The following is a 144,179-nucleotide window of genomic DNA, read 5'->3' on the forward strand; positions in this document are numbered from 1 at the left end:
GTGGTTAGCACAATTGCTTCACAGCTCCAGGGTCCCAGGTTTGATTCCTGGCTTGGGTCACTGTCTGCGTGGAGTCTGCACGTTCTCCCCCTGTGTGCGTGGGTTTCCTCCGGGTGCTCCGGTTTCCTCCCACAGTCCAAAGACATGCACGTTAGGTGAATTGGCCACGCTAAATTGCCCCTTAGTGTCGAAAATTGCCCTTAGTGTTGGTGGGGTTACTGGGATATGGAATAGGATGGAGGTGAGTGGTTGGGTAGGTTGCTCCTTCCAACAGCCGGTGCAGACTCGAGGGGCCGAATGGCCTCCTTCTGCTCTGTAAATTCAATGAAATCCATATTCAAGACAGAGGTCAGTAGATATTTGGATGCTATGGGAATTAATTGATACGGGGATATTGTGCCAAGGTGTAACTGAGCTGGACAATCCGCCACGGTATTATTGAATGGCAGAACAGACTCAAGGGGACCACACATGTTTCAGTTTCCTATGTACTTATATTTCTGCTTGGGCCCCAACATCAGTTATCTGACACTCAAACATAGTCTAGGAATAGAACAAGCAGATCCAGGAACAAGACTGGACACCCACGAGGCGCTGGGGGCCATCAGCAGCAGCAGAATTGTACCCAACCACAATCTGCAACCTCATGGCCCAGCATATCCCCAACTCTACCATTACCACACAGACACTGACCCAAGGGGGAATTGAACCCGGGTCCCTGGCGCTGTGAAGCAACAGTGCTAACCACTACGCTACCGTGGGTTAGATACAGAGTAAAGCGCCCTCTACACTGTCCCCATCAAACACTCCCAGGACAGGTACAGCATGGGGTTAGATACAGAGTAAAGCTCCTTCTACACTGTCCCCATCAAACACTCCCAGGACAGGTACAGCACGGGGTTAGATACAGAGTAAAGCGCCCTCTACACTGTCCCATCAAACACTCCCAGGACAGGTACAGCACGGGGTTAGATACAGAGTAAAGCTCCCTCTACGCTGACCCCATCAAACACTCCCAGGACAGGTACAGCACGGGGTTAGATACAGAGTAAAGCTCCCTCTGCACTGTCCCCATCAAACACTCCCAGGACAGGTACAGCACAGGGTTAGATACAGAGTAAAGCTCCCCTTACACTGTCCCCATCAAACACTCCCAGGACAGGTACAGCACGGGGTTAGATACAGAGTAAAGCTCCCTTTGCACTGTACCCATCAAACAGTTCACAGATACAAGGGAAGGAATGTATTTTGCACAAAGCAATTCTCTGAGCCAGGAGTTCTATGTGAGTCTGTACATGATGTTGTCACAACTGATGATCTTTCTCTGAAAATCATTCTGAATGTCGACCGGAAATATTTAGCAATGACAACATAAACTATCAGCAGAGCCTTGAGGTTACAGAGATATACCATATTTAATCACTTTATTACAGTCTTAATCTTTCATACCAGAGTATGTCCAAAAAACAGTTCACACATCAGTAATGTATAATTACATCGCAATAATGGCTTTGATATCCATGCTTGGGGGTTTGAAAGGGTAATCAAGGAATCTTTGTTAATTAGCCAATGACCTTCCCTGTCACTCCCACCCTGCCTCTGTGCTGTACATCTCAATGACCTTCCCCTCCACTCCCAGAGCTTGGAACACTAACCAACATAGGAACACAGGAGCAGGAGTAGGCCATTTAACCCCTCGAGCACTGCTCCACCATCAATACCATCATGGTTGATCGAACACTTCAACGGCTTTGACCCACACTATCCCCCATAACTCTTCACATTGTTGCTAATCGGAAAGCTATTTACTTCCACCTTAAACATGCTCACTGATTGAGCTTCCACAGCCCCCTGGGGTTGAGAATGCCAAAGATTCGCAACCCTCTCTTGGCCCTAAATGGCTTCCAATTTATGTTGAAATTGTTCTCCCTGACTTTAGACTCCTATCCAAGGGAAACAACATATTACCGTCATCTATTCCTTTGTGTATTTTGATCACCTTCCTTCCATCAAAAAGTTAGTAGTGGGATGTTCATTCATGACTCCTCAGACACTGAAGCAGTCCATGTCCAAATGCAAGAAGATGTGGACAATATCCAGGCTTGGGCTGAGAAGTGGCAAGTTACATTAATGCAGCAATACTCCCAGGTGATGGAATGAACATCCCCAATAATCATGTCGCCCTGACATTCAATGGCATTACCCATGACCGCTACCATCTCGGAGGGCAAGGGCAGCGGACTCATGGGAACACCACCACCTCCAAATACCTCTCCAAGCCACAACAGAATACTGACTTGGAAATATATCACCGTTCCTTCACTGTCGTTGGGTCAAAATACTGGAACTCCCTCCCTAACAGCACTGTGGGTGTACCTACACCACGTGGACAGTAGCAGATCAAGAAGGCCACCACCTCCTGAAGGGCAATTAGGGATGGGCAACAAATGCTGGCCTAGCCAGCGATGCCCACATCCTGTGGGCGAATAAGGATAAAAGTATCTTCTCACCCACTCCCGGAGTGCGCTGCTACCCCACCGCAGCATTACCGTCATTCAACACATCACCATCCTACCATGTAACACTTTTCCAGTTCCATATCTCTGATCTCCCACCCCTATTATATCACCGCCCTGTTGGACTATCCCTCTGTGGCACTGCCATCTCACCAGGATATCAGCAGCACACTGTTGCCCCGCAGTCTGCATTCTTCCCATGAAAACATTTGCAACTGTTGTAATTCTAGATAATTGCAGCCCCTCACACCAGTGAATCTGTATGGCACACACTCCCAAACTCTGAGACCCCTCCTACATCGGGGAATGCGGGGCCGCAGGCGTCAATCTGACTTGAGGTTTCCTTAAGGTTGATACCAACGCCATTACTCTGAGCTTTTATATTTATATCGCTTGAGATTAAACCTAAGGGTTCCGCAACGTCATTTCAAACCTCAACAACACGGGCTTTGCCTTTAAAGTTCTGTCACCCTGCCCCACCCCAGCCCGTTTCCCTCTGCCCTCTAACAGCTCTCACTGCCATTCATAAGGTCTGGACTATCATCATCCTCTTAGATTGAAATCCATCGGCCATTTTTGAAGACCCAATCCCCAATCTTATTGATATTCCTTTGGTCCTCTGAAGGAGCCCTGTGTGAGGACGTGTCTGTCGCCATCACAATGCGGACGGAAAGTGATTAAAACTGGTTCTGCAGTTCTTCGGGAATGGTTACATCATCTTCATGAAGCAGCAGCGTCGTTGAGGGTGTCAGAGAGATTCATCAGCATGAAATAGCCAGAGTTCAGCACTGGTGGCACGCATTAAACATCATGGCATGTGACAGATAATTATCATGTACAAAATAAACAGAAACTGTCTCACAAGATTAAATGAGTGCACATGGGGATGTGGGAGGGGATTAAATGGGCGGGTAGAGTCGGTGATAGGGGAGAGTGTACATGGGGATGTGGGAGGGGATTAAATGGGTGGGTAGAGTCAGTGATAGGGGAGAGTGTACATGGGGGTGTGGGAGGGGAGTGAATGGGTGGGTAGAGTCAGTGATAGGGGAGAGTGTGCATGGGGATGTGGGAGGGGAGTGAATGGGTGGGGAGAGTCAGTGCTGGGGGAGAGTGTGCATGGGGATGTGGGAGGGGATTAAATGGGTGGGTAGAGTCGGTGATAGGGGAGAGTGTGCATGGGGGTGTGGGAGGGGATTAAATGGGTGGGTAGAGTCGGTGATGGGGGAGAGTGTACATGGGGATGTGGGAGGGCAGTGAATGGGTGGGTAGAGTCAGTGATAGGAGAGAGTGTACATGGGGGTGTGGGAGGGGAGTGAATGGGTGGGGAGAGTCAGTGATAGGGGAGAGTGTACATGGGGATGTGGGAGGGGAGTGAATGGGTGGGTAGTGTCAGTGATAGGGGAGAGTGTACATGGGGGGTGTGGGAGGGGAGTGAATGGGTGGGGAGAGTCAGTGCTGGGGGAGAGTGTACATGGGGATGTGGGAGGGATATTAAATGGGTGGGGAGAGTCAGTGCTGGGGGAGAGTGTACATGGGGATGTGGGAGGGGAGTGAATGGGTGGGTAGAGTCAGTGATAGGGGAGAGTGTACATGGGGATGTGGGAGGGGATTAAATGGGTGGGTAGAGTCAGTGATAGGGGAGAGTATACATGGGGATGTGGGAGGGGATTAAATGGGTGGGGAGAGTCAGTGCTGGGGGAGAGTGTACATGGGGATGTGGGAGGGGAGTGAATGGGTGGGGAGAGTCAGTGCTGGGGGAGAGTGTACATGGGGATGTGGGAGGGGATTAAATGGGTGGGTAGAGTCAGTGCTGGGGGAGAGTGTACATGGGGATGTGGGAGGGGAGTGAATGGGTGGGTAGAGTCAGTGATAGGGGAGAGTGTACATGGGGCTGTGGTAGGGGATTAAATGGATGGGTCGAGTTGCTGATGGGTCGAGTTGGTAATGGGGAGAGTGTACATGGGGAGAGTCAGTGACAGGGGAGAGTGTACATGGGGATGTGAGAGGGGAGTGAATGGGTGGGTAGAGTCAGTGATAGGGGAGAGTGTACATGGGGGTGGTGGGAGGGGAGTGAATGGGTGGGTAGAGTCAGTGATAGGGGAGAGTGTACATGGGGCTGGGGATGGGAGTGAATGGGTGGGTAGAGTCAGTGATAGGGGAGAGTGTACATGGGGATGTGGGAGGGGATTAAATAGGTGGGTCGAGTTGGTGATGGGTCGAGTTGGTAATGGGGAGAGTGTACATGGGGAGAGTCTGTGACAGGGGAGAGTGTACATGGGGATGTGAGAGGGGAGTGAATGGGTGGGTAGAGTCAGTGATAGGGGAGAGTGTACATGGGGATGGGGAGAGGATTAAATGGGTGGGTAGAGTCAGTGATAGGGGAGAGTGTACATGGGGGTGTGGGAGGGGAGTGAATGGGTGTGTAGGGTCAGTGCTGGGGAAGAATGCACATGGGGATGTGAGAGGGGAGTGAATGGGTGGGTCGAGTTGGTGATGGGGAGGGTGTACATGGGGATGTGGTAGGGGAGTGAATGGGTGGGTAGAGTCAGTGCTGGGGGAGAGTGTACATGGGGGTGTGGGAGGGGAGTGAATGGGTGGGTAGAGTCAGTGATAGGGGAGAGTGTGCATGGGGATGTGGGAGGGGAGTGAATGGGTGGGGAGAGTCAGTGCTGGGGGAGAGTGTGCATGGGGATGTGGGAGGGGATTAAATGGGTGGGTAGAGTCGGTGATAGGGGAGAGTGTGCATGGGGGTGTGGGAGGGGATTAAATGGGCGGGTAGAGTCGGTGATGGGGGAGAGTGTACATGGGGATGTGGGAGGGCAGTGAATGGGTGGGTAGAGTCAGTGATAGGAGAGAGTGTACATGGGGGTGTGGGAGGGGAGTGAATGGGTGGGGAGAGTCAGTGATAGGGGAGAGTGTACATGGGGATGTGGGAGGGGAGTGAATGGGTGGGTAGTGTCAGTGATAGGGGAGAGTGTGCATGGGGGTGTGGGAGGGGAGTGAATGGGTGGGGAGAGTCAGTGCTGGGGGAGAGTGTACATGGGGATGTGGGAGGGATATTAAATGGGTGGGGAGAGTCAGTGCTGGGGGAGAGTGTACATGGGGATGTGGGAGGGGAGTGAATGGGTGGGTAGAGTCAGCGATAGGGGAGAGTGTACATGGGGATGTGGGAGGGGATTAAATGGGTGGGTAGAGTCAGTGATAGGGGAGAGTATACATGGGGATGTGGGAGGGGATTAAATGGGTGGGGAGAGTCAGTGCTGGGGGAGAGTGTACATGGGGATGTGGGAGGGGAGTGAATGGGTGGGGAGAGTCAGTGCTGGGGGAGAGTGTACATGGGGATGTGGGAGGGGATTAAATGGGTGGGTAGAGTCAGTGCTGGGGGAGAGTGTACATGGGGATGTGGGAGGGGAGTGAATGGGTGGGTAGAGTCAGTGATAGGGGAGAGTGTACATGGGGCTGTGGTAGGGGATTAAATGGATGGGTCGAGTTGCTGATGGGTCGAGTTGGTAATGGGGAGAGTGTACATGGGGAGAGTCAGTGACAGGGGAGAGTGTACATGGGGATGTGAGAGGGGAGTGAATGGGTGGGTAGAGTCAGTGATAGGGGAGAGTGTACATGGGGGTGTGGGAGGGGAGTGAATGGGTGGGTAGAGTCAGTGATAGGGGAGAGTGTACATGGGGCTGGGGATGGGAGTGAATGGGTGGGTAGAGTCAGTGATAGGGGAGAGTGTACATGGGGATGTGGGAGGGGATTAAATAGGTGGGTCGAGTTGGTGATGGGTCGAGTTGGTAATGGGGAGAGTGTACATGGGGAGAGTCTGTGACAGGGGAGAGTGTACATGGGGATGTGAGAGGGGAGTGAATGGGTGGGTAGAGTCAGTGATAGGGGAGAGTGTACATGGGGATGGGGAGAGGATTAAATGGGTGGGTAGAGTCAGTGATAGGGGAGAGTGTACATGGGGGTGTGGGAGGGGAGTGAATGGGTGTGTAGGGTCAGTGCTGGGGAAGAATGCACATGGGGATGTGAGAGGGGAGTGAATGGGTGGGTCGAGTTGGTGATGGGGAGGGTGTACATGGGGATGTGGTAGGGGAGTGAATGGGTGGGTAGAGTCAGTGCTGGGGGAGAGTGTACATGGGGGTGTGGGAGGGGAGTGAATGGGTGGGCAGAGTCAGTGACAGGGGAGAGTGTACATGGGGCTGTGGGAGGGGATTAAATGGATGGGTCGAGTTGGTGATGGGTCGAATTGGTAATGGGGAGAGTGTACATGGGGAGAGTCAGTGACAGGGGAGAGTGTACATGGGGATGTGAGAGGGGAGTGAATGGGTGGTAGAGTCAGTGATGGGGAGAGTGTACATGGGGGTGTGGGAGGGGAGTGAATGGGTGGGGAGAGTCAGTGATGGGGAGAGTGTACATGGGGATGTGGGAGGGGGTGGGTAGAGTCAGTTATAGGGGAGAGTGTACATGGGGATGTGAGAGGGGATTCAATGGGTGGGTAGAGTCAGTGATGGGGAGAGTGTACATGGGGATGTGGGAGGGGGTGGGTAGAGTCAGTTATAGGGGAGAGTGTACATGGGGATGTGAGAGGGGATTCAATGGGTGGGTAGAGTTAGTGTTGGGGGAGAGTGTACATGGGGATGTGGGAGGGGAATAAATGGGTGGGTCTAGTTGGTGATGGGGAGGGTGTACATGGGGATGTGGGAGGGGAATAAATGGGTGGGTCTAGTTGGTGATGGGGAGGGTGTACATGGGGGTGTGGGAGGGGAGTGAATGGGTGGGCAGAGTCAGTGATGGGGGAGAGTGTACATGGGGATGTGGGAGGGGATTAAATAGGTGGGTCGAGTTGGTGATGGGGAGGGTGTACATGGGGATGTGGGAGGGGATTAAATGGGTGGGTAGAGTCAGTGCTGGGGTAGAGTGTACATGGGGCTGTGGGAGGGGATTAAATGGGTGGGTAGAGTCAGTGATAGGGGAGAGTGGACATGGGGATGTGGGAGGGGAGTGAATGGGTGGGTAGAGTCAGTGATAGGGGAGAGTGTACATGGGAGAGTGTACATGGGGATGTGGGAGGGGAGTGAATGGGTATGTAGAGTCAGTGATAGGGGGAGTGTACATGGGGATGTGGGAGGGGAGTGAATGGGTGGGTAGAGTCAGTGATAGGGGGAGTGTACATGGGGATTTGGGAGGGGATTAAATGGATGCGTCGAGTTGGTGATAGGGGAGAGTGTACATGGGGATTTGGGAGGGGATTAAATGGGTGGGTCGAGTTGGTGACAGGGGAGAGTGTACATGGGGCTGGGGAGGAACAGACTGACTGACCCTCTGTTAATTAGTAGGAGGAGTCTGTTAGCTACTATCAACAAGTATGAAAACCTAATGCCTGCACTTGAGAGAGAACGACATCCTACGATAGGTTAGTGAGTTGTGTAAACTCATAGGATGGATGCAGTCCTTCAATTCCAATAGGGCCTATATGACAGGCCTAATGGAGCAATGGAAATCAAGTAACATTCATCAAATTGTGTAAGTACTGGGCTGCTGGGGTTGACATAATACACATGAATTAAATAGGACAGAGTACTGGGGTGAATTCTATTCAGCAATGCCTCAGGTGAGTAATGAGTGAGTGTCAACTGCACAATGTTGACTGCAGGGGAAAAGGTTCCAAAGCTTTGTGAAGGTCCCAGAACTATGGGGCTGCCGTGTCCCTCTGCCACTTGCTGATCTCCACCCTGGGTGTTTGACACGTTGGGAGGGTGGGGTGGGAGCTGGGAGGGGTAAGGAGGCGCATGGCCAAAGGCTTGACATCTCGTTGCCAGCGTTAGGCAGCGGGTCTGAGGTGAATTGCCGCACTGTTGGGGCGAGCAGCAAGGATATAGATGGCATTTTCCTTCAGGAATGTTTTCCAATCTACGCGCCTGTGGAGAGAAAGATGTAAACAGTCAGAAGCAAAGACAATTCACTCGCTCCTCAGGGTCACTTGTCTCTGAGCTGCGCTCGTGGGTGGAAGGAATTATTGGTTTGTTTAGCCCAAACCCAAAGCACTCTCTTGTTTCCAACAGTATCCATGGTGACGGAAGCCCGGTGTACAAATGTGGATCAGAGGGTGAGAAAAGGCAAGCCTTATCAGAAAGCAAGAAGCAGTAAATAAAGGCAGAGAGACAGAGGATGGAGTGGGCCAACAGGAGGAGAGAGAGAGGAAGAAAGGCAAAGATGAAGAGTGAGAGAGATAAAGAGAGAGAATCCCTGAGAGAGAAAAAGAGGGAAAGAGATGGGGAGCAAAGGGGATGGGGTGAATTACAGAGAAAAAAAGGATTAGGTTAAAAACATCAAGGCTGAAAGTACAGACATTCTGACTGAGCGTGTAGACAAATTGACAGAGGGAGGAGACAAACTGACTGTATATCTGGGAAGAGCATCCTGCAGTCAGCGACACAGTGAAGCAGTCTGGGAAGTGTGTCCCCGCAGTCAGCGTCACAGTGAAGCAGTCTGGGAAGAGCGTCCTGCAGTCAGCGACACAGTGAAGCAGTCTGGGAAGAGCGTCCTGCAGTCAGCGACACAGTGAAGCAGTCTGGGAACGGTGTCCTGCAGTCAGCGTCACAGTGAAGCAGTCTGGGAACGGAGTCCTGCAGTCTGTGTCACAGTGAAGCAGTTTGGGAACGGAGTCCTGCAGTCTGTGTCACAGTGAAGCAGTTTGGGAACGGAGTCCTGCAGTCTGTGTCACAGTGAAGCAGTCTGGGAACGGAGTCCTGCAGTCTGTGTCACAGTGAAACAGTCTGGGAACGGAGTCCTGCAGTCAGCATCACAGTGAAGCAGTCTGGGAACGGTGTCCTGCAGTCTGTGTCACAGTGAAGCAGTCTGGGAACGGTGTCCTGCAGTCAGTGTCACAGTGAAGCAGTCTGGGAAGAGCGTCCTGCAGTCAGCGACACAGTGAAGCAGTCTGGGAACGGTGTCCTGCAGTCTGTGTCACAGTGAAGCAGTCTGGGAACGGTGTCCTGCAGTCAGTGTCACAGTGAAGCAGTCTGGGAACGGTGTCCTGCAGTCAGTGTCACAGTGAAGCAGTCTGGGAACGGTGTCCTGCAGTCTGTGTCACAGTGAAGCAGTCTGGGAACGGTGTCCCACAGTCAGCATCACAGTGAAGCAGTCTGGGAACGGTGTCCTGCAGTCAGTGTCACAGTGAAGCAGTCTGGGAAGAGTGTCCTGCAGTCAGTGTCACAGTGAAGCAGTCTGGGAAGAGTATCCTGCATCAGCGTCACAGTGAAGCAGTCTGGGAAGAGTGTCCTGCAGTCAGCGTCACAGTGAAGCAGTCTGGGAAGAGTGTCCTGCAGTCAGTGTCACAGTGAAGCAGTCTGGGAAGAGTGTCCCCGCAGTCAGCGACACAGTGAAGCAGTCTGGGAACAGTGTCCTGCAGTCTGTGTCACAGTGAAGCAGTCTGGGAACGGTGTCCTGCAGTCAGTGTCGCAGTGAAGCAGTCTGGGAAGAGTGTCCTGCCTTCTGTGTCACAGTGAAGCAGTCTGGGAACGGTGTCCCACAGTCAGCGTCACAGTGAAGCAGTCTGGGAACGGTGTCCTGCAGTCTGTGTCACAGTGAAGCAGTCTGGGAAGAGTGTCCTGCCGTCTGTGTCACAGTGAAGCAGTCTGGGAACGGTGTCCCACAGTCAGCGTCACAGTGAAGCAGTCTGGGAACGGTGTCCCACAGTCAGCGTCACAGTGAAGCAGTCTGGGAACGGTGTCCTGCAGTCAGTGTCGCAGGGAAGCAGTCTGGGAAGAGTGTCCTGCCGTCTGTGTCACAGTGAAGCAGTCTGGGAACGGTGTCCCACAGTCAGCGTCACAGTGAAGCAGTCTGGGAACGGTGTCCTGCAGTCTGTGTCACAGTGAAGCAGTCTGGGAAGAGTGTCCTGCCGTCTGTGTCACAGTGAAGCAGTCTGGGAAGAGTGTCCCCGCAGTCAGCGTCACAGTGAAGCAGTCTGGGAACAGTGTCCTGCAGTCTGTGTCACAGTGAAGCAGTCTGGGAACGGTGTCCCACAGTCAGCGTCACAGTGAAGCAGTCTGGGAAGAGTGTCCTGCAGTCAGCGTCACAGTGAAGCAGTCTGGGAACAGTGTCCCACAGTCAGTGTCACAGTGAAGCAGTCTGGGAACAGTGTCCCACAGTCAGCGTCACAGTGAAGCAGTCTGGGAAGTGTGTCCTGCAGTCAGCATCACAGTGAAGCAGTCTGGGAACGGTGTCCTGCAGTCAGCGTCACAGTGAAGCAGTCTGGGAAGAGCGTCCTGCAGTCTGTGTCACAGTGAAGCAGTCTGGGAAGAGTGTCCTGCAGTCAGCGTCACAGTGAAGCAGTCTGGGAAGAGTGTCCTGCAGTCAGCATCACAGTGAAGCAGTCTGGGAAGAGTGTCCTGCAGTCAGCATCACAGTGAAGCAGTCTGGGAACGGTGTCCTGCAGTCAGCGTCACAGCGAAGCAGTCTGGGAACGGTGTCCTGCAGTCAGCGTCACAGTGAAGCAGTCTGGGAATGGTGTCCTCGCAATCAGTGTCACAGCGAAGCAGTCTGGGAATGGTGTCCTCGCAGTCAGCATCACAGCGAAGTAGTCTGGGAAGAGTCATTGAATGATTTCGACAGGTGAACAAAATAAAAAATTGTGATATTTGTTCTGCCTTGAGAATGATTCCTTAATTCTATCTCCATGGACGAGTTGCCCCTTTTTGCTTCCAATGTTACAGGGGGTATGGCTGTCCACTCACCTGTTCTCCTCCTGCTCCCTACACAGCAGTGATTTGTCCTGTGGCCTCCCACGCCCTCTGCTGGCTGGGCTACTCTCCGATATGGGTCCAACATGACTGATACTGACAAAGAAACACAATTGGCCGGTTATCATTCTCGTGACAGCAGAAATAACGTAGGGACAGAAGGAGGCCATTCAGTCCCTTGAATCCCTTGCCATTGTTCTGGCAACATGACCTGAACAATCTTCACCAAGGTCATTGTGGGACAGTAAGGATGGAGGTGTTCGCCAGAAGCTATTTCTGGTGACCAGGGCTCGATAGTGAAATCGAGTTCTCATAGAATGTACAGTGCAGAAGGAGGCCATTCAGCCCATCGAGTCTCCACCGGCTCTTGGAAAGAGCACCCTAACCAAGGTCAACAACTCCACCCCATCCCCATAACCCAGTAACCCCACCCAACACTAAGGGCAATTTTGGACACTAAGGGCAATTGATCATAGCCAATCCCCCTAACCTGTACATCTTTGGACTGTGGGAGGAAACCGGAGCACCCAGAGGAAACCCACGCAGACACGGGGAGAACGTGCAGACTCCGCACAGACAGTGACCCAAGCCGAAATCGAACCTGGGACCCTGGAGCTGTGAAGCGATTGTGCTATCCACAATGCTACCGTGCTGCCCCTAAGTTGAAGGCAGGCATGTGTTCAGCTGGTGTAAAGGTTTGAAAGCTGCCACCCCGAGCGACATTACACCCATGGGGAAGGTCACAAGGGTCATAAAAAGAGTTCATGTAGATGACGCTGGATCATTGGAAGGGTATCCTTCCAAGAGTGATTGATGCTCACTGGAAATGGTCTGAAATCACCATTATGAAAACTGCATCCTTGGAGAGAACAATAGCAACACTGGGTGAGAATGTTGCAAGATTCGGTTGCCATGAACAACTTGTTCGTGACAATGGGCCACAGTTCATTTTTCAAGAATTCCAAAATTATCTGAAGGAGAATGGAATCCAACACATCTGATTTATTCTTCTCTTGCCACACAGAAAATATGTTTTATTCAGACAATGAAACATGTATTGAAGGTAACTTGTGCGCAAGCAACATTGTCAAAACGACGAAGCCAATTCCTGATGACATAGAATTTACAGTGCAGAAGGAGGCCATTCGGCCCATCGAGTCTGCACCAGCTCTTGGAAAGAGCACCCTACCCAAGGTCAACTCCTCCACCCTATCCCCATAACCCAGTAACCCCACCCAACACTAAGGGCAATTTTGGACACTAAGGGCAATTTATCATGGCCAATCCACCTAACCTGCACATCTTTGGACTGTGGGAGGAAACCGGAGCACCCGGAGGAAACCCACGCAGACACGGGGAGGATGTGCAGACTCCGCACAGACAGTGACCCAAGCCAAAATCGAACCTGGGACCCTGGAGCTGTGAAGCGATTGTGCTAACCACAATGCTACCGTGCTGCCCTAATCATAGAATCCATTCAGTGCACGAGGAGGCCATTCGGCCCATTGAGTCCCCACCGACCCTCTGAAAGAGCACCCTACCTCGGCCCACGCCCCCACTTTATTCCCATTATCCCACCTAACCTTTTGGACACTTCAGGGCCAATTCAACTAACCTACGCATCTTTGGACTGCGGGAGGAAACCAGAGCACCCGGAGGAAATCCACGCAGACACGGGGAGAACGCGCAAACTCCACACATAGTCACCCAAGGCCTGAATTGAAAACGGGTCCCTAGCCATGTGAGGCAGCAGTGCTAACTACCGTGCCGCCCCATGCTTGATAAAACCAGAGCTTTGTAAAACTGCAATGTAACTTCCACCCCTTTACATACATAGGCCAATATAGGGAGGCAATGGCATAGTGGTATTGTGGCTGGATTAGAAACCTAGGCAGGTGATGGAGTTTAAACTCAATAACACATCTGGAATTGAAAGTCTGATGATGACCATGAAACCATTGTCGTTTGTCATGAAAAAAAAACGATCAGGTTCACTAATGTCCTTTGGAGAAGGAAATCTGCCGTCCTTACCTGGTCTGGCCTACATGTGACTCCAGATCCACAGCAATGTGGTTGACTCTTAACTGCCCCCCTCAAGGGCAGTTAGGGATGGGCAATAAACACTGGCAGAACCTGCGAAGCCCACATCCCATGAACGAATTAAAAAAACCCTCAGACTCGACTCTGATTTTAACCTCATCTCCACATTGCTGCCTACCCCGATAACCGATTGGCTCTCTTGTGAGTCAAGAATCTATGTATCTCTGCCTTAAAGATACTCAGTCTGCACCGCTGTCTGGGAAGAGAGTTCCAAAGATTCACAGCCATCGGAGAGAAAGAAATTCATCACATCTTTATTTTAAATAGGAGACCCCCTTATTTTTAAACTCTATGCCCCAGGTTCTGGTCTCTCCCACCAGAGAAATCGTCCATTCAGCTTCCACCCTGTCAAGTCCCCTCAGAATCTTTTGTTTCAATAAGATCACCTCTCAACGTAAACTCCAGTGGATACAGACCCAACCTGTCCAACTTTTCCACATAGGATAACCCGCCATCACAGGTATCAGTTGAGTGGATCTTCTCGGAAATGTATCAAATGTATTTACCGACCTCCTGCTAGTTCGCCGACGATACACTGAAGTGACATAATTACCATGGGGACGGGTCAAGCGCTATTGAAATCCATGTGCCAAGTTTAATACCTGGTGATGAAGGGCAGGGCAGCGGGCTTTGCCGTGGGAAGATTGACAGAATCTCAGGCGGTACGATTGAAAGCCTTGGACACAGAAAGGGACAGAGACAGCAGATGATGTGGTCAGCAGGGGAGAGGGGAAAGGCCGGTTCTCTGTTAGCTACCAGCCAGAAAGCAGGTGGCGTGACATTCGCTGGCGTAAGAGACAGAATCCACCTTCTCAGGGACAATTTGGGATGGGTAATAAATGCTGGCTTAGCCAATGATGTCCGAAGAGGCAACGTAAACAACCTCAACACAACTTGTCCTTGCCGGTGGGGTTGGTGTGTGTGTGGGGGGGGGGTGTAAAATTCTGTCCATTAACTCTCTCCATGAATGCTGCCAGGCCTATTGTGCATTTTCCAACTCTATCTCCACTTTTCTAAACCTCTCCATCCATCTGAACTCCAAGACATGAGCCATCAGTCAGAAAAATAATTGTGCCTTGTGTTATTGTGGATGAAGGTGATCTGAGTTTAATCTGACTTTCTCCCAAACATCTGACCATGATTACATTTTACAACTGAGGCCGTGCGCCTTCAAATTTCACCAACAACAACACCTTACATTTATGTAACAGCTTTAATGGAATGAAGCGCCCCAAGCTGCTTCCCGTGAACACTATAAAACAAAGTATGACCCCGAGCAACGAAAGCAAATATCAGCTCAGACGACCCAAAGCTTGGCCATAGGAATGGATGCAATAAACTACGTTTTTATGAAATATAAATGTAAGGTAAGGTAAAGTCGCTGGACTCCTAGATGACCATAGGCTGCTTTCCCCTATGAAGGGGAGAGCTGACTGGTGGGGGTCTGACCTGAGGGTCACCACACCTCAGGGGAGGGGCAAGGTTGAGAAGGCGGGGCCTTCATGAATAACCTCAGCCGGTACGGGAATTGAACCCGCGCTGCTGGCCCCGCTCTGCATCACGAACCAGCTGTCCAGCCAACTGACCTAAACCGGCCCCCAAAATAAATATATTTTTAATATCAGCATGGCTAATTTCTGAAAATTTAATAGCTTTGAAATGAGTGAAACGAAATGAAAATCGCTTATTGTCACAAGCAGGCTTCAAATGAAGTTACTGTGAAAAGCCCCTAGTCGCCACATTCCGGCACCTGTTCGGGGCGGCTGGTACGGGAATTGAACCGTGCTGCTGGCCTGCCTTGGTCTGTTTTAAAAGCCAGCGATTTAGCCCAGAGTTTTGCTGTGACTTTCAAACAGTGTGAGCCACAATTGGGCAGTATCGAATAAATGTGCACCCCGTTACCACTGAAGATATGCCTGGGCGACAGTGACCAAATTCAGAGAATTATACAAAGGCCATCTACATTTGATAAGCCAGGCCCGGCCACCGGAGTCCACTAGTCTGCTGGGACAAAGAATCCGGCAAACCTTCCTTTCAAATTCTTAATGGTTGCAACATCAACAATCTCAGGAATGCAGAAAAACAAAAATACACCCTTTGTCAAAGGCAAAGCAGAGAAGGGGGGGATGTCATGTGGCAAGATCCCATTATCTGGGAGAACCAGCTGTATCTTCTTGCCACATTGCAAATCGGTCCGTCAAACTTCCAATTACCAAACAGCAGCAGGGAAAAGGGGCTCAGTCCAAGGGTGATTGCCTGGCCCCCATCTACACTGTTTGGGACTCTGAACTTGTGCACCATCGTCCACAGGACATCTCTACCTCCCAATCTCACCTTGGAAGTCACGGGCGGACAGCTGAGCTTTGGATGGCCTCAGGTTTCCAGAAGATGGAATGTGTAGGATCAGCGGGAATGCATTGGAATAGTCCGGCCCAGTTGTAATAATGACACGCCGGAGGGTGATGGCACGTGCACGAGGTCAGAGGTTAACCTCAGGGTCAGATGTCACCCTCAGATTGCAAATAGGGGCTGGTTTAGCACAGTGGGCTGAGGCAGCCGGCTTGTAATGCAGAACAAGGCCAGCAGCGCGGGTTCAATTCCCGTACCAGCCTCCCCGAACAGGCGCCGGAATGTGGCGACTAAGGGGCTTTTCACAATAACTTCATTGAAGCCTACTCGTGACAATAAGCGATTATTATTAAAAGTCTGGTTTAGTCTCAGACCGTTGCCAGGGAGACAGCCGGAGTCAGGAGCGAGGAAATGGATTTCGGGCGGGGGGGGCGGGGCGGGGGGGCGGGGGCAGGGGCAGGGGCAGGGGCGGGGGCGGGGGCGGGGGTGTGGGGGATCGAAAATAACAGCTTCGGTCTTCCCAATATTTAATTGAAGGAAATTTCTGCCCGTCTGGCACTGGATGTGGGAGAAGCATCCCAGGAATTTGGCGAGCGTGGAGGAGGTGGTAGGGAGGTGGTAGGGAGGTGGAGCTGGATCACGTCAGTGTCGATGTGAAATCCAACAGTGTTTTCGGATGATTCTGCCGAGGGGCAGTGTGAGGATGAGAAACAATTCGAGTGTGAACGAGTTGACAGGTCCTCATGTCATTGATAAATTCGGGATAAAGTGACAGCGTAATTAAGCATAATTATGCCATCACGCTTATTATGGTAATGAGCAAATTAAAAAGACAGGTGTATTGTGCGAGAAAGTTACAATTGCTTCAGCCACGAAGCACTCACGTCCTGTCTCGCTAACGGATAGAAAACAATTCACCCTTTGTTGACAGATGCAAAAGAGCCAAAGAAATTTTGTGCTTCTGAATGTAAAATTAAACCCGACAAACTCTGTCCGATTTGGTCGAGCAAACGCAATGTGACAGGTCACAGTGGGAAGACTGTTACGAAAGGTATATTGCGATCCGTAAACCGAGTCTAAACAGAGGGGGTACCCTACTGGTAGGACCACTGGCTGAGTGGCAGTTCTAGAGCACCGGTGAAATTTAGATTCCAATTAATAGGGACGGTACGGTAGCACAGTGGTTAGCACTGTTGCTTCACTGGCACTGGAGGGTGTGCAGAGGAGATTCACTAGCTTAATCCCAGAGCTGAGGGGGTTGGATAACGAGGAGAGGTTGAGTAGACTGGGACTGTACTCGTTGGATCTTATAGAAACATTTAAAATTATGAAGGGAATAGATAGGATAGATGCGGGCAGGTTGTTTCCACTGGCGGGTGAAAGCAGAACTAGGGGGCATAGCTTCAAAATAAGGGGAAGTAGATTTAGGACTGAGTTTAGGAGGAACTTCTTCACCCAAAGGGTTGTGAATCTATGGAATTCCTTGCCCAGTGAAGCAGTTGAGGCTCCTTCATTACATGTTTTTAAGGTGAAGATAGATAGTTTTTTTGAAGAATAAAGGGATTAAGGGTTATGGTGTTCGGGCCGGAAAGTGGAGCTGAGTCCACAAAAGATCAGCCATGATCTAATTGAATGGCGGAGCAGGCTCGAGGGGCCAGGTGGCCTACTCCTGCTCCTAGTTCTTATGTTCACAGCGCCAGGGACCTGGGTTTTCCAGCCTGTCTGTGCGGAGTCTGCACGTTCTCCCCGTTTCCTCCAGGTGCTCCGGTTTCCTCCCAAGAGTTCCAAAAGACAAGGGGCGGGATTCTCCGACCCCACGACAGGTCACCCCCCCCCCCCCCCCCCGGAGATTCTCCGCGCTCGACAGGCCGAATGCCCGCCGAGTTCGGCCGAGACCCGTTGCCGTCGTTCGCGTGTGGTCCTACCCTGCGGGGCCTCAGCGTTCATGCTGCGGGGGCCGTCCTGGTGCAGGGGGGGGGGGGGGATCCAACTCCGGGGGGGGTCCTCAATGGTGGCCTGGCCCACGATGAGTGATCAGTGTACCAATCAGTGGGCAGGCTAATCCCGGGGGGGGGGGGGGGGGGGGGGGGCCTTATGTCCCTCTGTGCCAGGCCCCTGCAGGGCTCCGGCATATTTCCCGGGGGCCGGCACGGAGAAGGCAATCCCCGCGCATGCGCAGACTCGCCCCGCCCTTGGCATTACACGCTCTGGCGTTTACGACGTCGTCAACACTCTGCCGCTGGATCGGAGAATCACGCCCGTGCTGTTAGGTGAATTGGACATTCTGAATTCTCCCTCTGTGTACCCGAACAGGTGCCGGAATGTGGCGACTAGGGGCTTTTCACAGTAATTTCATTGCAGTGTTAATGTAAGCCAACTTGTGACAATAAAGATTATTATTATTACAAATAAAATCTGGGCCGGGATTCTCCCCTACCCGGCGGGGCGGGGGGGTCCCGGCGTGTCGGAGTGGCGTGAACCACTCCGGCGTCGGGCCGCCCCTAAGGTGCGGTAGTCTCTGCACCATTAGGGGCCAAGCCCTCACATTGAGGGGCTAGGCCCGCGCCGGAGTGGTTGGCGCTCCGCCAGCTGGCGGGAACGGCCTTTGGCACCACGCTGGCTGGGGCCGAAGGGACTTCGCCGGCCGGCATAAGTCCACGCATGCGGCAGAGCGTCTGCGGCTGCTGGCGTCATCCCCGAGCATGCACAGGGGAGGGGGTCACTTCCGCCTCCGCCACGGTGAAGACTATGGCGAAGGCGGAAGGAAAAGAGTGCCCCCACGGCACAGGCCTGCTCGTCGATTGGTGGGCCCCGATCGCGGGCCAGGCCACCGTGGGGGCACCCCCCAGGGCCAGATCGCCCCGCGCCCCCCCCCCCAGGACCCCGGAGCCCGCCCACGCCGCCTGCTCCCGCCGGTAAGGTAGGTGGTTTTATCCACGCCGGCAGAGAGGCTTGACAATGGCGGGCCGGAGAATCACCGGGGCGGGGCCTGCCGACTGGCTCGGAGCGATTCCTGCCCCCGCAAACTCTCCGGTGCCAGAGAATTCGGGACACGGTGGAGGCGGGATTGACGCCGGCCCCCGGCGATTCTCCGACCCGGCCCCGGGTATCCCGCCCCTGAAATGGAAAACAAGTCTCAATGATGACGACCATGAAAACTATCACCGATTGTTGTAAAAACCCATCTGGTTCATTAATGTTCTTCAGGGATGGAAATAACACCACAAGACCTTAAAACCATATGATGTGGGAGCAGAAGGCCATTTGGCCCATCAAATCTTCTCCGCCATTCAATGAGATCATGGCTGATCCGGTATGGTCCTCAACCCAACTTTCCTGCCTTATCCCCATAACCCTCGATTCCCTCACTGATTAAAAGTCTGTCTCTCTCAGCCTTGAACATACTGAACGACCCGGCCTCTACAGCTCTCTGCGGTAAAGAATTCCACAGAATCACTCCCCTCTGAGAGAAGAAATTCCTCCTCATCTCTGTCTGAAATGGGTGACCCCCTTACTCTGAGATGATGCCCTCTGGCCCTAGACTCTCCCACAAGGGGGAAAAATCCCGTACCAGCCTCCCCGGACAGGCGCCGGAATGTGGCGACTAGGGGCTTTTCACAGTAACTTCATTGAAGCCTACTCGTGACAATAAGCGATTTTCATTTAATTTTTTCATTTCTTTCAGCATCTGCCGCCCGTCCCCGAGTGGTTTGCTCGGCCATTTCAGGGGGCAGCTCAGAGTTGACCACATTGCTGTGGGTCAGGAGTCACATGTAGGTCAGGTCGGCTAAGGAGGGCAGATTTCTCTCCCTTCCAGGGCATTTGTCTTTTTTTTTACAATTCAACAGCTTAATTGTCATTTGTTCTTGCTCCAAACACCTTCTTCCAGTTATATTTAAATTAATTGAATTTTCATTCTCTGTGTGCTGTGATGGGATTCGAACTTATCTCACTTTACATTGGTAACGTAACCACCATGTCATGGTGCCCCAGTTAAAGCTGATCTCCCCGCAAATCAGTCAAAGGGCAATGTTCTCACCTGACGTTGCAGGATTGGGACTCCAATGAGTTTTTATGGAACCAGGAATTCTGTGCTCTCTTACACTCAGTTCCCGTGATTAATCCGGTTTGATCTAGGCCCAGGAAGCAGCTCCGAGCCCTCGCCCGCTCCTTGGCCGTCAGGAGTCTCAGCAATGAATTCTGGGGGCAAAATAAACAAGATCACCACATTGAAGGTGGCCAGGGCAGGATTGCAGAGAACATTCGCCCAAACTGAAGGAAGAGAAACTCACAACAAAGAATTTTAGTTTGGATTGGGAAAGAGTCAATGGTTAGAAATCAAAGGGCGGGACATAAGCAAACCTCTACACCGACATTCCTCTTCCCTACATTCCTACACCCAAATCCCCTCACACTCAACCCCCTCCCCACACACCCACCCTCCACATCCCCCCCACACAGCCCCTCTCCCATATACCTCTCCCCAACATCTACCCCCGACATTCCCACACCCAAATCCCCTCCCACTCAACCCCCTCCCCCACACACCCACCCTCCACATCCCCTCTACACAGCCCCTCTCCCATATACCTCTCCCCAACATCTACCCCCAGCATTCCCACTCCCAAATCCCCTCCCACTCAACCCCCTCCCCCACACACCAACCCTCCACATCCCCTCCACACAGCCCCTCTCCCATATACCTCTCCCCAACATCTACCCCCGACATTCCCACACCCAAATCCCCTCCCACTCAACCCCCTCCCCCACACACCCACCCTCCACGTCCCCTCCACACAGCCCCTCTCCCATATACCTCTCCCCAACATCTACCCCCTACATTCCCACACCCAAATCCCCTCCCACTCAACCCCCTCCCCCACACACCCACCCTCCACGTCCCCTCCACACAGCCCCTCTCCCATATACCTCTCCCCAACATCTACCCCCAACATTCCCACTCCTAAATCCCCTTCCCCACATCTCCCTCCCCCACAGACCTACACCCACATCCCCTCTTCCACATTTCCAAACCCCTCACACCCCACATATCCACAGCAGCCCCTCCCCCAAATTCCATCCCACCCAAATCGCCCTCCCCGTCAACCCACTCCCCCATGCTCCACATTCCACTCCCCCCCACATCCCTCCTCCACCTCACCCACCTCCACCTCCACCTCACCCTCCTCCACCTCCACCTCACCCTCCTCCACCTCACCCTCCTCCACCTCCACCTCACCCTCCTCCACCTCACCCTCCTCCACCTCCACCTCACCCTCCTCCACCTCCACCACCTCACCCTCCTCCACCTCACCCTCCTCCACCTCACCCTCCTCCACCTCCACCTCACCCTCCTCCACCTCCACCACCTCACCCTCCTCCACCTCCACCTCACCCTCCTCCACCTCACCCTCCTCCACCTCACCCTCCTCCACCTCCTCCACCTCCTCCACCTCACCCTCCTCCACCTCCACCTCCCCCTCCTCCACCTCCCCCATCTCCACCTCCACCTCACCCTCCTCCACCTCACCCTCCTCCACCTCCTCCACCTCCACCACCTCCTCCTCCTCCACCGCCACCACCTCACCCTCCTCCACCTCACCCTCCTCCACCGCCACCACCTCACCCTCCTTCACCTCACCCACCTCCACGTCACCCTCCTCCACCTCACCCTCCTCCACCTCCACCTCACCCTCCTCCACCTCCACCACCTCACCCTCCTCCACCTCCACTTCACCCTCCTCCACCTCACCCTCCTCCACCTCACCCTCCTCCACCTCCTCCACCTCCTCCACCTCACCCTCCTCCACCTCCACCTCCCCCTCCTCCACCTCACCCACCTCCACCTCACCCTCCTCTACCTCCACCTCCACCTCACCCACCTCCACCTCACCCTCCCCCACCTCACTCTCCTTCACCTCACCCTCCTCCACCTCACCCTCCTCCACCTCCACCTCCCCCTCCTCCACCTCCCCCATCTCCACCTCCACCTCACCCTCCTCCACCTCCTCCACCTCCTCCTCCTCCACCGCCACCACCTCACCCTCCTTCACCTCACCCTCCTCCACCTCACCCTCCTCCACCGCCACCACCTCACCCTCCTTCACCTCACCCACCACCACCTCACCCTCCTTCGCCTCACCCACCTCCACCTCACCCTCCTCTACCTCCACCTCACCCACCTCCACCTCACCCTCCTCCACCTCACTCTCCTTCACCTCACCCACCTCCACCTCACCCTCCTCCACCTCACCCTCCTCCACCTCACCCTCCTCCACCTCCACCTCACCCTCCTTCACCTCACCCACCACCACCTCACCCTCCTTCACCTCACCCACCTCCACCTCACCCTCCTCTACCTCCATCTCACCCACCTCCACCTCACCCTCCTCCACCTCACCCTCCTTCACCTCACCCTCCTTCACCTCACCCTCCTCCACCTCACCCTCCTCCACCTCACCCTCCTCCACCTCCCCATCTCCACCTCACCCTCCTCCACCTCCTCCACCTCCTCCACCTCACCCTCCTCCACCTCCACCTCCCCCTCCTCCACCTCCCCATCTCCACCTCACCCTCCTCCACCTCCTCCACCTCACCCTCCTCCACCTCCACCTCCCCATCTCCACCTCCACCTCACCCTCCTCCCCCTCCTCCACCGCCCACCACCTCACCCTCCTCCACCTCACCCTCCTCCACCTCCTCCACCTCCCCCACCTCCACCTCCCCCTCCTCCACCTCCCCCATCTCCACCTCCCCATCTCCACCTCCACCTCACCCTCCTCCACCTCCTCCACCTCACCCTCCTCCACCTCCACCTCACCCTCCTCCACCGCCACCACCTCACCCTCCTTCACCTCACCCACCTCCACCTCACCCTCCCCCACCTCACCCTCCTCCACCGCCACCACCTCACCCTCCTTCACCTCACCCACCACCACCTCACCCTCCTTCACCTCACCCACCTCCACCTTACCCTCCTTCGCCTCACCCACCTCCACCTCACCCTCCTCTACCTCCTCACCTTCCTCCACCTCCACCACCTCACCCTCCTCCACCTCCACCTCACCCACCTCCTCCTCACCCTCCTCTACCTCCTCACCCTCCTCCACCTCCACCTTCTCCAACTCCTCCACCTCCACCTCCTCCACCACCTCACCTTCCTCCACTTCCACCTCGCCCTCTTCCACCTCCACCTCGCCCTCCTCCACCTCGCCCTCCTCCACCTCACCCCCCTCCACCTCGCCCCCCTCCACCTCCTCCACCTCACCCTCCTCCACCTCGCCCCCCTCCACCTCGCCCCCCTCCACCTCCTCCACCTCACCCTCCTCCACCTCACCCTCCTCCACCTCGCCCCCCTCCACCTCGCCCCCCTCCACCTCGCCCCCCTCCACCTCGCCCCCCTCCACCTCGCCCTCCTCCACGTCGCCCTTCTCCACCTCGCCCTCCACCACCTCGCCCTCCACCACCTCACCCTCCTCCACCTCCACCTCACCCTCCTCCACCTCACCCTCCTCCACCTCCACCTCCACCTCGCCCTCCACCACCTCACCCTCCTCGACCTCCACCTCACCCTCCTCCACCTCCACCTCACCCTCCTCCACCTCCACCTCACCCTCCTCCACGTCGCCCTCCTCCACCTTTAATCTTTGAGTGATATTTACGGGGCTCCTCAGACATCCTCCGGTGTTGAAGTCAAATGTTTATGGAGGGAATTTCCCGCCGTGGTTTATGGTTCAACTCTTGATGGAAAGCAGTCCTCTTGCACGCGAGTCTCTGACGTGAACCTACCTCCGGTCGGAACCTCTGCAGCACCAGTAATGACTCGTGGTAGAGGAAATCTGTCCACTCCATCTGTCCCTTCTTGTCGCCATCTAAAGCAGAGAACTGGAGCACCACTAACTCCTCCTTCTCCTCGTTCATCTGCTCGTCAAAGACCTGCTTGTGAATGAAGTGCTTGTAATGGAGAAAGTCATCCAATGTCAGGCAGGATTCTGCAAAACCAGGAAGAGAATTGACAGTCTGGGGTGGATGCAGCACCGACTATTCACCAACACACAGGGGCCGCCATTCTCTCCATCAGGGATCCCACACTTTGCCAGCCACAGAGCCCACAGAGAACTGGCAGCACCCGCTGAGAAACACCCTGGGCGGCATTCTCCGATCCTAGGGCGACGTCCCCACGCCGGCGTTTAACGGCAGAAGAAATGGCGGGAAATGGCCACGGATTCCTTCTTTTGCTGGGAGCCAGCAAGCCGGCAGCTGGGAGCCAGCAAGCCGGCAGCACAGAGAATCCGGCTCGAGTATCCGACATGGCCCGGAGAATTGCTGGCCGCGCCGTGCACATGGCAGAGGCCGCTCGTAGATCCGGCCGCGAAATAGTGCGCCCCCCCCCCCTTTGGCTGGCTGCTGCGCACCGGACCACCCCCCCTACAGTGCCACCAGCCCCTAATCAAGCCCCCCCTGCCCGCGGATTGGACCACCCCCGATTGTGGCGGCGCTGGACTGAGACCGCAGCCACCACGCCGCGTTCCCGCATGTGACCACATGTGACCAACGCCATCGGTTTGGGATGGAGCATCGGGAGGGGCAATCTCTGTAATATACACAGGGACTGTTATTCTCTATAATATACACAGGGACTGTTATTCTCTATAATATACACAGGGGCTGTTATTCTCTATAATATACACAGAGACTGTTATTCTCTATAATATACACAGGGACTGTTATTCTCTATAATATACACAGGGACTGTTATTCTCTATAATATATACAGGGACTGTTATTCTCTATAATATACACAGAGACTGTTATTCTCTATAATATACACAGGGGCTGTTATTCTCTATAATATACACAGGGACTGTTCTCTATTATATACACAGGGGCTGTTATTCTCTATAATATACACAGGGGCTGTTATTCACTATAATATACATATAGACTGTTATTCTCTATAATATACACAGGGACGGTTATTCTCTATAATATACACAGGGACGGTTATTCTCTATAATATACACAGGGACTGTTATTCTCTATAATATACACAGGGACTGTTATTCTCTGTAATATACACACGGAATGTTATTCTCTATAATGTACACAGGGACGGTTATTCTCTATAATATACACAGGGGCTGTTACTCTCTATAATTTACACATGGACTGTTATTCTCTGTAATATACACAGGGACTGAGGTAGGTTAGGGGATGAGGTGGGTTGGGGGTGGGGTGGGTTAGGGGGTGAGGTGGGTTGGGGTGGGGTGGGTTAGGCGGTGGGGTGGGTTAGGGGGTGGGGTGGGTTAGGGGGTGGGGTGGGTTAGGGTGTGGGCTTGGTTAGTGGGTGAGATGGGTTAGGGGGTGAGGTGGGTTAGGGGGTGAGGTGGGTTAGGGGGTGACGTGGGTTGGGGGTGGGGTGGGTTAGGGGGTGGGGTGGGTTATAATATACACAGGGGCTGTTATTCTCTATTATATACACAGAGACTGTTATTCTCTATAATATACACAGAGACTGTTATTCTCTATAATATACACAGGGACTGTTATTCTCTATAATATACACAGGGACTGTTATTCTCTATAATATACACAGGGACTGTTATTCTCTATAATATACACAGGGACGGTTATTCTCTATAATATACACAGGGACTGTTATTCTCTATAATATACACAGAGACTGTTATTCTCTATAATATACACAGGGGCTGTTATTCTCTATAATATACACAGGGGCTGTTATTCTCTATTATATACACAGGGGCCGTTATTCTCTATTATATACACAGGGGCTGTTATTCTCTATAATATACACAGGGACTGTTATTCTCTATAATATACACAGGGACTGTTATTCTCTATAATATACACAGGGACTGTTATTCTCTATAATATACACAGGGACTGTTATTCTCTATAATATACACTGCGGCTGTTATTCTCTATAATATACACAGGGACTGTTATTCTCTACAATATACACAGGGACTGTTATTCTCTATAATATACACAGGGACTGTTATTCTCTATAATATACACAGGGACTGTTATTCTCTATAATATACACAGGGACTGTTATTCTCTATAATATACACAGGGACTGTTATTCTCTATAATATACACAGGGACTGTTATTCTCTATAATATACACAGAGACTGTTATTCTCTATAATATACACAGGGACTGTTATTCTCTATAATATACACAGGACTGTTATTCTCTATAATATACACAGGGACTGTTATTCTCTATAATATACACAGAGACTGTTATTCTCTATAATATACACAGGGGCTGTTATTCTCTATAATATACACAGAGACTGTTATTCTCTATAATATACACAGGGGCTGTTATTCTCTATTATATACACAGAGACTGTTATTCTCTATAATATACACAGGGGCTGTTATTCTCTATAATATACACAGGGACTGTTATTCTCTATAATATACACAGGGACTGTTATTCTTTATTATATACACAGGGGCTGTTATTCTCTATTATATACACAGGGACTGTTATTCTCTATAATATATACAGGGACTGTTATTCTCTATAATATACACAGGGGCTGTTATTCTCTATAATATATACAGGGGCTGTTATTCTCTATTATATACACAGGGACTGTTATTCTCTATAATATATACAGGGACTGTTATTCTCTATAATATACACAGAGACTGTTATTCTCTATAATATACACAGGGGCTGTTATTCTCTATAATATACACAGGGACTGTTCTCTATTATATACACAGGGGCTGTTATTCTCTATAATATACACAGGGGCTGTTATTCACTATAATATACATATAGACTGTTATTCTCTATAATATACACGGACTGTTATTCTCTATAATGTACACAGGGACGGTTATTCTCTATAATATACACAGGGGCTGTTATTCTCTATAATATACACAGGGACTGTTATTCTCTATAATATACACAGGGGCTGTTATTCTCTATAATATACACAGGGACTGTTATTCTCTATAATATACACAGGGACGGTTATTCTCTATAATATACACAGGGGCTGTTATTCTCTATAATATACACAGGGGCTGTTATTCTCTATAATATACACAGGGACTGTTATTCTCTATAATATACACAGGGACTGTTATTCTCTATAATATACACAGAGACTGTTATTCTCTATAATATACACAGGGGCTGTTATTCTCTATAATATACACAGGGACTGTTATTCTCTATAATATACACAGAGACTGTTATTCTCTATAATATACACAGGGGCTGTTATTCTCTATAATATACACAGGGACTGTTATTCTCTATAATATACACAGGGACTGTTATTCTCTATAATATACACAGGGACTGTTACTCTCTATAATTTACACAGGGACTGTTATTCTCTGTAATATACACAGGGACTGAGGTAGGTTAGGGGATGAGGTGGGTTGGGGGTGGGGTGGGTTAGGGGGTGAGGTGGGTTCGGGGGTGAGGTGGGTTCGGCGGTGAGGTGGGTTTGGGGTGAGGTGGGTTGGGGGTGAGGTGGTTTAGGGGCTGGGGTGGGTTACGGGGGTGAGTTGGGTTCGGGGGTGAAGTGGGTTAGGGGGTGAGGTGGGTTGGGGGTGAGGTGGGTTAGGGGGTGGGGTGGGTTAGGGGGTGAGGTGGGTTAGGGGGTGGGGTGGGTTAGGGGGTGAGGTGGGTTCGGGGGTGAGGTGGGTTCGGGGGTGAGGTGGGTTCGGGGGTGAGGTGGGTTTGGGGTGAGGTGGGTTGGGGGTGAGATGGGATAAGGGGTGAGTTGGGATAGGGGGTGGGGTGGGTTAGGGGGTGAGGTGGGTTGGGGTGAGGTGGGTCAGGGGGTTGGGTGGGTTGGGGATGAGGTGGGTTAGGGGGTGAGGTGGGTTAGGGGGTGAGGTGGGTTGGGGGTGGGGTGGGTTAGGGGGTGAGGTGGGTTAGGGGGTAAGGCGGGTTAGGGTGTGAAGTGGGTTAGGGGTTGAGGTGGGTTAGAGGTTGAGGTGTGTTGGGGATGAGGTGGGTTAGGGCGTGAGGTGCGTTGGGGGTGAGGTGGGTTACAGGGGTGAGGTGGGTTAGGGGGTGAGGTGGGTTAGGGGCTGGGGTGGGTTAGGGGGTGAGGTGGGTTAGGGGGTGAGGTGGGTTAGGGGTTGAGGTGGGTTAGGGGTTGAGGTGGGTTAGTGGGTGAGGTGGTTAGGGGGGGTGGGTTTGGGGGTGAGGTGGGTTAGGGGTTGGGGTGGGTTACGGGATGAGGTTGGTTAGGGGGGTGAAGTGGGTTAGGGGATGGGTGGGTTAGGGGTTGAGGTGGGTTAGGGGTTGAGGTGGTTTAGGGGGTGGGGTGGGTTGGGGGTGAGGTGGGTTAGGGGGTGGGGTGGGTTACGGGATGAGGTTGGTTAGGGGGGTGAAGTAGGTTAGGGGATGGGTGGGTTAGGGGTTGAGGTGGGTTAGGGGTTGAGGTGGTTTAGGGGGTGGGGTGGGTTGGGGGTGAGGTGGGTTAGGGGGTGAGGTGGGTTCGGGGGTGAGGTGGGTTAGGGGGTGAGGTGGGTTCGGGGGTGAGGTGGGTTATGGGAGTGGGGTGGGTTGGGGATGAGGTAGTTTGTGGGGTGAAGTGGGTTATGGGGTGAGGTGGATTAGGGGGTGGGGTGGGTTAGGGGGTGATGTGGTTTGGGGGTGGTGGGTTAGGGGGTGAGGTGGGTTAGGGGGTGAGGTGGGTTAGGGTTTGAGGTGGGTTAGGGGGGTGAGGTGGGTTAGGGGGTGAGGTGGGTTCGGGGGTGAGGTGGGTTCGGGGGTGAGGTGGGTTCGGGGGTGAGGTGGGTTAGGGGGTGAGGTGGTTTGGCGGGTGAAGTGGGTTAGGAGGTGGGGTGGGTTAGGGGGTGGGGTCGTTTGGGGGGTGAAGTGGGTTAGGGGCTGGGGTGGGTTGGGGTTGAGGTGGGTTAGGGGTCGAGGTGGGTTAGGGGGTGAGGTGGGTTAGGGAGTGAGGTGGGTTAGGGGGTGAGGTGGGTTAGGGGGTGAGGTGGGTTAGGGGGTGAGATGGGTTACGGGAGTGGGGTGGGTTGGGGATGAGGTGGTTTGGGGGGTGAAGTGGGTTAGGAGGTGGGGTGGGTTAGGGTGTGAGGTGGATTTGGGGGTGGGGTGGGTTAGGGGGTGAGGTGCTTTGGGGTTGAGGTGGGTTAGGGGTTGAGGTGGGTTAGGGGGTGGGGTGGGTTAGGGGCTGGGGTGGGTTAGGGGGTGAGGTGGGTTGGGGGTGAGGTGGGTTAGGGGTTGATGTGGGTTAGGGGTTGAGGTGGGTTAGGGGGTGAGGTGGGTTAGGGGGTGGGGTGGGTTAGGGGGTGAGGTGGATTAGGGGGTGGGGTGGGTTAGGGGGTGGGGTGGGTTAGGAGGTGGGGTGGGTTAGGGGGTGGGGTGGGTTAGGGGGTGAGGTGGGTTAGGGGGTGGGGTGGGTTAGGGGGTGGGGTGGGTTAGGGGGTGGGGTGGGTTAGGGGGTGGGGTGGGTTAGGGGTGAGGTAGGTTATGGAGTGAGGTGGGTTAGGGGGTGAGGTCGGTTGGGGGTGGAGTGGGTTAGGGGGTGGGGTGGGTTGGGGTGGGGTGAGTTAGGGGGTGGGGTGGGTTAGGGGGTGAGGTGTGTTAGGGGGTGAGGTGGGTTAGGGGTTGAGGTGGGTTCGGGGGTGGGGTGGGTTAGGGGGTGGGGAGGGTTAGGGGGTGAGGTAGGTTAGGGGGTGACGTGTGTTAGGGGGTGAGGTGGGTTAGGGGGTGAGGTGGGTTAGGGGGTGGGGTGGGTTAGGGGGTGGGGAGGGTTAGGGGGTGGGGTAGGTTAGGGGGTGAGGGGGTTAGGGATTGAGGTGGGTTAGGGGTTGAGGTGGGTTAGGGGGTGAGGTGGGTTAGGGGTTGAGGTGGGTTAGGGGTTGAGGTGGGTTAGGGGGTGGGGTGGGTTAGGGGGTGGGGAGGGTTAGGGGGTGGGGTAGGTTAGGGGGTGAGGTGGGTTCGGGGGTGAGTTGGCTCCTGTGATACTGACGCACCAACAATGGTCAGTGAGCTAAATGACCTCTATCGATGGTCAGTGTCTCTGGAATCCTCAGCCAAATGTGCGATAGAACACCAAATCCATCTTGCTGTTGATACTAATCCTGTTTGCATCAAACTACAAAAGTGCTGTGATGACTAAATGACCAAATGATTTCAGAACAACATCCTGAATGAGAATGGACAGCCGCCCCTCAGGGATGTCAGGGAGAGATGGTCAGGACGCGGTGATGTGAGGGCGGGGTCAACACATGAACTGACCTGGGATAATCCTGCATTGTCGGAGAACTTCCTTCAGGCTAAACATCTCCTCGTCAGTCAGCAGCAGGTTGACATTATCCTGAAAAAGACAGAGGGAGAGAGCGAGAGAGGAAAAGAGAGAGAGAGAGAGACAAAGGGAGAGAGAGAGAGAAAGAGACAGGATTAGGATGTAGCTGAGATTGAGGCGGCTCCTCACACAACAGCAGCTATGGGTAACCCATGGCGCGTGAGCCACAGGCCACCCTCCGGGTTCTGAGTGCAGCCCGTGGGACATTTTGTTGATTGTTGCCCACAAGCAACATTGCCACATTCCGCTGGTTTCTGTCCATGTTGAGGCTTACTCACTCTTCCAACACCTTCCATCGGGCAGGAGATATAAAAGTCTGAGAACACGCGCAAACAGATTCACAAACGGCTTCTTCCCCGCTGTTACCAGACTCCTAAACTACCCTCTTATGGACTGAATTGATCTCTTCACACATCTTCCCTACTGAGTCGCACTACACTCATGTATTGCTTCACCCGATGCCTCTCACTATGTATTTACATTGAGTATTTTATATCTGTCCTCTTATTTTCTTTTCTTGTACGCAATGATCTGTTGAGCTGCATGCAGAGCAATACTTTTCACTGTACCTCGGTACACGTGACAATAAACAAATCCAATCCAGTGTGACCAAAGTGTTTCACTCGTAAAGCACGGACAAGTGACATGAGGTGTGTGCTCACAACATCGACTGTGAGAGCCCTGCGCTCCCTTTATGTCTAAAGTGTAAATATTCATTTTGTTTTTACCATTTCTATCTGTCCTGCCACCTTCAATGATGTGTACACCCAGGCCCCACTGTTAATATACCCCCCATTGAGATTTTAGCCTTTATTTCATATCAATTCTCTTCATTCTTCCAACCAAAATTAATAACTACATTTCTCTGCACTACTTTTTATCTGCCACTTAGAACATAGAACATAGAACAGTACAGCACAGAACAGGCCCTTCGGCCCTCGATGTTGTGCCGAACAATGATCACCCCACTTAAACCCACGTAACCCGTATACCCGTAACCCAACAATCCCCCCATTAACCTTACACTACGGGCAATTTAGCATGGCCAATCCACCTAACCCGCACATCTTTGGACTGTGGACTGTGAGAGGAAACCAGAGCACCCGGAGGAAACCCACGCACACACGGGGAGGACGTGCAGACTCCACACAGACAGTGACCCAGCCGGGAATCGAACCTGGGACCCTGGAGCTGTGAAGCATTGATGCTAACCACCATGCTACCGTGAGGCCCATTTCATCCTACGTCCTGTGGAAATCCATGACTACCCTCCTCATATTTCACAATCTGTTCCAGCTTGTTGTCATCTGCAGGTATCTGTTATTATGCCTTATGCTCCCAAGTCTAGGGCAGCACTGTGGCACAGTGGTTAGCACTGCTGCCTCCCAGCTCCAGGGTCCCGGTTTCAATTCCGACCTCGGGTGACTGTCTGTGCGGAGTCTGCAGGTTCTCCCCGTGTCTCCGTGGGTTTCCTCCGGGTGCTCCAGTTTCCTCCCACAGTCCAAAGATGTGCAGGTTAGATGGATTGGCCATGCTAAATTGCCCCTTAGTGTCCAAAAAGGTTAGGTGGGATTACCGGGATAGGGCGAGAGTATGGGCAGACGTAGGGTGCTCTATCGGAGGACCGGTACAGACTCGATGGGCTGAATGGCCTTTCTTCACCATTGGGATTCTGCTTCTGGGACCTTGCTGCCTGCAAACTGGCTGAGCAATTCCTGTATTATAACAGTGACCACACTTCAGAAAGTGCATCCCGAGTTTGTGAAAGGAGCTGTAGAAATGTAATTTTGAGAATACCAAGGGGAAGAGGCTACAAAGCCCTGGTTGGACCTCAGGTGCACTCGGTGTACACCAGCTGCTGGACATTGTACCACAGAGCCGGCAACACACCATGTAAAATTGGCAAACATCACGTAAAATTGGCACGGTGTAACGAGACGGCGAGGGTTAGATTCCAAGAATGGTTTCAGCTAGGCTTCTCCGTCCCAGTAAACAGATGGTCAAGGGGTGATGTGGTTGTGGTTTGTTTTAGGATTTTGAAAGTAATTAAGAGGGCAGATGGAGAGGGATAATTCCCACCAGCGGGTAGAGTCCAGGACAAAGGGAGCCAGTCTGAAAAAGCCGGACAGTTAGACATTCAGGAACACTTTTTCATGCAAAGGGTGGTAGGACACCCCCCCCCCCCCCCTTCCCAGGGGGTGCGTGAAGACGGCAGTCTAGATAAGGGGAAGCTAGACAAACGTACGAGGGAGATGGGAATAGGGGGTTCTGATGGTAAATTTAGATGAGAAAAGATGGGAGGAGGTCCGAGTGGAGCCTAAACACCAGCATGGAGTGGTTGGGCCGAATGGCCTGATTCTGAGCTGTGTGCAAACCTGCAGTAGCTCGGGCAATTAATTCGGAGATGGATTGATTTGAGCTAGACGGGAGCATAAATGGATATGGACGGAGTTACAGATCAGCCATATTCTCAGTGAACAGCAGAACAGGTTCAAAGGGCTGAATGGTCTCCTTCTGTTCCTATCCGCCCCCACCCCACATTATGTGGTATTCTTTTTTCCCTTTCTTCTTTCATTGGCAAGGCCAGCATTTGTTGCCCATCCCTAATTGCCCTTGAACTGAGTGGCAGTTCAGAGTCACATGTAGGCCAGGCCAGGTAAGGAGGGTAGATTTCCTTCCCTGAAGGACATTGGGTTTTTTACGACAATCGGCAATGGTTTCTTGATCATCATTGGACTTTTAATTCCAGATTTGTTTTTAAATTGAATTCACATTTCACCATCTGCTGTGGTGGGACTTGAACCCACATCCCCAGAGTACTGGATTACTAATCCAGCGACATGACTACTCCGTCACTGTCTTTCCTTTGGGGCTTGGCGCTAATGACCGAGGCCAATTCCTGGATTACGTAAAGACGGAAACCTGACCCACTGACACTCAGCACAATGGTTAGCACAGTTGCTTCACAGCTCCAGGGACCCGGGTTCGATTCCCGCTTGGGTCACTGTCTGTGCGGAGTCTGCACGTTCTCCCAGTGTCTGTGTGGGTTTCCGCCGGGTGCTCCGGTTCCCTCCCACAAGTCCCGAAAGACGTGCTGTTGGGTGAATTGAACATTCTGAATTCTCCCTCTGTGTACCCGAACAGGCGCCAGAATGTGGCGACTAGGGGCTTTTCACAGTAACTTCATTGCAGTGTTAATGTAAGCCACTTGTGACAATAATAAAGATTATTATTATAAAAGATGGAGATTGTGCCCGAGGTCAATGTTGGCTTCACTTGCATTGAGACGCATGGCCTGCAGTGTTTCAGTGCCAAGGTGTCAGGGAAGTATAATCTTCAGTGCAGCTCACACACATCCACACGAGCACAGTGCAACAGTAGGAAGCTGTTAGAGATGAAGGAATTGTGTAGATAGCCTGGGTCACATTGAGATCCAAAAAGACGAGGTGTTGGGAGTCTTGAAAAATATTAAGGTAGACAAGTCCCCAGGGCCCGATGGGATCTACCCCAGAATACTGAAGGAGGCTAGAGAGGAAATTGCTAAGGCCTTGATAGACATCTTCGGATCCTCACTGTCTTCAGGTGATGTTCCGGAGGACTGGAGAATAGCCAATGTTGTTCCTTTGTTTAAGAAGGGTAGCAAGGATAATCCAGGGAACTACAGGCCGGTGAGCCTTACGTCAGTGGTAGGGAAATTACGGGAGAGAATTCTTTGAGAAAGGATCTACTCCCATTTGGAAGCAAATGGACGTATTAGCGAGAGGCAGCACGGTTTTGTGAAGGGGAGGTCGTGTCTCACTAACTTGATAGAGTTTTTCGAAGAGGTCACAAAGATGGTTGATGCAGGTAGGGCAGTGGATGTTGTCTATATGGACTTCAGTAAGGCCTTTGACAAGGTCCCTCATGGTAGACTGGTACAAAAGGTGAAGTCACATGGGATCAGGGGTGAGCTGGCAAGGTGGATACAGAAGGTGGCTAGGTCATAGAAGGCAGAGAGTAGCAATGGAAGGTTGCTTTTCTGATTGGAGGGCTGTGACTAGTGGTGTTCCACAGGGATCAGTGCTGGGACCTTTGCTGTTCGTAGTATATATAAATGATTTGGAGGAAAATGTAACTGGTCTGATTAGTAAGTTTGCAGATGACACAAAGGTTGGTGGAATTGAGGATAGCGATGAGGACTGTCAGAGGATACAGCAGGATTTAGATTGTTTGGAGACTTGGGCGGAGAGATGGCAGATGGAGTTAATACGGACAAATGTGAGGTAATGCATTTTGGAAGGTCTAATACAGGTAGGGAATATACAGTGATTGGTAGAACCCTCAAGAGTAAACAGTCAGAGAGATCTAGGTGTACAGGTCCACAGGTCACTGAAAGGGGCAACACAGGTGGAGAAGGTAGTCAAGAAAGCATACGGCATGCTTGCCTTCATTGGCCGGGGCATTAATTATAAAACTTGGCAAGTCATGTTGCAGCTGTATAGAACCTTAGTTAGGCCACACTTGGAGTATAGTGTTCAATTCTGGTCGCCACACTATCAGAAGGATGTTGAGGCTTTAGAGAGGGTGCAGAAGAGATTTACCAGGATGTTCCCTGGTATGGAGGGCATTAGCTATGAGCAGCGGTTGAATAAACTTGGTTTGTTCTCACTGGAACGACGGAGGTTGAGGGGCGACCTGATAGAGGTCTACAAAATTATGAGGGGCATAGACAGAGTGGATAGTCAGAGGCTTTTCCCCAGGGTAGAGGGGTCAATTACTAGGGGGCATAGGTTTAAGGTGCGAGGGGCAAGGTTTAGAGGAGATGTACGAGGCACGTTTTTTACACAGAGGGTAGTGGGTGCCTGGAACTCGCTGCCGGAGGAGGTGGTGGAAGCAGGGACGATAGTGACATTTAAGGGGCATCTTGACAAATACATGAATAGGATGGGAATAGAGGGATATGGACCCAGGAAGTGTAGAAGATTTTAGTTTAGACGGGCAGCATGGTCGGCGCAGGCTTGGAGGGCCGAAGGACCTGTTCCTGTGCTGGACTTTTCTTTGTTCTTTGTTCTTTGTGTCCCCGATTGTACTCACTCACTCAGTATCATTGTAGTTGTCAATCGGCCGCCAGGTTACCAAATTAATTGGACTCCAAACAGCTATCAAATTGTTTGGGTGAAGGGTTTTTCTTCCAATCTGGTTTCAAAAATTAAATTTAATCTCTCATCCATTTCTCGCTGAGTGACTCTAAATGACACTCTCGCAGTTTGAAGACATGGTGTCAGCGTAGATTCAAAATTGGTTGAGGGGCAGAAAGCAGAGAATCAGTGGTGATAGGTTGATTGGAGTGATGTTCCCCAGGGTTGGAAACAGGATCAATGGTCCCTGTGCACGGTAGCATTGTGGATAGCACAATCGCTTCACAGCTCCAGGGTCCCAGGTTCGATTCCTGGCTTGGGTCACTATCTATGCGGAGTCTGCACATCCTCCCCGTGTGTGCGTGGGTTTCCTCCGGGTGCTCCGGTTTCCTCCCACAGTCCAAAGATGTGCAAGTTAGGTGGATTGGCCATGCTAAATTGCCCTTAGTGTTCAAAATTGCCCTTAGTGTTGGGTGGGGTTACTGGGTTATGGGGATAGGGTGGAGGTGTTGACCTTGGGTAGGGTACTCTTTCCAAGAGCCAGTGCAGACTCGATGGGCCAAATGGCCTCCTTCTGTACTGTAAATTCTATGATTATGACGTAGAGCGGGGTATACACAGCATCATTGCAAATTTTGCAGCTGATATGAAACTCAGAATAAATAATCACACCTCTATGTCTGTCAATTACTGATGACATTCTCATATCCGACACAAACTGACCACATTGCCATGTCCTCCAGACAGATCGATAAGTGTGTCCCTGGACCGGCTCCAGATATGAAGTGAAGTGTTACATTATGTTGATGGATAGATTCCAACCTCCACTCCCTCCACCACCAGTGGCAGCCTTGTGTACCATCTTGTAATGACTTAGGCCAGGCCTTTGAGATTGGCCAATTAGAATACGAGTTCCCTTATTAGTGGCCCAATCCCAATCAGGGAACCCATTTCTGTGTATATACCAGGGAGTGTCAGATCCTCTGCACTCCCAGTGGAGACAACAGACTGAATGGTCATGGTTGGTCAGCTGTTGGGTTGGTAAATAAAAGGAATTCTGGTGACGGGACATCAGCCTCTGTGGACTTATTACACATCTACAAGATGCACTGCAACAATTGACCAGGGCGCCTTAGACAGCTGTGGGGGTCCTTCCTGTTTAATCCCCAATTTCACCTTTCTTTTCTTTTTGCCGTTACAATTTTGATCCACGGAAGATTAATGGACCTGTGCCTTTAATTCGAGCGGACGCCTGTGCTGGTTTGAACTGGAGATTGACCAATGACAAGAGACGGGCTGAGACTCGGTTTGACTGACATGGCCGTTGGCCAACGAATTGGCCCAGAAAGCCGGTGCTCTGCCCGGTAACTAGTCGTGAATGGTTCTGATCCCACTGACATATTTCTCAGTGTCACAAGGCTTGATTCTGAAGCCTGTATGGAGGCGTTCCAGCTCTCTCTCTAAAAGATCTCTGGAACTCCAGTCTCAGAGCTCACCTCTCTCTCTCTCGCAAGTCTGGACATGATTCTTTTAGGATTGCAGAGAGGTAAAGTCAGATCACGGGCTGGAAACAGGGTTTGATGTGAGACAAAGTATCTCAGAAAAGAAACAGGCCTGATTGTGAACCTTTAGGTTCAAGGCCCAGTTTAATAAAAGCTGAAGTGTCTCTCCAGTGGAAAGTTTGCTGCCCGTGAGTATCGTACTGAATGAATTACACGGCCAAGAAGACCATCGGCAGCTGTAATGAATGAAAATCGCTTACTGTCACAAGTAGGCCTTCAAATGAAGCTACTGTGAAAAGCTCCTAGTCACCACATTCCGGCACCTGTTCGGGGAGGCTGGTACGGGAATTGAACCGTGCTGCTGGCCGGCTATCAAAGCCAGCGATTTAGCCCTGTGCTAAACCAGCCCCTAAGCCAGAGCCAGAGGCTTTGAACCAGCGTGTTGGGAGGAAAGCCTGCTGAAAAGGACTCATCATCAGAAGTGAAGACCTTAAACTTTAGACCTTCATCCTTATTACTTCCGTCTCCCCCCCCCCCCCCCCCCCCCCCAGCACCCCCCATATTTGTCTGTCCTATGTGTTGGAGTAGAGGATGGGGCAATTAAAGGGGGAGTCAGGTATTCGCTCGCCATTAATTAGTTGTTTTACTGCACATACTGTATTTGTTTTGTTTATAAATAAACTGTAATAGTGTTGAAACATGGAAACCTGCCGACTGTGATTATTGGACAGCCAAAAGCCAATCGCATGTGATTTCAGAAGAATTACTGGTTAATTCACTTGTGTTGCGACTCCAGGGTCTGTGGGGTTGCAATTGATTGCATACTAGCCCAGGATGTCGTAACACAGCACCGCTCATACCATCTAGAAGGACAAGGGGAGCTGATAGATGGGAACCTCACCACCATGGAGCCTCTCCTCCAAGTCACTCACATTCGTGACATGGAAATATATTGGGTGTTCCTTCACTGTTGCAGGGTTGAAATCTTGGAACTTGATGTGTTATGTACTCTGGGATAACACAGGCTGCAACTCAATGCAGCTTTGACCAAAAGATACTCCAGACTTTGAAGTAAGTTCAATGTGATTTATTGAACCATTAGCACAGTTCTCTATGAGTTCGACTCTCCTGCTAATCTTGCTATAGTAACTCAGTCTAACTAACCAGTCTGCTCTAAGCCACGTGGTGGGTGTGATGCTTCTGATCTGCCCCTGTCCTTCTCTCTAAGTGTTGTCTGTGGAAAGAGACAGAGCATGTGTGCCCTGTCCTTTTATATATGTGTTCATTAGCTGTGTGTCTGTAAGTCATGACATCTCCAGTGCTCCCTCTAGTGTTTACTTAGTTGTAGTGTATTTACATTAACCCCTTGTGTATTTACAGTGATGCATATCACCACAGAACTCCCTCCCGAACAGAACTGTGGTTGTACCAAAAAGTCTGCATCGTGAGTGCCCCTCACCCCTTGACAAGAAGAAGATTCTGAAATGTATCAAAGTGCCTGTTTTCACGGTTCAGGGTTGAACTTATCTTTGCAATTGAGTTAGAATCGAAGAGAGATACAGCAAGTAAACAATGTGTGTGTGTGTGGGGGGGGGGGGGGGGGGCAGTTAGGGACTGCAGCAGGTCACAGAAAATCAGGTTAAATGGACAGAAACATGTAAATTACATTTAACACAGAGGAGTGTGATTGATGTATTTCAGGCGAAAGAACGAGGCAATATATAAACTTAATGATACAACTTTCGAGATGGAGCTGAACAGAGGCGCTGGGAGGGGGGTTAGGTATCTTTGAAGAACAAGTTGAAAGGGCTGTTGATAGGATCCTTGGTTTCACTAACAGAGGGATATCGAGTAGAAGCAAAGAGGTTATGTTAAACGTATAAGTCACTCGGTGTCGAGTGCAATTCTGGGCACTAATATAGGGTACAGGAGGGAGATAGAGAACCTAGTGGAGTGGTGCAGCGACAACACACTATCCCACAATGCCAGCAAAACTAAAGAGTTGGTCATTGACTTCAGAAAGCAAAGTACTGTACACACCCCCGTCAGCATCAACGGGGCCGAGGTGGAGATGGTTAGCAGTTTCAAATTTCTAGGGGTACACATCTCCAAAAATCTGTCCTGGTCCACCCACGTCGACGCTACCATCAAGAAAGCACAACAGCGCCTATACTTCCTCAGGAAACTAAGGAAATTCGGCATGGCACATTGACTCTTACCAACTTTTACAGATACACCATAGAAAGCATCCTATCGGGCTGCATCACAGCCTGGTATGGCAACTGCTCGGCCCAGGACCGCAAGAAACTTCAGAGAGTCGTGAACACAGCCCAGTCCATCACACAAACCTGCCTCCCATCCATTGACTCCATTTACATCTCTCGCTGCCTGGGGAAAGCGGGCAGCATAATCAAGGATCCCTCCCACCCAGCTTACTCACTCTTCCAACTTCTTCCATCGGGCAGGAGATACAGGAGTCTAAGAACACGCACAAACAGACTCAAAAACAGCTTCTTCCCCGCTGTTACCAGACTCCTAAACAACGCTCTTATGGACTGATCTCATTAACACTACACCCCTGTGTGCTTCACCTGATACCGGTGTTATGTATTTACATTGTATACCTTGTGTTGCCCTATTATGTATTTTCTTTTATTCCCTTTTCCTCCCATGTACTTAATGAGCTGCTCGCAGAAAAATACGTTTCAGTGTACCTCGGTACACGTTAACAATAAACAAATCCAATCGAATATATGATGTGATTTCTTAAATTCTCCGCCTTGAATGTTTTCTGCTTCTGTTATTTCCCGAACACTGCTCCCATTACCAATTGAAACAAAGCAAATGGCTTTAAATGCAGTGATTACCTGGAGTGTGATGGACTGAGACAACTGCAGATTAAAGTGTCATGCTCAATGAAACCACAGAGCCGCAGTAATGGGAGTTAATTTATGGGATTGAAATGATAACTTTGACATGGCTACATAGAATGAACAGGAAAAAGACCGAGTCGGTGGATTAAACACAACAGGACTCACTGTCAGTGAGTGAAGAGAAAGTATGTGTGCGGTTAAACCACTCACTCAACACACAGCGGGTCCGACAGGGCACAATGGAACTGCGTTTTGTGGTGGGGGGGGGCATTTCTTTGGGCAGGCGGCTGGCGTCTTGGCAGCCAATCTCACTCCCGCCAAAATTAAGTCTGGGGTGGGGATGCTAAAGGACGGCATTCCTAACCCTTTCCAATCATCACCAGCCTGATGCACGATCAATTGCACAGAGACGGGAGTTGAATACAACTGAGGCTTTATTGCTCTAAGATGTGTGGCCTCCCACAGCATCTGGCGAAATGGCTGCTGCACGGAGGACACACATATTTATACTCCGCCTACTGGGCGGAGCCAGCAGGCAGGGACTACCGTCGTACCTGTAGTAAAGGTCCTACCATACATCACCTAATATAGGTGCAACAGTGGTTTACCACATTCACCCCCTATTAAAATTGAGACCGGCTGGGGTGGTGGAGAATTATATACAACTGAATTTTACATATACAATGTTTGTGAGGATAAAAAAAATGTCTTTTGAAGTCCAGTGGACCAGTTGGAGAATTAACCGGTCCGGGGCCTTGATGTGCCGCGGGGAACGACGCGGTGGTGGCGGCAATGCTGATGCTGGTCTGGTCTTCAGTGACTCCGGGAGCGTGCCGAAATCCTCTTCATCCTCGGGCGTGGGCAGGGAGAGGACGGATGGTCCTGGGGGGGTTGCTGCTGGGAGCGCCGGGGCAGGGGTGTGTGTGTGGGGGAACCTGCGGATACCAGATCCCTGAGGGAGACAGTATCTTGGCGGCCGTCGGGGTACGTAGGCATACTGGGGGCTTGCATGGAGCAATTGCACCCTCTCCACCAACGGGTTCGCCTTGTGGAGTCGGACGTGCCTACGGAGAAGGATGGGTCCTGGAACTGCGAGCCAAGTCGGGAGCAACACCCCGGATGTGGACTTCCTGGGGAAGGCAAAGAGACGTTCATGGGGTGTGTTATTAGTCGCGGTGCACAGTAGTGACCGAATGGAGTGTAGTGCATCAGGGAGGACCTCCTGCCAGCGGGAGGCTGGGAGGTTCCTGGACCGTAGGGCCAGTTGGACGGTCCTCCATACCGCCCCGTTCTCCCTCTCTACCTGTCCGTTTCCCCGGGGATTATAGCTGGTCGTCCTGCTGGAGGCGATACCCCTGCTGAGCAGGAACCGACACAGCTCATCACTCATGAATGAGGATCCCCTGTCGCTGTGGATACAGGCGGGGAAACCGAACAGAGCGAAGATTGTGTTTAGGGCTTTGATGACGGTGGCAGACGTCATGTCGGGGCATGGGATGGAGAAGGGGAATCTGGAGTACTCATCGACCACACTGAGAAAATACGTGTTATGTTCGTTGGAGGGGAGGGGCCCTTTGAAATCCACGCTGAGGCGTTCAAAGGGACGGGAGGCCTTCATCAGGCGCACGCGGTCCGGCCGGTAGAAGTGCGGCTTGTCCTCGGCACAGACCTGGCACTCCCTGATGATTGTCCGTGCTTCCTCGACGGAGTAGGGCAGATTGCGGGCCTTTATAAAATGGTACAACCGGGTGACAAAGGCTGTCGTGTTGGGCCCGGAGTCGGTCTACTTGTGCGCTGGCACATGTACCTCGGGATAGGGCGTCTGGGGGCTCGGTGAGTTTGCCGGGGCGATACAAAATCTCGTAATTGTAGATGGAGAGATCGACCCTCCACCTCAAGATCTTATCATTCTTGATCTTGCCCCGCTGCGTGTTGTTAAACATGAAGGCTACCGACTGTTGGTCAGTGAGGAGAGTGAATCTCCTGCCGGCCAGGTAATGCCTCCAATGCTGCACAGCTTCAACGATGGCTTGGGCCTCTTTTTCGACTGATGAGTGCCGAATTTCTGAGGCATGAAAGGTGCGGGAAAAGAATGCCACGGGTCTGCCTGCCTGGTTGAGGGTGGCGGCAAGGCGACGTCTGATGTGTCGCTTTCCACTTGAAAGGGCAGCGTCTCGTCTACTGCGTGCATCCCGGCCTTGGCGATATCGGCTCTGATGCGGGCGAAGGCCTGTTGAGCCTCGGCCGTCAGGGGAAAATGGGTGGACTGTATGAGTGGGCGGGCCTTGTCCGCATAGTTTGGGATCCACTGGGCGGAGTATGAAAAGAACCCCAGGCAGCGTTTGAGGGCCTTGGGGCAGTGGGGGAGGGGGGAGCTCCATGAAGGGGCGCATGCGGTCGGGATCGTGCCCCAGAACTCTGTTCTGGACCACATAGCCGAGGATGGCTAAGCGGGTTGTGCTGAACACGCACTTCTCCTTGTTTAGGAGAGTGGCGGTGTGGAGAAATTTAGCAAGGTTGGCATCGTGATCCTGCTGATTATGGCCGCAGATGGTGACATTGTCCAGGTACGGGAAGGTGGCCCACAGTCGGTACCGGTCGACCATTCGGTCCATCTCCCTTTGGAAGACCGAGACCCCATTGGTGATGCCAAAGAGAACCCTGAGGAAGTGATAGAGTCGACCGTCTGCCTGGAAGGCAGTGTATGGGCGGTCTGCCTTACGGATGGGGAGCTGGTGGTAGGCAGGTTTGAGGTCTATCGTTGAGAAGACCCGGTACTGTGCAATCTGATTGACCATATCAGATATGCGTGGGAGGGGGTACATGTCGAGCTGCGTGTACCAATTGATGGTCTGACTGTAGTCCACGACCATTCTGTGTTTCGCTCCAGTTTTAACTACTACCACTTGGGCTCTCCAAGGGCTGTTGCTGCCTTCAATGATACCCTCCCGAAGCAGCCGCTGGACTTCGGACCTGATGAAGGTCCTGTCCTGGGTGCTGTACCGTCTGCTCCTGGTGGCGACGGGCTTGCAATCCGGGGCTAGCTTTGCGAAGAGGGAAGGTGGATCGACCTTTAGGGTCGCGAGGCCGCACACAGTAAGGGGTGGTAGGGGCCCGCCGAATTTCAGTGTTTGGCTCTGGAGGTTACACTGGAAGTCCAGGCTGATTAGTCGGGCAGCAGAGATTAGGGAGGATGTAAAGGCGGAAGCTGCTGAATTCTACACCCTGGACCGTGAGTGTGACCGTACAGTACCCCCGGATCGCCACGGAATGGGATCGCAAGGCCAGAGACATTCTTTGATTGGCAGGGGTGTAGCGCGAGGGAGCAGCGCCTTACGGTGTCCGGGAGGATGAAGCTTTTGGTGCTCCCAAAGTCCAGCAGGCAAGAGGTCACGTGTCCATCGATCTTAACGCTGGTCGATGCGGTGGCCAGGTTGTGCGGACGAGACAGGTCGATGGTTACTGAGGCGAGTCGTGGTTGGTCATTGCTGGTGTCGGATGATGGGGTGCCTGGGGGTGCATGGGTCCTGGAATGCTGGTGGTGCCCATGTGCCTTGGGGGAGACAAGATGGCGGCGCCTGAAGATCTTGGGGAGGGCAAAATGGCGGCGCCCATGGGCCGCACGTGTTGCGCGGAGGGGAAGATGGCGGCGCCCACTGGCCGCTCATGGTCTGAGAGGGAGAAGATGGCGGCGCCCACTGGCCACTCGTGGTCTGAGGGGGAGAAGATGGCGGCGCCCACTGGCCACATGTGGTCAGGGGAGGTGAAGATGGCGGCGCCCATTGTCCGTAAACAAGGGGGCTGGGGGCGATAGCGGCGAATGCGCGGGCCTATCACACCGCAGCGAAGTGCCCCTTCTTACCGCAAGCCTTACAAAGGCTAGCGTGGGCAGGGCAGCGTTGGCGGGTTTGTTTCTACTGGCCGCAAAAGTAACATCGGAGACTCCTGGAGTTCGTGGCTGGCGCGTGGCGTATTGGCTGGGTAAGGCCTCTGCTGCAGCCATTCTGTGGGGTACACGATGCGTAGGAGGGGTGGGCCGCGCAGCTGGGGGTGTAGGCCTGAACATTGCGCAAGGTAACCGTCATAGAGTGCGCTAGCTTCTCTGTCTCTGCGAGATCGAGCGTGGCCCCTTCTAACAGTCGCTGGCATATGAGGTCCGACCCAATCCCCGTAACAAACGCGTCCCCCATAAGGAGGTTAGAATATTCAGTGGCTGTAACGACCTGACAGTCACAGTCCCGGACTCGTGGGATTAGGGCCCACCAGAAGTCTTCTATGGACTCACCAGGGAGTTGAGAGCGAGTGGCGAGCACATGTGCCTGGCGAAGAGCGTGTTCGTCTTCTGGGCGTAATTTTCTTTAAGTAGCGTCATGGCTTCGGCGGAGTTTGGCGCGTCCTGGATCAGCGGAAAGACGTTGGAGCTCAACCTCGAGTACAATATCTGTATTTTCTGAGCCTCCGGAACAGGGCTTGGCGCTGAGTTGCTGTACGCCTCGAAACAAGCTAGCCAGTGCTGAAAGTCCTTTCTGGCGTCGCTTGATTGCAGATCCAGCTGCAGGTGATCCAGCTTGTTACTGAGGTCCATCTTCTGAAAGTTTTAGAGCAATAAATTGATGCACAATCAATTGCACAAAGACGAGAGTTGAATACAACTGAGGCTTTATTGCTCTAAGATGTGTGGCCTCCCACAGCAGCTGGCGAAATGTCTGCTGCACGGAGGACACACATATTTATACTCCACCTACTGGGCGGAGCCAGCAGGCAGGGACTACCGTCGTCCCTGTAGTACAGGTCCTACCATACATCACCTAATATAGGTGCAACAGTGGTTTACCACACAGCCGAGGCCCTTAAGTGAGCGATTAAGGCCCATCGAATAGCCTTATACCACCACAGCCTGGTATGAATTCAGCAGTGGGGAGGGAGGGGTAGGGGCCCAGGGGTGGTATCTGTCACCACACAGGGTAGGGAGGGGGAAGGGGGCGTCCAATAGTAAATTCTGGTGGGTTGTTTTGGATGCCTGGGGGAGGGGGGATGGGGGGTAGTCCTCAGTGTTCTGACACTCTATGCCTGGCCACATGGCCAGCGTCAGAAGGAAGGGTGTACGGATAGCTTGTACTTCCTGCCTCCCCCATTCCCCACATCACCACCCCCTCTCCCGCCATCATTCAACTGTCAGTGTGGGTGGTCAAACTGCCCCTTGATCTCTGGTGTAGTCCCAACAGCAACCACTACAGCTCCTTGGCGCTGATGCGCACTGAGAATTGTTGAACACTCATTGTCTGCTCTTGGCAAGTAGAATTTATACCTCCAGAGTCCTTTACCCCAGGGAAGGATCTTCATGGTCACTGAATAGGACAGGTACAGCATAGGGTTAGATCGAGAGTAAATCTCCCCCTACACTATCCTCATTACTTGGTTGCATGGTGTACTGAAAACAACCTCTCTCTAAATGTCGGAAAGACCAAGGAACTGATCATTGACTTCAGGAAACGTAACACGACACACACTCCCGTCTGCATCAATGGCTCCAAAGTGGAGATGGTCGATAGCTTTAAGTTCCTGGCGGTCACCATCACCAACAGTCTGTCCTGGTCCACTCACGTTGACGCAACAGTCAAGAAAACCCAACAACGTCTCTACTTCCTACGGAAGCTAAAGAAATTTGGCATGTCTGCATCGACTCTCACAAACTTCTTCAGATGTGCCATAGAGAGCATTCTATCCGGCTGCATCACAGCTTGGGTATGGTAACTGCTCGGTCCAAGATCGCAAGAAACTGCAGAGTGTGGTGAACTCAGCCCAACGTATCACACAAGCTTGCCACCCTCCCATTGATTCTGTCTACACCTCCCGCTGCCTCAGGAAGGCAGACAGCATTATCAGAGACCCCTCCCACCCAGGCATTGCCTTCTTCCAGATCCTTCCATCAGTCAGAAGGTACAGACGTCTGAAGACTCGCACATCCAGACATAGGAACAGTTTCTTCCCCACAGCTACTAGACTCCTCAACGACTCCCCCTCGGACTGATCTGTTCCCTGTAAGAACACTATACACACCACCCTCTGCTGCTCTTGCTCATCTATTTGCTTTGTTTGGCCCCTTGTTCCACACTGTAACCAATAAGTTTGTCGATGTGCCATTTGTCAATGTTCTCTGTCGATTATTCTTTTTGTCTACTATGTACGTACTGTGTAGGTTCCGTCGGCCGCAGAAAAATACTTTTCACTGTACTTCAGTACATGTGACAATAAATCAAATCAAATCAAACACACCTTCTACACTGTCCCCATCAAACACACCCAGGACAGGTACAGCACGGAGTTAGATGCAGAGTAAAGCTCCCTCTACACTGTCCGCATCAGACACTCCCAGGACAGGTACAGCACGGCGTTAGATACAAACTAAAGCTCCCTCTACACTGTCCCCATCAAACACTCTCAGGACAGGTACAGTACGGGGTTAGATATTGAATAAAGCTCCCTCTACACTGTCCCCATCAAACACTGCCAGGACAGGTACAGCACGGGGTTAGATACAGAGTAAAACTCCCTCTACGCTGTCCCCATCTAACACTCCCAACACAGGTACAGCACGGGGTTAGATACAGAGTAAAGCTTCCTCTACACTGTCCCCATCAAACACTCCTAAAACAGGTACAGCACGGGGTTAGATACAGAGTAAAGCTCCCTCTACACTGTCCCCATCAAACACTCCCAGGACAGGTACAGCACGGGGTTAGATACAGAGTAAAGCTCCCTCTACACTGTCCCCATCAAACACTTCCAGGACTGGTACAGCACGGGGTTAGATACAGAGTAAAGCTCCCTCTACACTGTCCCCATCAAACACTCCCAGGACAGGTACAGCACGGGGTTAGATGCAGAGTAAAGCTCCCTCTACGCTGACCCCATCAAACACTCCCAGGACAGGTACAGCAGAGGGTTAGATACAGAGAAAAGCTCCCTCTACACTGTCCCCATCAAACACTCCCAGGACAGTTAGTAAAGCTCCATAGTGGCATCCACTCACTTTAATTTGGAGGGTTGAAGAGTGGACCATTCCTAGTTTAAAATGATGAAGACTTTCTATAGAGAAGATGAGGAAAAACTATTTCCCTCTGTTGGGGCCATCAAGAATAATGGGTCTTAATCTTCAATATCTCAACTTGATTTCCAGCAGCAAATTCAAGCAGCAATTGACCACATGAAAGTCTTAGAAAATTGACAAAAGGTTTATGGGAAATCTAAATTTTCAGAACTGGAAATAAATAATGCTTTGTTGCAGAAGGACAGAGGTTGATGGTGGATGTTACCTGATTACAGACTCTGATATTCACAGAAAAGGGGGATTCAAACTATTCCTGATCTCATTGAACATCTGAACGGCCTTTTCCTGTTCCTGGATCTCCTCATATCCCACAATGCTGGATAAAGTCATCACCACCAGCTTAACAATAACTTGCATTTTTATAGAACCTGCAACATCCCAAGGAACTTCATGGGCACGTGATCAAACCAAACTTGAATAATAAAAAGGGCGAATAGGACAGCGGTGGATTTTGAGGAGCATCTTAGAGGAGGAAAGGGAGACGGTGAGGTTTAAGGAGGGGATTCATAGCTTGATTTGTCATGTGATCAATGTCAGAAATTGTTACATAATTACAGTTTATATATTGTCGTAATTATTAAAAACCCTGGGTTAAAATACTTACAGGTAGTGCACCTCTTAAAGCTGTAATTATGGTGTTGTAAAAGTGATGTTATTATTGATTATTTACTTGTTTACTTATAGGTGGATAATGTGATATCGTGTATATTTAGACAGTTACCTGCGGTGTAGGTAATTTGAGGGATGGTGTTTAGTCGTAGCTAAGCAGGTCATGGGACATCTTAGTGGGATACAGATTATGCAATCAATGGGAGGAGCCAGATCTGTCTGTAGTTTTGTCAGTTGTGCCATAGGATTTGAGACTGACAAGACAGAAAGGTTTTCAGGCTGTTCCTGAAAGGGTCTCTCTCCAAAGTCTCGACACAGAACGTAGCAAGTAAAGCTGTTTTGTTAACTTTATTTATAAGTAGCATTTGCACTGTATTGGGGTGCTTAGTTGGAATATTATAATGAAGGTGTGGGGCATAAGTTAAAGTTTTTCCTTTATTTAAGAACTGTTTAACTGTTAATTGTAAAGTTATTTCTTTTGATGTTAATGTGTTTCAATTAAAATTTATTTTAACATGACAGATATCGACTGGTCAGGGTCATCACACCTGGGGTGAAGTATCCTTTACTGACAGTAGTGGTAGAGAGATGGAAATAGGGAATGAGTTAGATGCAGCATTAGCTCACTGAGCTAAATCGCTGGCTTTTGAAGCAGACCAAGCAGGTCAGCAGCACGGTTCGATTCCCGTACCAGCCTCCCCGGACAGGTGCCGGAATGTGGCGACTAGGGGCTTTTCACAGTAACTTCATTGAAGCCTACTCGTGACAATAAGCGATTTTCATTTCATTTTCATTTCACATGAGGATCCTCAAGGACAGTGGGTCTGGGGAAGTTACCAAGACAAGGAGCGATGGTGAGGCCAGGGAGGCAATTGAAAGCAAGGCTAGAAGGGTTTTAAACTGAGGTATGTCCAGACTGAGATCCAGGATAACTCCGAGAGGATTACTGCCTCCTGGCTAGGAGCCAGCCCTCAATCTTTACGAGGCGTGAACTCACACAGTATTGGCAGCTCCAGCCCACCGTAGTGTGGGCCGTCTCTTTAAGCTCCTGGATGCTGCTGGGGCTCAGGTGGGCCATGCGACTCAGGCAACCATCGTGGAAGACCCGGCTGCAGATCCTGCAGGGGTAAAGGTCATCGGCTGTCCAGACCTCGCACACGTCACACATTTCATCGTTGATTACCTGCTGAAAGGAGAGGAATGTTTTACGCATCACGCTTTCCACCAAAAGAATACTGTGGGAATCTTATTTTACCTTCGAATAAGAATTGGTGGGAGATGTCAATAATACGACTTTATTATTATTAATTATTCACTTGAATGCAGTTGAATAAAAAACTTAGAAACAAAATATCAAACAATACATTAAAAAAAGTCAAGCACATGGCAAAAAGCATAAAGTACAAAAGGAAATCACTTTAACACAAACAGATGGAAAATTCAAGAATTCAGGAACAAAGACCTCGACCACAAGATTCTACTTTTAAGGGAATTCTTATCTCTGGTTTAACCCCTCATTTACTCTCATTGGTTTCTAATTCTCAGCTGAGACCTCCTGGTTTTTTAAAAATGAATATCTGTTACTGAGAAGATGATTTGTTAATCAAACACTGAACATTGATTGCGTACAGTTCTGGTCGCCTCATTATAGGAAGGACGTGGAAGCTTTGGAACGGGTGCAGAGGAGATTTACCAGGATGTTGCCTGGTATGGAGGGAAAATCTTATGAGGAAAGGCTGATGGACTTGAGGTTGTTTTCATTAGAGAGAAGAAGGTTAAGAGGTGACTTAATAGAGGCATACAAAATGATCAGAGGGTTAGATAGGGTGGACAGCGATAGCCTTCTCCCGCGGATGGAGGTGGCTAGCACGAGGGGACATAGCCTTAAATTGAGGGGTAATAGATATAGGACAGAGGTCAGAGGTGGGTTTTTTACGCAAAGAGTGGTGAGGCCGTGGAATGCCCTACCTGCAACAGTAGTGAACTCGCCAACATTGAGGGCATTTAAAAGTTTATTGGATAAGCATATGGATGATAATGGCATAGTGTAGGTTAGATGGCCTTTAGTTTTTTCCATGTCGGTGCAACATCGAGGGCCGAAGGGCCTGTACTGCGCTGTATCGTTCTATGTTCTATTACGGAAGATTGACTGATGCCTATCAAAACTATCTTTCTACCAAGAAAACATATGGAATGCTTGCCTTCATTGGACGGGGCATCGAGTATAAAAACTGGCAAGTCGTGCTACAGTTGTATAGAACCTTGGTAAGGCCGCACTTGGAATATTGCGCACAATTCTGGTCGCCACACTACCAGAAGGATGTGGAGCCTTTGGAGAGGATGTAGAGGAGGTTTACCAGGATGTAGTCTGGTCTGGAGGGTGTTAGCTATATGAAGAAGCTGAATAGACTCGGACTGTTTTCATTAGCACAACGGAGGTTGAGGGGTGACCTGATAGAGGTCTACATGATTATGAGGGGGATGGATAGAGTGGATGGGTAGGCGCTCGTTCCCAGGGTGGAGGGGTCAGTCACTAGGTGGCCTAGATTTAAGGTCCATGGGGAGACGTTTAGTGGAGATGCGCGAGGCAGGTTTTTTACGCAAAGGGTGGTGAGAGCCTGGAACGCGTTGCCTGGGGAGGCCATCGGAGCAGATAAATTAACAACGTTCAAAAGGCATCTCGACAAATACCTGGATAGGATAGGTATAGAGGGATTCGGCACTAGGAAGTGATGAGGGTTTTGGTCAATGGTGTTATCATGACCGGTACAGGCTTGGATGGCCGAAAGGCCTGTTTTTGTGCCGTATTGTTCTTTGTTAGCCCAGCGTCTGTGTTCGTAGTCTTCGGAAAATGACTGGATATGTTTCTCACACTTTCCATGTTACACAGCTTGGCGGAGACCTTGCTAGAACTGATTAGATGCAGAACAATGCTGAATACGCTGGAACACACTGGTTTATTCATTAAATGAGACAATGACCGAGTTCCCACAGTCAAGACATTTTAATATTTTTGCCTCTCAGCCACATGCATTCAACTAGCACCTATATAAATAAATCTATGAATGAAACTAGGCTCTATCAAATACCCAGACCTGCAATCTCATTACATTCAGCAAACACGTGTTTATTGTCACCTCTCTCGCCATTTTCCCATCTTCCTCTCTCACAGTCTGTGACATAGACACTCATTCCAATTCTCTTTCATTATAGAACAGTACAGCACAGAACAGGCCCTTCAGCCCTCGATGTTGTGCTGAGCAATGATCACCCTACTTAAACCCACGTAACCCGTAAACCCGTAACCCAACAACCCAACAATCCCCCCCATTAACCTTACACTACGGGCAATTTAGCATGGCCAATCCACCTAACCCGCACATCTTTGGACTGTGGGAGGAAACCGGAGCACCCGGAGGAAACCCACGCACACACGGGGAGGACGTGCAGACTCCGCACAGACAGTGACCCAGCCGGGAATCGAACCTGGGACCCTGGAACTGTGAAGCATTGATGCTAACCACCATGCTACCGTGAGGCCCCGGTACCGGGTGCCACACCGGGTGGTCACTAAGCCAGACTTAGGTTTGTCTCCATAGCTAGTAATTCCTGGAACAGGCCGCTTGTCTGTCACCGAGGGCTGATAGCTTGAGGGGCGCCACTCTACAACAAGCGTGCCTGACCAGGAGTCTCTCCCACTCTTATCGCCAGCCATTGGTGTGTTGGGAAGGTTTTGCAGGTTGACACTCCCAACCTGTTTGGGTGCGTTAGGAAGGCACCTTCCTCGGGTGGGACTCGAAACCGGAGCTTCTGTCTCAGATGCAGGAAGGCTACGCACTGCGCAACTAGACCACCAGGAGATACAGTAAACTGTACATTAATATCCATTCTGCGAGTGAAAGACCCCCATTAAAGCACAAAGTCTAATAGTTTTAACTAGACCAATGAATATTAGGATAACGTCAACTCCATAGTAAAAATTTGCGTATGATGGCCGTTCTAACTGGACGACAGACCCTGATATGGGATCTGATTGATCCTCACTAATGAGGGAACAATGAGGGGGGGGGGGGATGAGGGCAGTGATATTGTTGTAATGGATTTACAAAAGACATTTGTTAAAGTGGCACATGTAAGTCTCATGAATAAAACTGAAGAGCAATTGCAAGGATACAAAATTGGCTGAGGGATAAAAGTCAAGGAGGAAGCGGTTGAAAGTGCAAGGTCGAAGAAATGTGAGGAGACAAAAAAACATTTAATGGTACAGTTTTAAATTGGGTGCAAGAAGAGAGAGACTGGGGGGAACATTGTGCAGAAATATTCAAAGACGATAGGACAATAATCAATAAAGACTATAGACATCCTGCACTTGTTATAATTCTGAGGTTTAAACATAATTATATTATGGGACTGTGGCTTTAAATTTAGCATAAATTAAGAGGGTCATGTGACCTGTCTTGCAGTCTGATGGAACCATCAATTCAGCGAACACGTGTAGTTGGATCTGAACAGAGGCTTTAATACACTTACAATAGAGCCAGCCTATTCGTCGTTGAACTTCGGGTGAACTGGCAGGCTGGCTCTAAGGCACTGATCTTTATACATCGGTCCCAGGGGGAGGAGTCCTGGGCAGAGCCAAGGGAGGAGCCCAGTACAAACTCTTGCGTACTCCCAGAGCAACTCCCCCTGGTGGTCGGATAATGCAACTGCACTTACAATGGGTAGATAACGAACATATATACATGGAGTGATATTGGCAACTATATATAGTGTGAATCACATTCACCACAGTCTGTCTGACAGTAAGCCTGGGTTCGATTGTTAGAGATCAAACCAAGGTTTAGGATGTTTCACTGAGAAGATGCAAGGTACTTCCACTTGGAGACAATGGCAGCAGGCTATGAGTTTAACAATAAGTAGACTCCGAGTCTCCCAAAGTTCCAGAAAGGTGTTGCAGGTAGCGGGCTGTAAACCATTGTGCTATAAACTAACCCTTTGAAGGTGAAAAGGGGCTTGGGATCAATGATAGCTAATTAGCATTTATACCTAGATGCCAGGTTAATGTGTTTCATGTTGCCATGGGGGAATGAGGTTAAACAAAGCTATTTTTGATCTCAGGTCACAGGTTTCCAACAACTGATTGAATATTACAGACAGCAGACAGAAGAGATAGTGCAAGCTACCAGCAGCAGATGTGGGAGGGGGACATTCTCTCAGTCTCCAGTTGAAGAGGCACATCCGGTTGCTGTGCAAGGATTTTGGGAAGTTTGTTCTGACATGGCCGGGAGGTGGGGGAAATCGTTGGAACAGGGTTTACTCTGGATTTAAGAAACTCTCTGAAAATGGAGACAGTCATTCAAAGTTACTACTCGATGAAACCAGGATATAATAATAATAAATCGCTTATTGTCACGCGTAGGCTTCAATGAAGTTACTGTGAAAAGCTCCTAGTCGCCACATTCCGGCCCCTGTTCGTGGAGGCCGGTATGGGAATTGAACCTGCGATGCTGGCCTTGTTCTGCATTACAAGCCAGCTGTTTAGCGCACTGTGCTAAACCAGCCCCTCCATAGGGATGGTGAGGTTACAGAGATAGGGAGGGGTTTTTACTGGATGAGGTTTCCGTCACAAGAGGACAAATATTTAAGGTGATTGGCAGAAGAACCAGAGATGGGGGAACGTTTTATCCAGCAACGAGTGGTTGGAATCTCGAACGTGCTGCCTGATAGGGTAGCGGATACAGATTCAATAGCTGGTTGGAGTCATACTTGGCACAAAGGAAGATGGTTGTGGTGGTTGGAGGTCAATCATCTCAGCTCCAGGACATCACTGCGGGAGTTCCTCAGGGTAGTGTCTTCGGCCCAACCATCAATGCTTCATCAATGAACCCCCTCCCTTCATAAGGTCAGCAGTGTGGATGTTTGCAGATGACTGCACAATGTTCAACACCATTCGTGACTCAGATAATGAAGCAGTCCATGTCCAAATGCAGCAAGACCCGACAATATCCAGGCTTGGGCTCACAAGTGGCAAGTTACATTCACACCACACAAATGCCAGGCAATGACCATCTTCTACAAGAGAGGATCTAACCTCTGCCCCTTGACATTCAATGGCATTACCATCGCTGAATCCCCCACAATCAACATCCTGGGGGTTACCATTGATCAGAAACTGAACTGGACCCAGCCATATTAATACTGTGGCTACCAGGGCAGGTCAAAGACTCGGAATCCTACGGCGAGTAACTCACCTCCTGACTCTCCAAAGCCTGTCCACCATCTACAAGGCACAAGTCAGGAGTGCAATGGAATACTCTCCACTTGCCTGGATGAGTGCAGCTTCAACACTCAAGAAGCTCGACGCCGTCCAGGACAAAGCAGCCCCGCTTGTTTGCTCCCCTTTCCGCAAACATTCAAACCCTCCATTACCGACGCACAGTGCCAGCAGCGTGTACCATCTACAAGATGGTTCGATTCCCAGCTTGGGTCACTGTCTGCACGTCCTCCCCGTGTCTGCGTGGGTTTCCTCCGGGTGCTCCGGTTTCCTCCCACAAGTCCCGAAAGACGTGCTGTTAGGTGAATTGGACATTCTGAATTCTCCCTCTGTGTACCCAAAAAACAGGCGCCGGAATGTGGCGACTAGGGGCTTTTCACAGTAACTTCATTGCAGTGTTAATGTAAGCCTACTTGTGACAATAAAGATTATTATTATTATTAGACAACACCTTCCAAACCCATGGCCACTACCATCTAGGGGGACAAGGACAGCAGATTCCTGGGAACCCCACCACCTGGAGGTTCCGTTCCAAGTCACTCACCATCCCTGACTGGGAAATATATCGGCCGTTCCTTCACTGTCGCTGGGGCAACATACTGGAACTCCCTCCCTAACAGCACAGGGGGTGTATCTGCACTTCAAAAACTGCAGCGGTTCAAGAAGGCAGCTCACCACCACCTTCTGAAGGGCAACTAGGGATGGGAAATAAATGCTGACCTAACCAGCGACAGCCCACATCCCAGTAAATGAATAAATAAATAAAAAACTTGATCAAATGCTGCTTTGATGTCAAGGGCAGTCACTCTCACCTGACCTCTGGCATTCAGCTCCCCAGAGGCTGATGTTGGCATCATTTTGTGGGCACAAAACCGGTGCGGCACTAATTAATTAACCTTCTGTTCAGAGTCCCTTTTTATACTGGGGTTGCCATTTAAAACCCAACGTTAATAAATACTCCTTACTGTAATCGAGGAGAGTAGCAAATAAACTAAGTTTTTTAAAAAAAATAATTTTTATTGAAAAATTTTGTATTTATATAACAACTAACGAACCGCAATAAAATACCAACAATAACAATAATGATAGCAGTCATAAACATTCGCCCATCCTCAATGAACAACAAAACATATTAACAACAACTTAAATTAACACAATGTTAAGTTAAATAACCATAGAAAAAATAGAAACAATAATAAAAGACACCCCCCTTACCCCCCCTCCCCCCTCCCCCCTCCCCCCCGCTGCTGCTATTGACCAAGATATCTATCTTTACATAGACATAGAACAGTACAGCACAGAACAGGCCCTTCGGCCCTCAATGTTGTGCCGAGCAATGATGACCCTACTCAAACCCACGTATCCACCCTATACCCGTAACCCAACAACCCCCCCTTAACCTTACTTTTTAGGACACTACGGGCAATTTAGCATGGCCAATCCACCTAACCCGCACATCTTTGGACTGTGGGAGGAAACCGGAGCACCCGGAGGAAACCCACGCACACACGGGGAGGACGTGCAGACTCCGCACAGACAGTGACCCAGCCGGGAATCGAACCTGGGACCCTGGAGCTGTGAAGCATTTATGCTAACCACCATGCTACCATGCTGCCTTTGAGCCAGAAAGTCCAGAAAAGGCTGCCACCGCCTAAAAAACCCTTGTACTGATCCTCTCAGGGCAAATTTGACCCTCTCCAATTTTATAAATCCCGCCATGTCATTGACCCAGGTCTCCACACTTGGGGGCCTCGCATCCTTCCACTGCAGCAAGATCCTCCGCCGGGCTACTATGGACGCAAAGGCCAGGACACCGGCCTCTTTCGCCTCCTGCACTCCCGGCTCTGCCGCAACTCCAAAAATCGCGAGTCCCCATCCTGGCTTGACCCTGGTTCCAACCACCCTCGACACCGTCCCCGCCACCCCTTTCCAGAATTCTTCCAGTGCCGGGCATGCCCAGAACATATGGGCATGATTCGCTGGACTCCCCGAACAGTTGACGGGGGGAGGGGCGGCGAGGGAATTGACCGACTCTTGTGCGTCACAAACATGTGGATCTGTCTGTTGGAAATGTGTCTCAAGTGGCGCCTGATGTTTTAAGTTGCCGGTGGCTGCATGTTGATGCAAATAGCAAGCCATCCTGAATCAGACACCACAGGGAGTAGTTGAAGGAAATAGCATTGACGAAGCTGGATAAACACACAAGGGAGAGATGCAGAGAAGGACACGTTGATAAGAGTTTGACAAAGAGGGATTGAAGATCACTCTCCAAGACATTGCTCTGTGCGGCCTTGGCAAAAAATCATCAGGATGTCATTTTCTTTAAACATTTCGCTTTGCCAGATATAAAAATAACGAAATTGGGAAAAAGAAAGGCTGTTTGGCTGATGGTCATGCATCTGGGATTGGGTAAGGAGTCTCTTTGCTTTCCAATTTGGGGTCAGAGGTCAATGCGCCACAAAGGCGGATGTGTTGCCCGACTAATGGTTGGAGCGCGGGGGGACAGGTCATGTGACGAAACCTTCAGGGATACATTTGATCACCGTTGGCAACCCAAAGCACAAATACCAGCATCGAGCTGTTGGGCTGAATGGCCTGTTTCGGTGCTGTAAATTTTTTGTAATCGATAACGGGAGTGGGGAAGGGTCCATTTTGGTTGTCGCATTTATATAGCTCCTTTCAAGACCTCAGGGCATCTCAGAGCAGCTCGGGCCCAATGAGGTACTTCAGGAAGAGTAATTATTGCTGCAGCATAGGCAATTCAGCAGACAATTCACGTGCCACAACCTGCCACCAAACGGATCCAAACGGACGAAAAAGGAAATGAAATGAAAAATTAATTGTTCCAAAGACCATTCTCCCTGCTAGTGTTTCCAAATCCGGAGGTCTATGGAGTTTTCTTACTTCCAGCTGCATATTCTTATTCCCTCACGGGAGATGTTAATGTCCTCCTCATATTGACAGGCTTGGCTGATCTGAGGAGGATGCCCGAGTGCCAGGCTGCCTCCTAGAATCATAGACGAATCATACAATCCCTACAGTGCAGAAGGAGGCCATTCAGCCCGTTAAATTATTAACGACCCTCTCAAAAAGAGAACCCTATTCAGGCTCCCACCCTAACCCGCACATCCCTGGACACTAAGGGGCAATTTATCATGGCCAATCCACCGAAACCTACACATCTTTGGACTGTGGGAGGACTTTGGACTAGGGGCAGCAGGGTAGCATGGTGGTTAGCATAAATGCTTCACAGCTCCAGGGTCCCAGGTTCGATTCCCGGCTGGGTCACTGTCTGTGTGGAGTCTGCACGTCCTCCCCCTGTGTGCGTGGGTTTCCTCCGGGTGCTCCGGTTTCCTCCCACAGTCCAAAGATGTGCGGGTTAGGTGGATTGGCCATGCTAAATTGCCCGTTCTGTCCTAATAAAAGTAAGGTTAAGGGGGGGGTTGTTGGGTTACGGGTATAGGGTGGATACGTGGGTTTGAGTAGGGTGATCATGGCTGGGCACAACATTGAGGGCCGAAGGGCCTGTTCTGTGCTGTACTGTTCTATGTTCTATGTTCTAAACCGGAGCACCCGGAGGAAACCCACGCAGACACGGGGAGAACGTGCAGACTCCGCACAGTCACCCCAGGCCAGAATTGAACCCTGGTTCCAGGTGCTGTGAGGCAGCTGTTGGATCAACTAGGACAAGGGCTCTGGATTCCCGGTCGGTCCATAGCAGGCAGACCTCTTCCCGGTGGAGCACACCTGGATCGGGACCAGCTTCCTCTGCTTGGGACACCACCTTTGCCCAGCTGAGGAATACTGGTCAGTGAATTGGCAGGAGTTGGAGACCAAAGGTTGGAGCTCGGCCAAGACACTGGACAGGACTGCTCCGAGTGCTGCCTTACAGGGACCAAGTTCTGGTCGCAATCCAGCTGATTGCCTCCATGTTGTGGTACCGGCTGGTCACTCTGACCCCTCCCCTTGACTTTGTCACAAAAAATCCAGAGATTGCTCGCACACTTCTTCCAGGTCAAGAGACTGCACTGGGTCGCTGCTGGGGTTCGGAGTCTCGCGCTTAGGGAGGGCAGTCAGGCACTGATGTGCCTTTGTATCCAGGTGACAACTTTCCGCCTTCAGACCCTGCAGCGATAGATACTTCGATGTCGAGCCCCCGCCACAATGGTGTGCCCTGGAGACATAGGGCTGGGTTCCCGATTTTGTGGCTATGTCCGGAGGAAGCATCAAGGGCGATATTCTCTAAAAATGGGGCTATGTCCCCCACGCCGGCAGGAAAACCGGCGCCAACGACTCCGGCGGCAACGGCCCCCCAAGGTGAGGAATTCTCACCTTTCTAGGGGGCTAGGTGGAGGGCGGAGGGGTTGGTCCGCTTCAGCCGGCGCCAAAGGGCCGGCCCGAGTTCGCGCATGCGCAGAACGGTCGGCGTGATCTCGCGCACGCGCGGACCGGCCGGCATATTTCCGGCTATGCGCAGGGGTTCTCTTCTCCGCGCCGGCCCCCGGGCAATATGGCAGAGCCCGACAGAGGCCCGGCGTGGAAGAAAGAGGTCCCACCCACGGAACCAGCCCTCCCGCAGATCGGTATGCCCCGATCGCGGGCTAGGCCAACCTGCCCCCCCAGGGGTCGGATCCCCCCACGGCCCCCTGAACACCGCCTCCGCATACTCACCTGCCAGGTCCCGCCGTGCGTGAGGTGAGTACTTCACGCCGGCGGGACGGGACGTAAATGGACAGCCGCTCGGCCCATCAGGACCCGGAGAATCGCTGGGGGGGGGGGGGGGTGGCGGGGGGCGCTGGCAACAGCCCCCGACCGGCGTGGCGGGAATCCCGCCGCTGTCCGAAAAACGGCGGCAGAGAATAGGGCAGCCGGCGTCGGAGTGGGATTCACGCCTCCCACCGAGGATTCTCCTGTCTGGAATTGAAAAGCTAGTCTCAGCCATGGTAATCACAAAACCGTCATCGATTGTTGTAAAAACCCCATCTGGTTCACTCATGCCCTTGGGGGAAGGAAATCTGCCGTCCTTACCCGGTCTGGCCTACACGTGACTCCAGACCCACAGCAACGTGGTTGACTCTTAACTGATCCCCTCTGAGCAGGCCGAGCAAGCCACTCAGATCAAGGGCAATTAGGGATGGGCAATAAATGTTCATATCGTAAAAAATAATGAATTTTAATAAATGATTGAGGGAGATGGCATGCTATGTAGACATGTAGATAATGGTACACAGACAGGGACTGGGTGCCGGGGGTGATACATGAGGATCAGACGGGATTTGTGAAGGGGAGGCAGCTGAACACTAACGTGCGAAGGCGGCTAAATGTGATAATGATGCCGGCGGCAGAAGGAGAGGCGGAGATTGTGGTGGCATTAGATGCGGAGAAGGCCTTTGACAGGGTTGAGTGGGGGTACTTGTGGGAGGTGTTAGAGAGGTTCGGGTTTGGGGAGGGGTTTATTAAATGGGTGAGGTTGCTGTACGAGGCCCCGATGGCGAGTGTAGCGACAAATGGGAGGAGGTCCGAGTACTTCAGGCTCTACCGTGGGACGAGGCAGGGGTGCCCCCTGTCCCCCTTGATTTTTGCGTTGGCAATTGAGCCTCTGGCCATGGCGCTTCGGGAGTCGGGGAGGTGGAGGGGTCTGGTGCGGGGTGGGGAGGAGCACCGAGTGTCACTTTATGCAGATGACTTGTTGCTGTATGTAGCAGACCCGGTGGGGGGAATGCCGGAGGTGATGGAGATTCTTGCTGAGTTTGGGTGTTTCTCGGGCTATAAATTGAACCTGGGCAAGAGCGAGCTGTTTGTTGTACACCCGGGTGATCAGGAGGAGGGGATTGGTAGGCTCCCGCTAAAAAGGGCAGTGAGGAGTTTTAGGTACCTGGAGGTTCAGGTGGCTAGGAGTTGGGGGACTTTGCATAAGCTTAATTTTACTAGGTTGGTGGAGCAGATGGAGGAGGAGTTTAAAAGGTGGGACATGCTGCCGCTGTTGTTGGCGGGTAGGGTACAGTCCGTTAAAATGACGGTGCTCCCGAGGTTTTTGTTTTTGTTCCAGTGCCTCCCCATCCTTATTCCGAGGGCCTTTTTTATGAGGGTGAACAGCAGCATCACGGGATTTGTTTGGGCGCACGGGACTCCGAGGGTGAGGAGGGTCTTTTTGGAGCGGGGCAGGGATAGAAAGGGGCTGGCGCTGCCCAACCTCTCTGGGTACTATTGGGCGGCTAATGTCTCGATGGTACGCAAGTGGGTAATGGATGGGGAGGGGGCAGCATGGAAAAGGATGGAGATGGCGTCCTGCGGAGGCACGAGCCTGAAGGCACTGGTAACGGCGCCGTTGCCGCTCCCTCCAACGAGGTACACTACGAGCCCGGTGGTGGCGGCTACCCTCAAGATTTGGGGGCAGTGGAGGCGACACAGGGGGGAAGTGGGGGGCTCGGTGGAGGCCCCGCTGCGGGGGAACCACCGGTTTGTCCCAGGGAACATTGATGGCGGGTTCCTGGCATGGCACAGGGCGGGCATACGGAAGTTGGGAGACCTGTTCATTGACGGGAGGTTTGCGAGCCTGGGTGAGCTGGAGGAGAAGTTTGAGCTCCCCCCGGGGAATATGTTCAGGTACCTTCGGGTCAAGGCGTTTGCTAGGCGGCAGGTGGAGGGGTTCCCTTTGCTGCCCCCGCGGGGGGTAAGGGATAGGGTGCTTTCGGGGGGGTGGGTCGGGGATGGGAAGGTGTCTGACATCTACCAGGTGATGCAGGAGGTGGAGGAGGCGTCGGTAGAGGAGCTGAAGGCTAAGTGGGAAGTGGAGCTGGGGGAGCAGATTGAGGAGGGGACATGTGCGAACACCCTGGAGAGGGTGAACTCCTCTTCATGTGCGAGGCTTAGCCTCATCCAGTTCAAGGTACTGCACAGGGCTCATATGTCCGGGATGAGGATGAGCAGGTTTTTTGGGGGTGAGGACAGGTGCATTAGGCGTTCGGGGAGCCCAGCGAACCATGCCCATATGTTTTGGGCATGCCCGGCACTGGGGGAATTCTGGAAGGGGGTGGCGAGGACGGTGTCGAGGGTGGTAGGGCCCAGGGTCAAACCAGGCTGGGGACTCGCGATATTTGGGGTTGGGGTGGAGCCGGGAGTGCAGGAGGCGAAAGAGGCCGGTGTTTTGGCCTTTGCGTCCCTAGTAGCCCGGCGGAGGATCTTGTTGCAATGGAAAGATGCGAGACCCCCAAGCGTGGAGACCTGGATCAATGACATGGCAGGATTCATTAAGCTGGAGAAGGTCAAATTCGCACTGAGGGGGTCGGTACAAGGGTTCTTTAGGCGGTGGCAGCCTTTTCTTGACTTTCTGGCTCAACGATAGGGAACTAGGTCAGCAGCAGCAGCAACCCGGGGGGGGGGGGGGAGGGGCGGTTTCAGGGGGGCATTGTTTATGTTAAATTTAATTTATTTTCAATTTATTTTGTTGTTCATCGGGGTGTTTATTATTGTTATTATTATTATTGTTTTGTTGTTATACATTTTTCAAAAATTTCAATAAAAATTATTTTTTAAAAAAATGATATACAGACAGGCACAGACAGGCAGCTAATGAACACAGAGAACAGGGCATGACCAATGAGCAGGCAGGACACTCAGGGGTGGTATCTCACTGTAAAAGGCACGAGGCACTCACACTCTTTCCACTGATGAACATCTACAGAGTGAGTCAGGGTGTATGTACAGTATCACACCTCCAGCACGTGGCTAAGAGCTAGTCTGGTTCAGTCAGACAGAGTAACCACACTTAGGCTAGCAGAGAGTCGAACTCACAGAGAACTGAGCTAACTGTGTGACAGGTTCAATAAATCAGATTGAACTAACTTCCAAGGTCTGAAGTATCTTTTGGTTGTAGCTGCATCCAGTTGCAGCCTGTGTTATCCCAGAGTACATAACACAACAGGTGAGAGGTAAGAAACTATATCCTCTGGAAAGAGGATCAAGTCAAAGGGGAGGGGGTGCTATGGTCTGACAAAACTGGAGCCAGTCAGGTGTGATGTCAGGGAGTGAATCTTCACATAAAGGGTCGAGAAAATACCCAAAATGCTGTTGATGCTGCTGTCCATCAAAACTGAGCTTGGTGCATTGTTATTGGGTAAAGGCTATTGAGGTGGATTGTGATTGGGTAAATGATATTGAGGTGGATTGTGATTGGGTAAAGGGCACTGAGGTGCATTGTTATTGGGTAAAGGGTATTGAGGTGGATTGTTATTGGGCGAAGGGTATTGAGATGGATTGTTATTGGGTAAAGGGTATTGAAGTGGATTGTTATTGGGTGAAGGGTATTGAGGTGGTTTGTTATTGGGTAAAGGGTATTGAGGTGGATTGTTATTGGGTGAAGGGTATTGAGGTGGATTGTTATTGGGTAAAGGGTATTGAGGTGGATTGTTATTGGGTGAAGGGTATTGAGGTGGGTTGTTATTGGGTGAAGGGTATTGAGGTGGATTGTGATTGGGTGAAGGGTATTGATGTGGATTGCTATTGGGTGAAGGGTATTGAGGTGGATTGTTATTGGGTAAAGGGTATTGAGGTGGATTGTGATCGGGTGAAGGTATTGAGGTGGATTGTGTGTGGGTGAAGGGTATTGAGGTGGATTCTGATTGGGTGAAGGTTTTTAAGGTGGATTGTTATTGGGTGAAGGGTATTGAGGTGAATTGCTATTGGGTGAAGGGTATTGAGGTGAATTGCTATTGGGTGAAGGGTATTGAGGTGGATTGTTATTGGGTAAAGGGTATTGAGGTGGATTGCTATTAGGTAAAGGGTATTGAGGTGGATTGTTATTGGGTGAAGGGTATTGAGATGGATTGTTATTGGGTGAAGGGTATTAAGGTGGTTTGTTATTGGGTAAAGTTTGTTATTGGGTAAAGGGTATTGAGGTGGATTGTCATTGGGTAAATGGTATTGAGGTGGATTGTTATTGGGTAAAGGGTATTGAGGTGGATTGTTATTGGGTAAAGGGTATTGAGGTGGATTGTTATTGGGTGAAGGGTATTGAGATGGATTGTTATTGGGTGAAGGGTATTGAGGAGGATTGCTATTGGGTAATGGATATTGAGGTGGATTGCTATTGGGTAATGGATATTGAGGTGGATTGCTATTGGGTAATAGATATTGAGGTGTATTGCTATTGGGTAATGGATATTGAGGTGGATTGCTATTGGGTGAAGGGCACTGAGGTGGATTGTTATTGGGTAAAGGATATTGAGGTGGATTGTTATTGGGTGAAGGGCACTGAGGTGGATTGTTATTGGGTGAAGGGTATTGAGATGGATTGTTATTGGGTGAAGGGCACTGAGGTGGATTGTTATTGGGTAAAGGATATTGAGGTGGATTGTTATTGGGTAATGGATATTGAGGTGGATTGCTATTGGGTGAAGGGCACTGAGGTGGATTGTTATTGGGTAAAGGATATTGAGGTGGATTGTTATTGGGTGAAGGGCACTGAGGTGGATTGTTATTGGGTAAAGGATATTGAGGTGGATTGTTATTGGGTGAAGGGCACTGAGGTGGATTGTTATTGGGTAAAGGATATTGAGGTGGATTGCTGTTGGGTTGGAGTCAGGATACAGTCAATGGCAGAACATGCTCGAGGGACTGAATGGCCTTCTCCAGTTCCTATGTGCCAACCCCCTCCATAGCCCAGACACCAAGCTCTCTGCTTTTCCGAAATGTGTCAACAGAGACAGTGGAAAGAGAGTGAGAGAGAGAGAGAGAGAGATGTCTGCTGCACAGAAGAGTTAATGACAACATTTAACTGTCCTCCAAACATTATCATTGCTCAGCACTGACAGGCCTTTGAAAGTTAATTGACAAAAATACATAAACAGCCTCATCAAAAGGCATTAACTCCAAGTCAACACACCACCCCAGCTCTTCCAGATCGGAAATCCAACACATCACACAAGCCTTTAAAAGTTTTTAATTAAATTAGATGAAAGCTCTCCTTGAACTTTATTTTTTTTGCTGAGTTTTCTGGTTTGACTCGGAGCGAAGGTGATTTCTTGTCAGCTTAGCACATTGATTTTTTACACTCATATTGGCACATAATCCTTACGAGAGGATTTTTACCCAGCCAATTTCAAGAGCACGTTTTCAGACTGTCAATGTGTTATCAGCTCTGCTTGGAGGCATTGATGGCCGTCGCAGACTCAATGGGCCGAATGACCTCCTTATGCACTGTACATTCCATGATTCTATGGAGGTTTGGTCACATTGACACCCAACCTCCAACTGGCTCTGCCTTCAATGCCCCCCCCCCCCCCCCCCGATCCCACACCTCCTGTCATTATTCGCCCAACACGTCCATCTCACCTCAATGGAATGAGAAGTAATAAGGTTGGGGGAGGTTCATGTGCACCAGATGGGAGGCACGGTAGCACAGTGGTTAGCACTGCTGCCTCACACCTCCCGGGACCCAAGTTCCATTTCGGCCTCGGGTAACCGCGCAGAGTTTAAAAGTTCTTCCCGTGTCTGTGAGGATTTCCTTGGGTGCTCCAGTTTCCTCCTGCAACCCAAAGATGTGCAGGTTAGGTGGATTGGCCATGCTAAATTGCCCTTTGTGCCCAAAGTCAGCCAGTTAGGAAGGCAAATGCAATGTTAGCATTCACGTCGAGGGGGCTAGAATACAAGACCAGGGATGTACGTCTGAGGCTGTATAAGGCTCTGGTCAGACCCCATTTGGAGTATTGTGAGCAGTTTTGGGTCCCGTATCTAAGGAAGGATGTGCTGGCCTTGGAAAGGGTTCAGAGGGGGTTCACAAGATTGATCCCTGGAATTAAGAACTTGTCATATGAGGAACGGTTGAGGACTCTGGGTCTGTACTCGTGTAGGTTCAGTGGGGTTATGGAGATAGGGCTGGGGAGTGGGCCGAGGTCCAGTGTTTTTTCAGAGGGCCGGTGCAGACTCGATGGGCCGAATGGCCTCCTTCTGCACTGTAGAGATTGTATGATCTGATGCTGTGACTTGAAGCTACCTCATTAACCCCGAACACCTTTCGATATATCCTTCTATTCCTTACTGCCTCATGTTAATTTGAATAATTGGATGTTGAGGCAGAGTGAGCTTGAAGCTGGAATGGACCTTCAAGCAGGTTTATTCCCGAGATAGCAAAGTAAAGTCATGGATTCTCCCAGTTCCTCCCAATTACTCAGAGCGAGGGTGGGATTTTCCCTTTGTTCCAGCCGAGGGATCGTACAGCTCCGCTGACAGCGAGCACCCACCGTGGGTTCCCTGGCGGCGGAGGGTGCGAACAATGGAACATCCTTCCGCATTAACGACGGGCCAGCTCTGCTTGGTGGGGGGGGGGGGCGGCAAAACATCACACCCTGCATATACTCCTACAATGTTTGCAAATCCGTCCCCAGTTGGGGATAGCTGTGCTTAAAGCGTGTATTTTATTGCAGCGCAATCTCAACATTACGCCATAGGGTGACCAAGATGATACAAAGATCTGTAGAGGGACAGGGAGTATCGAGGAAGCAAGGGGACAGCAGAAGGATTTGGACAGGTTAAGAGAGTGGGCAATGAAGTGGCAACTGAAATACAGGGCGAAATTCGCCCGGGGCCGCCGAAAATCCCGCCCCCGCCGTGGCAGAGATTCTCCGCCACCTGGGAAGTGGCGGTGGCGGGAATCTCGCCACTCCGATTGGAGAGGCCCCTGCGGTGATTCTCCGGCCCGGATGGGCCGAAGTCCCGCCGCTGGGAGGCTTCTCCTGCCGCCGAGGTTTGAACCACCTCTGTAACGGCGGGATCAGCGGCGCGAGCAGGCCCCGGGGTCCTGGGGGGGGGGGGGGGGGGGGGGGGGCGGGGGGTGATCGGATCCCGGGGGGTTCCCCCACGGTGGCCTGGCCCGCGATCGGGGCCCCCCGCTCAGACTCCGGGCCAGTGCCCTGGGTGCACTATTTCTCTTCCGCGGCCGCCATGGCGGAAGCGGAAGAGAAACCCACATCGCGCATGCGCCGGTGGTGACGTCAGTGGCAGCTGGCCGCTGACGTCACCGCCGGCGCATGCGCCGACCGGCGAAAGCCTTTCGGCCAGCCCCGCTGCCGGGGGCGCCGGTTTTTTGCGCCAGTCTTCTGGTGCCAACCGCTCCGGCGCGGGGCTGGCCCCCAAAGGTGGGGAGAATTCCCCACCTTTGGGGAGGCCCGACCCCTGAGTGGTTGGCACCACTCCCCTATGCCGGGACCCTCCGTCACGCCGGGTAGGGGAGAATCCAGCCCACAGTGTGGAAATGTGTGAGGTCATGCACTTTGGAACGAGGAATTTCACCATAGACTATTTTCTAAATGGGGAAATACTTAGTAAATCAGAAGCACAAAGGTACTTGGGAGTCCTTGTTCACAACTCTGTTTAGGTTAACGTGCAGGTTCAGTTGGCAGTTAGGAAGGCAAATGCAATGTTAGCATTCATGTCGAGAGGGCTAGAATACAAGACCAGGGATGTACGTCTGAGATTATATAAGGCTCTGGTCAGACCCCATTTGGAGTATTGTGAGCAGTTTTGGGCCCCATATCTAAGGAAGGATGTGCTGGCCTTGGAAGGGTCCAGAGGAGGTTCACAAGAATGATCCCTGGAATGAAGAACTTGTCGTATGAGGAACGGTTGAGGACTCTGGGTCTGTACTCGTTGGAGTTTAGAAGGATGAGAGGGGATCTTATTGAAACTTACAGGATACTGCGAGGCCTGGATAGAGTGGAAGTGGAGAGGATGTTTCCACTTGTAGGAAAAACTAGAAGCAGAGGACACCATCTCAGACTAAAGGGACGATCCTTTAAAACAGAGATGAGGAGGAATTTCTTCAGCCAGAGGGTGGTGAATCTGTGGAACTCTTTTCCGCAGGAGGCTGTGGAGGCCAAATCACTAAGTGTGTTTGAGACAGAGTTAGATAGGTTGATGATTAAAAAGGGGATCAGGGGTTATGGGGAGAAGGCAGGAGAACGGGGATGAGAAAAATATCAGCCATGATTGAATGGCGGAGCAGACTCGATGGGCCGAGTGGCCTAATTCTGCTCCTATGTCTTATGGTCTTAAGTGTCACATACTTGAAGGGATTGTCCGTGTGTGATAGCGTGGCCCCTTTAAGGGACAGGGTCTAGGGACCACCTGACCAGCTCGGGGCAAATCTTGCGGTAGCGTATGAACCCCAGCCAATGGGGAGTTTGTGCGGGTACCTGGGAGAAGGATCTCGGGCAGTGTGGACCAGGGAGCGGAGGTGTAAATACCTGTTGTATCGTGTTCTGTACCGGTTATCTAACTGCCTTTGCCTTTCATCAATAATCCCTTTTGTTTACTCCTGGAAGCCTCCAGGATATGCCTCGAGCCATCAGACCCTGATTTTCACTTTTCTGGTCAATGTCTCCCATCCTTTTCTTCCAGCGCAGTCGGGGGATGTCAATCCGAGTTGACCCTCATAGGGATGATACCGTTCTGATTCCACAAACTACGCTGCAGGTTGTGGCAGCTTCCGATATCTCCCCAGCCTCATCCCGCTCTTATGGTCACCACCTTCAGTCCCTGCGCCCCTCAGTCCCACGGTCAAAGTGCCCCTTTTACCTCATGCACGTTAGTCATCCTGCCTTCAAGTGTCGCCCTGGTTGCCAACTGTGAATGAATGTATTCCTGGAGGTGTCACCACATGACCAGACCCTGCGCCCCAGCCATTGATTGGCCAACACATCCGTCCTTGCGAGGTAATGACTCCATCCACCAATCAGAAATCAAAAAGACTCGTTATCCAATCGGATGATAGTTGACTGTTAGCCTTTTGGCTATTTGTTCCCAACAAACACAGAAAACACTGGACAATCTCGTGGAGCAGTGGGGCTGGAAAGGGAGCCAGCGATAGGTGGAGATTGACAAAGATTTTGTGGACAGTTCCCCCAGTTTCAATATTTCTGCATCTGGGATGATAAATGTCCAAAGATTTTTTCTTATGAATTTCAAGTACCCAATTCTTTTTTTTCCCAATTAAGGGGCAATTTAGCGCGACCAATCCACCTACCCTGCCCATCTTTGGGTTGTGGGGGTGAGACCCACGCAGACGCGGGGGAGAATGTGCAAACTCCACACGGACAGTAACCCGGAGCCGGGATCGAACCCAAATCTTCGGCGCCATGAGGGAGCAGTGCTAACCACTGTGCCACCCTGAAATGGTCAAAGATAATGACAAAAATAATACTTTTTTTTAATGCCCCGATGATGTCTCTCGAGGGTCGCACACCGCCGTGTCCTGGAGATTGATGTTCAATTCCTGGAGGACAATTAAATTCTCCCTTACAGTACATTTCTGCTATTCCTCTCCCTGTGCTAACAATTTCCACATTTCAACCACTCTTGTGGGTGTGGTGATGTGAATCACTGCAGATACACAAGGGGCGCGATTCTCCGCAAATGCGGAGAGTCGTAAAGGCTGCCGTGAAACCGGCCGTGTTTGACGGCAGCCTCCGCGCCCCCTCCCGGGACCCAATTCACCCCCCCCGGTCGGGGCTAGCATCGCGGCCCCGTGAAGAACGGCATTGCGAACTTAGTGAAGGTTCGCTAAGCCCGGCTGCCAAGACTCACGGCGGCTGACGCGCACGATGACGTCAGCCGCGCATGCGCGGATTGGACGGGTCCAACCCGCGCATGCGCGGATGACGTCATCGCGCATTTGCGTCAAACCCACGCATGCGCGGTCCGTCATGCCCCTCAGCCGCCCCGCGGACTGATCCTGCGGGGCGGCGGAGGGACAAAGAGTGCGCGGGTATCGGACCCGCTGCCTGCGATCGGTGCCCGATCGCGGGCCCATGCCACCCTTGGCACGGCCGTGGTGCGGCCGTGCCAATCGGTGCCATGGTTGTGCAGAACGGCACTTTGTGGCCTTTTTCACGAATGGTGAGAGCAGGTGTGTTTAAATTCGTGAAAACGGCCGGAAAGGCCTGGGAACTCGGCCCATCGGCCTGGGGAGAATCGCTGTTCGCCGTAAAAAAACGGCGAGCAGCGATTCGTGTCATGGGGCGGCCGTGGGGGGGGGGGAGAATAGCGGGAGGTCGGGAAAAATGTCGGGAAGGCCCTCCCGCTATTCTCCGACCCGTCGTGGGGGGCGGAGAATCGCGCCCAAGGGGTTAATGTAAATACACGTAGACTAGATAGACACTAGAGGGAGCACCAGAGACATGACACACAGACACTCAACCAATAGGTCAGTAAGATAGGACACGACCAATGGGCATTCACGACACACACAGAGGTGACACTACCACAGGTGGGCATTACACCAACCCATATATAAAGGACACAGCACACATGATCTTCCTCTTTCCAGTGGAGCCACTCTGTGTGTACACAGGGTTGATTCAACACACCATGCCCACCACATGGATTGTAGCAGTCTGGTTCGTCAGTCTGAGTAGCTATAGAAGGAATAGCGGGAGAGTCGAATCCAAGTAGGAAAATTGTGAACAGTTTAAATAAACATGTTAAAGCTATCTCCAAGTCTGAACCTTCCTTTGTCAGAGTGCACATCAAGGAAGCAGCTAATGCTTATACTCCAAGAGCATAACAAAACAGGGGGTTTTAGATTTATTGTCACGTGTGACGAGGTACAGTGAAAAGTATTGTACTGCACACAGTCCAGACAGATTGGTCCATACATGAAAAACATAGGGCAACCATAAATATACAATGTAAATACATAGACACAGGCATTGGGTGAAGCATACGGAGTATAGACTGCTCAGTAGAGATTTGCGAAGAGATCAGTTCAGTATATAAGAGATTGAAACAGCTTCTCCTGAATTTCTTACTGGGCATATTAGAGACTGTTTTATCTTCCTGGCTCTGAATTTTGGACAGTGTTACAAGTGGAAACACATTCTCCCTGCCCATCCCGCACAGCCCTTTTGTAACCTTCTAGATTGCGTTAAAAAATGCCCCCAAACTCTGTTGCCCAGGTCGCAGGGAGGGTTGGGTAAATCTGAGGGGGTGTAGCAACGGCAGAAGCCAAGAGCCACGCGTGGAGTTAGTTTGTCAGACGAACAAAAGGACGTACCTAACAAAGTCAGATCATTCCTCAGGAGGCTACATATAGAGCGTTTGTGTGTGATCCAGACTGTGCGAATCATCCAACAATCTCTTACTCAGCACAGTACAGTACAGGGGCCACCCCCGCCTCTTCCTGTCACTCTCATTTACATAAGAATAGCCACAATTCATTGCCTGAAATATCAGCCCAGTGTGCCATCGGCTGCCTCGCTACACGCCCACTGAGCATGTCAGTGTCAAAATATATTAAAAATTACAGGAACAATTATCCTTCAGTTCACAGAGAAATATGTACCTGCTTCAAACTTGTTAGTACATGGCAAAACACCAGTTGGCTATTATTATTCATTTACGGGATGTGGGTGTCGCTGGTTAGGCCAGCATTTATTGCCCATCTCTAGTTGCCCTTCAGAAGGTGGCGGTGAGCTGCCTTCTTGAACCACCGCAGTCTCTGAAAGATAGGTGCTGTTAGGGAGGAAGTTCCTGGATGTTGCCCCAGCGACAGCGAAGGAACGGCTGATATATTTCCCAGTCAGGGAGGTGAGTGACTTGGAGGGGAACCTCCAGGTGGTGGGGTTCCCAGGTATCTGCTGCTCTTATCCTTCCAGATGGTAGCGGTCGTGGATTTGGAAGATGCTGCCCCAGGAGCCTTGGTGAGCTCCTGCAGTGAATCTGTGGAACTCCCTCCCACCAGTAGATGCTAGTTGAATTTATGATTTTAAATCTGAGAGTAGTAGATATTTTTTTTCAACAAGGGTATTAAGGGTTTGATAGGGATGTCTACCTGTCCTGGGAGTGCTTGATGACAGTGTGGAGGGAGCTTTACTCTGTATCTAACCCCGTGCTGTACCTGTCCTGGGAGTGTTTGATGGGGACAGTGTAGAGGGAGCTTTACTCTGTATCTAACCCCGTGCTGTACCTGCCCTGGGAGTGTTTGATGGGGACAGTATAGAGGGAACTTTACTCTTTATCTAACCCATGCTGTACCTGTCCTGGAAGTGTTTGATGGGGACAGTGTAGAGGGAGCTTTACTCTGTATCTAACCCCGTGCTGTACCTGAGCTGGGAATGTTTGATGGGGGGACAGTGTAAAGGAAGCTTTACTCTGTATCTAACCCGTGCTGTACCTGTCCTGGGAGTGTTTGATGGGGACAACGTAGAGAGAGCTTTACTCTGTATCTAACCCCATGCTGTACCTGCCCTGGGTGTGTTTGATGGGGACAGTGTAGAGGGAGCTTTACTCTATATCTAACCGCGTGCTTTCCCTGTCCTGGGAGTGTTTGATGGGGACAGTGTAGCGGGAGCTTTACTCTGTATCTAACATTGTGCTGTACCTGTCCTGGGAGTGTTTGATGGGGACAGTGTAGAGGGAGTTTTATTCTGTATCTAACCCCGTGCTGTACCTGCCCTGGGAGTGTTTGATGGGGACAGTGTAGAGGGAGTTTTATTCTATATCCAACCTGCCCTGCGAGTGTTTGATAATGAAATGGCCACACAGAAATCTGAGCTGTTTTTAGCTGCTGAAATGTTTCTCAGATGCATTTTGTTGATTTGTTAAAGTTTTGCATTATTGCGTCAGTCAGTGATTTGTCACAACCGTTGTGAGTCACTGGGAGGCAGAATCATGACAAGAATGAATCTTAAACTTGGCTTTTCGCTCAGATATGCAACACACATTACTATTAAAGTGGTTTAAAATGATTGCAAGAGATCTTCCTGCTGCGGGAAGTTTACATTAGAGGGAAATATGGGAGCAGAGGAAATGTTGGACAATAAATGTCCAGGTCTGCTCTCCCCCACCCCTCCCATCTCCTGGCACCCCAATAGTCACCACAATCCTGGAATTGATGAATCACCGCGATTAATCTCTTATCAATGAGTCTATGCAGACCGGGGCATGAGCTAAGAAACCCCCATTGGTGGAGGCTCTGCCAATCATAGGCCCAAAGTCACCTGATCCTCCCAAAATCCACGTCACATGTCAAATGGCTCACAAACCCTATCCCAAAATGCTTTGTGAATGAATTAATATGAACTGTGTCCACCATCTCGTGAGGGAGCTGGTCCCATTGATTTCTACCCTCCGACATGTGCTGCCCATTGCCAGATTGTCCTTGTACTGAGGGGCGGTTCAGAGTCAGCCACATTGCCGTGTGGGTCTGGAGTCACGTGTAGGCCAGACCGGGTAAGGACGGCAGATTCCCTTCCCGAAAAGTCATGAGTGGACCAGATGGGATTTCAAAAAGTTGCAGTGGGCACGGTTACTGAGACTATAGATGTACAGAGAGATCCGGGAGTTCAGGTCCATTGTACCCTGAAGGTGGCAACGCAGGTTGATAGAGTGGTCAAGAAGGCATACAGCATGCTTGCCTTCATCGGACGGGGTATTGAGTACAAGAGTAGGCAGGTCATGTTACAGTTGTACGGGATTTTGGTTCGGCCACATTTGGAATACTGCGTGCAGTTCTGGTCGCCACATTACCAGAAGGATGTGGATGCTTTAGAGAGGGTGCAGAGGAGGTTCACCAGGATGTTCCCTGGTATGGAGGGTGCTAGCTATGAAAAAAGGTTGAGTAGATTAGGATTGTTTTCGTTGGAAAGACGGAGGTTGAGGGGGGACCTGATTGAGGTATACAAAATTATGAGAGGTATGGACAGGGTGGATAGCAACAAGCTTTTCCCAAGAGTGGGGGTGTCAGTTACAAGGGGTCACGATTTCAAGTTGAGAGGGGGAAAGTTTAAGGGAGATGTGCGTGGAACGTTTTTTACGCTGAGGGTGGTGGGTGCCTGGAACGCTTTACCAGCAGAGGTGGTAGAGGCGGGCACGATAGCATCATTTAAGATGCATCTAGACAGATATATGAACGGGCGGGAACAGAGGGAAGTAGACCTTGGAAAATAGGAGACAGGTTTAGATAAAGGATCTGGATCGGCGCAGGCTGGGAGGGCCGAAGGGCCTGTTCCTGTGCTGTAATTTTATTTGTTCTTTGTTCTTTATAGAGATTACAGAATTTAAATTCCACCAGCTGCCACGGTGGGATTTGAACCCGTGCCTCCACAGCACGTTGAATGCACAAAATAAGAGAAGTAGGCCATTCAGCCCCTCAACCCTGCTGTGTCACTCAATAAGACCATGGTTCATCGGTTTGCGTTGAGTTTGACAGCATTAGGTTGCTCAGTCACTGAAACGTTGACACAGATTGACCTTTGAGGGCAGGCCGCATCTGCTGCTTCTACTGCTCGGGACAGACAGGATGGGTTGGTTATTCTCAACATTAGCAAGTCCCTTTAGAGTCTTCAATACAGCAGTCAGAAAACCTCCCTCAATGATCCAATCCAACGGTTCCCAAACTATGCGTCGTGGCCCCGATTGGGGGAGGAGCGTGATCACAAACTTCCCGCCTCTCCTGAAAATGCGGCCCACACAGACATCGAGACCTAGGCAGCAACCAACCCTGCACCTGCCGGACTCACCTCTCGGTCTCTCGCTCTCTCTCACAACAACAAGCATTCCTACATCAGACTCCTATTTATTGACTCCAGCTCCACTTTCAACACCATAATCCCTGCCAAGCTCATATCAAAGCTCCAAAAACTAGGACTTGGCTCCCCACTCTGCAACTGGATCCTCCAGTTTTGACCCACAGACCACAATCAGTAAGAATGAACATCAACACCTCCTCCACAATAGTCCTCAATACCGGGGCCCCGCAAGGCTGCGTACTTAGCCCCCTACTCTACTCCCTGTACACACACGACTGCGTGGCAAAACTTGGTTCCAACTCCATCTACAAGTTTGCTGATGATACGACCATAGTGGGCTGGATCTCGAATAACGACGAATCAGAATACATGAGGGAGATAGAGAACCCAGTGGAGTGATGCAGCTACAACAATCTCTCCCTCAATGCCAGCAAAACTAAAGAGCTGGTCATGGACTTCAGGAAGCAAAGTACTGTACACACCCCTGTCAGCATCAACGGGGCCGAGGTGGAGATGGTTAGCAGTTTCAAATTCCTCAGGGTACACATCTCCAAAAATCTGTCCTGGTCCACCCACGCCAACGCTACCACCAAGAAAGCACAACAGCGCCTATACTTCCTCAGGAAACTAAGAAAATTCAGCATGTCTACATTAACTCTTACCAACTTTTACAGATGCACCATAGAATGCATCCTATCGGGCTGCATCACAGCCTGGTATGGCAACTGCTCGGCCCAGGACCGCAAGAAACTTCAGAGAGTCGTGAACACCGCCCAGTCCATCACACAAACCAGCCTCCCATCCATTGACTCCATCTACACCTCCCGCTGCCGGGGGAAAGCGGGCAGCGTAATCAAGGATCTCTCCCACCCGGCTAACTCACTCTTCCAACTTCTTCCATCGGGCAGGAGATACAAAAGTCTGAGAACACGCACGAACAGACACAAAAACAGCTTCTTCCCCACTGTCACCAGACTCCTAAACGACCCTCTTATGGACTGATCTCATTAACACTACACCCTGTCTGCTTCACCTGATGCCAGTGCTTATGTAGTTGCATTGTGTACCTTCTGTTGCCCTATTATATATTTTCTTTTCTTCCCATGTACTTAATGATGTGTTGAGCTGCTTGGAGAAAAATACTTTTCACTGTACCTCGGTACATGTGTCAATAAACAAATCCAATCCAATCTGGGCCACGGTCTCCTGGCTGTGATTGCTTCACTGAGTCTCAAAGCTCCGCCCAAACTCTGAACCCGGTGGTTATGCATCCGCTGTTGAGCTATAGCCGGTCTGACCAAAAAGCATCTCCCTGACCCTACTGACCGACTTAGCTCCAACGTAAGGAACCTGCTTCCTGGCCACGCTCTGAGAGCTGGAACACCCACACCATGCACCAGCGCAGAGACACACACATCATGCGCCAGTGCATAGACACACCCACACCATGCACCCGCGCAGAGACACCCACACCATGCACCAGCGCACAGACACACCCACACCATGCACCAGCGCAGATACACCCACACCATGCACCAGCGCAGACACACCCACACCATCCACCAGTGCAGAGACACCCACACCATGCACCAGCGCAGAGACACCCACACCATGCACCAGCGCAGAGACACCCACACCATGCACCAGGGCAGATACACCCACACCATCCACCAGCACAGACACACCCACACCATGCACCAGCACAGACACACCCACACCATGCACCAGCGCAGAGACAGAGACACCATGCACCAGCGCAGAGACACCCACACCATGCACCAGCACAGACACACCCACACCATGCACCAGCGCAGAGACAGAGACATCATGCACCAGCGCAGAGACACCCACACCATGCACCAGCGCAGAGACAGAGACACCATGCACCAGCGCAGAGAGACCCACACCATGCACCAGCGCAGAGACACCCACACCATGCACCAGCGCAGACACACCCACACCATGCACCAGCGCAGAGAGACCCACACCATGCACCAGCGCAGAGACACCCACACCATGCACCAGCGCAGAGACACCCACACCATGCACCAGCGCAGACACACCCACACCATGCACCAGCGCAGAGAGACCCACACCATGCACCAGCGCAGACACCCACACCATGCGCCAGCGCAGATACACCCACACCATGCACCAGCACAGACACACCCACACCATGCACCAGCGCAGACACACCCACACCATGCACCATCGCAGACACCCACACCATCCACCAGCACAGAGACACCAACACCATGCACCAGCGCAGACACACCCACACCATCCACCAGCACAGATACACCAACGCCATGCACCAGCGCAGATACACCCACACCATGCACCATCGCAGACACCCACACCATGCACCAGCGCAGAGACACCAACACCATGCACCAGCGCACAGACACACCCACACCATGCACCTGCGCAGATACACCCACACCATGCACCAGCGCAGACACACCCACACCATCCACCAGTGCAGAGACACCCACACCATGCACCAGCGCACAGACACACCCACACCATGCACCTGCGCAGATACACCCACACCATGCACCAGCGCAGACACACCCACACCATCCACCAGCACAGACACCCACACCATGCACCATCGCAGACACCCACACCATGCACCAGCGCAAACACACCCACACCATGCACCAGTGCAGAGAGACCCACACCATGCACCAGCACAGACACACCCACACCATGCAGCAGTGCAGAGACACCCACACCATGCACCAGTGCAGAGACACCCACACCATGCACCAGCGCAGAGACAGCCACACCATGCACCAGCACAGACACACCCTCACCATGCACCAGCACAGAGATAATGACACTATGCAACAGCGCAGAGACACCTCAGTGGGACATTGTTCTATTGCAGCCTCAGCTTAACAATCTGCTGAGCCCATCAGACTCTCAGAGCCACAGCAGGTGGAAGCCGGGACATCCCAAGGTGTCGGCACTCGGGAGGGTTGCTGGAGGCCAGGAATTTGCTGAGCCCCAGTCAGATGACGAGTCTCTGGAATCGGTGAGGCCTCAATCGCTGGACAACCTCAGGAGCATTTGGAAGGGATGTCTGGTCCACTCCTCAAATTGCAAGGCACGATGGAGGAGTCTGTCTGCCTTCAGACCGCGGTGATAACGCCGTCACTGGTAGGGTAGCGACCGCCATGGCGACCTTGGTCTTGGACATCCGCCCTGCACTGCTGCGGGAGCTGCGTCCATGGCTGAGGCATTCGCTGGCTTTCATCGGTGTCACTGCCAGAGAGGGGACGGGGCATCTCGAGCCTGCTCCAGCTGCCCCGCCCTCTCAATGAAGCAGCTGAGGATCCTGGAGCACCCATAGGGAGAAGGATCAGCAGGTGCACATCCCCAGGGGGCCATCTATCCAGGTGACGCTGGGAGTGTCCGGCACATCCGGATCTTCCTGTGACCTCGTCAGCTACAGGGTGTAGCAGTCAGCAGACTGAAGCCACCTCCGCTGTGGAATCTGGGGATGCATCAAGATGTAGTGACAGGGTTAGAAAGATTAAGAAGATGTAGTTGTGGAATGTGGGCATGGTGTTAACTTGTATATAATGCTGCCCATTGTAAATACACTCCCGAGAATGTCTCCTTGTCTATGGCAGTGTTCGTGTCAATCAGAGGTCCAACCTTATTTCCTGCACAAAATGTAGGTAAGTGTCAGAAACCCGGGCCCCTCTCCTGTCCGGGCTCTAACATCCTGAACACACTAAGTACCCAGCTTCACTCTCGAGATCACTGATGTCCGTGTCTCAATGTGGCTCGTGTTTGTTGCAATATTCTCGTACCCACGTTTCACAGGGTTCCCTGATGTTTTGTAGCTGCTCCCAGCACCTTCCAGGCGAGTCTGACCTCCTTCCCCACCATCCCGTCACCATTCCTGGCAGGTGAGGGAAACAGGTGATATACTCGGCCTGTTGAAGTCCATGGTCCCGCTGCATCTCAGTAGTGCCCCCAAGACGGGACCAAGAGGGTGTTCCCTGCCCTCAGCCAGACAGATGTCAGACATTCCCCGCAGACAGGTGAAGATCTCCAGAGTGTCCTCACTGCACCTCCTCCTCATCCCCCTCGGCTCGTATGGCAATGAGGGCCTGGCGAGGTCGTCCGCCTTCTCAGGCCAGTGCAGTGGGCTCATCGCCTGCAGCCTCATCACTTCCAGGACCTCGTCACCCTCATCCCCCTCGGACTCCTCCACCTCGGAGGTACCTGCAGCTTGTGCATCTCCTCATCATCCAGGTCCTCCCCTCTTTCCGTCGGCAGGTTGTGTCGGATGCAGCAAGCCACGATGATGCCTCTCTGTCTCCCTCTCAAAAGAGAGAGAGAGAGAGAGAGAGAGAGAGCTCCGCCACATCTGCCCAGACACCACAACCTCATTTTCAGGATACCATTGGTGTTCTCAGCCAAACGGTACGAGCCTTGTTGGATCCTCGCTCAACAGGAGCCTCTGAGGCCACCGCACGGTCCTCATCAGCCACATTCTTGCGTAGCCCTTGTCCCCGGAGAAGCGAGGCCTGCAGAAGGCGTGGTCCTTGGACGACGTCCGGGATCTGGGACCTGCTGAGGATGTACAAGTTGTGGATTTGTCCAGGGTATTTTTCACACCCCTGCATGATCCATTTGTCCCAGTTGCAGGCCAGCTGAACATTGCAAGGGTGGAAGTCTTTGCAGTTCACATACTGGGAAGTCTGTTGCCTGGGAGATTTAAGAGTCGCACGAGTGCAGGTGAAGGCACCCAACACCTTTGGGAATCTGGGAATCGCAGCAAATCCCAGCGCTCTCGCTTCCTGGGATGGCTGACCACGGTCAAAGGTCATGTGCCTTGGCAAAACTGACATCCGTGACCTCCTGGACTCATCTGTAGGTGGAGGCTTGTGGGATCTCGCACAGATCTCCAGTGGAGTCCTGGAAGGAGCCACCGCCGTAGAAATTGAGCTCAGTCGATACTTTCACTGGCACTGATACCGGATGCTCTCTGTGACGCCCATGGTGCCACATCCTGAAAAAGGCAGCATATGTGTGACCAGTTCCCTTGACATGCGCAGGCGTTGGTGAGACTGTTTTTTGCTCATCTGTTGTCTATAGATCCTGGGTCTAATGAGGCACCCACAAACCAGGGCTCTCTGTGGTTCACCCCCTGCGTGTGGCGGAGACCCTACTCCCCTTGGTCTTCAGAGTACTGCTCCTTCCTTTGGCGAGCCAGGAGTCTCTGTCGCATTCTCCTCCTTCTTCTCTCCTGCCTATAGGCAGTGAGGCAAACAGCGAGGTCACCAGGCTCCATCTTCCTAAAGGTCTACTCACCGCAGTATCAAAGAGAGGGACGCCAGGTCGGTAATTGTCTCCAAAGCACCGCTCTTGGTCAAGTCAACACTTGCAGTTCCCTTAACGCACGCTGGAGAGACCAGGCCACCACATGAATGGCCAGTGATTAGTGCACATGATGGTTCACCATTTCCCCCGCCCACCCACCCCTCCCCCCTCCTCCAGCCCCCCCCCCCCCACGGCCAGCACTGCCCCACACCGTACAACCAAGCGGGTGGCTACAGGGACTCACCTGCATCCTGAGCTCTCAACCCAGGCACAGTTGTTGTCTGAACCTTAGGACTGACCTTAGGAGGAACTTCTTCACCCAAAAGGTTGTGAATCTATGGAATTCGGTTTCAAATTCCTCGGGGTGCACATCACCAAAAATCTGTCCTGGTCCACCCACGTCGACGCTACCACCAAGAAAGCACAACAGCGCCTATACTTCCTCAGGAAACTAAGGAAATTCGGCATGTCCACATTAACCCTTACCAACTTTTACAGATGCTACATAGAAAGCATCCTATCGGGCTGCATCACAGCCTGGTATGGCAACTGCTCGGCCCAGGACCGCAAGGAACTTCAGAGAGTCGTGAATACCGCCCAGTCCATCACACGAACCTGCCTCCCATCCATGGACTCCATCTACACCTCCCGCTGCCGGGGGAAAGCGGGCAGCATAATCAAAGATCCCTCCCACCCAGCTTACTCACTCATCCAACTTCTTCCATCGGGCAGGAGATACAGAAGTCTGAGAACACGCACGAACAGACTCAAAAACAGCCTCTGCCCCACTGTCACCAGACTCCTAAATGACCCTCTTATTGACTGACCTCATTAACACTACACCCCCTGTATGCTTCATCCCATGCCAATGCTTATGTAGTTACATTGTATATCATGTTGCCCTATTATGTATTTTCTTGTATTTTCTTTTATTCCCATGTACTAAATGATCTCTTGAACTGCTTGCAGAAAAATACTTTTCACTGTAACTCGGTACACATGACAATAAACAAATCCAATCCAATTCCCTACCCAGTGAAGCAGTTGAGGCTCTTTCATCAAATGTTTTCAAGATAAAGATAGATAGTTTTTTGAAGAATAAAGGGATTAAGGGTTATGGTGTTCGGGCCGGAAAGTGGAGCCGAGTCCACAAAAGATCAGCCATGATCTCATTGAATGGCGGAGCAGGCTCGAGGGGCCAGATGGCCTACCCCTGCTCCTAGTTCTCATGTTCTTATGTTCTTATGAACCTCCACTCACGGGTTTTGTGTTTTGCCCGTACCATGAGTGTGACATTTCAATGTCAACTGAAACATAAATCAGGAGATTAAGAGCGCGGCTCCATGGCCATCTTTCTCAACGGGAACCTCAATCTTGCCCAGTCGTCCAATGATTCTGCAGACCATGTGCACAGAAACAGTTAACAGTGGAGGAGTAGTCACAGCGCTGACAGGAATTAGTGCTGCATCACTGGGCTCAACTGCTTGACTAGCCTGAATCTAAGCATGTCACTTCTGCTCAAGCTAAATGCCCTCAGCTGCGGAGCAGTGCTCAGCTTTGACCTCTTTTCAGTATTTTCCCGGTTGTTTGCTTTCCCCGAGGTTCCCTCGCCCCCAGCCACCCCTAAACCGCCCCCCCCCCCCATGACCCCACCAACCCCATCATCCAGCACTGCCCCCCCCCCCCCCCAACCCCGGAATCCGCGGAGCCACTTCCATGCGTTGGGATCCTCACAGGTGCTGTGCCATATTGTGCACGCTCACCTTTTGAGTTCCCCTCGCAGTTCAGGTCACCTGAAGCATGCCTATGGCAGGCAGTTGTCAATCACACTGTTCCAAGATCGCGGCCAAGTGGGGTTTAAATTTGGCGTTGGGGGCAACTTCAGTGCGTGGCCACAATATTGAGATGGAAATGTGTTCAAATTAAGTTCCCGACTTTCAATGGCAAGAAAGGTGGCCCAGCATTGACGGGATTGGGGGGGTGGGGGTAGAGACAATTGTGTGCTGGATGTATGTTGCAAGGAAATATGCCTGGCGCCTTCAGGCGCGATTCTCTGATCTCATCACTGAACACGTCCGTCACACTATTGGTCGCGGAAAATTTCAGCGATAATAATATGATGCATGTCTACATGATGCAAAGAACATTACAGCACAGGAACAGGCCCTTCGGCCCTCCAAGCCTGCACCGACCACGTGTCCTATCAAGACCAACCGCCAGTATCCTTCTGTACCCCGTCTGTTCATGTGCCTATCCAGATAAGTCTTAAAAGTCGCTAAGGTATCTGCCTCACTTGGCAATGCATTCCAGGCCACCACCACCCTCTATGTAATAACCCCCCCCCCCCCCCCCCCACCGCACATCTCGACTGAACCTTTTCCCCCTCACCTTGAACTTGTGTCCCCTTGTAATTGTCATTTCCGCCCTGTTTACATGTTGTACGTTTGCATGATGTATATTTACATGTTGTCCTATATTTTGCAAATTGAATAATTACACAGCGGGTGTTAATGTGCTGCTTTATAGCTGCATTGTTTATGCTGGGGTCAAATGAATTATCAGGCGCTAAATTTGGGGCAGCACGGTAGCATGGTGGTTAGCGTAAATGCTTCACAGCTCCAGGGTCCCAGGTTCGGTTCCCGGCTGGGTCACTGTCTGTGCGGAGTCTGCACGTCCTCCCCGTGTCTGCGTGGGTTTCCTCTGGGTGCTCCGGTTTCCTCCCACAGTCCAAAGATGTGCGGGTTAGGTGGATTGGTCATGCTAAATTGCCCGTAGTGTCCTAAAAAGTAAGGTTAAGGGGGGATTGTTTGGGTTACGGGTATTGGGTGGATACGAGGGTTTGAGTAGGGTGATCATTGCTCGGCACAACATCGAGGGCCGAAGGGCCTGTTCTGTGCTGTACTGCTCTATGTTCTATGTTCTAAATTGGGGTTATGTTGGAAAACGGTTTGGAAAGCGCGAGTCTGATCAAATCCCTCAATTACTGAGGCTGCCTTGATCTATATCTTTGTAATAGCTGCAATATTCTCTCTAAGCTGTGAGGACAAGAGGCAGAGGCGGTATTCGAAGTGCAAAGGCACCAATGATTTACTATGTGGCAGGATTACCTCACTCTGTTGGCTCAATATTGAACCTTTCATTACCTCTTCACATCTAATCTGTTTTATTCACTCCTATTGAACACTGAAGCAATGGCGACAATTTATTGACCATCAGATCCACGGAACTCTTTTATTTTTGATATGCACTATTTTCTTTCCATTTCAGTAACAATCCCTTGCTGGATCCCAGGTTCCCCATTGCGAAGCACTCCACTTTTCCCTGCGTTGAATTTCATTTGCTGGAATGGGAAAGGGATTTGATCCATTGGGATCCTGTACAATGTGAATGGGAAAGGGATTTGATCCATTGGGATCCTGTACAATGTGAATGGGAAAGGGATTTGATCCATTGGGATCCTGTACAATGTGAATGGGAAAGGGATTTAATCCATTGGGATCCTGTACAATGTGAATGGGAAAGGGATTTGATCCATTGGGATCCTGTACAATGTGAATGGGAAAGGGATTTGATCCATTGGGATCCTGTACAATGTGAATGGGAAAGGGATTTGATCCATTGGGATCCTGTACAATGTGAATGGGAAAGGGATTTGATCCATTGGGATCCTGTACAATGTGAATGGGAAAGGGATTTGATCCATTAGGATCCTGTAAAATGTGAATGGGAAAGGGATTTGATCCATTGGGACCCTGTGCAATGTGAGTAATTGAGAAAGAGATTTGATCCGTTGCGACTCTAAATTTAGAAAGATTTGTACTGATCGGGAATAACCAAGTTTTTCAAAATATGAGAATTGCAATCGAGTGGATGTTGGACATCCAAAATACTAACTGCTGGAAATATTCAGTAGGTTAGACAAAGGGTTCAGTTTTGCCTGTTCCCGTCAGGCATGTTTCCAGTTGAGGTGAATATAAAATGGGATGTGTGCCCATCCCACGACATACCTACCCACCCCGTGCTCACCCCAATAGTATGGGGCCGCCGAGATCTGCAGCTCACCCACCATATCCTGAGAGGTAATCAAGGGTCAATTAGGTTTGTTACCAAGATAATTGATTGTGATAATACACTGCCCACACCATAAAATGTCTGGCCTGAGCAACTGGGTGGGAGCAGGCAGCTCGATCTGTTTAAGTGCAATCTTCAAACAACAGGAAAGGAGGAATGGTTTGATTTTTCCAGGGACCTCTGTGGGTTGCCTCCGCAAGCTATAAATCCATACCCCCCCCCCCCCCCCCAACCCCACCCCATCCCTCACCCTCACCCAACCGAATGCTCCATACGCAGCAGCTCTGTGGACCCATTGGGCATTCTGCCTCCTCATTGCAGTCCCGACAGTGGCCACTGATTCTCCTTTGGTGCTACCGGGACCGATGGAGCTGCCAGCCAATTGGCTTGGCCGGCAGGATCCATGGGTGGCACTTCCTCTTCAATGAGGGCCAACGGTCTGACACTGGCCGATCACAGGGCGTTAAGGCTGGGGCCCGGACTGGCGTGGGGGGATCAGCATCATGTTGACTTCGCTTCCAGGGGAGGAGGGCAAGGGAGGGGGGGGTCTGTGCTCAAAAACCTGTATCGAGGGTGTGGTCATTCAAAGAAACACAAAACACGAGTGTCCCGCCCCGGAGGTAACACAAAACCCAGTTCGGGTCAGGGGTGGCATTTAACGGGCTGGGTCATTAATCCCCAACGGGCGTGTCTCCGCCCGTTACCATGGGAACCCGTACTCCGCGGGCCCCACAGGGAGATTGACAAGTGAATCCCCCATGGTCTTCGTGAGGATTATCACAAAGATTTAACCTTTCAGGTCGACGCCCTATCCTCAGAACTGGGAGAGGTTGGCCATGTAACAGGTTTTACAACAGCTACAGACGAGAGGATAGACGGAGGGGAGGGGGCGAGCAAAAGGTGTTGAGTTTGGAAGGTGCTGAATTGAAAGATGAGGTGCTGTTCCTCAAGCCGCGATTGAGTTTCATTGGAACAGTGTAGGAGAGGGAGGTCCGGGCGGTCGTGGGACGGGACAATCAAAATCAGATCCTACCTCGCCTTCCTCCCGCAGTTTAATATCGAGCGATTCATCATCTCCCAACTGTCGCTTAGGCCTAACGAAGGCTGGTGGAGTGGCTTCGTCATTCCACTCCAGCTCCTCAGGTTCCATCCCTTTGCCATCCCTCAGCCTCTCCCAAGCCGTCTGGTTCCTCTTTGCCTCCTCCGTCCCGGGCCGAGATCCTCCAGCCGCCTCCGCGTTCTGTTGGCCGGGGTCCTCCGCGTTGCCCCGGGCCGGCTCGGCCTTGTTCCTGGTTGACCCTTTGTCCTTGAGCCCGTCTTTGAAGGCCGACACCACCACGCTGGCCTTCTGCACCTGCTCCACCGCCTGCTTCTTGGACATCAGAACCCCCATTGCTGGTTAGAACGGCAGCAAGACTCAATGAACCAGTGTCTACGACAGGCTGAAAGAATTATTCAGTTACACCATGATCCAGCCAATGCTCGTGCTTATTAACAAAACAGTTTTAGCGACCTGTTGAGGAAAGAGAAAAGATAAGTATTAGTTGAGTCCTTGTCAGAGAATCAGAGAATGAAACGGTACAGCAGAAGGACTATCCAGTTATTTCAGCGAGTTCACTAATTAATCTCAGCCCTGGCTCCTCCCCTGGACATCCTGCATGTTTCTTTTTTCCTATTGGCTCAGGGAATGTGGGCGTTGCTGGCTGTATTTGCTGCCCATCCCTCGGGGTGAGGTGTTTCGCTCGGCCATTTCAGAGGGCATTTTAAGAGTCAACCACATTGCTGTGGGTCTGGAGTCACATGCAGGCCAGACCGGGTGAGGACGGCAGATTCCCTTCCCCAAAGGAACCAGATGGGTTGTTACGACAACCGACAATGGTTTCATGGTCACCTTTAGACTTCTAATCCCAGAATCTAATTGAATTCAAATTTCACCATCTGCCCAGGTGGGATTTGAACCCGGGTCCGCAGAGCGTTACCCTGGGTCTCTGGGTTCCTAGTCCAATGACTACAGTGCCATGCCTCCCCGTTTCCTTTTGAAGTGAATAACCAATTCCATTGGGAAAGTTATTTCAGGCAGCGTATTCCAGATCACAACATTGAAAGACTGAGTATAAGTTTGGAAAAGGAAATATTTGTCGGTATATCGGGAAAGAGGCAAAGAGCACAGCCGACCACAGCTCCAAAAACCGCCTATTTCCATATCCCCCAACTTCAACTCCCTGGAGCTCATCTGTTGCTGAAACCCTCGTTCACCTTCTCTCCCTCCAGCCGTGAATATTCCTATGCTCTCCTGGCTGCTCTCACACATTCCACCCTCTGGAAACTAAATGTCATCCAAACCTCTGCAGCTTGCACCTTAACTCCCACCGAGATCTCGTTCCCCTCTCCCTCCTGTGCTCGCTGACCTATAATGGTGAACGGTCCATCTACTTCCTGGCTTTAAAACGCACATCCTTCTTTTCAAATTCCTCCGTGGCCTCACCCCTCCCTATCTCTGTAATCCACTCCAGCCCCACACCCCTCCCTATCTCTGTAATCCACTCCAGCCCCACACCCCTCCCTATCTCTGTAACCTCCTCCAGCCCCACACCCCTCCCTATCTCTGTAATCCACTCCAGCCCAACACCCCTCCCTATTTCTGTAACCTCCTCCAGCCCCACACCCCTCCCTATCTCTGTAACCTCCAGTCTCCACACCCCTCCCTATCTCTGTAACCTCCTCCAGCACCACACCCCTCCCTATCTCTGTAACCTCCTCCAGTCCCCACACCCCTCCCTATCTCTGTAAACTCCTCCAGCCCCACACCCCTCCCTATCTCTGTAACCTCCAGTCTCCACACCCCTCCCTATCTCTGTAACCTCCTCCAGCCCCACACCCCTCCCTATCTCTGTAACCTCCTCCAGTCTCCACACCCCTCCCTATCTCTGTAACCTCCAGTCTCCACACCCCTCCCTATCTCTGTAACCTCCTCCAGCCCCACAGCACTCCTATCTCTGTAACCTCCTCCAGCCTCACACCCCTCCCTATCTCTGTAACCTCCTCCAGCCCCACACCCCTCCCTATCTCTGTAACCTCCTCCAGTCTCCACACCCCTCCCTATCTCTGTAACCTCCAGTCTCCACACCCCTCCCTATCTCTGTAACCTCCTCCAGCCCCACACCACTCCCTATCTCTGTAACCTCCAGTCTCCACACCCCTCCCTATCTCTGTAACCTCCAGACTCCACACCCCTCCCTATCTCTGTAACCTCCTCCAGCCCCACACCCCTCCCTATCTCTGTAACCTCCAGTCTCCACACCCCTCCCTATCTCTGTAACCTCCTCCAGCCCCACATCCCTCCCTATCTCTGTAATCCACTCAGCCCCACACGCCTCCCTATCTCTGTAACCTCCTCCAACCCCACACCCCTCCCTATCTCTGTAACCTCCTCCAGCCCCACACCCCTCCCTATCTCTGTAATCCACTCCAGCCCCACACGCCTCCCTATCTCTGTAACCTCCTCCAGCCCCACACCCCTCCCTATCTCTGTAATCCACTCCAGTCCCACACCCCTCCCTATCTCTGTAACCTCCCCCAGCCCCACACCCCTCCCTATCTCTGTAACCTCCTCCAACCCTACACCCCTCCCTATCTCTGTAACCTCCTCCAGCTCCACACCCCTCCCTATCTCTGTAACCTCCTCCAGCCCCCCACATCCCTCCCTATCTCTGTAACCTCATCCAGTCCCCACACGCCTCCCTATCTCTGTAACCTCCTCCAACCCCACACCCCTCCCTATCTCTGTAACCTCCTCCAGCCCCACACCCCTCCCTATCTATGTAACCTCCTCCAGCCCCACAGCCCCTCCCTATCTCTGTAATCCACTCCAGTCCCACACCCCTCCCTATCTCTGTAACCTCCCCCAGCCCCACACGCCTCCCTATCTCTGTAACCTCCTCCAACCCCACACCCCTCCCTATCTCTGTAACCTCCTCCAGCCCCACACCCCTCCCTATCTCTGTAACCTCCTCCAGCCCCGCACCCCCTCCCTATCTCTGTAACCTCCTCCAGCCCCACACCCCTCCCTATCTCTGTAACCTCCTCCAGCTCCACATCCTCCCTATCTCTGTAACCTCCTCCAGCCCCACACCCTCCCTATCTCTGTAACCTCCTCCAGCCCCACACCCCTCCCTATCTCTGTAACCTCCTCCAGCCCCACACCCCTCCCTATCTCTGTAACCTCCTCCACCCACACAGCCCTCTGGGGTCTCTACTTTCCTCGAGTTCTGGTCTCTTGAGTAACCTCGATTTTAATCACCCCGTCATTGGGGCCGTGCCTTCAGCTACCTGGGGGTCCCAAGCTCTGGAATTCGCCCTCTAAACCTCTCCACCCCGCTCGTTATCTCTCCTGCTTTAAAAGTCCCCTCTCTGACTAAACTTTGGATTATCTGTCTCATATTGCCTTATGCAGGGGGGAGTCGGTTTGATAACACTGCTGTGAATCTCTTTGGGGCATTTCATGTCATTAAAGGTGTTAGTTTAAGACAACTCTGTTGTTTTAGTGATTTATAGGGGGGAAGGCGGAGGCCATGCTTGGCCGAGTCCGAATATTCTCCCCACAGTTAGATTTTCCGCCACTACAGATTGAGACATTGACAATGGTTGTGTGGAGGGGGGTCACTGGAGCCTAAATCATCCCCATGATCGAGGGGCTGGAGAGGAACGAAAATGGGAGAACTTAAACTGATATGCTCCAAACAATTAAAATGATGCCAATTTGGGATATTGTGGGTAAGGTTAAACCCAGATTTAGATATTTAAAAAACAGTGCTGAACACTTAACCAGCCATAGCTTCACTGTGAGAACATCATCCACATTGTGAAATTCAAATGTGGCAGATTTCATTCATTCGATCTCAGAATCATTTGTGTTGTTACACATGATACAGACTCAGTTACAGCCTCTGCTCCTCCCCAAAATTGTTAATCCATCCAAACATAGGGACAATTCCCTTTTAAATTACAGTTTATCTGAAATTTACACCATCACTCCTTCCCTGTATCTGTGTCTCTCTCTCTCTCATTCCCCTCTCATCTCGTCGCTCCCCGCTCCTTTTCTCTTCCCCTCCATCTCTCTCCCTCCTCTTTCTACCTAGCCCCTCCAGCTCTCTCTTCCTCCCCCTCCCTCTTCATTCTCTACCCCCCCCTCTATCCCTCTCCCTCGCTTTCCCTCCCTCTTCATTCTCTACCTCTCTCTCCCTGTTCATTCTCTATCCCCCTCTCCCTAATCATTCTCTACCGCTTTCTCTCTATCTCCCCCACTCAGTACACAACACACCTCCCTGCCCCTCACTCCTCCCCTCCCTGCCCCTCACTGACCCCCCTCCCTGCCCTCACTCCCCCCTCCCTGCCCTTCACTCCCCCTCCCAGCCCCTCACTACCCCCTCCCTGCCCCTCACTCCCCCCTCCACCTGCCCTCACCCTCCCCCCCTCCCTGCCCCCTCCCTGCCCCTCACTTCCCCCCTCCCTGCCCCTCACTCCCCCCACCCTGCCCCTCACTCCCCCCTCACTCCCCCCTCCCTGCCCCTCCACTCCCCCCTCCCTGCCCCTCCTCACCCCTCCCTGCCCCTCACTCCCCCTCCCTGCCCCTCACTCCCCCTCCCTGCCCCTCACTCCCCCCTCCCTGCCCTTCACTTCCCCCTCCCTGCCCCTCACAACCCCCTCCCTGCTCCTCCTCCCCCCTCCCTGCCCCTCACTCCCCCCTCCCTGCCCCTCACTCCCCCTCACTCCCGCCTCCCTGCCCCTCACTCCCCCCTGCCCCTTACTCCCCCCTCACTCCCCCCTCCCTGCCCCTCACCCCCCCCACTCCCCCCTCTGCCCCTCACTCCCCCACCCCTCCCTGCCCCTCACTCCCCCACCCCTCCCTGCCCCTCACTCCCCCCCCTCCCTGCCCCTCTCTCCCCCACCCCTCCCTGCCCCTCTCTCCCCCACCCCTCCCTGCCCTTCTGCCCCCCCCCTCCCTGCCCCTCTCTCCCCCCACCCTCCCTGCCCCTCTCTCCCCCCCACCCCTCCCTGCCCCTCTCTCTCCCCCCCCCCTCCCTGCCCCCTCTCCCCCCCCCCTCCCTGCCCCTCTCCTCCCCCCACCCCTCCCTGCCCCTCTCTCCCCCCACCCCTCCCTGCCCCTCTCTCCCCCCCACCACTCTCTGCCCCTCTCTCCCCCCACCCCTCCCTGCCCCTCTCTCCCCCCCTCCCCTCCCTGCCCCTCTCCCCCCCCACCCCTCCCTGCCCCTCTCTCCCCCCACCCCTCCCTGCCCTCTCTCCCCCCACCCCTCCCTGCCCCTCTCTCCCCCCACCCCTCCCTGCCCCTCTCTCCCCCACCCGTCCCTCCCCCACCCCTCCCTGCTCCTCTCTCCCCCCCCACCCCTCCCTGCTCCTCCTCCCCCACCCCTCCCTGCCCCTCTACTCCCTCACCCCCTCCCTAGCCCCTCTCTCCACCCCCACCCCTCCCTGCCCCTGCTCTCTCCTCCCCCCAACCCTCCCTGCCCCTCTTCCCCCCCCACCCCTCCCTGCCCCTCGTCTCCCCCACCCCTCCCGCCCTCTCGCCCCCTCCCTCCCTGCCCTCTCTCCTCCCTCCCTGCCCTCTCTCTCTCCTCCCTCCCTGCCCCTCTCTCCCCCCTGCCCCTCTCTCCCCCCCTCTCCCCCCTGCCCCTCTCTCCCCCCACCCCTCCCTGCCCCTCTCTCCCCCACCCCCTTGCCCCTCTCTCTCCCCCCCCACCCCTCCCTGCCCCTCTCTCCCCCCCCCCCTCCCTGCCCCTCTCTCCCCCCCCCCCTCCCTGCCCCTCTCTCCCCCCACCCCTCCCTGCCCCTCTCTCCCCCCACCCCTCCCTGCCCTCTCTCCCCCCCACCCCTCCCTGCCCCTCTTCCTCTCCCCCCACCCCTCCCTGCCCTCCTCCCCCCACCCCTCCCGCCCCTCTCTCCCCCCACCCCTCCCTGCCCCCTCTCTCCCCCCTGCCCCTCTCTCCCCCCCTGCCCCTCTCTCCCCCCCTCTCCCCCCCTGCCCCTCTCTCCCCCCTGCCCCCCTCCTCCAGGGGGCCGGGGCAGTTTGGGCAAAGCATCCATCTCAGAACACAAACAGTAGCTGACTGAACCCCTGACAGCCCCTCTGAAGGATGGTCTGGTGGAAACCATCACCGGCACATCCGTGTCCCATTTCATTCAGACTTTTTAACTCCCTGTCGTCTAATTCCTGAAGTGTTCAATTAACCACAGCTATTGTACATTGTGACATTCATCTCAAACCTTGACTTTCTTTCAGCTATGAAGTTGGAAGGAACCTTAAAAACCTCCGCCAGGCAGGAAATTCTTTGCTGAAATTGACATTTCTGTTGCTGTTGTTGCAAAAAAAAGAAATAGAACAAAGCTTTACTTACAGCAGCTATCCTTCTTGTCCCAGAGGATCAAGCCAAGAGATTCAGCTCTCTCTCTCTCTCTCTTTGCTCCAGGTTAGAATGTAGCTCCCATTTTAATATTGCTGGTGATTGAATTTTATTTCCAACCCTTGTTGATGTCAGTCTGCGGAGATGTGGAATGAAGGCTGAGAGATCTGTTCTGCTTCAGATCTCCAACCGCACAGCAGATCTTCCTCTCGGTCGCTCTGCACCAAACAATTGTGGTGCTGGCTCGCTGTGTCCCCTCCTCCATCCCCGCTGCCGCCAGCAACGCGCTGGATACGACGCGGGGAAGATCCCAGTCGGAGCCACCAGGCAGACTTCTTCAGGAATGTCTACAGGGAGCCACACTGAATCACCCCCCCCCCCCCCCCACCAGTCCAAATCCAGCCCCACCTATCCGAATGGACCAGTCAGAGAGGTCACGAGGTGCAGGAGGAGACCATTCAGCCCATCGTTTGCTGTAGCTTGCCTCCCCTCCAGCTCCACTTGGGCATGGATCCTCTTCCAGTTGGTGACCCTTTTAGAAGTCCCTGCACCCTGCCAGGCGGAGCACCCCCAAATCTGGGCGCCCTCACCTCCTTTCCGCTTCTGTTGCCAATTATTTGACCACCAGACCATTATCAGACCACAAGACAAAGGAGCAGAATTAGGCCACTCGGCCCGTCGAGTCTGCTCTGCCAATTCAATGAGATCATGAGTGATCTGATATAATAATAATCTTTATTGTCACAAGGATGTTTACATTAACACTGCCATGAAGTTACTGTGTAAAGCCCCTAGTCGCCACATTCCGGCACCTGTTCGGGTACACAGAGGGAGAATTCAGAATGTCCAATTCACCTAACAAGCACGTCTTTCGGGACTTGTGGGAGGGAACCGGATCACCCGGAGGAAACTCAATGCTCATCTCCACTTTCCTGCCTTATCTCCTCCGCGCACAGAATAATACAGCGCAGAAAAGGCCCTTCAGCCCATCGAGTCTGCACCGCCACATGCAAGGCGCCTGATCTGCCAATCCTAATCCCGTTTGCCAGCACCTGGCCCATGGCCTCGAATGTTATGATGTGCCAAGTGCTCATCCAAGTACTTTTCAAAGGATGCGAGGCAACCCGCCTCTCCCACCCTCCCAGGCAGTGCGTTCCAGACCGTCACCACCCTCTGGGTAAAAAGGTTTCCCCTCAAATTCCCCCCTGAACCCCCTGCCCCTCGCCATCAACTCATGTCCCCCCGTAACCAAGATTCAAAATAAAATCTGAGGGCAGCACAGTGGCGCAATGGTTAGCACTGCTGCCTCACGGCACCCAGGTTCGATCCCGGCTCTGGGTCACTGTCCGTGTGGAGTTTGCACATTCTGCCTGTGTTTGCGTGGGTTTCGCCCCCACAGCCCAAAAATGTGCAGGGTAGGTGGATTGGCCAGGCTAAATTGCCCCTAATTGGAAAAAAATGATCTCCTCCTGGTCCTCTCCCCATCCTCACACTTCCGCTAAACATTTCAGGAACTTTTTGGATTATTCTTTCCACATCATTACTCTAGTTTAGTGATTTCTGTACGTGGACTCCTGGACCTGAAAGGATTTGCTGCAACAGAGATCCAAACCAAGGGACCAGAGACTGTCACCGTCTGGAGAAAATAAAATCAGGAACAACCTCATTAGCCAGTGAAAGTGCGGATCCATTTAGGGGAAGTTAGACGTTGGACGAGGGAGACAGATGCCAAAAGTTATGTTGATAGGGTTCGATCCAGGTTGCCGCTGTCCCTTTTATTCCGTGATTATAACTTTTCTCACAGGTCTGTTGTGTGGCACTGTATAAAAGGCCTTTTCGAAGTCTATGTTCACCACATCAACAGCATTGCCCTCATCAACCCTTTCTGTTACCTCCTCAAAACCCATCAGCAAGTTAGTTGAACAAGATTTTCCATTTAGAAACCCATGTTGGCTTTTCTTAATTAACCCACATTTGTCCATGTGACTGTTGTGTCCCGAATTACTGTTTCAAGAGGTTCCCCACCACCCAAGTTAAACTGGCTGGTTATAGATGCTCAGTTTATCTATACACCTGTTTTTGAACAAAGGTGTAATCATAGAATCTACAGTGCAGAAGGAGGCCATTTGGCCCATTGGGTCTGCACCGGCCCTTGGAAAGAGCACCCCACTTCCGCCCACGCCTCCAGCCTATCCCCATAACCCAGTAACCCCACCTAAGCCTTTTTATGGACACTAAGGGCAATTTATCATGGCCAATCCCCCTAACCTGCACATCTTTGGACTGTGGGAGGAAACCGGAGCACCCGGAGGAAACCGCACAGACACGGGGAGAACGTGAAGACTCCGCACAGACAGTGACCCAAGCCGGGAATCGAACCTGGGACCCTGGAGCTGTGAAACAACAGTGCTAACCACTGTGCTACCGTGCTGCCCATAATGTTTGCGATTCTCCAATTTTCTGGCACAAGTTCGAAGTCTAAGGAAGACTGAATCATTATGACCAGTGTTCCGGAAATTTCCATTCTCATTTCCCTCCGTATCCAATGGTACATCTCATCTGGTCCCGGTGTCAAGTACAGATAACCTATCCAATCCCACCTCCTTTTCCAGTATAAACCCATTTTGTGTCTGAATTACTTCCTCTTTCACCATGATCCAGATTGTAACACCTTCCTTGGTAACGATAATGCAAAGTATTAGTTTAATACCTCTGCTTCAATATGTAAATCCTCCTTTTGATCCCTAATGAGTTGTACTCCTCCTTTTACCACCATTTTACTATTTATATGCCTAGAGATGACTTTAGGATTGCCTTTTATGTTAGCTTCCAGTCTCTTCCTCAAGAAACTAAGGAAATTTGACATGTGCTCATTGACTCTTATCAATTTTTATAGCTAAACCATAGAAAGCATCCTATCTGGCTGCATCACAGCCTGGGTATGGCAACTGCTCGGCCCAAGGCTGTAAGTAGCTACAGAGAGTCGTGAACATAGCCCAGTCCATCACACAAACCTGCCTCCCATCCATTGACACCATCTACACCTCCCGCTGCCTGGGGAAAGCGGGCAGCATAATCAAAGCCCCCTCCCACCCGGCTTACTCACTCTTCCAACTTCTTCCATCGGGCAGGAGATACAAAAGTCTGAGAACACGCTCGAACAGACTCAAAAACAGCATTCTACCCCGCTGTTACCAGACTCGTAAACGACCCTCTTATGGACTGACCTGATCTCTTCACGCATCTTCGCTACTGATAGTACCACACTCCATGCGCTTCACCCGATGTCTTTGGCTATGTATTTACATCGTATGTCCGATGTTTTTTAATGTATGGAACAATCTGTCTGGACTGTGCGCAGAACAATACTTTTCACTGTAACTCAGCACACGAGACAATAAATCAAATCCAATCAATCAATCTTCATACTCCCTCGTTGCTTCTCCTCTTTGCTTCTTTACCTCTCCTCTCAACCTTATATTCAGCTTGGTTTCCAAATGTATTTTCTACCTGATGCCTGTCATAAGCACACTTTTTCCTATTTATCTTAACTTTATCTCCATTGTCATCTAATGAGGATTTGTTGACCCACCTTTTCCTTTTGAGGGAATATACCTGGACTGTGCCAGAATTATCTCCTCTCTGGAGGCAGCCAGTTGATCAGCTGCCATTTTTCCTGCCAACCTTTCATTCTGATTTATTCAGCCCAGATCCATTCTTACTCCATTGAAGTTGGCTTTCCCCTGTTAATTATTCTTACTCTTTGTCCTTGTCCATAGTCAGCCTAATCTTTATGATATAGTGCTCAATGTCCCCTAAATGTTCTCCCGCTGAGGCTTGATCTACTCTGCCCACTTCATTTCTAAGAAGCAGGTCCAGCAGTGCCTCCTTCTCATTGGACCGGAAACACTGCTGAAGAAAATGTTCCTGAACACACTGTACGGACTCTTGACCCTCTCTGCCTTTTACACGACTATTATCCCGCTCTGTGTTTGGATAATTACAGTCCCCCATTATAAGTCCGCTATGATTTTTGCCCCTCATTGTAATTTCCCTGAAAATTTGTTCCTTGACATCTGTCCCAACAATGAGAACTTCATTTTAATGGGTTTCAATAAATGGTCCCCATCCCCCCCCCCCCCCCCCCCCCCCCCCCCCCCCCCGTCCCCTGCCACATGACTCCCTCCCTCACCGAATATTCAAACCTCACTGGAGTGATGAGGTTTACACCAGGTTTTGAAAGCTGGGATTCAGACGTGGGACCCCCCCCCCCCCCCCCCCTGCCCCCGGTGGCACAGAGGTAAGTATAGCACCCGGCATTGCCAACCTGTGCCAGGGCATTTTTGGGGTGGGCCCATGCGGGAGCCCACTGGTGGTGTAAGCGGACAGTGAAGGGGGGGGTGGGCACGCCAGCGATACTCCCGCGATGCTGTCTTTCCCCGTACCCCTCCACATCTTTTCCGTTCAAATAATCATCTAATGCCCTCTCGAATGCTTCGATTGAACCCGCTTCCGCCACACTTCCAGGCCGCGCATTCCAGACCCCAGCCACTCGCTGTGTGATCAAGTTATTTCTCACATCACATTTGCTTCTTTTACAAATCACTTTAAATCTGTGCCCCTCTCGTTCTCAATCCTTTTCTGAGCGGGAACAGTTTCTCCCGGTCTACTCTATCCAGCTCTCTCATGATTTTGAACATCTCGATCAAATCTCCTCTTAAACTTCTTCTCTCCAAGGAGAACAGTCCCAACCTCTCCAATCCGTCCTCATCACTGAAGTTTCTCATCCCTGGAACCAGTCTTGTAAACCTCTCCTGCTCTCTCTCCAATGCATTCACCTCCTTCCTATGGCTTGGCCCTGAACTGTGCACAATATTCCAGCTGAGGTCTAACTAGTGTCTTGTATAAGTTCAGCATAACCTCCTTGCTCTTGTACCCTGTGCCCCTATTAATGAAGCTCAGAATACTATCTGCTTTATTAACTGCTCTCTCCACCTGTCCTGCCACCTTCAATGTTCTGTGCACATCAACACCCGGGTCCCTCTGCTCCTGCACCCCTTTAAGAATTGTAAAACTTATTTTTTATTGTCCCTCTATTTTCCACCCACCGAACTGAATCACCTCACACTTCTCCGCATTGAACTTCATCTGTCACCTCTCTGCCCACTCCACCAACTTGTTTCTGTCTTTTTGCAGTTATGCACCGTCCTCCTCACACTTTACAATACTTCCAGCTTTCGCGTCATCCGCAAACTTTGAAAATGACCCCTGCACACCGAGATCTAGATTTTTAAAGAATGGATTTGCAGGATGTGGGTGTCGCTGGTCAGGTCCAGCATTTATTCCCATCCCCAGTTACCCGAGAGAAGGTGTTGGGGGGTCTGCCTTCTTGAATTGCTGCAGTCCCTGTGCGTTGTAGGTACACCCACAGTGCTGTTAGGGAGGGAGCGCCAGGATTTTGACCCATTGATATATATCAGAAGCGCCCCAGTACCAATCCTTGGGGAAGACGACTGCAAACCTTCCCACCCTAAAATATCCATTATTCACCACTCTAGCACCATCTATCTCTCCCAGCGTTTAATGCACCTCAGCATCCCAATTCATATTTTCCACGGCTCCTACACCCCGGCTGAGGTAGCTTAAACCCTCCCCAACAGCAAGAGCCAAACGCCTCGCACAGAACTCCATCTGTTCAGATGCAATCCGTCCCGCCTATACAGGCCCCATCTCCCCCAGAGCCAGCCCCAGTGCCCCCAGCAATCTGATCCCTCCCTCCTGTACCATCGTTCCAGACACTCATTCATCTGTCTTATCCTCTTATTTCTTTCCTCACTTTCACACGACGTTGGGAGTAATCTGGAGATTGCTACTTTTGAAATGAAATGAAAATCGCTTATTGTCACGAGTAGGCTTCAAATGAAGTTACTGTGAAAAGCCCCTAGTCGCCACATTCCGGCGCCTGTCCGGGGAGGCTGGTACGGGAATCGAACCGCGCTGCTGGCCTGCCTTGGCCTGCTGTAAAAGCCAGCGATTTAGCCCAGTGAGCTAAACCAGCTTTTGAGGTCCCGCTTGCTAATTTTCTAGCTGGCCCCCTACATTCCGACTGGAGGATCCCGTTTCTCTTGCTACCTCACTCACTGGTACCAGTGCGGACCACAACATCTGGCCATCCACCTCCCTGCCTCAGGGAGCTCTGCTGCCACTCAGTGGCATTCCTTAATGCTGGCACCAGGGAGGCGACACACCAACTGGGATTCACATCTGCAAACACAGAAACACCAATGTGTTCCTGTAATTACCGAATAACCAATCACCAACACTCTTCTGGACTTTCCTGGCGGTCGCCAATTCTGTCTCTCCCCACAGACGCTGAAGCTGTGTTGTGACCACGTCGATAAAGGTGCTGTCCACAAAACCCTCGGCCGCACAATGACACCAGGAGTTCCCACGTTGCACAGAATGTAACTATCGAGGTTGGACCCTGCCATTCCTTTATTTATTAATTAAGCTTGCCACTGTAGGGGCAGCACGATGGCACAGTGGTTAGCATTGCTGCCTACGGCGCTGTGGATGCGGGTTCGAATCCCGGCCCTGGGTCACTGTCCGTGTGGAGTTTGCACATTCTCCCCGTGTCTGCGTGGGTTTTGTCCACACAACCCAAAGATGTGCAGGGTAGGTAGATTGGCCATGCTAAATTGCCCCTTAATTGGAAACAATAATTGGGTACTCTAACTTTTAAAAAAAAGCTTGCTACTGTTAAAAAAAACAATAGACAAATAGACTCTGCTAGTACTGATAAATCTTACTCATATTTAACACTCGCTCCTCATTGTCATAATCTTTACTCAAAAAATAAACGACAAAGGTAATTCTCATATCCCAGGGGCAGCAGATTTAAAAATCAGATCAATTCGAACAAATGGATAGTTTCTCTGCTGTAAATTCCATGTGAGAATGAAGGTTGAGCAGTGGCTCCTAGACTCATAGGGCGGGATTCTCCCCGACCCGGTGGGGCGGGTGGTCCCGGTGCCGAGGAATGGAGTGAACCACTCCGGCTTTGGGCGGCCGCTCGGCCCATCGTGAGGGTCCAGTTTGCAGGTCAGTCAGGCGCAGCGAGTGGATCCAGTGATGCATTGCCCAGTGAAACCCTATGGCAAGTGGGGGATGGGCAAGGGAGGGTGGGTGGGGGTGGGGGGGGGGGGGCGGGGGGGGGGGGTGATGTGGAAGATGAAGTGAGTGTGGAAACTGGGGGGGGGGCGCAGAAAGGTGGACACAATCACTTGGCAATTTGCAGTGAAAACTGACTGAGCTCAATCGATTGAGCGGGAATTTATGGAGACTGGGTGTGAATGGCATCAATAACAATTAAATACCACTTGCATTTTGAATAGCATCTTTCCTGGCCATCCGATGGAGCGGTTGAAATGTAACCGTAATAGAGGGACTGTTGCTGGAGCTGGTTTGGCACAGTGGGCTAAATAGCTGGCTTACAATGCAGAACAACACCAGGCAGCGTGGGTTCGATTCCCATACTCAGCCACCCAAACAGGTGCTGGAATGTGGCGACTAGGGGATTTTCACAGTAACTTCATTGAAGCCTACTTGTGACAATAAGCGATTATTATTATGTGGCACCCAACAATCTCCCACAAACAACACTGCGATAAATGAATAGATCTGTTTTGCTACCGATATTGGTTAAGGTTAAATATTGTGCTGAGCAGGGGGAGGAGCTCTCCTGGTTTTCCAGATTAGGAGGTGGAGTCTTTCCCATCCTCCTGAAAATGCCACGAGGGCCTCAGTTAAAGGTTTCACCCGCTGGCAGTGCAGCCCCCCCCCCCCCCCCCCCCCCCATCAGCAGGACACTGGGCAGTCATCCTATATCACATGCTCAACACTGTGGAGTGGGCCTTGAACACATGACGTTCTGGGTCAGAGGTCAGAACCCTAGCAACATAGCAACTGACTATCACAGGGATACATAGAAACGTACCCCCCTCTCTCGCTCAGCAGCCACGGCGCCAGCTCCCCAATTTTAAATACCACAAGTGAACCTCGCCATCGGTAATTCTGCCTGGTGGAGAAGGAGCTTCGAGGAGGACCCATCGATGATATATACCAATGACGTTCACTGTACAATTTGCATGCCCATGCCGGCGTGCGGCATGGAGCACATTCATGCCGCTGTTGAGGCACCGGAGCATGGCATTCCATTGGGTGCCCAGTGCCGGCCTCGATTTTTAACTGACACGCGATTCTCCGCCCAATCGCTTTCCGCAATACCGGTGTTGCTGAAGAATGGAGAATCCCGCCCACAATGTTTTGGCCTCAACTACTTCCTGTGGTAACAAATTCCACAGGCCGCCCACTCTCTGGGTGATGAAATGTCTCCTCATCTCTGTCCTAAATGGTCTACCCCGTATCCTCAGACTGTGACCCCTGGTTCTGGACACCCCCACCATTGGGAACATCTTCCCTGCATCTACCCTGTCCAGCCCTGTTGGAAGTTTATAGATTTCTATGAGATCCCCCCTCATTCTTCTGAACTCCAGTGAATATAATCCTAACCGACTCAATCTCTCCTCGTACGTCAATCCCGCCATCCCAGGAATCGGTCTGGTAAACCTTCGCTGCACTCCCTCGAGAGCAAGAACATCCTTCCTCAGATAAGGAGAGCTAAACTGCCCACAATACTCCAGGTGTGGCCTCACCAAGGCCCTGTATCATTGCAGAAACACATACCTATTCCTATGCTCAAATCTCTCACTATGAAGACCAATATACCATTTGCCTTCTTTACTGCCTGCTGCACCTGTATACTTACCTTCAGTGACTGGTGTACGAGGAAACCCAGGACTCATTGCATATTTCCCTCTCTCAACCTATAGCCACTCAGATACTTTTCTACCTTTCTGTTTTTGGTACCAAAGTGGAGAACCTTATATATTTATCGAAATTATACTGCATTTGCCATTCATTTACCCACTGACTCAACTGTTCCAAATTACACTGAAGGATCTTTGCATCCTCCTCACAGCTCACCCTCCCACCCAGAAGAATTCCAGTAGATTTGTCAAGCATGATTTTCCTTTCGGAATTCCTGCTGATTCTATATGATCCTGCTGCTGTTTCCAACTGTTCTGCTATTAAAGTTTTTACAATAGATTCTAGCATTTTTCCCAATACCGATGATCAATCTTACTGGTCTATAATTCCCAGTTTTCTCACTACCTCTCTTTTTAATAGTGGAGTTACATTAGCCACCCTCCAATCTGCAAGAATTGTTCCAGAGTCTATAGAATCCTGGAAGATGACCACCAATGTATCCGTTATTTCGACAGGCACTTCCTTACGTACTCTGGGATGTAGATATCAGGCCCTGGGGATTTATCGGCCTTCAATCCCAGCCCTGTTTCTGACTATAAGGGGCCTACATTTATCTTCACCAATCTTTTTCACTTTGCATATCCTTTAAAGCTTTTACAGTCAGTTTTTATGTCCTCCGCAAGCTTCCTCTTGTACTCTATTTTCCCCTTAATAAATCCCTTAAATCTCCTTTACTGCTTCCAATTCTCAAGTCTGTTGTTTTTCCTGGCCAATGTGTATGCCTATTCCTCAGATTGAATACTATCTCTAATTTCTCTTGTAAGCCATGATTTGGCCACCTTTCCCTTTTTTTTTGCGGCAGACAGGAATGAACAATCATTGCAATTCACCCTTGCGCTCTTTGAAAATTTGCCATTGCCGATTCAGTATCATCCCAAAGTAATGTTTCCCAATCGATCAAAGCCAACTCACGCCTCATGCCATCATGGTTTCCTGTTAAAATTCAGAACCCTTGTCTCAGAATCAACCATGTCACGCTCCACCTTGATGAAAATTCTATCATGTTATGGTCGCTCATCCCCAAGGGCCCCTGTCACAACTAGATTGGCAATGATTCCTTTCTCTTTTTTTAATATAAATTTAGAGTACCCAACCCAATTTTTCCAATTAGGGGACAATTTAGCATGGCCAATCCACCTACCCTGCACATCTTTTGGCTTGTGGGGGTGAAACTCACGGAAACACGGGGAGAATGTGCAAACTCCACACGGACAGTGATCCTGAGCCGGGATCGAACCTGGGACCTCGGTGCCGTGAGGCAGCAGTGCTAACCACTGCCACCGTGCTTCCAATTATTCCTTTCTCAATGTATTGATCCTGAAAACTATCTCATGTACTCCAGGAATTCCTCCTCTAGGGTATTGCCGCTTTAGTAAAATAAGGATTGGTGACCAGCAGTCAGTATGCATAACAAATGATAACGGTTTACTTAAAGTCCGTATTTACGCAGTCTTTAACAATGTTATTACGAGCTCCAGGATCTACTCTGGCTGCTAAAGCCTTCGTTCTGCACCAAGGTCCCTGCACTCGATTCCCATTGGGTGATGGAATCCCATGACCCTCCCGGTCTACACCCATTAAAGTAGCCAGCTACTACAGTTACCAATTTGATTTGCCCAATCTATTACAGCTGAAGTCACCCATAATTATGGATGTTCCTTTATGGCGTGTGTCTCTAAGTTCCTGTTTAATGCCATTACCAACATCGCCAGCATTGTTTGCAGGTCGAGAGGAGGTTTTGAAGAGTGAGAGGCGATCTCAGTAAAACCTAACCCTAACCCTAACCCTAACCCTAACCCTACCCCTTTCTGAAGGGGTTTGCAGGGTGGATGCTGAGAGATTGACTCCGCTGGTCGGGAAATCTAGAACATGGGGGGGCTGAGGTAAGGAGAGACTACTTCACTCAAAGCTTTGCTAATCTTTGGAATACAGCTTGGGTTGTGGAAGCTCCAGCATTGAATATGTTTAAGGCTGGGGGAGAGACAGATATTTGGTCTCTCAGGGATCAAGGGATATTGGGAGCAGATGGGAACATGGAGTAGAAGTCCAAGATCAGCTTCAAGACCATAAGATGTAGGAGCAGAATGAGGCCACTCGGCCCATCGAGTCTGCTCCACCATTCAATGAGATCATGACTGATCTGATATAATCCTCAACTCCACTTTCCTGCTTTATCCCCATAACCCTCGATTCCCTCACTGATTAAAAATCTGTCTCTCTCAGCCTTGAACATACTGAACGACCCGGCCTCTACAGCTCTCTGCGGTAAAGAATTCCACAGATTCACTCCCCTCTGAGAGAAGAAATTCCTCCTCATCTCTGTCTGAAATGGGTGACCCCCTCACTCTGAGATTGTGCCCTCTGGTCCCAGACTCTCCCACAAGGGGAAACAACCTCTCAGCATCGACCCTGTCAAACCCCCTGAGAATCCGATATGTCTCAATAAGGTCGCCTCTCATTCTTCTAAACTCCAATGAGTATACAATCACAATGAATGGTGGAGTAGGTTTGATAGGCCGAATGGTCTACTCCTGCTCCTATTTCGGATGTTCTTCTGGATCAGCAGCAGCTAGGCCTTCTGAAAACCATGGCAGTGAATATTTGACAACAAAGATCTCCGCAAGTCAACATAAGTCCCTGTGTACTGGACGGCTGCTGTCACCACACTCCTGTACCGCAGTGAGACCCAGACACGAGAGAACTCCCATCAGCGATGCCTCCGCCACGTCCTCTAGGTTCAATGGGACGGACTGTCAGACAAATACTCGTGTCCTTTATGAAGGCAGCTCCATAGAATTCAGACAAAGCTCCAGAATCAACTTGGATGAACCAGACACTGTCTGGATTCGTAAAACCGTGTCCCCCACATCCACATGCACACCCCTGATTCTCAGGATCAGGAGCACAGGATACAATGGGATGGATTTTAATACCACTCCCAGCTGGACTGAGCTGACTCTGCACAGGCTCCAAACCCATTGTTGCGAATTCTTGACCCGTGTGGCCCTAAGCTGAATGAAGCACTAATGGGGTTCCTGCGGTTATGGCTAATAGGAACATTCGGGACAAAAGGAGGCCAATCATTCAATGGAACGGAGGTTGATTTGAATCCCGTTTACCTGCCTTTTTCCTTAACCGTGAGATGTGATTAACAGATGATAATCTATTGGTTTTCAGCAACTTCTGTAGTGGGGAAACTGCTTGAATCTATCATTGAGGAAGAAATAGCGAGACATTTCAATGGAAATTGTCCCATTGGGCAGACACAGCACGGGTTCATGAAAGATAGGTCACGTTTGACCAATTTAGTGGAATTCTTTGAGGGCATTGCACTGAGGACATGAATCACAAAACATTGGTTTTCAGGTGCAGCAGGTAATTAAGAAGGCAAATGGAATTTTGTCCTTCATTGCTAGAGGGATGGAGTTTAAAAACAGGGAGGTTATTTTGCAGCTGTATAGGGTGCTGGCGAGGCCACACCTGGGAGCATTGTGTGCAGTTTTGGTCTCCTTACCTGAGAAAGGATGTACTGGCACTGGAGAGGGTGCAGAGGAGATTCGCTGGGTTGATTCCGGAGTTGAGATGATAGGAGTATGACGACAGACTCATTGGAATTTAGAAGAATGAGGGGAGACTTTATAGAAACATATAGAATTATGAAGAGAATAGATAAGATAGAAGCAAGGAGGTTGTTTCCACTGGCGGGTGAAACTAGAACTACGGTGTGTGACATTATCATAGATATAAGGAACTGTAAGGGTTAATGTAATATCTAAATCAATCACTAGAGAGAGCTAGATGTACAACTATATAAGGCATCGATGCTCAGCATTGTGGGTGGGAGGTTGAGGAGAAAGCTAGAGGGCAGACTGAAGGAAAGCTAGTGTGAGTGAGAGCAGATCATAGTTAATGTAATAGTGTAGAAATTAGTAGTAGATAAATGTAGATTGTAAATTTATTATCAACGGTGTGTTATTTAGGAGTAGGTGTCGAATCCAGTTAAATAGTGTTAATAAATATGTAGCTTTGTTCAATTTAAAAGCTATTTGTGGTCTTTGTGAACACTACGCCAACCATCCTAAAATCAGCAACACAAAGACCACAAGGGGTGCAGCCTCAAAATAAGAGGAGCAGATTTAGGACTGAGTTGAGGAGGAACTTCTTCACCCAAAGTGTTGTGAATATGTGGAATTCCTTGCCCAGTGAGGCAGTTGAGGCTCCTTCATTAAATGTTTTTAAGGCAAAGACAGATAGATTTTTGAACAGCAAAGGAATTCAGGGTTATGGTGAGCAGGTGGGGTAAGCGGAGCTGAGTCCACAAAGAGATCGGCCACGATCTCATTGGATGGCGGAGCAGGCTCGAGGGGCCAGATGGCCGACTCCTACTCCTAGTTCTTATGGAAATTTCGACTGTCCTCTGCCTTTTGTGGGAGTGTGTTTTCAATGTCCTTGTAATCCAATCAGCTTCCAGGATGATTCACTGAGTGGAACCTCTCCGATCCGGAGTAGGTAAAGGGAGGATTGCCGCGACAGGAAAATCACATGAATTCCGTGATCCCAGACTGGTGGCTCATTGGGGTCGCCGTCTGCTTCAAGACACAGTGTTGCTTTTGACCAAAACTCCCGTGAGATGCGCGGGCTCCACAAACCTCCCCTCAAACCTGAGACGGGAAACAGTTAAACGCGTAAACGCAGCAAATGCAATGATGTCTTTCTGACACCATGATGTATTTTTAATAGAAATTGAATTACTGCCTCCCAGCGCGAGCCTACCCACTTTGGTTGTTGGCCAAATGTTTTTCCTCTCTCTCTCTCTGTAAAGATCATGCCTATTTCGGGGATTTCAATCAATAACTCCTTTCAAATTGACGGATGCAGTGGAGGACTGAGGCTGTTGCCAGGTTTGGAAAGAGCAGGAAATGGACAGAATTGCTGGTCTGCTGACACTGGGCGGGGAGCAGGCTTGCTTCTGCATCAGAGGGAATGGATTTCAGACTCAATCCAGAGGCGTGCGCACAAAAATACCCGAGGTTTTTGTTCACTGTACGGCACCGGCGGGAGTGCCAACAGGTGCTGTCTCTTTGGACAAAATGTTAACCCCAAGTTCCGTCGGCACTCTGAGAGAGGTGGACAATATCCCACAACTCCCTTTGAAGAACAGCAGCAGAGGTCACCCGCATCTCCTGCCCAACATTTATCCCTCAAATCATATCACTCAAATCAGATTCTTGGGGTTTGTCATCAGAAATTATTCCATTATTCCGTGGGCGCCGCTGGCAAGTCCACCATTTGTTGCTCACCCTTGACCCATCTTCAGAAGGTCTTCCTGAGCTGCCTTCTTGAACCGCTGCAGTCCATGTGGTGCAGGTACACCCACAGTGCTGTTAGGGAGGGAGTTCCAGGATTTTGACCCAGCGACAGTGAAGGAACAGCCGATATATTTTCAAGTCAAGATGTTGAGTGACTTGGAAGGAACTCGAGGGTGATGGTGTACCCAGGTATATGTAGCCCTTGCCCTTCAAGCTGTGGTTTCAGGAAGGTGCTGTCTAAGGAACCTTGGTCAGTTCCTGCAGTGCATCCTGTAGATGGTAAACACGGCTGCCACTGTTCATCAGGGATGGAGGCAGTGAATGCCTAAGGTGATCAATGGAGGGTCAATCAACTGGGCTCCTTTGTCCTGTGTGATGATCGGTATTTACCTTTAATACTTTGCCCCTTTAAGAGGCTTGGAACCCTGGGGGACTCCGCCTCTGGCTACGCCCCCAGGAAACAGTATATAGGATAAGGCTCTATGTTGCGAGCACACTTCTCTTGAATGCAGTCCTGTTCTCTGTATATTAAAGCCTTTGATTACTAACCTCGCTCTCGCGTCGTAATTGAGAGTGCCTCATCCTGGATGATGTTGAACTTCTTGAGTGCTACTGGAGTTGCACTCATCCAGGCAAATGGAGAGTATTCCATTGCACTCCTGACTTGTTCCTTGCAGATGGTGGACAGGCTTTGGGGGGTCAGGAGGTGAATTATTCGCCATAGGATTCCTAGCCTTTGACCTGCTCTGGTAGCCACAGTATTAATGTCCAATTCAGTTTCTGAATTCAATGGTAACCCCCAGGGTGTTGATTGTGGGGATTCAGCAATGGTAATGCCATTGATGGTCATCTCTTGTTGTAGGAGATGGTCATTGCCTGGCACTTGTGTGGTGTGAATGTAACTTGCCACTTTTCAGCTCAAGCCTGGATATTGTCCAGGTCTTGCTGCATTTGGACATGGGCTGCTTCAGTGTCTGAGGAGTCACGAATGGTGTTGAACATTGTGAATTCATCAGCGAACATCCCCACTTTGACATCACCATGAAAGGGATTAATGGAGCATTAATGAAGTCACTGAAGATTGTTTGGCTGAGGACACTACCCTGAGGAACCCCTGCAGTGATACCCTGAGACTGAAATGATTGATCTCCAACCACCACAGGTGTGCCAGGTATGACTCCAACCAGCGTAGAGTTTCCCCCTGATTCCCATTGACTCCAGTTTAGCTCGGGCTCCTTGATGCCATATTCGGTCAAATGCTGCCTTGATGTCACCCAGGGCAGTCACTCTCACCTCACCTCTGGCATTCAACTCTTTTGTCCATGTTTGAACCAAGGCTGTAATGAGGTCAGGAGCTGAGTGACCCTGGCGGAACCCAAGCTGAGCGTCAGTGAGCAGGTTATTGCTGAGTAAGTGCTGCTTGATAGGCCTGTTCATGATCCCCTTCATCACTTTCTCAATGATGAATAGTAGACTGATAGGGCGGTATTTGGCTGGGTTGGATTTGACCTGTTCCTTGTGTACAGGACACACCTGGGTAACTTTCCACATTGTCGGGTAGATGCCAGTGTTGTAGCTGTACTGGAACAGCTTGGCTAGGGGTGCGGCAAGTTCTGGAGCTCAAGTCTTCAGTACTATTGCTGGGATATTGTCAGGGCCCATAGCCTTTGCCGTATCCAGGGCTTTCAGCCATTTCTTGATATCACGTGGAGTGAATCGTATTGGTAGAAGATTGACATCTGTGATGCTGGGGACCTCCGGAGGAGAGCGAGATGGATCATCCACTCGGCACTGCTAGCTGAAGATTATTGAGAATGCCTCACCCTTGTTTTTTGCACTGATGTGCTGGGTCCTCCATCATTGAGGATGGGGATATTTGTGGAGCCTCCTCCTCCAGTGAGTTGTTTAATTGCCCACCACCATTCCCAGCTGAATGTGGCGGAGCCATGGGTCGGAATTCTCCGGCCATTCACTGGCGCAGGATTCTCTGGTCCGTCGGCAGTGCATCCCTTCCCGTGGGTTTTCCGGCAGGGTGGGGTGTTTTCGATGGGAACGTGTACTGACAGGAGCAGAGAAACCCCTCGCCAACGAACGGGACGGCACCAAGATATACGCGACTCGGGAGCCGGAGAACCCCGCCCGGAGGGTTTAGATCTGATCCATTGGTTGTGGGATCGCTTAGCTGTGTCTGCCTGCTGGAGATTTCCCCATCTCACTGCGTTGCCCACAATACAACAGTGACAACACTTTACTATCAGCGAAACACTGGGATACACGGAGATCATGAAAGATGCTATATAAATGCAATACATAATGGTGCTATTCATTTTCACAGTTGTAGGAAGCACAGCAAGATCCCAGAAGGGAACCTTGATATATGATGTTGATTAAAGGATACATATTTCCCCGCACATTGGGGAGATCTCACTGCACTTCTCTCCACCATAGCATTGTGGGTATTTTAACATTCACCTGAATGAACAGATAGATATAGTTCAGCTCGTCAGCTCAAAGACAGCATCACCAACAGTGTGGCACTCCCTCAGTACTGACCCTCTGACAGTGCAGCACTCCCTCAGTACTGACCCTCTGACAGTGCAGCACTCCCTCAGTACTGACCCTCTGACAGTGCAGCACTCCCTCAGTACTGACCCTCTGACAGTGCAGCACTCCCTCAGTACTGACCCTCTGACAGTGCAGCACTGCCTCAGTACTGACCCTCTGACAGTGCAGCACTCCCTCAGTACTGACCCTCCCACAGTGCGGCACTCTCTCAGTTACTGACCCTCTGACACTGTGGCACTCCCTCAGTACTGACCCTCCCACAGTGCGGCACTCCCTCAGTACTGACCCTCTGACAGTGCGGCACTCCCTCAGTACTGACCCTCTGACAGTGCGGCACTCCCTCAGTACTGACCATCTGACAGTGCGGCACTCCCTCAGTACTGACCCTCTGCCAGTGCGGCACTCCCTCAGTACTGACCCTCTGACAGTGCGGCACTCCCTCAGTACTGACCCTCTGACAGTGTGGCACTCCCTCAGTACTGACCCTCTGACAGTGCGGCACTCCCTCAGTACTGACCCTCTGACAGTGCGGCACTCCCTCAGTACTGACCCTCTGACAGTGCGGCACTCCCTCAGTACTGACTCTCTGACAGTGCGGCACTCCCTCAGTACTGACCCTCTGACAGTGCGGCACTCCCTCAGTACTGACCCTCTGACAGTGCGGCACTCCCTCAGTACTGACCCTCTGACAATGCGGCACTCACTCAGTACTGACCCTCTGACAGTGCGGCACTCCCTCAGTACTGACCCTCTGACAGTGCAGCACTCCCTCAGTACTGACCCTCTGACAGTGCAGCACTCCCTCAGTACTGACCCTCTGACAGTGCGGCACTCCATCAGTACTGACCCTCTGACAGTGCGGCGCTCCCTCAGTGCTGACCCTCTGACAATGCAGCACTCCCTCAGTACTGACCCTCTGACGGTGCGGCACTCCCTCAGTACTGACCCACTGACAGAACAGCACTCCCTCAGTACTGACCTCTGACAGTGCGGCACTCCGTCAGCACTGACTCTCCGACAGTGCAGCGCTCCCTCAGTGCTGACCCTCTGACAGTACAGCACTCCCTCAGTACTGACCCTCTGACAGTGCGGCACTCCCTCAGTACTGACCCTCTGACAGTGCAGCACTCCGTCAGCACTGACTCTCCGACAGTGCAGCACTCCGTCAGTACTGACTCTCCGACAGTTCAGCACTCTCTCAGTACTGACCCTCTCACAGAGCGGCGCTCCCTCAGTACTGACCCTCTGACAGTGCGGCACTCCCTCAGTACTGACCCTCTGACAGTGCAGCACTCCCTCAGTACTGACCCTCTGACAGTGCGGCACTCCCTCAGTACTGACCCTCTGACAGTGCTGCACCCCCTCAGTACTGACCCTCTGACAGTGCTGCACCCCCTCAGTACTGACCCTCTGACAGTGGGGCACTCCCTTAGTACTGACCCTCTGACAGTGCAGCACTCCCTCAGTACTGACCCTCTGACAGTGTAGCACTCCCTCAGTACTGACCCTCTGACAGTGCAGTACTCCCTCAGTACTGACCCTCTGACAGTGCAGCACTCCCTCAGTACTGACCCTCTGACAGTGCTGCACCCCCTCAGTACTGACCCTCTGACAGTGCAGCACTCCCTCAGTACTGACCCTCTGACAGTGCAGCACTCCCTCAGTACTGACCCTCTGACAGTGCAGCACTCCCTCAGTACTGACCCTCTGACAGTGCAGCACTCCCTCAGTACTGATCCTCTGACAGTGCAGCGCTCCCTCAGTACTGACCCTCTGACAGTGCAGCACTCCCTCAGTACTGACTCTCTGACAGTGCAGCTCTCCCTCAGTACTGACCCTCTGACAGTGGAGCGCTCCCTCAGTACTGATCCTCTGACAGTGCAGCACTCCCTCAGTACTGACCCTCTGACAGTGAAGCACTCCCTCAGTACTGACCCTCTGACAGTGCAGCACTCCCTCAGTACTGACTCTCTGACAGTGCAGCTCTCCCTCAGTACTGACCCTCTGACAGTGCAGCACTCCCTCAGTACTGACACTCTGACAGTGTGGCACTCCCTCTGTCACAGGGGGAGTGAGAGAGAGAGGAGTGGGGAGAAGGGAGAGGAGAAGGGGGAGGGGGTGGGAGGAGGGTAATGAGAGGAGTGGGAGTGGAGGAAGAGAGGGGTATTGAAGTGTCGGTGAGAGGATGGGAGTGGACTGAAGCTGAGGGGAGGGAGAGGGGACTGGCGAGGACGAGAAGGAGGGTTGAGGTGGAGGAGGTGAGAGGATGGGAAGGGTAGAGGTGGGGAAGGGAGTGGGAGAGGTGAGGAGGGTAATAGAGGCAGCGGTGAGGAGGGGAGGGTGGAGGAGAGGAGGGTAGAGTAATGGAGGAAGGTCAGGGGGGGGGGGGGGGAGGGAGGAAAATGACGACAGTTCCTGCAGCACTGCTATTGCCAGTTGATGTAATTGACTTTGGAAATGAATTTAATTTCTTTTCTGCTGTCTGGTGAAATCAATCACTCGCCATTGAATGGCCGATCAGAGCAGATAAAGTTGCCCCCGTGTTCGGGTCAGTGTTTTGCTTCAGCAAATCAACAGGAGAACAAGTAAATACCCCAACACCCAGTGTTGCTGCAGAATCCATGACGGAGAATAAAGAAAGACTTAAATGAAAGAATTTGCCTTCTCCGCCATTCATTATGATCGTGGCTGACTCTCCAACTCAGTCACCTGTTCCCACTTTCCCCCCTTATCCATTCATCCCCTTCGCCCTCAGCGCTATATCTAACTGCTACCTGAAAACATACAATCACCACAGAATCAGAGAAACCCTACAGTGCAGAAGGAGTACCTGGAGGAAAGCCACTCAGACACTGGAGAACTTGCAAACTCAGCACAATGTTTTGCCCTCAACTACTTCCTGTGGTAACGAGATCCACTCTCTGGGTGAAGAAATTTCTCCTCATCTCTGTCCTAAATGGTCTCCCCCGTATCCTCAGACTGTGACCCCTGGTTCTGGACCCACCCACCATCGAGAGCATCCTTCCGGCATCTACCCTGTCCAGTACTGTTAGAAGTTTATAGGTTTCTATGAGATCCCCCTCCTCATTCTTCTGAACTCCAGTGAGTACAATCCTAACAGATTCAATCTCTCCTCGTACGTCAGTCCCGCCATCCCAGGAATCAGTCTGGTAAACCTTCGCTGCACTCCCTCCAGAGCGAGATTATCCTTCCCCAGATAAGGAGACCAAAACTGCCCACAATACTCCAGGTGCGGCCTCACCAAGGCCCTGTATCATTGCAGCAAGGTATCCCTGCTCCTGTACTCGAATCCTCTCGCTGTAAAGACCAAAGTATGATTTGCCTTCTTTACCGCCTGCTGTAGCTGCATGCTTCTTGGGCAGTCCCTCAGGGTCGAGGGTGACTTGCTTCCACTCCGGGGGGCTGAATATTCCGATCCGGCATCCGCAGACTGTGCCACAGGTTTGGCAGGTGCTGTTTGATGAGGTGGGTGGGTGGGACGCTTTGGATTCCGCGCTCTCCTTACCCGTTCACGCTTGGCCTCCGCGTGCTCCACCTGCGCTGCTGGAGTTGTTTGGCACCTTTCCCAATGCTTCTTCCCCGGTTTGTGTGTTCTAGAGGATGGGCAACACGCTAGCACAGTGGGTAGCACTGTCGCTTCACAGCACCAGGGTCCCAGGTTCGATTCCCGGCTTGGGTCACTGTCTGTGCGGAGTCTGCACGTCCTCCCCGTGTCTGCGTGGGTTTCCTCCGGGTGCTCCGGTTTTCTCCCACAAGTCCTGAAAGACGTGCTGTTAGGTGAATTGGACATTCTGAATTCTCCCTCCGTGTACCCGAACAGGCGCCGGAATGTGGCGACTAGGGGATTTTCACAGTAACTTCATTGCAGTGTTAATGTAACAATAATAAAGATTGTTGTTGTTGGAAGTGATTTCCACATGTCAATGTGGATGTTGTAGTTATCGAGTGAGGGTTTTAGCGTGTCCTTGTCGCGTTTCCTCTGCTCTCCTCGTGATCAGTTGCCATCGCGGAGCTCAGATCAGATCACTTGTTTAGGAGTCCTGTGTCGGGCATGTGGGCAATGTGGCTTGCCCATCAAGCATGACCAGTGCCTCGATACTGGGGATAGTGGCCTGGGGGAGGACGCTCACGTTGCTACGCCTACCCCGCCAGTGAATTTGCAGGGTTTTGCGGAGGCTACGTTGGTGATGTCCCTCCAAGGATTTGCTGTACATTGTCCATGTTTCTGATGCATGCAGGAGGGCAGGGACCACGGTTGCTCTGTGGACCATGAACATGGTGCTGGATTTGAGGGCTCGATCTGCATAAATACTTTCAGCAACTGGTGTACAAGGGCACCCAGGTCTTATTGCATAGTCCCTTCTCTCATACTATAGCCATTCAGATAGTGACCTGCCTTCCTATTTTTGCTGACAAAGTGAATAACCTCACATTTCATAGAATTTACAGTGCAGAAGGAGGCCATTCGGCCCATCGAGTCTGCACCGGCTCTTGGAAAGAGCACCCTACCAAAGCCCACACCTCCACCCTATCCCCATAACCCAGTAACCCCACCCAACACTAAGGGCAATTTTGGACACTAAGGGCAATTTAGCATGGCCAATCCACCTAACCTGCACATCTTTGGACTGTGGGAGGAAACCGGAGCACCCGGAGGAAACCCACGCACACACGGGGAGGATGTGCAGACTCCACACAGACAATGACCCAAGCTGGAATCGAACCTGGGACCCTGGAGCTGTGAAGCAATTGTGCTATCCACAAGGCTACCGTGTGGCGTTTGCATTATACTGCATCTGCCATGCGTGTGCCCACTCACTGAACTTGTCTGACTCACACCGAAGCATCTCTGCAACCTCCTCACAGCTCACCCTCCCACCCAACTTTGTGTCATCTGCAAAATTGGAGACATTACTTTTTGTTCCCTCATCTCAATCATTAATATATATTGTGAATAGCTGGGGTCCCAGCAAAGATTCCTCTGGTGCCTGCAGAGGGGGGGGGGGGGGGGGGGGGGGGGCGCGGCACGGTGGCACAGTGGTTAGCACTTCTTGGCCGGGTCCAATCCCAGCCCTGGGTCACTGTCCGTGTGGAGTTTGCACATTCTCCCCGTGTCTGCGTGGGTTTCACCCCCACAACCCAAAAATGTGCAGGGTAGGTGGATTGGCCACGTTAAATTGCCCCTTAATTAAAAAAGTTTAAAGAACAAGTGTATTGGGAAAAGATTCTTAATACTGCCTTAGTGTCTGTGTGTTTGTGCTGCTTTGGGGAGGTGGTGGCCTAATGGTTTTGTCACTGGCCTAGTTATCCTGACACACTGCAGTGGCATGGTGCTATTGTCACTGGGCTAGTAAACCAGAGACCCAGATAATGCTCTGGGTATCCAGGTTCAAATCCCGCCACGGCAGATGGTGAAATTTGAATTCAATAAATGGCTGACCATGAAGCCATTGTCGATTGTCATAAAAACCCATCTGGTCCACTAATGTCCTTCAGGGAAGGAAATCTGCCGTCCTTACCCGGTCTGGCCTACATGTGACTCCAGACCCACAGCAATGGGTTTGACTCTGAAACGGCCAAGCGAGACACTTAGTTCAAGAGCCACGGGGGATGGGCAGTAAGAACTGGCCGAGCTGGCGATGCCCAGATGCCCTGAACGAATAAAAAAAAAACATAATTCCCCCTTCTATGGGCAGTGCGGTGGCACAGCGGTTAGCACTGCTGCCTCACAGCGCCGGAGACCCGGGTTTAATTCCGGCCTCGGATGCCTGTCTGTGTGGACATGATGTCTGCACGTTTTCCCCGTGTGTGCGTGGGTTTCCTCCGGCTTCCACCCACAGTCCAAAGATGTGCAGGTTCGGTGGATTGGACATGCTAAATTGCACATCCAAACATGTTAGTTTTGGGAAGCGGGCTCTTTCAGAGGATCGGTGCAGACTTCATGGACTGAATGGCCTCCTCCCGCACTGTAGGGATTCTCAGATTTTATGATTCTATACCCCACTACTCAGTGCCTGCCTGCCGTTTGGAAAAAGACCAGTTAATTCCTTCTCCTGGTTTCCTGTCTGCCAACCAGTTTTCTATCCATCCCACTACACTACCCCTTTGATTTACACACTAATCCCTTCTCTGGGACTTTACCGAAGACCTACTGAAAATCTAAATAAACCACGGGCGGGATTCTCCGATTGCCAACACTGAAATCCCGTTCGGCGATTGGCCGGAGAATCCGTTATCACGCTGAAACCGGGGTTGCCGCCGTTTTACGGACGCTCCGCCCTCTCAAAAACGACGCAATCTCTGAGTACGCTCCACGCCATTGGGACGGCCTCAGGACGTCACCTGAGGCCCTCCCCCGATGCTCTACCCCCGATGGGCCAACTTCCCGAAGGCGTGGGGCGCATGTGCTCCGTTTTCGGAGACCTCGCATGGCGACTGCGGACTGTGTCCAACGCCGCCACAGTCGGGGGGGGAGGGAGCCATTCCGCTGGCTGGGGGACTTCAGCAGGGGCTGGAGGGACTGCTGGCGGGTGGTCCAGGGATGGCGGGGGGGGGGGGGGGGGTTACAGGGGGGCACTATCTGGCAGGGGCCAGGTCCGTGAGCGGTTGGCGCCATGTTGTACGGCGCGGCCATTGCAGGTCGCCGCCCTGCGCATGCGCGGCCACGTATATGGAAATTCTCCGCCTGTATCTGCAGGTAAAGCTGGGGGCTTTACGTAGCGTGGCTGCTAGCCCCCCCATTGGGCGGCGCAGCAATGCGGGGGCTGCACTGACGTTTTGGCCGTAAGTTTTAAAGCGCTGGTGGACAAGGATAAGAGTGGTCCTCGGGTGAATGTGCTAAATTGGGGGAAGGCTAATTATGACGATATTAGGCGGGAACTGAAGAACATAGATTGGGGGGAGGATGTTTGAGGGTAAATTAACATCTGACATGTGGGAGGCTTTCAAATGTCAGTTGAAAGGAATTCAGGACCGACATGTTCCTGTGCGGAAGGATAAATACGGCAAATTTCGGGAACCTTGGATAACAAGAGATATTGTAGGCCTCGTCAAAAAGAAAAAGGAGGCATTTGTCAGGGCTAGAAGGCTGGGAACAGACAAAGCCTGTGCGGAATATAAGGAAAGTAGGAAGGAACTTAAGCAAGGAGTCAGGAGGGCTAGAAGGGGGTCACGAAAAGTCATTGGCAGATAGTGTGAAGGAAAATGCCAAGGCTTTTTACACATACATAAAAAGCAAGAGGGTAGCCAGGGAAAGGGTTGGCCCACTGAAGGATAGGCAAGGGAATCTATGTGTGGAGCCAGAGGAAATGGGCGAGGTACTAAATTAATACTTTGCATCAGTATTCACCAAAGAGAAGGAATTGGTGGATGTTGAGTCTGGAGAAGGGTGTGTAGATAGCCTGGGTCACATTGCGATCCAAAAAGACGAGGCGTTGGGCGTCTTGAAAAATATTAAGGTAGATAAGTCCCCAGGGCCTGATGGGATCTACCCCAGAATACTGAAGGAGGCTAGAGAGGAAATTGCTGAGGCCTTGACAAAAATCTTTGGATCCTCACTGTCTTCAGGTGATGTCCCGGAGGACTGGAGAATAGCCAATGTTGTTCCTTTGATTAAGAAGGGTAGCAAGGATAATCCAGGGAACTACAGGCCGGTGAGCCTTACGTCAGTGGTCGGGAAATTACTGGAGAGAATTCTTCGAGACAGGATCTACTCCCATTTGGAAGCAAGTGGCCATATTAGTGAGAGGCAGCACGGTTTTGTGAAGGGGAGGTCGTGTCTCACTAACTTGATAGAGTTTTTCGAGGAGGTCACAAAGATGATTGATGCAGGTAGGGCAGTGGATGTTGTCTATATGGACTTCAGTAAGGCCTTTGACAAGGTCCCTCATGACAGACTGGTACAAAAGGTGAAGTCACACGGGATCAGGGGTGAGCTGGCAAGATGGATACAGAACTGGCTCGGTCATAGAAGGCAGACAGTAGCAATGGAAAGGTGCTTTTCTGATTGAAGGGCTGTGACTAGTGGTGTTCCGCAGGGATCAGTGCTGGGACCTTTGCTGTTCGTAGTACATATAAATGATTTGGAGGAAAATGTAACTGGTCTGATTAGTAAGTTTGTGGATGACACAAAGGTTGGTGGAATTGCGGATAGCGATGAGGACTGTCAGAGGATACAGCAGGATTTAGATCGTTTGGAGACTTGGGCGGAGAGATGGCAGATGGAGTTTAATTCGGACAAATGTGAGGTGATGCATTTTGGAAGATCTAATACAGGTCGGGAATATACAGTGAATGGTAGAACCCTCAAGAGTATTGACAGTCAGAGAGATCTAGGTGTACAGGTCCACAGGTCACTGAAAGGGGCAACACAGGTGGAGAAGGTAGACAAAGGCATACGGCATGCTTGCCTTCATTGGCCGGGGCATTGAGTATAAGATTTGGCAAGTCATGTTGCAGCTGTATAGAACCTTAGTTAGGCCACACTTGGAGTATTGGGTGCGATTCTCCGAGCCCGTGCCGGTTGGCAGCATCGCGGGCTGAGCTAGTTTTTCACGCGATGCCGGTCTGAGCGCCCCCCCGATTCTCCCAAGAGGCGAAATCGGCCCCGTTGGGTTCCGCGCGGCGCAAGCCGGAGAATCGCCCGAGACACCCAAAATGGCGATTCTCCGGTACCCCCCCCCCGCTATTCTCCGGCCCGGATGGGCCGAAGTCCCGACGGCGTGAACTGGGGTCACACCTGCTATATTTAGTCATCAGCCAGTCATGCTGGCTGACTCTGAGCAGTGAGGAGGTGAACGGACCGTCCCGGAGTCTCCACAGACTGGGGAAGGCTTCCCGAGAATACTGCGGCCAATGGGGAGGGAGGGGTGGGAGGGGGGTGGAAGGGGGAGGGAGGGAGTGGAGGTGGGAGGGGGGAGGGAGGGAGTGGAGGTGGGAGGGGGAGGGAGGGAGTGGAGGTGGGAGGGGGAGGGAGGGAGTGGAGGTGGGAAGGGAGGGAGTGAGGTGGGAGGGGGGTGGGAGGGGGAGGGAGGGAGTGGAGGTGGGAGGAAGAGGGAGGGAGTGGAGGTGGGAAGGGAGGGAGTGAGGTGGGAGGGGGGTGGGAGGGGGAGGGAGGGAGTGGAGGTGGGAGGGGGGAGGGAGGGAGTGGAGGTGGGAGGGGGAGGGAGGGAGTGGAGGTGGGAAGGGAGGGAGTGAGGTGGGAGGGGGGTGGGAGGGGGAGGGAGGGAGTGGAGGTGGGAGGGGGAGGGAGGGAGTGGAGGTGGGGAGGGAGGGAGGGTGGGAGGGGGGTGGGAGGGGGAGGGAGGGAGTGGAGGTGGGAGGGGGAGGGAGGGAGTGGAGGTGGAAGGGGGAGGGAGGGAGTGGAGTTGGGAAGGGAGGGAGTGAGGTGGGAGGGTGGGAGGGAGAGTGGGAGGGAGGGAATGGAGGTGGGAAGGGAGGGAGTGAGGTGGGAGGGTGGGAGGGAATGGAGGTGGTGGGGTGAGGGAGGGAGTGGAGGTGGGAAGGGAGGGAGTGAGGTGGGAGGGTGGGTGGGAATGGAGGTGGTGGGGGAGAGGGAGGGAGTGGAGGTGGGAGGGGGGAGGGAGGGAGTGGAGGTGGGAGGGGGAGAGGGAGGGAGTGGAGGTGGGAAGGGAGGGAGTGAGGTGGGAGGGGGGTGGGAGGGTGGGAGGGAGGGAATGGAGGTGGGAGGGGGAGAGGGAGGGAGTGGAGGTGGGAGGGGGAGAGGGAGGGAGTGGAGGTGGGGGGGAGAGGGAGGGAGTGGAGGTGGGAGGGGGGAGAGGGAGGGAGTGGAGGTGGGAAGGGAGGGAGTGAGGTGGGAGGGGGTGGGAGGGAGGGAGGGAGGGAATGGAGGTGGTGGGGAGAGGGAGGGAGTGGAGGTGGAGGGGGAGGGAGGGAGTGGAGGTGGGAGGGGGTGGGAGGGTGGGAGGGAGGGAGTGGAGGTGGGAAGGGAGGGAGTGAGGTGGGAGGGGGTGGGAGGGTGGGAGGGAGGGAATGGAGGTGGTGGGGGAGAGGGAGGGAGTGGAGGTGGGAGGGGGAGAGGGAGGGAGTGGAGGTGGGAAGGGAGGGAGTGAGGTGGGAGGGGGTGGGAGGGTGGGAGGGAGGGAATGGAGGTGGTGGGGGAGAGGGAGGGAGTGGAGGTGGGAGGGGGAGGGAGGGAGTGGAGGTGGGAGGGGGGTGGGAGGGTGGGGGGGAGAGTGGGAGGGAGGGAATGGAGGTGGGAAGGGAGGGAGAGAGGTGGGAGGGTGGGAGGGAATGGAGGTGGTGGGGTGAGGGAGGGAGTGGAGGTGGGAAGGGAGGGAGTGAGGTGGGAGGGTGGGTGGGAATGGAGGTGGTGGGGGAGAGGGAGGGAGTGGAGGTGGGAGGGGGGAGGGAGGGAGTGGAGGTGGGAGGGGGAGAGGGAGGGAGTGGAGGTGGGAAGGGAGGGAGTGAGGTGGGAGGGGGGTGGGAGGGTGGGAGGGAGTGAGTGGAGGTGGGTGGGGGAGAGGGAGGGAGTGGAGGTGGGAGGGGGAGAGGGAGGGAGTGGAGGTGGGGGGGAGAGGGAGGGAGTGGAGGTGGGAGGGGGGAGAGGGAGGGAATGGAGGTGGGAAGGGAGGGAGTGAGGTGGGAGGGGGTGGGAGGGAGGGAGGGAGGGAATGGAGGTGGTGGGGAGAGGGAGGGAGTGGAGGTGGGAGGGGGAGGGAGGGAGTGGAGGTGGAGGGGGTGGGAGGGTGGGAGGGAGGGAGTGGAGGTGGGAAGGGAGGGAGGGAGGTGGGAGGGGGTGGGAGGGTGGGAGGGAGGGAATGGAGGTGGTGGGGGAGAGGGAGGGAGTGGAGGTGGGAGGGGGAGAGGGAGGGAGTGGAGGTGGGAAGGGAGGGAGTGAGGTGGGAGGGGGTGGGAGGGTGGGAGGGAGGGAATGGAGGTGGTGGGGGAGAGGGAGGGAGTGGAGGTGGGAGGGGGAGGGAGGGAGTGGAGGTGGGAGGGGGGTGGGAGGGTGGGAGGGAGGGAGTGGAGGTGGGAAGGGAAGGAGTGAGGTGGGAGGGGGAGGGAGGGAGTGGAGGTGGGAAGGGAGGGAGTGAGGTGGGAGTGGAGTTGGGAGGGTGGGAGGGAGGGAATGGAGGTGGGAGGGGGGAGGGAGGGAGTGGAGGTGGGGAGGGAGGGAGTGAGGTGGGAGGGGGTTGGGAGGGTGGGAGGGAGGGAATGGAGGTGGGAGGGGGAGATGGAGGGAGTGGAAGTGGGAGGGGGGAGAGGGAGGGAGTGGAGGTGGGAGGGGGAGGGAGGGAGTGGAGGTGGGAGGGGGAGGGAGGGAGTGGAGGTGGGAAGGGAGGGAGTGAGGTGGGAGGGGGGTGGGAGAGTGGGAGGGAGGGAATGGAGGGTGGTGGGGGAGAGGGAGGGAGTGGAGGTGGGAGGGGGAGGGAGGGAGTGGAGGTGGGAGGGGGTGGGAGGGTGGGAGGGAGTGGAGGTGGAAAGGGAGGGAGTGAGGTGGGAGGGGGTGGGAGGGAGGGAATGGAGGTGGTGGGGGAGAGGGAGGGAGTGGAGGTGGGAGGGGGAGAGGGAGGGAGTGGAGGTGGGAGGGGGAGGGAGGGAGTGGAGGTGGGAAGGGAGGGAGTGAGGTGGGAGGGGGGTGGGAGGGGGAGGGAGGGAGTGGAGGTGGGAGGGGGGAGGGAGGGAGTGGAGGTGGAAGGGGGAGGGAGGGAGTGGAGTTGGGAAGGGAGGGAGTGAGGTGGGAGGGTGGGAGGGAGAGTGGGAGGGAGGGAATGGAGGTGGGAAGGGAGGGAGTGAGGTGGGGGGGTGGGAGGGAATGGAGGTGGTGGGGGAGAGTGAGGGAGTGGAGGTGGGAGAGAGGGAGGGGAATGGAGGTGGTGGGGGAGAGGGAGGGAGTGGAGGTAGGAGGGAGGGAGTGGAGGTGGGAGGGGGAGAGGAGGGAGTGGAGGTGGGAAGGGAGGGAGTGAGGTGGGAGGGGGGTGGGAGGGTGGGAGGGAGGGAATGGAGGTGGGAGGGGAGAGGGAGGGAGTGGAGGTGGGAGGGGGAGAGGGAGGGAGTGGAGGTGGGGGGGGAGAGGGAGGGAGTGGAGGTGGGAGGGGGGAGAGGAGGGAGTGGAGGTGGGAAGGGAGGGAGGGAGGTGGGAGGGGGTGGGAGGGAGGGAGGGAATGGAGGTGGTGGGGAGAGGGAGGAGTGGAGGTGGGAGGGGGAGGGAGGGAGTGGAGGTGGGAGGGGGTGGGAGGGTGGGAGGGAGGGAGTGGAGGTGGGAAGGGAGGGAGTGAGGTGGGAGGGGGTGGGAGGGTGGGAGGGAGGGAATGGAGGTGGTGGGGGAGAGGGAGGGAGTGGAGGGGGGAGGGGGAGAGGGAGGGAGTGGAGGTGGGAAGGGAGGGAGTGAGGTGGGAGGGGGTGGGAGGGTGGGAGGAGGGAATGGAGGTGGTGGGGGAGAGGGAGGGAGTGGAGGTGGGAGGGGGAGGGAGGGAGTGGAGGTGGGAGGGGGGGTGGGAGGGTGGGAGGGAGGGAGTGGAGGTGGGAAGGGAAGGAGTGAGGTGGGAGGGGGAGGGAGGGAGTGGAGGTGGGAAGGGCGGGAGTGAGGTGGGAGTGGAGTTGGGAGGGTGGGAGGGAGGGAATGGAGGTGGGAGGGGGGAGGGAGGGAGTGGAGGTGGGGAGGGAGGGAGTGAGGTGGGAGGGGGTTGGGAGGGTGGGAGGGAGGGAATGGAGGTGGGAGGGGGAGATGGAGGGAGTGGAAGGGGAGGGGGGAGAGGGAGGGAGTGGAGGTGGGAGGGGGAGAGGGAGGGAGTGGAGGTGGGAGGGGGAGGGAGGGAGTGGAGGTGGGAAGGGAGGGAGTGAGGTGGGAGGGGGGTGGGAGAGTGGGAGGGAGGGAATGGAGGTGGTGGGGGAGAGGGAGGGAGTGGAGGTGGGAGGGGGAGGGAGGGAGTGGAGGTGGGAGGGGGTGGGAGGGTGGGAGGGAGTGGAGGTGGAAAGGGAGGGAGTGAGGTGGGAGGGGGTGGGAGGGAGGGGAATGGAGGTGGTGGGGGAGAGGGAGGGAGTGGAGGTGGGAGGGGGAGAGGGAGGGAGTGGAGGTGGGAAGGGAGGGAGTGAGGTCGGAGGGGGTGGGAGGGTGGGAGGGAGGGAATGGAGGTGGTGGGGGAGAGGGAGGGAGTGGAGGTGGGAGGGGGAGGGTGGGAGTGGAGGTGGGAAGGGAAGGAGTGAGGTGGGAGGGGGAGGGAGGGAGTGGAGGTGGGAAGGGAGGGAGTGAGGTGGGAGTGGAGGTGGGAGGGTGGGAGGGAGGGAATGGAGGTGGGAGGGGGGAGGGAGGGAGTGGAGGTGGGAAGGGAGGGAGTGAGGTGGGAGTGGAGGTGGGAGGGTGGGAGGTAGGGAATGGAGGTGGGAGGGGGAGATGGAGGGAGTGGAAGTGGGAGGGGGGAGAGGGAGTGAGTGGAGGGGGTCGTCCACCCCCGGCTGCAACATCTCAGCCGCCCGGCCATGCCAGGACGGTGACGAGGACACGGCCGCAGGTTGTCGTGTGGCTAATGGGCAGAGCCCACTGACGCACCGGTGAGGAGGATGTTGTTAACTGACTGTTGGACACAGACAGTGACCAGGGGTTAGGCTGCCCGCGTGTCAGCAACGCGACCAGGCCACCGGGACACACAGGTATCCAGTGGCAGCCGGCTGCCAAAGTGTCGAAGAACCTCCGTGTAACATGTCGTTTCTCTGCCCCCCATCACCCTTCTGCAGGTCACCGTTTATGCCAACCAGACAGCGATGTTCAGCGCAGTGGTTGGGGCCGCTGCACTGCAGTTGGACATCCAGCAGCATCGACAGCGACATCCCACAGTGGATGCAGGGGCAGCTGCAGCAGCAGAGGGGATGGCCGCGGAGTGGCCCGTCGTCGCCGTACAGGCCGTCGGCACTCATGGCCGGTATGTTCAGGGGGATGGCGAGGGGAGCATTGAACCCCAAACGCTGAGGAAGGCACAGGATGCGGGCACTGATGTCGAAGTGCATGGGGGGGAGGAGGAGGAGCCACTGATGGTGGAGCCAGGGTGCCACAGGCGGCCATCAAAGCCCAGGGTGTACCGTGACCGAATGTCATTCGAAGCCCTACCGGGCCTCACATGCAGGAGGAGACTCCGGTTCAGCAGGGAGATGGTCGCACATACGAAATGAAATGAAATGAAAATCGCTTATTGTCACGAGTAGGCTTCAATGAAGTTACTGTGAAAAGCCCCTAGTCGCCACATTCCGGCGCCTGTTCGGGGAGGCTGGTACGGGAATCGAACCGTGTTGCTGGCCTGCTTGGTCTGCTTTATAAGCCAGCGATTTAGCCTTGTGAGCTAAACCAGCCCCTAAACCAGCCCCTAAACCAGCTAAACCAGCTAAACCAGCCCCTAAACCAGCTAAACCAGCTAAACCAGCTAAACCAGCTAAACCAGCATACCTGCCACCTCGTAGCGTACCTCGCACCACGGGCGCGATTCTCCGATGCCGCACGGGAACTCGGCCGAGTTCCACGACGGCGCAAACGGCCCCGTTCACGAGCGATTCTGGCTCCGGGAATGGGCTAGGAGCGGAGCCGCGGGAAACACGTGGGGGATGACGTCTGAAGGCCGCGACGCCCGAAGGACGCCCGAATGACGCAGCTCCGCGTCGTAAAAGGGCACGAGCGACGACAACAGGGGAGGGCCGCCCGAGATTCGGTGACACTAACCTCGAGACCCTCCTCGATGAGGTGGAGCAGCGCAGGGGAATCATCCGCCCAAGACGAGGACATCGCCAACCTTCCAGCGTTGTGCCACGGGCCTGGCTTAAGGTGGGCACGGCAGTCAGTGCTGTGGGGCAGACCCCTCGGTCTGGGGAGCAGTGCCGCAAGAAGCTGCACGACCTCACCAGGGCTGCAAGGGTAAGTGCCACGGGGGTACCCCCGGGTCACAACCATCACCCCCCCCCCTGTCCCTCATCACCCACCTCCCCCCCGGGCATGAGGGGGAGGGGGAGGGGGGGCGAGAGTGAGTGGAGGGGGGTTAACAAAGTTGTCTCAGACCCACATGAGCGCTGCGACCCCCTGGAGAGATGTCATGGTGTAGCTGCAACACTCCCCCCAACCTGTGTCAATATCTGAACGCCCTGATGATACCTGCCAAACTGTGATGATCTATCTATGCCCCCCCCCCCCCAACAGGACAAGACTGCTCACAACAGCCAGGAGCGCAACAGAACCGGAGGGTGTTCACCCATTATGCACCCCCTGACAGTGTTCGAGCAGAGGGCACTGGACCTTGCTGGGGGATCTGCCACCCGGGAGGTCGCGCAATGCGAGGTTGGAGGTGCTGAACCAAGTGAGACAACCCTGCAACAGCCCCCCCCCCCCCCCAGCCAATCCTCTGTGCCCTAACACTCTACCCACTGGGCCCCCCATGCTCTGTGCCCTCACACTCTGCCCACTGGAACACCCATCCTCTCTCCCCTCACACTCTGCCCACTGGACCACCCATCCTCTCTCCCCTCACACTCTACCCACTGGGCCCCCCATGCTCTGTGCCCTCACAGTATACCCACTGGACCCCCCATCATCTGTGCCCTCACACTCTGCCCACTGGAACCCCCATCCTCTGTTCCCTCACACTCTACCCACTGGAACCCCCATCCTCTGTGCCCTCACACTCTGCCCACTGGAACCCCCATCCTCTGTGCCCTCACACTCTACCCACTGGACCATCCAACTTTCGGCCGAGCGTTTCTAACTAACCCCGTATTATTCTGATCCCTAGGGCATGCTGACGAACGTCCAGGGCTGTCTGCTGCCACACACAGGCGCCCATCCGCCATGACCATGGGACCCAGGGCCGCACGCCAGAGGGTGGCAGGAGGTCAGCCAGGAGTGCCATCCTCCAAATCGGGGAGTCAAGAGCAGGACGCAGACAGGACGGCGACAGTCAGCAGACTCACCTGTGGGAGAACCAGACATGGGCCGCGTGCGCCCTGCGCTGGGATATGACTGGGACCAGGACACTGCTGATTATATGACAGACAAGGACCTAGAGCTTGCGGCACTGCTGTCTCCCACTGGCCCATGACCCGGGGAGACTCGGCCAGGGCCCGTAGCGTGTCGGCAATGTCGGTTTGGCTCTGGAGCATTGCTGCCTGTGAGAGGGAAGCCCTCTCCTGGGTCATGGATGACACGTGGACATGAAGCCCAACGCCTTGCAGAATCTGACCCATGGCCGAAACCGTTTCACCCATTGCCTCGACCGCGGACGTCACCTGTGCGGTGTCGGCCTTGGTGGCTGCGATGAGCGGCACCACTCCCTGCCCCTGGACGCGGTTTGACTCCTCCAACTGCGTCTGCAGCTGCTGGAAGACGGCCCTCATCCCGTCATTGTGTTCCTGGGTTTCCAAATGCATCGGGTGTCCGGGTGGTTCGAGTAAATCCAGGAACCCGGGAAACGTCTGGGCGGCAGCTGGATGCTGGGCCTGGGCTGCCCTCCGACCGTCCAGCCCCTCGGCTGCTCCGACCTCCACCTGCTGTACCGGCTCGGCTGTGTGGTCCACACCAGACCGTGACCCGGGAGCCTCATCACTTAATTGCCCAACCGAGGTGAGTGTCTCTGGGATGGTGGATGGTGTGGGAGACAGCAGTGCCGCAAGCTCGAGGTCCTCGTCTGTCAGCATGTCCGTTGTGTCCTGGTCCCACTCACGGTCCGGCGCAGGGCGCATGTGTGTCATGTGTGGGTGAGTCCGTTGACTGCGTCGTCGTCCTCTGTGCGTCTGGTTCCACAGACCCCGTCCTGTCCTGTCTCGCAGCCCAACCTTCGGGCAATGCACAGCAATGAAAGTCATCGCTGTCCGCCCTCTGTACGTCCCCCTCGAGAGTCCCGGATTTAGAGGATGGCACTCCTGGCCGACCTCCTGCCACCCTCTGGCACGTGACCCAAGGTGCGGGTGTCGTCGCGGATGGTCGGCTGTGTGTGGCACCAAACGGCCCTGGACATTTGTCATCTTGCCCTGGGGAACAGAATGATGCGGGGTTTGTTAGACACGCTCGGCCGGGTGTACGGTGGTTCAGTGGGCAGAGTGTGAGGGGAGAGAGGATGGGTGGTTCAGTGGGCAGAGTGTGAGGGGAGAGAGGATGGGTGGTCCAGTGGGCAGAGTGTGAGGGGAGAGAGGATGGGTGGTCCAGTGGGCAGAGTGTGAGGGGAGAGAGGATGGGTGGTCCAGTGGGCTGAGTGTGAGGGGAGAGAGGATGGGTGGTCCAGTGGGCAGAGTGTGAGGGGAGAGAGGATGGGTGGTCCAGTGGGCAGAGTGTGAGGGGAGAGAGGATGGGTGGTCCAGTGGGCAGAGTGTGAGGGGACAGAGGATGGGTGGTCCAGTGGGCAGAGTGTGAGGGGAGAGAGGATGGGTGGTCCAGTGGGCAGAGTGTGAGGGGACAGAGGATGGGGGGTCCAGTGGGCAGAGTGTGAGGGGAGAGAGGATGGGTGGTCCAGTGGGCTGAGTGTGAGGGGAGAGAGGATGGGTGGTTCAGTGGGCAGAGTGTGAGGGGAGAAGGGACGGGTGGTGCAGTGGGCAGAGTGTGAGGAGAGAGATGGTGGGCTGAGGGGGGGCATGCAGGGTTATCTCACTTGCTTCTGCGCCTCCAACCTCGCATTGCGCGACCTCCCGGGTGGCAGATCCCCCAGCGAGGTCCAGTGCCTTCTGCTCAAACACTGTCAGGGCGTGCAGAACGGGCAAACTCCCTCCAGTTCTGTTGCGCTCCCGGCTGTTGTGCGCCGTCTTGTCCTGTTTGGGGGGGGGGGGGGGGGGGGGGGGGGGGGGGGGAGACTGGATAGAGCATCACAATTAGGCGGGTATCATCAGGGCATTCAGATATAGGCTACATTAATGCTGGGTGGGGGGAAAGTTGGAGCCACACCATGGCATCTCTCTCAGGGGGTGCAGAGCTCATGTGGGTCTGTGGCAACGTTGTTCACCCCCTCCACTCAATCTCGCCCCCCTCCCCCTCGTTGCCGGGAGTGTGGGGGAGGGGGGTGATGAGGAACATAGAGGGGGGGGATGGTTGTGACCCGGGGGCATCCTCGTGGCACTTACCCTGGCAGCCCTGGTGGAGTTCCTTGCGGCACTGCTCCCCAGACCGAGGGGTCTGCCCCACAGCACAGACGGCCGTGCCCACCTCACGCCAGACCCGTCGCACAGTGCTGGAAGGGTGGCGATGCCCTCGTCTTGGGCAGAGTATGCCCCTGCGCTGCTCCACCTCATCGAGGAAGGTCTCCAGGTCCGTATCAGGGAACCTCAGGGCGGCCCTCCATGGCTCCGTCATTTTCCTCCCTCCTCTGCTGCGGGTCTTTCCGTGCGCGGGTTGCATCTTTTAAGACGCGGCGCGGCGTCATTCGGGCTTCGCGCGCTGATGATGCACATTTTACGCCACGCTCCCCGTGTTCCTCCCGGCCCCGATGCTAGCCCATTCCCTGGGCCAGAATCGGTCGCGATCGGGGCCGATTCGCGCCGTCGTGAAACTCGACGGAGTTCAGTACGGCGAGGTCTCTCCGGCGCGGCCTCAGAGAATTCCGCCCTGAGAATCCACCCCCTACATGTGGAAAACACCAGCTTATTGCCGACCCCAATCTCCAACAACTGATACATTTGGTATTGTGTGTCTGCTCACAAACACATTTTCCCCCATGGTGACAGAGCTCCTTTAAGTGCAGGCTCCATTTTGAGGCATATAATCCATCAGTGTAAAGCCTTAGGTGGCCATTATTCACGCTCGTAGGTTATTTATAATCTCCCCGTTGTGGCAGCTGCCACACACCCTGAGGTGAATCATTCGCCTCAGTCCTCAGCAAGAAGGGAAAACAACCCCAGCTCAAATGATTCGATATAAATTGGACAGAGCTCAACCGTCTGTCCTCATTCCAACATTCACTGGGCATAATGGAATCAATAGGACATTGGCACTTATCATTCCTGTCATTGAAATGCGAGGAACATTGCAATGGGGGAGGAGCCATTTGCTTCATGGAGCACAGTCCGCGTGATTGACGCTGCAGGCATCTGAAACTTGCTGCTTCATGCTCAGATCCTCAGTTCTTCAGATTATGAACTCACCCAATGTCATCCGATTTAACCTCGGCAGCTCCGCCGCACTCTCCTTACCTTAGAGAGAGCTGCCAGGCTCCACATCCTGGGCAAGTTGAAATTGAAAATCGCTTATTGTCACGAGTAGCCTTCAGTGAAGTTAATGTGAAAAGCCCCTAGTCGCCATATTCCGGCGCCTGTTCGGGGAGGCTGGCACGGGAATCGAACCGTGCTGCTAGCCTGCCTGGATCTGCTTTCAAAGCCAGCGGTTTAGCCCTGTGCTAACCCAGCCCCTTTAGTTGGCAGCTCATATATAACACTTCCCGCTAAAGCCCAACCTCGCTATTACTTTTGCCGTTGAAGTTTCAGTACATTTCCTTTCTTGTTCTTTGGCCAATTTCATGCAAATTGCTTTCTTCCTGAACATGAGGTTTTTTTTTGTTTTGCTAATCAAAGTGGAGGATATTACTGCTGTGAAATGGGATTGTTTCCATTTTACTGACAGCATCGTTCGCTCCCGCCTCAGTGACAGGTTTCAGCATGGTCACATTCATAATAAACCTCCTCCATCCTGCTTAAAAAGTGCATTTCCACCCAAACTGGTGGGTACCAGTGGGACCATTTCAAACATGCCACGCAGGAACCCTGTGAGTGACAGTATCAATTTAGCCCCATATTATTATTTTTTGGCTATATTTGTTTTCAGGATGTTCGCCTCACTGTGGGATCCCCCTTGATTGCCTGTCCCCAGTCACCCGGAGGGTACTGCGGTTCAACCGTGTCGGGTAGGTTTGAAGTCACGTGTAACCTTGACTGGGTAGCGGGGTCAGATTCCTGTGCCCGTGGGATATTGGTGAATCAGTTGGAACTAATGAAGATCCAGAAACTGTCATTGTCATTTTATCTGCCAGTCCAGTGTGTTAATATTTCTGTGGTGGTTTTGAGGTCACTTGATGGAATCCAAGCTCAGTTTACACTGAGATTTTCATCCGGGAAACAGAACTCATACAAGGTTCACAGCAAAGGGCATTGCTTGGATCGGAGAAAGATTGGATGTATTGTGGTCTCGATTGCAGTAATCTGGGCAGTTCTGGGCAGTGGGAAAGATCGAAAGTCCGGAATATTTGTGAGGAGATTGCAAAGAGGTGCAAAATCTACCAAGTAGTAATAATGATATCCTAATACTGTAAAGCAGTGTTTTTCAAACTTTTTTTCCCCTGGATCCACTTTTACCAATCGGTTGACCTTCAGGACCCACGCCAGCCAAACTTCACCACCCATGCCGGGTCACCTTCGCGACACGCCATTATTTCTTACCTACGTTCCCCCGCCAGGGCTGCATTGCACCTCATTTATATGGAAGCAGTTCCATGCAAAAATCTGCATGTTGAGCAGTTCCCAAGAGGTTCCTGCTATCGGGTTGCTGTTTTGAGTGGGCAGCCGAATAGTGAAGTCCACAATTGGCCACGCCGAGCCCCCCTCCCACCCCGCCCACAGCACAATTCACCTCTCCGCCCCAGATCCTTTGAGCCGCTAGTACGGGGTGAACCGACTTGCCCCTACCCCACAGAGACCCATCGAAATAAGAGACCCCCACAGACCCGCTAACTAAGAGACCAACCAAGAGACCGCCCAAATAAAGAGACCCTCTCCAGAGAACCCCAAAATAAAAGATCTCCTAAATCTAGAGACTCCCCACAGACCCTCCAAAAAATTGATCCCTGCAAGGAAGCGCCCGTGAAAGGAGACCCCTGTCAGGTATCTCCCTTGTGGAGCATCTCTTTATTTAAGGGATATCTGTGGAGGTCTCTATTTTTAGCGACATGTGTGGGTTCCTTATTTAGTGGTTTCCTTATTATCTGGGTGGCTCTTGATTTAAGGGGTTTCTGGTGGGTAGGTGGTGGGGGGTTTGGTGGGGTGGGATGGGCATATCTTGCATGGTGGGGGTAAGGGTAGCCCTCAGGTGGACTCTGGGGGCAACTCCCTTAAAGAATTACCCCCTTGGCCCACTGCTAGGTCCACCGCATCAGGACCTCGTTTGTCAGGACCATCAGTGATTCTCACCCATGTGATTCCCAGCCCAGAGTACCAGAGGTACACACTGTTGCTGTCACTCACACAACAGCATCAGGAATAATACATGTTGCTGGATAGACCAATCCTGGTTGTTTGTGATGATAAATATACCACCTGGGGAGTAAGCGATGCAACAAGGACTGCTGCAGGTGTAACAAAAATCCTTTTGTTGTGTCTCCAGATGGGCCAGCCATTTCCCCATCAGTGGCGGAGGGTGTGAATGTTTAATGTGGTTGATGGGGAGCCAATCAAGCAGGCTGCTTTGTCCTGGATGATGTTGAGCTTCTGGAGTGTTGTTGGAGCTGCACTCATCCAGGCATGTGGAGAGCATTCCATTACACTCCTGACTTGTATCTTGTTGAGGATGACCAGTCTTAGAACATAGAACATAGAACAGTACAGCACAGAACAGGCCCTTCGGCCCTCAATGTTGTGCCGAGCCATGATCACCCCACTTAAACCCACGTAACCCCGTAACCCAACAATCCCCCCCCATTAACCTTACACTACGGGCAATTTAGCATGGCCAATCCACCTAACCCGCACATCTTTGGACTGTGGGAGGAAACCGGAGCACCCGGAGGAAACCCACGCACACACGGGGAGGACGTGCAGACTCCACACAGACAGTGACCCAGCCGGGAATCGAACCTGGGACCCTGGAGCTGTGAAGCATTGATGCTAACCACCATGCTACCGTGAGGCCCCAAGGGGAGCCGCATGTGGGACTGACAAGACAATGGTGTATTGTACATGGTGATGAATAGAGAACTCTGGAGAGTGGTCGAGCTGAATGGACAGCTCCAGAGTGGGGATAGTGCTGAATAGACAGCTCGAGAATAAAGGTGGTGCTGAATGGAGAACTCCAGACTGAGGGTGGAACTGAATGGACAGCTCCAGAGTGGGGGATGGTGCTGAATAGACAGCGCCAGAGTGGGGGTGGTGCTGAATAGACAGCTCCAGAGTGAAGGTGGTGCTGAATGGAGAGCTCCAGAGTGACCGTTGTGCTGAATGGAGAGCTCCAGGGTGTGGGTGATGCCGAATGGACAGCTCAAGAGTGGGATGGTGCTGAATAGACAGCTCCAGAGTAGGGGTGGTGCTGAATAGACAGCTCCAGAGTGAAGGTGGTGCTGAATGGAGAGCTCCAGAGTGACCGTTGTGCTGAATGGAGAGCTCCAGGGTGTGGGTGATGCCGAATGGACAGCTCAAGAGTGGGATGGTGCTGAATAGACAGCTCCAGAGTGGGGATGGTGCTGAGTGGACACCTCCAGGGTGTGGCTGGTGCTGAATGGAAAACTCCAGAGTGGTGGGGGTGCTGAAGCTCCTAATTGTGTCAAACAGTGTACACAAGAAATACGAGCAGGATTAAGATATTTGACCTTCCACGCCTGTTCCCCCTCCCCATTCAAACTGACTCTAGTTTCAACTTCACTATCCTGTCAATCACCCATACCCTTGGCTGCTTTGTCTCAGTAATCTATCCAATTTAGCATTGAATATATTCATAGACCCAGCCTCCAGTGCTTGCTGAGGAAGAGAAAGAGTATTGAATGGAGCTCACCAAGAGTGTAGGTTGGAATAATTGACAATAACTGGATTGTAGGTGGTGCTGAATGGAAAGGTAATTTTATTGATATCACGTCTACCGTATTTTTAGATTTGGAAGATATTTCCTATTCCACTACCTAAATAGTGTTTCTTTATTTTCAGTCTTAGGTTATGTGTGTTGCTGGCAAGATCAATAACTTTTCTCTATTACTCTCTACCATACGTCTGGTTGCATCATCCATGTTCAGGAGTTGTCTTTAGTTAAAAGAAAAGAATATGAATTCTGTGGCAGATAACTCACCCCCGACTTCTCAGACTTCCCAATGGCTGTCACCATCTACAAGACATGAGCCAAGAGTGAGATGGAATACTCCCCACTTGCCTGTTTCTCACACTCAAGAAGCTCGATACCATCCCAAAACAGCCCATTTGATTATCACCCCACCCGCTACTTCAGACACTTGATCCCTCCACCACTATTGGACAGTGGCAGCCGTGTGTACCATCTACAAGATACACAGCAGGAACTCACCAAGGCCTCTTCAACAGCACCTTCCAGCCCCACCACCAAAGCACTACCAACTAGAAGGGCAAGGATAGCTGGTACATAGGAACGTCACCACCTGCAAGTTCCCCTCCAAACCACTCACCATCCTGACGTGTAAAAATATCAGCCATTCCTTCATTGCCAATGGGATAAAATCCTGGAACTCCCTCCCTAACAGCACTGTGGGTGTGCCAACACCACATGGACTGCAGAAGTTCAAGAAAGCAGATCATCACCATTTCTCAAGTGTAATTAGGGATGGGCAACAAATACTGGCCTAGTCAGCGAAGCCCACATAATAATAATAATAATCGCTTATTGTCACAAGTAGGCTTCAATGAAGTTACAGTGAAAAGCCCCGAGATGCCACATTCCGGCGCCTGTTCGGGGAGGCCAGTACGGGAATTTGAACCAGCTGCTGCTGGCCTTATTCTGCATTACACGCCAGCTGCTTAGCCCACTGTGCTAAACCAGCCCTAAACATCCCAGGAAAGAATAAACAATTAAGAGTTAGGAAATAATGTAGGTGGAATTAAGATATAGAGCATGTTAATTTATGAATTAGGAGTAGGATGGGCCATTCGGCCATTCCAGTTCTGTCTACCATTTCTGAACAGATTGTAACCTCAATCTCGTCTACTGCCAATAACCTTTCACCCCCTTGGTTCTCCAGAATCTATCTACCTCGGCCTTAATAATGTTTAAAGATTCTGCTTTCAACCCCCTTTGAGGGAGAGAGTTCCAAAGACTTCCAACTCTAAGAGTAAATTGACTAACCATCTCTATCCAAAATGGGCAACCCCGTATTTTTAAACTGTGACCCCTACTTCTAAATTCTCCCACAAGAGGGAACATCCTATCAACGTCCATCCTGTCAATGCTCCTCAGGACCTTGTATGTTTCAATCAAGATGTCTCTTACTCTTCTTCGGGCAGCACAAGTGGATAGCATGGTGATTTCACAGCGCCAGGGTCCCAGGTTCGATTCCCCGCTGGGTCACTGTCTGTGCGGAGTCTGCACGTTCTCCCCGTGTCTGCGTGGGTCTCCTCCGGGTGCTCCGGTTTCCGCCCACAGCCCAAAGACGTGCAGGTTAGGTGGATTGGCCATGCTAAACTGCCCTTAGTGTCCTAAAAGGTTAGGAGGAGTCATTGAGTTATGGGGATAGGGTGGAAGTGAGGGCTTAAGTGGGTCGGTGCAGACATGATGGGCCGAATGGCCTCCTCCTGAACTGTATGTATGTTCTATGTTCTGAACTCTAATGGTAGGAGATGTGAACGGTTGAAGGGCCTGTTCCTGTTTATATGTTCTTCGCGGAATCTAGCAATAACTATGTGTCTTTCACACAAGGCCAATTCAGGGTAGCTAAGAGTCAAACGCATTGCTTTAGTTGCAGAGATGGGGTAAGGACAGCAGCTTTGCATCTCTGAAGGACATTAATTTAACCAGTTAAATTTCTAATGGAGTCACATGACAGCCAGACGCAGGGTAAGGATGGCAGCCAGCTGCATTTTTATGTCAATCAACAATAGTTTCACAGCCACCGTTCATGAGGCTAACTTTCAATTCCAGATTATATTTATTGAATTAAAATTCCACCAGCTGCTATGGTGGGATTTGAACCCTTGTCCCCAGAGGCAGCAGTCTGGGTGCCTGGATTACTCACTCAGTGATGTTACCATTACACCCTTGTCTCCACTTCAGAATTCAACTTCACAACTGGATTAGTAAATGTATTATGTCTCTGGATTATAACGTAATTAACATAAACATTACCTTATTTGCCTCATTCACCCTCTTCGGTTTCAATAGCAGCGGTTAATATTCCACTGCTGATTATACTGTGCCATATAATCACATCACACTTGAATGATCTCCACTTGGAATAAGATGCACCTTTTTCACCAACTTCACAACCCAAACTAAGGCAGAGGGAAATTCTGGTGAATAATACAACTGTCGGATTCAAATTGGCAAACGTGGATGTATCTGAGAGCTGTATTAACAGTCAGGTCATTTCATTCCACTTCACAACATTTTCCCTTTCATTCCCCATCTTTTGTTTTACAAAATTCACAAAGAGGTTTCTGTAATGGCAGCAGTTCATTAAATCAAGAGACAGAGGCAGTTTAACTCTTAAGGGAATGGATTCTACACCATTTGTATTCTGTACGACCAAAACGTTCCTTTCTAATAAAATTTATTCTTCGGATGTGTGTGGGTGTTGCTGGTTAGCATTTATTTGTCATCCCATTTATTGACTCATCGACAGTGAAGGAATGGCAATGTATTTACAACTGTCTCTTACACACTCCCTCTCTGCCAGCAACCTTGTTTTGTATTTTAGATGTTTTTTGTTCCTGTTTTGGGTGAAATGGGGGAGATTACCCTTGATACCAAGGCAGAATTTAACCAAATGTGGCATCAAGGGTCCCTGGCAAAATTCAACCGAATTGGGATCAGAGAGAACACATTCCACTGGTTGGAGTCATACCTGGCACAAAGGAAGATGGCTGTGGTGGGTGGAGGTCATGGCCCAGATAGAGTATAACCACCTCTCCTTGACATTAACATCATTACCATCCCCCATCAGCATCTGGTGGGGGGTGGGGGGTGTCTGGAGAAGGTCAGATTTTCCACTGGGAGATTTAGGAATTTGGGTTAGAACCGTGCACTGTACTCCAGTTCCTTCTGGTCCTTTATCTCTCCGTGTGGGATTTGGACCAATCTGCTTCCAGCCCATTTCCCAGGTCAAGAGGATGTCTGGTTTGCTGGACTTACTTGGGATATTCTGTCCCTTCCACCCTCCATGGAACTCACAGCTACCGAGAATTAGGGAAACCCTGCGGTTTTCACAGGGAATAGTTAATCAATCGCAGAGAGCTCACTCGCCTTCCCAAAGAGGCCCGCTCGCTCCAATAGGGAGCAGGAAATCTTAAAAAATGAATTTCCCTTGCCCCCCTCGCCAGAACCTCCCCTCCAGCAACTTGACCTGGTTGCCAGGTTCTCTTCAGCAGATCAGAGTGGCCTGGGATCTAGGTGGGGCATCCAGGTTAGTATTCAGGCACGATGCCATGGCAATTGTACCGCTGGTGGAGGAGGTGAATGTAAGAATGTAAGAAATAGGAGCTGGAGTGGACCACTCGGCCCATCGAGCCTGCTCCACTATTCAATAGGATCATCGCCGATCTTGGCTTCAACTCCATTTTCCTGCCATATCCCTTCATTCCCCGAGACCCCGAAAAGCAACCAATCCCTGCCTTAGATATATTTACCGATGGAACATCCACGACCCTCTGGGGTGGAGAATTCAAAAGATTCACAACACTTTGAGTGAAGTTATTTGTCCTCAACACAGTCCTAAATCATCGACCCCCTTATCCTGACACTGTGCCCCGTGTTCTAGATTCCCCGACTAGTGGATTCAGTCTCTCAGTGTCCAGCCCATCAAACCCCTTCACAATGAAGTAAACATGACTGCAGTATTTACACAGGACCCGGTTACACCTCTCAGGGTCCTCACCCCCTTCCTCCCAGCTGTTATACTAATGCTGCTTAACTCATAACCCAATCAGCATTAGGGAACCATCAATCCCAGCCGGAGTAGTCCCATGCAGGGTTATGACAAGAATTAGCAAATTTCATTGAGATCGCCTCTCATTCTTCTAAACGGCGAAGAATATACACCCAATTTACCCAGCCCCTCACAGGACAATCCCCTCATCCGAGGGGCCAATCTAGTCAACCTTCGCTGTACCACCTCCAATGCAAATATATCATCTCTTAATGCGGAGACCAAAACTGTACAAGGCTCCAGATCTGGTCTCACCAAAACCCTGTACAATTGGAGCAAGATTTCTTTATCCCTGTACCCAATCCCTGTGCAGTGAGTGAAAAATGAAAATCACTTATTGTCACAAGTAGGCTTCAAATGAAGTTACTGTGAAAAGCCCCTAGTCACCACATTCCGGCGCCTGTTCGGGGAGGCTGGTACGGGAATTGAACCGTGCTGCAGGCCTGCCCTGGTCTGCTTTCAAAGCCAGCGATTTAGCCCAGTGTGCTAAACCAGCCCCTGTCATACTTGTCCAGGATGGTCTGAAACTTTGTCTTGTCCTGGTCTTCGGCGAAGTGAAAGAAGTTGAATATTTCCAAGGCGTGATCACCCGCTGTGGTGAGGAAAAGAGCTATCTTCCGTGCATCAGACGCACCATTGAGGTTGATGCTTCTACGTAAAGCTGAAATTTCTGCTTGAATGTCCGCCAGTTGGCACTGAGATTGACGAAGGTCCTGAGCTGGTGAGGAGCCGGAATCTTTTCCATTGTGCCGGTATACATTCGCTGGTCGTCACGGATCTTGCTGAGTTGAACAAACTAGATTGAACAGACTCCCGGTATCATGTTGTGTTATGTAATTTGGAATAACACGAGCTGCCACTTGATGCAGTTTTGAGTAAAAGATGCTCCAGACTTTGAAGTGAGTTCGATGCGTTTTATTGAACTATTAGCACAGTTCTCAATGAGTTCGACTCTCTGCTAATCTCAATGTAGTAACTCAGTCTAACTGAACCAGCCTTGCTCTAAGCCACGTGCTGGGTGTGATGCTGAGGATACATCCTGTCTCACTCTGTAGATGTTGGTCTGTGGAAAGAGGCGGGGTGTGAGTGTCTCATCCCTTTTATAGTGAGATACCACCCCTGAGTGTCCTGACTGCTCATTGGTCGTGTCCTATTCTATGTGCTCATTGGCTGCATGTTTGCATATCATGACAGTCTGCACTGTATCTTGCTGTGATTTTGTGATACTCTGACTTGGAGTGTAGTTAAGGTGGAATAAGAGAGCAGTTATTGCGTTGAGAAAAATCCTAATTAACCACCGTCACAAAGGACTGCTCAGTAAATGATTACCACCACTCGTGTACACAATAGCTCTGACAGCTTTGCTGGCTTCTCAATGACCAGTTGTACACAGTGCCCCTGCTTCATTGTCCTGGGAACATTGGCTGTGACCAAAATGAGTCATACTGTAGTTGAAACTGAGGACCGGAATAAAGCAGAAATGACTTCTGATTGCTTGCCGTATGATGAGATCTGCGAATGGTGACATGCGCCTGAAATCATTTCCAATAAAAAAGATTTGATTGCTCCCGAGGATTTGTCTGACATTAATTTTGTTTTGGTAGAATGTGAATCTATTACTTCTCATTTCCAATGGAATTATCTTCCCACCTCTCTAACTCGATCCGCACCATTCATTTGGTTGGTCTCCTCTCTTGAAGTGATGTTATATTCCCCACTTGAATAATTGAATGTGGTAAGTATTCACACGTCAAACATGCTCTTTATTGGCAGCGAGAGGCTGTCTTCCAACTTCGCAATTGTTCGTCTCGTCATGACCCCTGTTTCAGGTCAGCAGATAAAAAACTGTCAGCATAGTGACCATAGATTTTATTTTAGGGGCAATTGATCATGGCCAATCCTCCTAACCTGCACATCCTAGGACTGTGGGAGGAAACCGGAGTACCCGGAGGAAACCCACGCACCACACGGGGAGAATATGCAGACTCCGCACTGACAGTGACCCAACCAGGAATCGAACCTAGGACCCTGGAGCTGTGAGGCAACTGTGCTAACCACTGTGCAACCATGCTGCCCCATAGTGACCATAGATACTGCCACCTGCGACTGATCAATGCCATGTGTCAGGCTTTGGAATAAAACTGAAATCGCTGGCCCAGCGTTCCTGGCAGGATCTAAGGAAACAAAAACAGAGTTAACGTTTTAACTTCTTCATAACTTCTTCGGAACTTTTCTTTTTATTGTAAGTGGTGCTTCCTGCTGTCCCTGTGCGTCCGTGGTGAAGGCAGTGAAATGTCGAAGGTGGTGGATGGGGAGCCGATCGAGCAGGGCTGCTTTGTCCTGGATGGTGTTGAGCTCCTTGAGTGTTGCTGGAGCTGCACTCATCCAGGCAAGTGGAGAGTATTCCATCACACTCCTGACTTGTGCCTTGCAGATGGTGCACAGGCTTTGGCGAGTCAGGAGGTGAGTTACTCGTCACAGGATTCCCAGCCTCTGGCCTGCTCTGCTAGTCACAGTATTTATATCGCTAGCCCAGTTCAGTTTCTGATCAATGGTAACCCCTGGGGGGATAGTGGGGGATTCAGTGATGGTCATAACTGTCAAGGGGCAATCGATAGATACTTTTCAGGTGTGTGGAGAAGTTCCCACAACACCATTTGAGGAAGAGGGTTGTTTAATAATTTCACAAGATGTTGGCATCGCTGGTCAGGCCAAAATTTAATGCCCATCCTTAATTGCCCGTGAGAAGGTGGTGGTGAGCTGCCTTCTTTTTTTTAATATAAATTTAGAGTACCCATTTCATTTTTTCCAATTAAGGGGCAATTTAGCGTGGCCAATCCACCTACCCTGCACATCTTTGGGTTGTGGGGGTGAAACCCACTCAAACACGGGGAGAATGTGCAAACTCCGCACGGACAGTGACCCAGAGCCGGGATCGAACCTGGGACCTCGGTGCTGTGAGGCAGCAGTGCTAACCACTGCACCGACGTGTTGCCCCCTGTGAGCTGTCTTCTGGAACCTTTGCAGTCCGAGTGATGTAGGTACACCAACAGTGCTGTTAGGGAGGGAGTTCAAGGATTTTGCCCCAGTGACAGTGAAAGAACGACGATATATTTCCAAGTCAGGAGTGACTTTGAGGGGAACCTCCAGGTGGTGAGGCTCCCAGGTATCTGCTGCCCTGGTAGGTAGTTCGGGTCATAGGTTTGAGAGGTGCTGCGAAGATTATATTATCACAGCGAATTTGGTTTAGACCATGGTTAATCCACATCATAATTCCATTGACCTGCCTTTGGTCTTGTAACTCTGAGTGTACCTCACCCACCAAAAGCAGTCAGACTCAAGTTTTGAGTCTTCAATTTGCTGTCAATCTCACCAGTTTTTGAGGGAGAAAGGGAGAGTGCGCGTCTCAATCAAACAGCAGTGATAGTGAAGCACTGTGGGAGACCCCGAGGTGGTGAAATGCACCATGTAACTACAAACCTTTCTTTAGTTCATAGAGTCATATAATCATAAAGTTTTACAGCACGAAAACAGGCCCTTTGGCCCAGCTTGTCCTTGACGTCCAGTTATTACCACATTGCCCGCATTTGGCCTGTATCCCTCTATAGCCGGTTTTCCCTTATAACTGCCGAAATGCTGTTTAAAAGAGCCTCTGGCAGCTGGTTCCAGGTATCATTCATGTTTGTTTCTGTTTATAAGGTGCAGCATGGCTGCTGATCAAACAGTCGCCACCGTTCCTAATAGCTGTACAGACAGATTGGGTCAAGTCTTTGTTAAACATTCAGGTCCAACTCGCTGCTCCAGAAAAATCCTTCTCCAACTTGTTTTCACCAAGGCAGTGCCCCTTTAAGGAAACTGGCAGAATTCCTGAAAGTCCACTGTTGTAGCTGGGATAATGGGTCTTAATGACTTTAATGATGTTGATAATTTGAGAGTTAAGAGCACTAATAGAAGATAACGATTGTCTGGAACAGGCAGCTATTATAATGCTCTCACAGATACCTTGTTTGATGGTTTGAGATCATTGACAGGGGTTCATACCTCACTGCTGTGTGAAGCGCAGGAGGGAAAGAAAGGAGGTAAATGAAGAGGGAGAGACTGCAATCCAACACTCCAATCAGGAAAGGTAATTACCTGTTGCGAAGCAACGGCTCTTTCTCCGACTCCCGCACATGATTATCCCTCTCGGAGCCATCAAATGCCTCACCGCCACTATCACTTCCTCTAATCACCAGGAGCCATTCCTTCCTCATACAAACCAGGCCAGATTCACCGGAAATGTTTCAAAGTGTGGTAGCGAATGGGAACTGCCCCGAGTTTGCTGATGGTCAGCACAACGAGGCGGGCACCGCAAGTCAGCGTTAATTGGTCCACTCAAGGAGGGGGCTTCACACTGCAAATCATGGCTCGGCAGACGATTCGCTGGGACCGTGCACGCCCCACAACCCCTCCCCAGGTCGAGCAGCACTGAAACGGAACCTGCACAGCCAACCCCACTCAGCTCACGGAGCTGAGATGACCGACCCCACGATTTGGGGATGCAGACCTAGGGAGGGGGGGAGGGGTCCAGGAGGGTCAGCCACAGGGCAGCCAGCAGCCATTGCAAGCTGGGAGGAAGTGGCAGAGGCCCTCAGCTCGGGAAGCGTGACCAGGAGGACCGGCACCTAGTGACACGAGGCCAACGACTTCCACCAGGCAACTCATATGAGTTGCCCCCCCCCCCCCCCCCCCCGGAATGTGCCTGTCACTGCCCCCGCCCCGTGCCGTACCCTGGCCCACCAGTCCCCAAACCCACATTCCGACCCCACGCGAACCACCCCCCCTCACCCAAGCCCCATCCCCCAAACTCCCCTCCCCAAAACCTTCTCTTTCCCCCCCCCCCCAACACTGTGAATCACTGATGACATGCATGTCATCCATTAGCCCCTGGACCTGGGGCATCCCAGCGATGGTAGAGAATCCGGCTGCCCGGGCATCTTGATAGGCTTGGTCCATATCAAAGTTTATATAGTTTGCCTCCCGAGCAAACAGGACATCCGTGACCTCTCGGATGCCCTTGTTAATAATAATAATCTTTAATAGTATCACAAGGAGGCTTACATTACACTGCAATGAAGTTACTGTGCTGTCCGTCATTTACTCGAAAGACCAGCGAGCTTGTACGTCCTGGGACGTCGCGGGCCTCCCGCTCTGGGTCTCGCTCCTGGTCTGATGGGCGGCTGGGTATGGGGCGGGACCCTGCACATGGGCCGCCGCCTCGAGCATCTGGTGCTGTCACCACCTCCTCTGGCGTCTGGCCGCCTGGCCTGGCAGCAGCAGCACGAGGGCAAGTTCAGCGGGGGGGGGGGGGGGGTCCAAAATATTGTCCGTACTGTTCGATATCTGTAAATGATGCTACATGAAATGAATAAAAATCACTTATTGTCACGAGTAGGCTTCAAATTAAGTTACTGTGAAAAGCCCCTAGTCGCCACATTCCAGCGCCTGTTCGGGGAGGCTGGTACGGGAATCAAACCGTGCTGCTGGCCTGCTTGGTCTGCTTTCAAAGCCAGTGATTTAGCCCTGTGCTAAACAGCCCCTAGACAGGAATCCACTTGGGTTGTGTGAAGTGCTCATTTAACCACAATTGCAAATTCCTTCTTTAGCAATGGCCTTCGGCCGCTTCGGCAGTTGGTGGGAGATTATGGATGTTTAGTGGGGGCAGATGGGCAGGGACCAGTGTTGCCCCCGGAACACTGGTACACCTGATCCAGGGGTTGGCATGGAGGACTCATGCATGATTGCTCCCACAGCAGAGAACCCCCCCCCCAACCCCAAGCTCCCATACCCCCAACCCTCCCATCTCAGTCCATCCCATCAGAAACTGGACCCCACGGTTGACAGCACCCCCCCCCCCCCGCCCCCAAGCACGGGGGGGCAGCAAGCCCAAAGCCCCCCCGTCTCTTTGCCTGTGAGCAAAGATGGCTACTCACCTCCTCGGCTCCCCACAGCACCCCTTCCACATAGCCTCACATTTAGAAAAAGCAGTACTACTCGGGGCCAGTGTGGCCACTTGCTGGGGAGCCAGTTGGATATGGGGTGGCTCCCATTAATTGTATGGAAATCGGTCTTAAGGGCTGATTACAGGTTTCTCGTGGTGGGATCCCGTTTCCGTCGACAGGGGCAGGCTGCTTGCATCGCAAATGGTTTGGCGCCCAGCGTGGTTCTCACTTTTGTCCTCTCCCGCTATTTACTGGCCTGGTCGCGCTCTCACCCGAGCGCAACGAGGCCACTGAATCGTGACAGATGTGTGGCAGTGTCCTCCTATTCCACTTCATCTAATGGGCAGCACGGTAGCACAGCGGTTAGCACTGTTCCTTCACAGCTCCAGGGTCCCAGGTTCGATTCCCGGCTTGGGTCACTGTCTGTGCGGAGTCTGCACGTTCTCCCCGTGCCTGCGTGGGTTTCCTCCGGGTGCTCCGGTTTCCTCCCACAAGTCCCGAAAGACGTGCTGTTAGGTGAATTGGACATTCTGAATTCTCCCTCCGTGTACCCGAACAGATGCCGGAATCACGGTAACCTCATTTCAGTGTTAACATAAGCCTACTTGTGACAATAAAGATTTTTCAAAAAATTTAAAAATTGCCACCTTAAATTGCGAGGCATAATTAGGTGCCACCAACACAGGTGCGGTGGTTAACACAATTTTCAGATTGTCAAATACCTCCTGACGTCCAACAGAATTTCCGAATCCAATTAATTCACAGCACAACCCCTAACTCCTCCCCTGACCAACACCCCGTGGGCCTTTTCTCCCACCCTGGACGTAGAATCAATGAAAAACGGCAAGACTGCCTGGTCGATTTGCCTTGGCGCCGTGCTTTTAAACGTGCATGAACCACTCAAATTCACTGTTACTTGCTCTGGAATGAACCTTTGAACTGTCACTGGGCACAGTTCTGAATTACCCGCGTGTCCTCCAAATGAACTGTCGCGGGGCGGAGCGATAATGTCGGGACCCCCTCACAACGTCTTTATGCCCCATTTTGTGAACCGTTCGTGTATACTGTGTGCCCGCTCAGTCAGCGCTGAACTCTGACCTCAATCACTCCTTCACAGAAGCTGGAAATCTGGAGCTTCTCCCTCAAAAAGCTCTTTGACAAAGGTGTTAAGGGTTTTTTTAAAATTAATTTACGGGATGTGGTTAGGGCCAACATTTATTGCCCATCCCTAGTTGCCCTTGGGAAAGTGGTGGTGAGCTGCCTTAGACAGCGAAGGCAGATAGATGGAATTCTAGCAGCAGATCGGCCTTGATCGAATTAAATGGTGGGTCAGGCTGGTGGGGCTGAATGGACTCCTCCAGTTCCAATGTTGTGATTGGGGGAGGAATGTTGTCCCGGCAAGCTTAACTCACAGCTGCCCCAGAACGGGCAGAATTCCAACTGCCCCTCTAGTGGCACGGTACTCTGAAGGCACTGGAAGCTACTGGAAGTCAAACTCACCAATCAGTCAGCATTAATGTTAATAGGTCACGGATCCCATGTCGCGTCATGCTGATGAATAAGCCTGTGTCCATAATCCTCTTACCCAACGAAAAAGAGCAGGTGAAGAAGGCACATGCTTCGAGGTTCCAGTGTGATAAGCAGACTGATTCCTGGGATGGTGGGACTGTGCTATGGGGAAAGATTGAGGAACCTGGGCCTGTATTCCTTCGGGTTTAGCTGCAGGGAAGATGCAGGAAGGATGTTCCCCCCTGGCTGGGGAATCAGGAACCAGGAGGCACAGTCTCGGAAGAAGGTCATGGTCATTTAGGAGTGAGATGCGGAGGCTGGAGAGTCTTTGGGATTCTCAACCCCAGAGGGCCCTGGAAGCTCAGTCGCTGAGCATGTTCAAGATAGATTTCAATTAAACACTAAAGATATCAAGGGATATGGGGGTAGTGTGGGAAAATCGCATTAAATAGAAGATCAACCATGATCTTGTTGAATGGCAGGTCAGGCTCGAGGGGCCGAATGGCTTTCTCCTGCTCCTATGTTCCGATGTAATATGTGCCTGTAACACAGAGAGTGACCCTACTCTAGGGCTCCAATGCTCATCTGCATATTTTATTATTAAAGCTGAGTCCCTCAACACAGGAATATTCATTCAACATAGCTTCATAGGCAGCAGCTTTTCAATATTGGAAATGTGAAGGTTCTGCACATCATTATCAGAATTCAAAATCAGCATCTCTTACTGTTCACTTTCAGTCAAACCTCATCTATACTGTCCCCATCAAACAGTCCCAGGACAGGTACAGCACAGGGTTAGATACAGAGTAAAGCTACCTCTACACTGTCCCCATCAAACACTCCCAGCACAGGTACAGCATGGGGTCAGATACAGAGTAAAGCTCCCTCTACACTGTCCCCATCAAACACTCCCAGCACAGGTACAGCATGGGGTCAGATACAGAGTAAAGCTCCCTCTACACTGTCCCCATCAAACACTCCCAGCACAGGTACAGCATGGGGTTAGATACAGAGTAACGCTCCCTCTACACTGTCCCCATCAAACACTCCCAGGACAGGTACAGCACGGGGTTAGATACAGAGAAAAGCTCCCTCTACACTGTCCCCATCAAACATTCCCAGGCCAGGTACAGCACAGGGTTAGATACAGAGAAAAGCTCCCTCTACACTGTCCCCATCAAACATTCCCAGGCCAGGTACAGCACAGGGTTAGATACAGAGAAAAGCTCCCTCTACACTGTCCCCATCAAACACTCCCAGGACAGGTACAGCACAGGGTTAGATACAGAGTATAGCTCCCTCTACACCAGGGGTGGGCAAACTACGGCCCGCGGGCCGCATGCGGCCCGCCAAAGGTATTTCTGCGGCCCACCAAGTCATTAAAAAAAACAATTTAAAAAAAAAAAATTTTTTTTTAAGGTTAATGGGGGGGGGGGCTGTTGGGTTACTTACTGGTATAGGGTGGATACGTTGACTTGAGTAGGGTGATCATTGCTCGGCACAACGTCGAGGGCCGAAGGGCCTGTTCTGTGCTGTACTGTTCTATGTTCTATATGAGGCACCCAGAATCATAACCGGGTGAAGTAATTATTTTACTTAATATACTATGCGGCCCTTTCTGAATTGTGAATTTCTGAATGTGGCCCTTGCACGGAAACGTTTGCCCACCCCTGCTCTACACTGTCCCCATCAAACATTCCCAGGACAGGTACAGCACGGCGTTAGATAGAAACTAAAGCTCCCTCTACACTGTCCCCATCAAACACTCCCAGGACAGGTACAGCACAGGGTTAGATACAGAGTATAGCTCCCTCTACACCAGGGGTGGGCAAACTACGGCCCGCGGGCCGCATGGGGCCCGCCAAAGGTATTTCTGCGGCCCACCAAGTCATTAAAAAAAACAATTTAAAAAAAAAAATTTTTTTTTTAAGGTTAATGGGGGGGGGGGGGGGGGGGGGGCTGTTGGGTTACTTACTGGTATAGGGTGGATACGTTGACTTGAGTAGGGTGATCATTGCTCGGCACAACGTCGAGGGCCGAAGGGCCTGTTCTGTGCTGTACTGTTCTATGTTCTATATGAGGCACCCAGAATCATAACCGGGTGAAGTAATTATTTTACTTAATATACTATGCGGCCCTTTCTGAATTGTGAATTTCTGAATGTGGCCCTTGCCCGGAAAAGTTTGCCCACCCCTGCTCTACACTGTCCCCATCAAACATTCCCAGGACAGGTACAACACGGGGTTAGATAAAGAGTAAAGCTCCCTCTATACTGTCCCCATCAAACACTCCCAGGACAGGTACAGCACGGCGTTAGATAGAAACTAAAGCTCCCTCTACACTGTCCCCATCAAACACTCTCAGGACAGGTACAGTGCGGGGTTAGATATTGAATAAAGCTCCCTCTACACTGTCCCCATCAAACATTCCCAGGACAGATACAGCATGGGGTTAGATACAGTGTAAAGGTCCCTCTACACTGTCCCCATCAAACACTCCCAGCACAGGTACAGCATGGGGTTAGATATAGAGTAAAGCTCCCTCTACACTGTCCCCATCAAACACTCCCAGGACAGGTACAGCACGGGGTTAGATACAGAGTAAAGTTCCCTCTATGCTGTCCCCATCAAACACTCCTAGGACAGGTACAGCACGGGGTTATATACAGAGTAAAGCTCCCTCTACACTGTCCCCATGAAACACTTCCAGGACAGGTACAGCACAGGGTTAGATACAGAGTAAAGCTCCCTCTACACTGTCCCCATCAAACACTCCCAGGACAGGTACAGCACGGCGTTAGATACAAACTAAAGCTCCCTCTACACTGTCCCCATCAAACACTCTCAGGACAGGTACAGTACGGGGTTAGATATTGAATAAAGCTCCCTCTACACTGCCCCCATCAAACACTCCCAGGACAGGTACAGCACGGGGTTAGATACAGAGTAAAGCTCCCTCTACACTGTCCCCATCAAACACTCCCAGGACAGGTACAGCACGGAGTTAGATACAGAGTAAAGCTCCCTCTACACTGTCCCCATCAAACACTCCTACGACAGGTACAGCACGGGGTTAGATACAGAGTAAAGCTCCCTCTACACTGTCCCCATCAAACACTCCCAGGACAGGTGCAGCACGGAGTTAGATACAGAGTAAAGCTCCCTCTACACTGTCCCCATCAAACACTCCCACGACAGGTACAGCACGGCGTTAGATACAGAGTAAAGCTCCCTCTACAC

General features: G+C 52.1%; 1 protein-coding gene across 4 annotated transcripts; it reads right to left on the bottom strand.

Moving 5' to 3' along the window:
* Window positions 1–7,687: 7,687 nt before the first annotated feature.
* Window positions 7,688–90,241, bottom strand: phf24 (PHD finger protein 24). Of its 4 annotated transcripts, none has more exons than XM_038805934.1 (8): window positions 89,890–90,241; window positions 83,511–83,990; window positions 48,264–48,449; window positions 29,988–30,066; window positions 23,495–23,697; window positions 19,746–19,906; window positions 11,252–11,353; window positions 7,688–8,434 (listed from the first exon to the last, which is right to left on the bottom strand). In XM_038805934.1, the coding sequence occupies exons 2-8, from the start codon at window positions 83,868–83,870 to the stop codon at window positions 8,338–8,340; spliced, it is 1,188 nt and encodes a 395-aa protein (XP_038661862.1). In that variant the 5' UTR covers window positions 83,871–83,990; window positions 89,890–90,241; the 3' UTR covers window positions 7,688–8,337. The 4 variants fall into 4 exon arrangements, with proteins under 4 accessions (XP_038661862.1, XP_038661860.1, XP_038661861.1 ...); XM_038805932.1 differs by having other exon boundaries at window positions 48,264–48,452; XM_038805933.1 differs by lacking the exon at window positions 89,890–90,241 and adding an exon at window positions 87,303–87,546 and having other exon boundaries at window positions 48,264–48,452.
* Between the last annotated feature and the right edge of the window lie 53,938 nt (window positions 90,242–144,179).

This window comes from Scyliorhinus canicula, chromosome 8, assembly GCF_902713615.1.
Source record: "Scyliorhinus canicula chromosome 8, sScyCan1.1, whole genome shotgun sequence".
Classification (NCBI taxonomy): domain Eukaryota; kingdom Metazoa; phylum Chordata; class Chondrichthyes; order Carcharhiniformes; family Scyliorhinidae; genus Scyliorhinus; species Scyliorhinus canicula.

Excerpts from the sequence above, each read along its gene's own strand:
- phf24 (XM_038805932.1), bottom strand. The coding sequence starts at position 83,870 with ATGGGGGTTCTGATGTCCAAGAAGCAGGCGGTGGAGCAGGTGCAGAAG. Across the intron at positions 19,907-23,494 it reads TGCAGAGGTTCCGACCGGAG|AATTCATTGCTGAGACTCCT; the intron begins GTAGGTTCACGT and ends TTTTGCCCCCAG. Across the intron at positions 8,435-11,251 it reads AGGGAGCAGGAGGAGAACAG|GCGCGTAGATTGGAAAACAT; the intron begins GTGAGTGGACAG and ends TTCTCTCCACAG.